Source organism: Myotis nattereri, assembly GCF_964212035.1.
Source record: "Myotis nattereri genome assembly, chromosome: 1".
Classification (NCBI taxonomy): Eukaryota; Metazoa; Chordata; class Mammalia; order Chiroptera; family Vespertilionidae; genus Myotis; species Myotis nattereri.
This window is the reverse complement of record NC_138075.1, coordinates 160,291,292-160,400,864: the sequence shown is the minus strand read 5'-3', so window position 1 is coordinate 160,400,864 and position 109,573 is coordinate 160,291,292. Positions and strand designations below refer to the sequence as shown.

The 109,573-nt window shown below is 39.7% G+C and overlaps 2 protein-coding genes and 1 pseudogene across 11 annotated transcripts; 2 read left to right on the top strand and 1 right to left on the bottom strand.

The window, feature by feature from the left end:
* Nucleotides 1–1,064: 1,064 nt before the first annotated feature.
* On the bottom strand, nucleotides 1,065–70,213 carry UBE2D3 (ubiquitin conjugating enzyme E2 D3). Of its 8 annotated transcripts, none has more exons than XM_081085458.1 (8): nucleotides 70,052–70,213; nucleotides 31,240–31,394; nucleotides 18,845–18,908; nucleotides 18,720–18,751; nucleotides 10,622–10,699; nucleotides 8,581–8,686; nucleotides 6,234–6,327; nucleotides 1,065–4,123 (listed from the first exon to the last, which is right to left on the bottom strand). In XM_081085458.1, exons 2-8 carry the CDS (start codon nucleotides 31,261–31,263, stop codon nucleotides 4,078–4,080), a joined length of 444 nt encoding a protein of 147 aa, XP_080941584.1. In that variant the 5' UTR covers nucleotides 31,264–31,394; nucleotides 70,052–70,213; the 3' UTR covers nucleotides 1,065–4,077. The 8 variants fall into 8 exon arrangements, with proteins under 8 accessions (XP_080941584.1, XP_080941581.1, XP_080941582.1 ...); XM_081085455.1 differs by lacking the exon at nucleotides 70,052–70,213 and adding an exon at nucleotides 32,706–32,844; XM_081085456.1 differs by lacking the exon at nucleotides 70,052–70,213 and adding an exon at nucleotides 32,261–32,511.
* CISD2 (CDGSH iron sulfur domain 2) lies at nucleotides 70,187–89,696 on the top strand. Of its 2 annotated transcripts, XM_081085528.1 has the most exons (4): nucleotides 70,198–70,380; nucleotides 83,521–83,735; nucleotides 85,393–85,484; nucleotides 87,961–89,696. In XM_081085528.1, the coding sequence occupies exons 1-3, from the start codon at nucleotides 70,278–70,280 to the stop codon at nucleotides 85,480–85,482; spliced, it is 408 nt and encodes a 135-aa protein (XP_080941654.1). In that variant the 5' UTR covers nucleotides 70,198–70,277; the 3' UTR covers nucleotides 85,483–85,484; nucleotides 87,961–89,696. The 2 variants fall into 2 exon arrangements, with proteins under 2 accessions (XP_080941653.1, XP_080941654.1); XM_081085527.1 differs by lacking the exon at nucleotides 87,961–89,696 and having other exon boundaries at nucleotides 70,187–70,380; nucleotides 85,393–85,866.
* A 6,679-nt stretch (nucleotides 89,697–96,375) lies between these two features.
* Nucleotides 96,376–97,165, top strand: LOC308532045 (jun dimerization protein 2-like; annotated as a pseudogene). The gene has a single exon. The product of its transcript is annotated as a jun dimerization protein 2-like (transcript).
* The last annotated feature ends 12,408 nt before the right edge of the window (nucleotides 97,166–109,573 follow it).

Here is a 109,573-nt window from a genome sequence, read left to right as displayed (position 1 = left end):
TCAGCCAACTTCTATCTTTTCTAGCCTTTCTAGAAAACTGTAGTTTTGATTTTTTAAGTTTCTCCATCACTTGGCGGGGCAGAAGCTGCCATGCTTTTAAATCCCATTTCCGAACACCTTCACCATTTACTTTTCCCATTACATTGAAAGGTTTTACCAACTGCCTTAAGCTATATTTAATGTTAATTTCAGTAACACTGCAAACACCCCTAACATGACAACTCACTGTTGCAGTAAAAAAAAAAAAAAAATGTAAAAACCACAGAATGAGGCCAGGGTTCAAATCCTTGTTCAGCTAGATAACCAACATTTAGCACTTTTGTACCTAGTTGCTCTTTCAACAACTATCCAGACTTTGATTGAATTACTTATACTGCCCTGCCGCTCCCCCGAAGGTCTTAGTTATGAATTTGAATGTCAGGATGTTTGTTACTCAGATTAATTACAGTATATTATTTTAAATGTCAATCAGCCTACATTTGTAATTCAAAGTACAAATTTGTCAATTATATGGAAATGTACTACTTGGGCATACAATCGAAGTTCTTGTAGCCATGAAATAGGAGTTGTAAAATAACTCTAGGGTCCAAGGATTACTGAATTATTATAAAGGAGAGAGCTAGGAACAAACTTCAGAATTAATCTGCTTGGTTTAAAACAGGCTAGTGGGTGCCACTCCATGGTTTCTCAATCAGTAATAGTCCTGCAGTGGCATCTAGTAAATTTCCATTGTAAAGAATTTCCCAAATGGCCCTGACTGGGTGGCTTCGTTAGTCAGAGTATTGTCCTGTGCACCAAAAAGGTTGCTGGTTTAATCCTGTCAGGGCTCCTGCAGGAGACAACTGACCAATGTTTCTCTCTCAAATCAATAGAAACATATCCTCAGGGGAAGATTAAAAAAAAAAAATTCCCAGATGATACTGGTATTACTGGTTTTGGGATCACTTTTTGAGAATCATTATCCTAAATTCTTTATACTTTTAATTTCTAAGTTCAAAACAGAATTTACAAACAATATTAAGTGTGAATTTCATGTTAGCTGGAATTACTGAGTAAGACCAAAGTGTCTTTAAACAGACTTTAATGGTAACAATTCCTTTAAGCTCAATTAACCTTAGCTATTACAAGTGTTATGCAGATGTTACTAGACAATATTTAGTGACTTGCACTGGGTTCCTCATAAAATAGAAGACAAATTCACCTAAAAGTGTAACCAACAATCATTTAACAGCTTTGTTATGCCAATACAAAACATGGCTAATTTGAGTCACCCCCCAAATCACTAATACAGCATAAGTATCTGAAGCATATTTCAACTAAGCCATTTAAAAAAAAAAAGTGAGTGTTCACTACCCCTGAGACCACTAGTTGTGATTCATACTTTAAAAAATTGTGAGTACACCCACACGAGAAAGCAAACTAGAATTTCTAAAAAAAAAAATCAGAGTATCACATTGCCAACTTGCCCAGGAACAAAAATAAGTCCACTCACAATATAATTTACTATTAGCAAGTCCACTGGACTGTAATTCTCATAGGTTACAGAAACTACTTGAGTTTGTGCATTAAAAGATATAGGAAATATACAAGAACCAAAATCATTTTTTAATCTGCCAATATTCAAGTGAGTCCTACACATGGCACTAGTAACGTAAATGGGAATAAAAGGGCAAATTCTTGGATTCTTTTAAAGGTTTCATTGGAGATGATCTCAAGTCCAGTGTCCATACACTCAAAAATGTTGGTTTCCAGGTATGTACTTTACTGTTCTCTTAAGCCTGGAGAAGCCTTTATGGCTCATTCCTTTAGAAGTGACATAGAAATGTTGTAGAAATCAAGTCAGATACAGAGAACTGGACACATCTAATGTTAAACAATCAATGGTGTAAGAAAGTCATCTCTGTAAGTACTTAAGAGTTGTCTATGGCTAAGAAGGTCAATCTGAAAGCCAATTAGCGATCCAACAGCAGGTGTTTGATGGTTGGCTTTCAAATAATGATATGCCCACTAAAGCTGTTATTTTGAGAGTAGATTCTCAGAAGTAAATATTTTGAAAATAGAGACAAAGGACAGTGTATCTTAGCTTGTAGAGAGCAGTATGTTAACTTTTCATTTGTAATTTGAATCCAAAAGTTTTAAATGTATGACACCTACCCTTAAGGAGTCAATTTTTAAGCAAAAAAATTAAATTGAAAAAAATCACTCATTGGGAAAAATTGTCGTTAGATTGATATTTCTCAATGAAATGCTTATTACAGAATTAACAAAGCCAGAACATGTTCGGAAGGCATGCATTTCACTTCCAGTTTATAGAATCTCAGTCAATAAATCATGTCCAAACTACGTATTAAAATGTTTATAAAAATCAAGCTTTAACATTTATTTTATATCTAGCTTTCCACATGTGTGCAGACAAGAAATAAGATTGCACATAAGTGTAAGCAGTGCAAAAATGTGGAAGTGGAGAAAGGTCAGACGTGCTAGAAATCGGATACAGATTGTAAGAAAGCAATGGACAAATCAAAATAACTAGGAAAAGGGTAAAACTATATGGTCAGAATTAGGAAGGGTGAAGAATGATAATGCCCTTGTTGCTACAGAAGTTAAATTAGTGGCACACATAGCACTTGTCAAACGAAAAATTATCCAATAGCATTGACTTTTATTCATTCATGTTAGGTCACCTGAAATGATATCTGTTGCATTTAAATGCTCATTAATGTAAATGGCTGAACAAACCCATTTCAATGGATACTCAATATCCCACATAGTTAAGTCACTTCAACATAGCCTCATGACAACTCCCACACCAAACAGTACTTTATTTTGTAAATTTAAACCCATTATTACTCCCATGTTATGGTTTTTTTAGCTGTCAAGTGTACAAGGTGAAGAAAAATTTAGTTAGATGGGGGTTGCACCTGGAAAATAAATTTCTTCAACTCCATATACATGTTTAAAACTGCTGGGTCCCCAGTCCATCTATGAACTCCAGGGTTGCCAGTATCATGTGCAGCATATTAAAGCTACACTATCTGAATAGCTTATTAATTCTGCATAAATCAGGTCAATCAATGTGTCAACCTGTAACAGACTGTGCACTTTTAACTGAACATGGCAAAATATTCACTCTTTTGAACTTTACATCATCATTTGATGTCAAACAATGAAGCAAATCCCAACAGTATATACAAAAACAGCTTTGCATTTACAAAAGATTGTTTCCCATACTGATTAATCCAGGCAGCTAACTCATTGGTTTATGCAACTTTATTGAAGAAAAATAAATCAATTACTAGCAGAGCTATTAGTTGATCACTCATCCATTGACAACTTGCATCATTTATTCAGTGCTATATTAAACAGTGTATTGGAAGATAGATTAACTAATAGCTCCAAGCCTCCTAACAATTTAAATGAAAATTACAAAATGTTTGAGACCCTATTTTGGAATACAAAGGGTGTTTGACTTCCAATTTCCATTCTCTGTAGAACAAGAACAGGTCATTCCTTTATTGACATGCATAAAATACATCACATTTTCTGTTCTGCTGATGCTATAAATTCAATACCAATTCTCCAGCCACATCAGTTATGAGCATAAAGTATATCATGTAACCTCAGATCTCTAACAGTGGAAGGCTTAAACAAGAATGGATGCTGCTAGAATAATGCTGTTTCCTTTGATGCGACAACTGAGCCTCCATTTCCCTCCCCCTCAGATGATTTCTTCAGCATGTTAGAGCAGTGAGGAATGGTTTTAGTCTCATAACCAAATTAGAGTGAAGACATTGGCCACATAATACACATGCTCCATTTTTTAAAAAAATTCTGAATCTTGGGCAACTGTTCTCTTGTAACTACTTTACAGTTTCTAAAAGCAGTTATTGTCCAAAGCTGGAAGAACTTAAGTCTTCTCAGATGAGCATGTGAATGAATGGAGGGAGGTAAACAAAAAATAAAATTAAAAAAGATGAGGTCTGATAGGGGAGCAGCCGGATAAGAAAATCAAAAAAGGAACAGTAATTTAAAGTTTATTCCAGCTATAATGCAGGTTATTCTGACTTTAAGGTAGCATCACATGGCATACTTCTGAGTCCATTCCCGAGATATTCTGTTGTACCTGTAAACAAAGAACATGTTATTTAAAAAGTTAAAGAATTAATACTTAAAAGGGAAAGACTTCTATTTTACCTCCAGACTCATTTTAAAGTCATCTAATGGCTGTGATTAGAATAAAGCCAACAGGGAGAAATAGTATTGGTATTCAAAGCACTGTGGAAAATAAGAACCTTATGCCTCCAGAATACTAAATGTAGTATTTTAATAAACACAACAAAGTGGCACTGAGACTGGGGAAGCTAACAAAAATCAAAGACCTTTTATCTGCCCTACCAACTGAGCTAATGTTTTCATAGAAAATCTACAATTAGTATCCATTCCAACTAATTTTAACATTTAAAAAAGTTTACAGTTCATCATGGAGTTGTCAGAACAGCACACACATTCTGTACATCTCTAGAAATTTCCATCAAAGCCAGAACAAAACAGTTAGCTAAACCATTTTATTCGAATCCTAGAATTTGACCCTGAGTATTATCAGAAAATGCCTTTAAAGACTTAAGCACAGGCAGAAGATTAAGACATTGGAGAGGATGGTAAAAGAGTAGTTTTCAAGAGCTGGGTATGAGTGGTATGTGTCAATTAGAACCACGTGGGTTATTTTCAAATAGTGTGGTGATTGGAGATAACAAGCCTCACTTGAGACCTTATGAATTGGAATCTCTAGGGGTCCTCAAACTGCGGCCTGCCGAAAATATTTATCCGGCCCGCTGGGTGTTTTTGCCGCTGCTGCCTGTCCTGCTTAGCAGCAGACTCGTCCCGGGCCCGCAGTGCGCATGTGTGGAATGTCTGAGGGACAGTGAACTGGCCCCCCGTTTAAAAAGTTTGAGGACCTCTATACTGGAAATAACTTCGCTTAAAAAAAATCAACAGGTAATTCACACAAAAGCAAGGTTATTTATGCTGAGGAAGATCACTAATATTGATAAATGCCATCAATTTCTCCATTACACCCATTCCATAGTCTTACTTAGCAACAAAAAACATAATAACCTTAAGAAATGAATATATGTCAAAGGGCACAGAACTTTTAGATATTTACAGTTTTGAACTTTATAAAGTATTAACTATCTTCATTTCAACAAGAACTAAACATGGTTCAAGCACTTTTCTCAACTTTAACATATAGAAGTTCTTTATACCAACTCATGGTTACTTTTATTTAAGGATACCCTCTCAAAAAGCCAGCACTTTTAAACAAAGGTTTCACTTAGCATATACGGAGCCACAAAGTAGAGCTAACACTACTGCATGCAAGTCAGTAATGAACATTTAGTTTATAGGCATAGGCTTAATTAAAGGCATAAGCTTAATTAAAAGTTTCCCCCCTTACATTATTATCTCAGCAAAATCTAAACTACATCATTACATTCCATACAGTATTGGTACAAAGTTTAAAATATACTAATTTAAAAATGTAAACACCATGGAGGTTTGAAAGATTATTATTTAAATTTCCATTTCTTACTAGTGCTATATAACGACTTTGTCATGCAAAAATACTCTCAAGCAATAACTACTGGGTATTCTTTCACGCTAAACAGAGATCAAGCAGTTAAAGAACCATTTTCAGAAAACTGCCACATTGGTTACCATTTGTTAGTTAATACAGTGCCTTAAAGCATGCAGCACTCAAGTGCTGGCAGTACCATGAATAAGCGCACCATAGAGCGCAGATCCTCTTACCCTACAACATAGCGTATTTCTCTGTCCACTCTCTTGCTAACCTATTGTACCTAATTGAACAAGTATACTTAGTGTTAATTATAAATACAAAAATTATAATGGTAAAGTTGTACATAAAAATAGTTCAGATATTTGAGAAATTTAGACCAAAGTTTTAAAATAGTACCAATATTATTTTCAAAACGTAATTGTGGTGAAGAATTTGCTTTCTTCCCCAAAACTTAATAATTAAAGTGACAAAGTGTTGAACATGTTAGAAAATAAAACATTTTAGAGGGGCTATTATTCACTGTCACATAACTAAAACCTACTAATGACTATCATCTTACCAGAAATTAGCACCAAGTCTTCTTGGCATTGCCACAACTTACAGCAGAGTATAAACCTAACTCATTCAGAAAAATTACAAACTACTACATACTTACTTATCTCTGTCTGTTTTATAGATCCGTGCAATCTCTGGCACTAGGGGGTCATCTGGGTTTGGATCACATAGCAGTGAACAAATGGATAAAAGAACTGCAAGAAAATAAATGTGGTTACCCAGCATTGGAATTTTGAATTTTTAAAAGTGCATTTAAAAACATTACTATACCCACTTACATCAAAGGATAGATCATCCAGACAGAAAATCAGTAAGAAAACAATGGCTTGAAATGTCACATTTCACCAGTTGATCTTAACATATATTTAAGAACATTTCATCTAAAAACTGCAGAATACACATTCTTTTTAAGTGTTCATGGAACATTCTCTAGGACAGGTAACACTGTAGGCCATAAAACAAGTTTCAATTAATTCAAGATTGAAACTTTATAAAGCATCTTTTCTGACCACAACAGTATGAAACTAGAAATCAAAAGCTATTATAAACCTAAATCTTCAAAAGATTTTTATTAGTTTATATCTTCAACTTAATGAGAAAAATATTTACAGATATTTTGCTTCACAGGAGACAAGGTCCTGGTAAAAAAAAAACATGCTAAAAATAGAGCTTTGTTGGGTTTAGTACTAGCTATAAAAATATTGCCAAACTCCAGAGTTCCAAGATAGTCAAATAATGCCATTGTTATTCTTTAACTAGGTGGCATTAGAATTTAAGTCACTAGAATTTCTTAGTACTGAGGGAGAAAAATAGCTTTAATAGGAATATATTTGGGGAACATCCATACCATACTATTCTTAGCTGTACAGTATAATAAAAAAAAAAATCCATTCTATCCTGCCCTCCCCTTAAGAAGTTTCACAAAAACTCCTAACTGCTCCACTGACTATGTTTCCTTCCCTTGACTTTACAAGGTAGAGGCCACATACCTAAAAGTACGGACTAAATGAAACAACACCGTGGTCTATTACTAAATGAGCTTTTCAATGCTAACTCTTACCCTTATCCTATTCAACATGGAAGATGCCAAGCATCATTGAATCTGTCATTTTAAATGCCTAGGATGTGCCAGACATTGTGCAAGGTGTTATGCAATTTTCAGATATAAAAACTTGAAGTGGGTATGACAATCTTTAGATGAAGACAAAGAAACTACCATAAAAAAACATCAATGTAATATATTATTACAGAAAATATAATTTTAAACCCAAGTGCAAGAGAGCAAATATAAAACTCAGCCTGTACTTATAGAAACATAATGTCAATATAATAGTGCATTCCCAGCAATGGCAAAAAACTTGGGACCTACTATTTAAGGTAATCAAAATACCACGTACCAGGTGGGTAAGAGAGCCTAACTTGAAAGAAAATGGAAATGCCTCCAAGAGGGTGAAAACAGGTCTTAAAATGAGGTCACACTTGAAAAAATTATGGCAGCAAATTGTTCTTCTCTCCCCCCAAAAGTGATTCTAGTCAAAAGTTTGAGAAATCCTGTACTACCCTTTAAGGAGATTCAAATGCATTATACAAACATATGAAAAAATTTATGATATCCTGTCTTAAATCCTGTTTCAGTTTGCATTTATCATACTCACAACATTAAAAACCTAATTTTGTGTACCTAAGAAATGCTAAGCCAATACCAAAAACTGAAAATTACTTGAAGGCAGACTTCCTTCCCATTAAGTAGTTTTGTGGTAGGTGATTTTTATCTGTGGGGTGAAAAGTGAGATAAAAAAGGAGATAAAGATGGAGAGATACTCCATATCTCCATCTAGAATATTCATACAAAGACCAGACAACCTATTAGAGATGTCACATAATAAATCCCTATTAAAGGTAGAAAAGCAGAACTGATCTAGAGAGATTTCCAAGAAGATTCTCTAATTTTCAACTGTTATTAAGTAGTAACAAACTATCATGTTCTCATAACACATACCTTAAATTTTTTTTAAAGGGCTTAATAAAGGTTTATCAATATGTTTTTTAATCTTAAATAATAAACACATAACAGCAAAATCAAAATTACCTTGTACTGGAAACCTCAAAATTTAAAAGCTCTATTAAATTTAGGTATGCCCATTTTAGTTCAAAGACAGCAAGTAAGCAAGCAAGTGAGAAGTACAAGTAGCTTAAGATTGAAAAATACTACAGAAATCACTTTGCTTTTATTATTTGAAAACAATGCCCCAACACCCTAATTTGAATTTTACCTTCTTCCCACCAATCTCTTTAATCAATAATGCAAAAAGAGCAAAGATGATATAACTTATTCCTTCCCCATCTCTTACCAAAGTCAGGATAATACGCAGACAAGTAGGTGCAAAACTAAAACTCCTTTAACTATTAGAAAATCAGAGCAGTTCAAGACAATTCCTTTAGTTTACCTTTAGAAATAGTTAATGCAGGAGACCACTGTGATCTTAGAATATCGAGACAAATGCTGCCATTACTGTTAATATTTGGATGATAAATTCTTGTTGTAAATGCAACCTAAAATAAATAAAAAACCTTTAGGCATTTCTCCTAAATAAAAACAAGCATCCTAACTTAGGTAGAGGTTCTGTAGAAGACTTTTAGCAAGGCTTAAAATATCATAGTTTTTAAAAATCAAATCACTAAAACCTAATTTATATACATAAAAAGACTAAAAATTACAGAAACTGATTTTTATATTCTGATCAAAAATCCTTCAAGAGTTCCCTCTTTTTTAATTACAATGAAAAATATAACTTTGGGGCAAGAGTATTACAGTGGAACCTCGCTTCTCGAATTAATTCATTCTGGTAGGCTGTTCGAAAACAGAATCATTTTTTCCTGTTAGAAATAATGTAAATTAAATATGTCCCAGAGCCTCAAATGATTCCATTTTAATCTTTATTATATACAGTACGTGTCTATTGTACTGTTTAATCTTAAAAAAACAAAAAGGACATGAAATATAAATGAAAATCTAACAAAGGAAATGTACAATAAATGAAAATTTAACAATTACAAGCAAAAAGCACACAAATATTCACAGTATAAATAATATCCTGAGATTTTAACTCATATTTGAGTGCATATTCTCTTTGTAACTAGGAAGATGTGTGACTAATCATACAGGTATCAGCATGAAAGGGTTATCTATCATGTTGTGAAGTGAATTGTTCGAGATGGGAGATGTTCAAGAAATGAGGTTCCACTGTAGTCTCAATAGTATAGTGAATGATCCGAAGGTTATCTTTGGTCCTACCATGTCATAAGTATCAAAGAGTAACTTGAAGGGTATTTAATTTTAACACTCATTAAAAAATAAAGAAACTGCTGATTGTAAACCAAAATTTATAGACCAGCTAATTTAAGGTATCAAGTTACAAAGGTATAGATTTGACTTTGCATTTCCACTGTACATAAAATACAGTATACACCTTTGAGTATCACCTAGGTGTTTCATCTAAAGTAAATGTCATATTGCACCCATAAGATGATGGTCATAGTGAAGTGTCAATGTTCTATATGTATATTATCTCCTATAGTTATTTGCATAGGTTGAGAATTTATGTCAACTACTTTGAAAAGTAATGGAACATGTTTCTGACACCTGTAAACCAGCCCACCTCAGTCAGTGCATTAAGCAACTCTAATTCCCAAAGTAATTATACTCTGCCTAAACTCCAACACAGTGATAGTATAAGTTGCAGCAATATGTGCACAAGGATTCTGTAACTGAACACCAGAAACCTACTATTACAAGACAGTAGGGTTAATAATCGAAATCTGTATAAAAACAATAAAGGGGGGGGGGGGATCCGACATAGCGTATTTGAGCCTGACAACATTAAAGATAAGGTATTCCTTACCTCCATTTACAAAATTCAAATCCAGGTCTAGCTTCTGTTTTAACTAAAGATTAAGAGTCAGCATTCTTTATCAATGACTCAATTTAATATATATATATATATACACACATATATATATATATATATATATTCAGCCTCAATTATTCTTATCCATTATATATTACATCAATTTTAGCCTTAATTATGCAGAACCCTAATTTCCTTTTTTATTGAATTTACTGGGGTGTCAGTGGCTAATAAAATTATAGTTTCAGGTGTACGATTCTATAATACAACATCTATATATTATCTTATGTGTTCACCATCCTAAGTCTCTTTCCATTACCATTTATCTCTCCTATAGTCTCTTCTACCTCCTCCCATCCCCTTTCCTCTGGTAATCTGGTAATCATCATACTGTTGTCTGTGCCTACAAGATTTATTTTTTCTTAATTCCTTCACCTTTTTTTTCACCCAGCCAGATAACCCTCCTCCCCTGACAACTGTCAGTCTGTTCTCTATTATTAAGAATGCTCTTATTCCTCTGAAATAAAATATAAATCTAAACACTAACAGATTTTGGGGGGGAGGGAGAGAAGATACTTGCCTTAGGTGGTTTGAAGGGGTAGTCTGTAGGAAAATGAATTGTCAAAAAGAATACACCACCTTGATATGGGCTGTCATTCTGTGGGGAAAAAAATATGCTTAACTGATACTTAAAACATTACTGTTAAATAATCCAAATGTAACACTTCTATTTTGTAAGCATTTCTCTAATAACAAAACAAAATTACCTACTACTTCCATTTTACATAAGTCACCAAAGAATTTAAAAATTTATCCAGAAACAAATGTTCTAGGTCTTGATTTTCACAAAAGTATACTTAGCAATAAAGTCAATATGCAATATTATTAAACAAACTATAATTTGAAAATAAATTCTTACATTTGTAGAATGATAGTAATATACACACAAATGGTTTTGTATCATCCTGGCCACAGGCAAACCAAAATGTTAGCTATTGCAGGTAACATACAACTACCTTCACTAGAAGCAGAACAGAAATAAATAGGTTTTTTAAAGACAGTTTAATTCCAAATTGGCCCCTCAAACTTCTCACTTAACACCATGGAAGTTTTTTCTTCAAAAGCATACTGAATTCTCCACAGCAAATCAATTCACAGGATTACTAGATTTGGAAAACAATGTGGATTTGTTCTTACATTTCAACAGAAAACAAATTTTCAAGTTATAGCATAGTCTTTCTCCTTTGTTGTTTTGCTTATTAGAATTTGATTGTGAAGAACTCACTTAGCAAATAAGTATTACATACATTAGTATGAAGCAACATTTGCATGAAACTACTTGCTAGGACTTTACATTAATTTAACCAATACCAAGAAAAAGATATCATTGTTCCCCATTTTATGGATGAATAAAGAGGGGCTTAAAGAAGGTATTTAAAATTCTCAAGTGCACAAATAATGTATCACAGAACCAAGATTTAAATCCAGATCTTATGAAAACCACTGATCAACACCAATCAAAGAATGATGGCAGAGTCAGGATTTTAAGGTAATAGAAAATATAAAATTGTCTAATTGCCCTTGGATAGACAAAGATGTTATTTGAAAATTTAGAGTGAGTAGAGTATGTCCATAGCGTAAAATGAGTTTTTTTAACTTGCCCATTCTGGGTGTTAGGCAAATAAAAACTTCTATAGTTCTGACACTTTAATATAGCTCATTTAACCCACAGCGCTCTGTAAAATAATTAAGTACTAGTTGAATTAATCTAACTCCCTTCTATACAGGAGGTATGTATAAGGGATAGACAGAACAATTTCTTATCTTGATGGACTTACAGTCTGGTAAAGAGACATGCAATGAGATATGTTACAGAGAGGAAAATTGAACAGGATATACCCGGGGTTTAAAAGAAATCAATTTACTGATGAAAAATCAAGTTCAAAGAAACATGCAAATTGGAAATGAAAGAACAATTTAAACTGAGTCTTTTGTACTCCAAACTCTTTCCTTTTTGTACTATCTAGTCTATTACTTCATACAATTAACAATTTAAAGATAATCCTAAAAAGTTCTTATAAAATCCAAGTCCAAAAGTTTAAGCCTTCATTCCAAGTTTCAACAGTCAAGTGCTATTATGTGACTGCTTCTGAAACGGCAATCTAATGATGAGATTTAGGCAAAGCCAAATTTCACTTCATTTGTTCAAAAAAAAAAAAAAAATTTGTGAAATGAAAATATTTCAAGGTTACAATGTAACACTAAAATTCTACAAAGAGGAAAAACTGGTATAACCACAAGATTCAGAGTAATAAGCTGTGCCATCAAAATACCCCGAAATTCTCTACCAAATTTACCATAAATTGTCAAACAGAAAATACAACAAAGAAACAAAAAAAGGAATACTTTGATCAGTAAACTGACCCAAATCTTAGAAACCCAGGATTTTTACTGAATCTCTGCTTTAGACACCACACTTTCTACCCTGGTTTGCTCCTATCAGTTCAAGTTGCTCCTTCTCAGTGTCTATCCTCTTCCACTAGGCAAGCCTAAAATGTTAACATTCACACAGATTCATCTTCTGCTTTTATCTCCTGACCCATACTCTTGAGTCTTGCTCTGATGTTTTTCATTTCAGGACATATATTCAAATGCCTACAAATATTCCTACTTAGACGTCTCATATGTCCAAAACTGAAATGACAATAGCAGTTACAAATCAGGATCTCATCACTGTCTCATCTCCTCAAAGTAGTTACAAAGTGTAATGAGCCTTAAAATCTCTTGAATTATCCTACTCTCCTCTGGCATGCCCATTGCCCCTATTACCTTAGCTCAAGATCTTACTACAGTGATCCCTTCCTTAGCTATGGTTTCATTTCTGCAGTTTGTTACCCAGTCAGAAAATATTAAATGAAAAATTCAAGACAAGAAATAACCAATTCTTGTTTTTAAATTGCATGCAGTATTTTAAAAAATATATTTTTATTGATTTCAGAGAGGAAGGGAAAGGAAGGGAGAGATAGAAACATCAATGATGAGAGAGAACCATTGATTGGCTGCCCCTTGCACGCCCCTTACTGTGGGCTCGAGCCCGAAAGCTGGGCATGTGCCCTTGGCAGGAATTGAACCTGGAACACTTCAGTCTGCAGGCCGATTGCTCTATCCACCGAGCCAAATCAGCTTGGGACGCATGCAGTTCTTAAGGTGTGCTGTCCCACTCGATCCCACCCATAACATGAAGCATCCCTCTCTGTCCGGCATACCTAGGCTTATCTCCTGCTTATTAGTCACTTAGTATCAGATATGTCACAGTATTGTGGTACTTGTGTTCAAGTAATCTGTTTTACTTAAGGGCCCAAAGGGCAAAAGTGGTGACACTGGCAACTCGTATAGGCCAAAGTAAAGCCAAAAGCACTTTTATGGGAAATGGTGAATACAGTACAATAAGATATTTTGAGAAAACCCACATAGTTTTTTCTACACTATAATAATGAAAGCGTAATATGCTAATTAGACCGATGTCCTTCCAGACGAAGCCAGGGCTGCCAGGGAAGCCCAGGTCCTGGGTGCCAGAGGGAAGCCGGTGCTGGCAGCTGGGGGAAGGAAGGCCTACCCTTGCACAAATTTTGTGCATCAGGCTTCTAGTACTGTTATAATTGTTCTCTTTTATTACTGTTGTAAATGTCTAATTTACAAATTAATTTTTATCACAGGGATGTATGCATAGGAAAACACATAGTATATATAGGGTTGGGCACTTTCTATGGCTCCAGGCATCCTCTGGGGATCTTGGAAGATATTCCCTGCCATGGAAAACGGGGGACTACATCTTTTGTCTACCATTATGGCAATGACTTGGCACTGGTATTCCTGCCTTCACTACATCTTTGCCCTGTTGCTGAAGTAGTCTTTTAAAGATACAAGTTATACCCCTAACCCGTTTGGCTCAGTGGATAGAGTGTTGGCCTGTGGACTGAAGGGTCCCAGGTTTGATTCCGGTCAAGGGCATGTACCTTGGTTGCCCCAGTAGGGGGTGTGCAGGAGGCAGCTGATCGATGTTTCTCTCCCATCAATGTTTCTTACTTTCTATCCCTCTCTCTTCCTCTCTGTAAAAAACCTTTAAAATATATATATTTTTAAAAAAGATACAAGTTATTACTCTGCTTGAACTCTAGTACAGCTTTCAAGATAAAGTTCAAAGTCCAAATCACCCAAAGTGCTTTATGGTCTGGTTCCCACCAATGAAGTCAGCTTAATTTTCCTCCAAAATATGCTCATTACTGCACATAAATAAGTATGCTTCATATGTCCTTTACCCCCTACTTGAAATATTCTGACATGTCCTTATCTTCTTTATCTGCAGGACCATACCTAAATACTGCCTTCCTATAGTCCAATCTGCTGGCTGCCCTTCTCTTATACCCCCATCTCTACAGTTACTATGCCCAATATTCTAGTAACTTATTTACTTGTAGTTCCCTTTTCCACTAGACTACAAAGCTTCTTTAAAAAAAAAAAAATTATATATATATAAAATTGATTTTTTTCTAGAGAGGAAGGGAGAGGGATAGAGAGTTAGAAACATCGATCAGTTGCCTCCTACACACCCCCTACTAGGGATGTGCCCACAACCAAGATACATGCCCTTGACCGGAATCGAACCCGAGACCCTTCAGTCCGCAAGCCAACGCTTTATCCATTGAGCTAAACCGGTTAGGGCTACAAAGCTTCTTAAAGAGCAAGATACTGAAGGGAAGAGTTTTTATGTATCCATTAGATTTTGCAAGAAATGACCTAATATATAAATGGAAAATGAACTAATAAAATACCAATGACCCAATTATTTCAGATGGTTTTCGTGGCTGATTTTGCTCAGGCTACCAATGGTTACATTATTCACAATTATGGTACAGCCATACCTCGTTTTACTACACTTCAGGGATGTCACTTTGTTTTTTAAAACAATTTGAAGCCAAGACAGCTTACCAGCAAAAAGATTATGACTCACTTTATTGTGATATCAGCTTTATTGAGGTGGTCTGGAATCTAACCCACAATACCTCTGAGGTATGCCTGTACTTTCTTCTATGGCTTCATCATAGATTAGGTAGAAGTCAGTGTGGTTTTCCAAAGAATTTCAAAATATCTTTCTGACAGCTCCATTTCCAATTAAAGAAAAATCAGGCATGTAAATATCAGAAACAATAGGCAAGTTAATTTTTCAACTCATCAATTCTTAATAGGAATTACCAGCCAAAGTTTTAAAAATTGCCTAACTAAGCAATGCTCTGTTAATTCTTTCAAAGGTTTACTTTTTATGTTACCTTCAAAAAGAATATGCTAACACATATAATTAGAACAGTGGTTCTCAACCTTCCTAATGCTACGACCCTTTAATACAGTTCCTCATGTTGTGGTGACCCCCAACCATAAAATTATTTTCGTTGCTACTTCATAACTGTAATTTTGCTAGTTATGAATCGTAATGTAAATATCTGATATTTAGGATGTATTTTCATTGTTACAAATTGAACATAATTAAAGCATAGTGATTAATCACAAAAACAATATGTAATTATATATGTGTTTTCGATGGTCTTAGGCGACCCCTATGAAAGGGTCGTTTGACCCTCAAAGGGGTCGCGGCCCACAGGTTGAGAACCTCTGAATTAGAACCAAACGTTTTTGCCTCGTAACTTCTAATGACCAACAGCTATTCCTGACTATAATCCACTAAAATTCAAGTGACTCTGTACTAAAACTTATTAGATGTTCTATGCCTTAGAAAGTCAAAAATCTTGAGTTCCTTGGCACTGTCATTACTTTAACTTAACTAAAAAATAATCCAAGCAAAAATAATTTTGTTACTATTTGTTCTTCCAGCAAATCTGCAATTATGGGTTGTTACGTCACCACTTGCCCTGTTCTTTTAGGTCACATCTGTATCACATATAAGGTAGGCATACAGTGGGGCCTTGACTTACGAGTTTAATTTGTTCCTAGACTGAGCTCGTTAAGGAGTTCGTTAACTCCAATTACTCTGTCAGCTCAAAGCAAAAAATCGGCAGAGAGACAGCTGGTATCTCAAAAAACTCGTTAGTCAGGACACTCGTAAGTCAAGGCCCCACTGTACTAACAAAATAAGGTATATTTACCTAATCAAATTATTATGTTTTGACATAAAGATGGTATCAAAAGCCAAAAATATAACGAGCTGTTTTATCAATGATAATCATTAATTACTTACAAGTCAGCACTTAAACTTCAGTGCTTACTTATAAAGAGGACAAGATTGGTATTTTGGGTGAGTTTTTGTAACCTTTGACTACTTCCTGAAATTATCCAAGTAGTAAGAAATAATCTCTTAGAAAACAAGTACATTTCAGAAAATAATGCAGCCAAAGCAAAACTGTAGTTGCGGCTTAAATATTTTGCTTTTGTTAATCAGGGAATATTTAAATAGTTCTGAAAACCAAATTACTGTCCTTTTAAAAGCAGAAAACAACTAGTCACTAATATTATATTAAAAGGCTGCTGAAGCCAGGGCATGTATCTCTGTTGCAGGTTTGATTCCTGACCTGATCAGGGCTCGCAGGAAGCAACCAATCAACGTGTTCCTCACAAGGATGTTTCTCTACCTCTCTCTCCCCCTCACTCTCTAAAAATCAAGGGGGGGGGGGGGGGGTGGAATCCTGGGGTGAGGATTAACAAACAGCTCCTGAAAAATAATTTAGCAAGAATAGCCATAATCTAAAATATATAAAATGAAGATTTTTTTGCAAATAAAAGCAATAAAGTAAAGAGTTTAAAAAATTGTCAGGGTAAGCAATTTTCTATCTTCTATTCGCTGAAAAATTACTAGCATAAACTACTCATTTATGTTTCACTTTAACTTTACTATAGGTATATTCCTTACTTTTGGAACAGAATAATAATAAGTGAAATCTCAAGTCAAGCAGAAAAACATTACACTGGTTTTAAGAGTTGATTTATTATGCACACCAAAGAGTTGATTACCAACTCTTTCGGGTATTAATACTGACAACTAATTTTTATAATAAAATTATCTCAAAGCACCCTCTGGATCAAAGATGAGCTTTATTTGATAGATATGATAATGAGTTCTACTGAATTCTCTGCTTTGAAAATTGGGTGATCTAAAATGGGAAAATTCTAGAAATTGCAATTTCAAGTGCCTACAGATTCTATCTAGGTAGGCAAAATAAAGTGAATCTGGTAGAACTACGACAAACCCCATATTAAAAAGGGAACCAGCTGCCACTCTGTCCCAAGCCATTTTTGCTCGTGGGAATGAGAGCCTAGTCAGGGTTTTGTTTTTTTAAATGCGAAGATTGTCAGCTTTTAAAACACTTCATGGACCAAAGTGGGTAAAGCCGCTAGTAAATTATATATATTGAAAAATATATATATAACAATTTTGTTACCAAATCAGACAGAAAGAATCACTTTAAAAGTAAAATAAAGCAGTAAAAATTGCTCTTGATATTGGGAATGAATAATCCTGATTTGTTAGATATTAGTATAACTCACATCTATTCAAATTATTAAACTAAATACAATCCCCCAAGTTTGATTTGATTCTTAAAATCTTTACCTCTAGGGTCATAACATTTCATAATTACTCTAACTCAATTTATTTCTCCTACTAAGCACGTCACGTATTACTTATTTCTCATGTTTTAATTGCCTGCCTCTCCCAGTACATTTAAATTTCTTAAAGCTTGAGAGGAACTGTGTCTATTGTATCCTTAACAGCACACAGGCAGGGGGCTCAAATTGGCTGAGATAGAAAAAAAGATTGAAATTATCAAAATCAGAACTGCTGAAAAACATTTTTTGATCCAACCCATCTGTTGGCCAACTTTTCCAAAGGTCTTTTAGAATTATAAACATCTACTTATTGACCATCATCTTCCCTAATCCCTTATTGCCATTTATGTTGAGATTAAATCAAAAAGGGAAGAAAACAGAAAATTCAGTTATGACACACAGAGAATAGAATAGAAATCTGAAAGTGCCTTCCACGTAAAAAAAAAGTGTGAAGTATTGTTCAAGATACAATCTTACCCCAGGATGTTTTACTGCGTTCTAATTCTGTGAAATTCTTAGATGGTATCCATAATTCTGAATATTCAATTATCCAGCATATACAGTTTCTTATCTACCCAGGATAGAAAGGAATTTTGCTGTATTCAAAATATCTCTTTCTACCTAAAAATATTCAAATTTTGTATAATACCAAAAGTTCCAGAAAGAATCAAATATAAAAATAATACAATTAAAACTAGATTTGGGGATGTTAACTGAATAATCTTTTGAGTAACACCCTGGTAGAGCCAGTTAATTAACTGGCTGTACAAATAACAGGAAACTCTGTGACAATGCTTTATACTGCTATGAAAGAAAACTAGATTAATGTGAAGAGGTATTTGGTAGGTTAAGAGATTCTATACTCTAGACCACAGGGACACCCACATAGTATACATAACAAATGACTAATTCATTTAATTACTCTCTTTCAAAAGAAAAGTACAACTATGGCATATTCAAAACAGAATTACAATGTAATACAAGAAACATAAAGACTAAGTTAAAAATTACAACTAGATAGATGCTGAATTTTAAGCACAAAATTTTAAATTGTTAATACTTACAGGTCCCATAATTGTGGCTTGCCAATGAAACACTAAAATCAAAACAAAACAAAAAAACTCTTGTTATCTAAAAATGTAAAGCTTTTATGAAATTAGCCATAAAAATCAACTTGAAAGTTACTTACTATCATCCCCAACTGGACCTGCAGAACACTGTGCTGGAGGGTCACGGGCCAAATCACTAAGTTCCTACACCAAAGCAGAAAATTATAATAAGCAAATTATAATAAGCAAAGAGTCAATTTGCTTATACCCAGACCCCATTTTCAATAAAACCTGGGAAAAATTTGTTCTGATTCACTCTGCTAATTTGCTTCTGAAAGTCACACGACTGCTTATAAGGTAATCAAGACAGCCAGAAAGATCCCAGGATTCACAATGCTAGGATGATATAGTATCAGACCAGACCCTTATGCTTCCTACATAAGTATACTCTCATGTTTAACATAAATTCATTCCAAACACTTTTGATTCTGATCAATAGGAGTTACAGGAACTCTTATCTCAGGGTTAAACAATAGATTAAGAGAAACCGTCCATATTTCAACTTTTAAGAAACAACTGACAAAGTATCAATTTATTCTGAAATAAGTTTTAGTTTGGTTTTATTGAGTAAAAAGTGTACTGGCAACTTGAATTAATCAACTATCCATTATTGGGCAAATGATTTTTTCACAGGCTAGATCAAGTCTTATATAACAATTATTTGCATTCCATGATCAGCCACTTTTATTATAATGACAATCTACTTTAACACCATCTCAAAATATATGAACTTTATTGTAAAAATCAAGCATAGTCTTATATGAACCCAGAATTTTCTTATGTTCTAAAACTTACACAATAAACTATTGTGTAACTAGCCCACTAAAAAGAAGAGAAACCAGAAGCTAACTTATGCAGCCTACTTCCCTCTTTGCTTAAGGAACATAAAGATCTAACACTTACACATCCAATTCAAATGCTCAAACATACCATCCTGAAATAAGAACATTATGTCCTCCTTGAATAGCGTATCATTTTGAAGTCTTACTTTTAATCCAATCTAGACCCACTATTTCCTAGGTTTATTTCATCATCTCTAAAATAGCAATGTCTATTTGTATAGAAGTTTGGAGAAGATGAATCAGAGTTAAAGCACTTTGGCACACAACCTGGCGTATGATGTACTAGGTACTCACCAACAAGCAGACCACTTGCATACCACCCATCCTGAGTAGGCACTCATAATTTGTTTATTAATAAGCAATATTGCTTCATTAATAGGCTACATATTAAAGCATTAGCCCTTAAATCTTTTGTCTGTGAGGAATCTTTATGATTAGCTGTCTATAATGCAGTTGTTTAGCAATTATACTGCCATAACACAAGATCAGCAGTTCAAGAAATATGTGTAGATGGGGTTTTAAAGAAACCATGCTATTAGCCTGAGTCATATAAAATTACAGTGGGGCCTTGACTTACGAGTTTAATTCGTTCCGAGACTGAGCTCATTAAGGAGCTCATTAACTCAAATTACTCTGTCAACTCAAAGCAAAAAATCGGCCGAGACAGCTGGTATCTCAAAAAACTCATTAGTCGGGACACTCGTAAGTCCAAGGCCCCACTGTACTAATATTTGACCATTTTAAATAACAGAAACTGCAAAATTTTTTATTTGGAAAGGTGGAAATTTATTGGGAAACAAATACAGGCTCCCACGTAGGGAGGGGGTCCCAAGGAAGTGACACACTAAGCTCCTTTTCCCTAGAAACTGCAATTTCATGTGGTTCTACCTAAAAATGTCCAGTATGCATTTGAATTCAATTATTACAAAAAATGAGTTTCTTACATTGATCTACCCCAAATTATGTACTGAATAAATACATTATGTTTGAGTATAATGAGCTTGTTAAAAAATACCTGAAGAAAAATACCCAGCAGTTATTTTTAAATAAAAACCAATGACAGTTGTTTTAACAAAATATAGTAATGTTAAAACAACTTCATTACAATAAACATTCAAGAATATATAAGTTGACCTAGAATACTGTATTAATATACTACTTGAAAGTTACACATTTTAATTAAGAATTAGATCAAGAAAATATTTCTTACAGTTTTTTTGCACTCTGATATTTATGAATCACTAAGCCTTTATATGTTGCCATTATCACTCCTTTAGAGTAAAGGTCTAATTTCAGCTAGTTAACAATGAATTTCAACTTTTTAAAAAAAAATGTATTTTATCGATTTTTTTTTTTTTTTCAGAGAAGAAGGGAGAGGGAATAGAGAGTTAGAAACATCACGAAACATCCATCAGCTGCCTTCTGCACACCCCCTACTGGGGAAGTGCCCACAACCAAGGTACACGCCCTTGACCGGAATCGAACCTGGGACCCTTCAGTCCGCAGGCCTACGCTCTATCCACTGAACCAAACCGGTTAGGGCGGATTTCAACTCTTTACTCCCATTATCTGCAGGTTCTCATTGCTTAATTTCTAAATGCCTTATTTTGCATGACCAAGACACCTCTGAATAATCAAAAGACCTGAAATCAGGCCAATTAATTTATGTACTAAAATCTACTTAAATTGAACATTAAAAAGTGACCTAAATTATTTTAAGGATCAAAACAGGTTTTTAAATCAGGTAACAGCATTTACTTCTAAGATAATAATTGTCATACATTATTATGTCCATAGCACAAGCAAATAGATATAAAAATATCTTAGCAGAGGAGAAAAAAGCATAGTAAAGTCTTCTTAGATGTGTTCTTCTATGCAGCAGACATTTTGTCTACTCAATAATCCATCTTATCCTACTTTCCCTTACTCCAAACATGTGATTATAGTGTGGGTGATCTGTCAGCCACCAAAAACCACTTACTTAGGGCTAATCATGGAATTTATTCCTTCAGCCTCAGTGATTAGCTTAGAGTTGGAAAGTAACCAAAGCCACAACTTGACTTTATCAGTTTGTCCATGTATACCTGCCCAAGATTTTTCAAACTGAAGCTAGAAGTAACATTTCTCCCTTCTCTAACTAGGTCCCATTACGAATGTGGCTCAGAACTGTTGGCAAGCATGTGCCCTGAAATTACATGGCGAACCCAAAGAAAAAGAGACCACATTGGGTGACAGAAAGCCAAAAGCTGATATGGCATATAGATAGGCAATTTCAGGCTCCAAGGTTATAGCTTGCTCTGGTTCCTATAGCTACCTGTTGCCTTGATTGTTAACTACCACCAGTTTTCCTTCGAGTAAATCCAGAAACAAAAATAGAATCATTTAAGCAGAGTGCTAATGGAACCCATTACCAATTATACAGATTTTATCCCACTAAAACATTCAAGTAATGCTCAAGTACTGCTGAAAAACATTTAAGAAAACTAAATCAAGTCTCAAAATTAAATTGGAGGGACAGGAAGAAGTTACATGTCTGGTCTAACAAAGAGATAACTTTCAATCTAATCACAGAAACTAGAGATTCATTTAAACCCATTTCTAAAAATGCAAAATGTAACATTAGCTATTAGCTAAAGTTTCACCACCAAAACATTTATTCATTAGTATGAAAACAAACTTTTTGATGTAAAGCATGTTAGGTCTGAACACACCAAGATAAAAAAAAGCATGAACACCACCCCCAATAGACTGAGCTAACATAAAAGTAGGCATAATGCAAAAACAAAAAATTACTTTCAACAACGTAGGCACTTAAAGGCATTCAAATGCTTTGCCTGGGACTACAACATGACATTTGAACCGAGTCCTGATGGAGGGAAAAGCATTTTAAATAGAGAAACTCATTCAAAGACAGAATGTGCAAGAACACAGGTTGTAAAAATATGACTGTATTTTGGTATATCATAGACAACAGGGTACAGTAAGGGAGCAGCAGGTGTGGCCAGAAAAATTAATCAGGGCTGAATCTTTTCAGAGCCTTGTATATTGTGTCCAAGATTATCTCAAAGACAATGGGAAGTCATGGATAGTTTTTAAGCAGGAGTAAGACAACCATGTTTTGGTTTTTTAACATACTAGCAATAGTACACCGAAAATGGTTCTTTTAATTTTTTAAATTAAATGATATCCTAAAGTATGTATATTATTTGTGTGTCCAGCTTGATAGTTAAGTAAAGCTTAACATTTTTACTACTTTGTTCAAATATAAAAAATGGCCCTAGCTGGTTTGGCTCGGTGGATAGAGCTATCAGCCTGCGGATTGAAGGATCCAGGTTCAATTTCAGTCAAGGGCACAGGCCCGGGTTGCGGGCTTGATCCAGATCGATCAATGATTCTCCCGCATCATTGATGTTTCTATCTCTCTCTCCTTCTTCCTCTCTGAAATCAATAAAAACATATTTAAAAACCTATCCATCTATATATATAAAAGGCTAATATGCAAACTGTTCCCTTGGGAGTTTGATTGCTCACTATGGTGTGCGCTGACCACCAGGGGGCAAGGTAGAAGGAAGGAAAGCTGCAGCCAGGGAAGGTAGACCCTGGCCTGCAGCTGGCAAAGGGAGGCCCCGGCCAGCAGCCAGAAGGCCCCAATCCGCCCTGATCGTGAGCCAGGTCTAGGGACCCTACCCATGCACAAATTTTGTTGCACCCGGGCCTCTAGCGTGTGTGTGTATATATATAAATATAAATATATATATAAATAAATGATCCAGATATAACTGAAAATCTCTCATGTACTACCCAGATTCCATTGCCTTTCTCCAAGAGGTAGTTAACATTATCTCAAATTTGGTTTCTGCCATTTCTCCACATTTTCACACACTACTAGATAGTATCACAGATGCTCCTCTCACCCCCATTCTGTAGGAATCCTTACTATAATATATAGTAAATATAATAAATACAAATAACAGATAATCATATTAGAAACCTGTAATAGCAATTCAGTTGAGAGAACATTACCTAAATGGAAATAGTCCTTACTTCTACTTTATATTAGAGCTCCTTATTAGAAGAAAAGACTGAGTTCAAGTGTAGGACATGCTAAGCTTCAGGTAGGAGGCCAAAATAGTGAATCTACTAGATAACTTGAAAAATAGGTCTAGGGATAGGTTCCAAAAAGAATGCTTTCTCAAGTGTCCTTTCCAACAAAGATATATCAAAGTTAAAGTATTTAATATAGCATCTGGCAAAATTGGAGAAAAAATATTTCAACCATATCGACATCTCTATTCGACTGAAGAAATAGGTGCTTCAGGTTAAACAAGATAGGGGAAACTGATGCTTTACTAGGATCGGTTCCTCCATAACTATTCAGTTTGCACCTATTACCCTCAGTGTGAATTTAGTGTTACCTATTTTTTAAGTTACATGGCCTTTAAATGAAAGACAAATGAGAATATCTGTTCCACTGTAAGAGGAGACTGTATTTACTAAATTGGGAGATCAATTTCCAATAAAGCCACTAAAAGTAATTTTCTAAAGCAATTTTGTCTTTGGTTTTCACCTTATGAATGACTTTAGAGCCTAAGTCTCACATGCTTTGAGACAAAAACAATTTTAAAAATTATATAAAGAACTAAAATTAACTCTTAATTTCATAGTAGAGAGGAACAGTGGCAAGCACCTGAATAAACAGCACACTTATAAGACCTGTAAAGTCTTCATACCCCCCCGCCCCCCAAGCAGGTGGGTTCTTGGCTAACTACCGAGACCACAGAAATAGGAAAGTAGTTGGCAGGGAAAAATTGATACACACTAATAATTGCTATAGGCTCCACTCACCTTGAAAGAACACTAAGATGGATCAAGGACATACAATTAGGGTACAAGGCTAAAAACTGTACTGCCCATTAAAAAATCCCATGAAGGTTAGGCATCACTTTGCCATGATGTGCTCTTTCAGAGAAATTTTCTTTTGGGATAACCTTCCTCTGAATTGCTTCTCCTAAAACCTGCACATCTGGCTAGTGTGAGAATTCACGCCTTCCCCCACTGGAAAATTTGCTTCTCCTGTCCCTTTAAAAACCTAAAAAGACACATTGGACAAGGAAATCAACAGATACACTTAAGCCAGTGAGTGTTCTCATCTGAAGACACATGACTAAACAGTAATGAGTCTGACCATTCCTTCTGGAATGGGGGCTCATAAGAGAAAACCTAGTTTGAGGAAGGTTTTGAATTCCATTCCCCATCAGGGCACATGCCTGGCTTGCAGGCTTGATCCCCGTAGTGGGTGTGCAGGAGGAAGCTGATGCATCTCACATTGATGTTTCTCCCTCTCCCTCTCATTTCTCTCTCTCTAAAAATCAATTAAAAAATCTTTTAAACAACAAAAAACTTCCACTTGACTTAGACAAGAATTGTATGGCAATGTGAACAAGCACTATAAAGACAGTCCTGGCCTCTTTGCTTACACCTATATTAAGAAACAAAGTACTACCCTCAAGAACTGGGGAAGATGAGGGTAGTATGAGGTGGGAAACAAGAATGACTCTATAAAAAATTTTAAGAATCACTCTCAAGGACCCTTAAAACCTAGCAGTATAAGGGTATATATTTAGACCAATGAGAGGCCAAAATGCAGTACAATTAATTGTCCCATCAGGAAGATATTAACTGCTCTAATTGTTCTTATAAAGATCATGTTTACTATCAAGTAAACAAAATTTTATTGACTTTAATGTTGTGAAATTTCTACATACCTTATGTAGATACAAATGGCAAGGAAGGAAACAACAAACATCTAAGAAACATATGGTTATCAGACATTACTTCAGAAGAATGAAGCTTGGCAAAAGATTTTGGGATCTGAACAATTTCATAAAGCTGTAGACTTAAGAATGGAAAGAAATAGTCCCTTTAAAAAGTTTTAGTTTGAAATTTATAACTTGTGAGAAATTCCGAAAGTTTATCTTAGACTAGGAGGTGAGTGCTGCACACTATCTCATTACATCACTGACAAGATATTAACTTCCTGTTTAATTGTAATTATAGATGAGACAAGCATGTTTATTCATTAGACAAGATACAAAGAATGGCTTGAATGAATAACACTAACATTTTCTTTCTTTAGGTCACCATTAAAGGTAAGTCATTTAAGATTACTCAAAGCTCTTCTTTTGTAAGCACTATCTAAATGGGCAGACAGAAAGCCAAATTTAGATTCTAAGCTTTGATCCATGAAAGCAAATAAGGTATTTTATAGATACGGGAAAAAATTTAACAGCAGTCAAGTGGTTGAAAATATTCAATTACACATTAGCCATGTAATTATAACACAACCAGGATTAACATGAACAAGTATTTCATCCTGAAAATGAACAAGTAACCAAGCAGCAATGAGCCACAACTGAGGCCTAAAACGTCAAACACGGCAAATTTAACTATGAAGTTAGTTGGAAGTCTCTGAATGCTACAAGATTATATTGAAAGTATAACTGAGATAAAAATCAGACGTTTGGGCAAAGTATAAAATACTTCACTGAATTTTCCCCTTCCTTGACCTGGCTGAGTAGGTCAGTTGGTTAGAGTGGGTTCTCCTGATGTGGCAAGGTTTTGGGTTCAATCCCCAGTCAGGACACATACTAGAATCAACCAATGAATGTATAAATAGGTAGAACAACAATTTTTTTTTTTTTAAGAATTTTTTCCCTTCCCACTAATAGGGCCAAGGGTACAGTTGTAAGAATAGATCTTACGTAATGGAGTAAATTGGTTAATAAAATATTCACTTTCTTTGCTCTGATAGCAAAACCAGATCAAGAACACAAAATTTCCAGTTAAAAAATGAAAATCATTTGATTTCACTAACTTCAAAACATTTTTGGCAAAGGAGGAATAAATAGTTAGAAAACAAAAACCTTACTATAACATTGACAATGTAGTATGAGAAAAATATTTAGATAAACCTATAATTTATAGGTAAATCTAGTATGTGAATAAAGATACCCCTTATAATTTCTCTTAATATTTCCCCTATTTGGCTTATAATATTCTTAAACGGTTAAGTTATATAAGGTGCAAATATCTAATCATGTGTTTAAAATGCTTATTTCCTCCACTCAAAGCAGATTCTCATGGGTAATGACAGGCTTCCTTATTTTTTATCCCCTGGGACTAGACTACCGTGCCAGAATAAAACCTCAGTGAGTATTGACTAAATGATTATCCCCTATGTCTGTGGTTCTCAACTAGAGGGAGGCTCCAAAAATGCCCTTAGGGAGTATTTCAAAATTATGCCTGTTTCCACAGAAAAATAACTCAGTGTAAGTCTGATAAGACCCTGTCTGTGTTCCTGTATACTTCAAAAACTCTAAGCATTCTGACATATAAATGTATGTCAAAACCCACATACACAATAACATACATAATAAAATACAAGAGTCAATCTAGGATTTGAGAATTTAATCTGAAACATTTTTATCTCAGTATCAGAACCTACTCTCTTCTTTAATAGAAAGAAATTATAGTAAAATGCTTTGGGAAATTCTTAAGAATTGACTGCATCTTAGATAACCAATGGCACTTGAACCCATGAGTTAACACATAAATTAGCAATAGGCATATCTGATAAGTTTTTCCCCTAGTGCTAGCAAGAATTTTTAACTGTATATTTGTACAAATAACAAAACCAGAATTAACACTGCAGGTGAACATGATGAAACCAAAGCACAAGGTGTTAAGAGTAAGTCACTCTTTTTCAAATTAAACAAATATGGAGGTCATTATATGATCAAGCATCCTTCTGTTACACAACTGTCCTACAAATTAAATTAGCTAGCTATAGACAAGTCTTGAGGATCTTAAAAGAAACACATGGAAGACAGTGTATCCATCCTCAAGGCTCACTGGGGACAAGTTCAATATATCCCTAAGTGATCAGTCAGGCACATGGTAGTTCTCATAGTCCTTGAAGAGAGAGGCCAAAAAGGTATTCACTCATACTTTCAAAAACTCATGTTAGCTAAATATTTATTTCACAGTATTTAAAGTTAAATCCCATTTCAATGCTAAATGCAAGAAAAAGGGCTTACTTCAGGTAGCCAAGACTAACAAGACACTCATCTAACTATAAAACAGAAAATGAAATGGTACAAAACACCAGTACAGCATGGAGTTTAAGAGTGTAAATTGATTTGTATCTCGTTACTTACTAGCTGTGTGACTATAATAACTTAACCTCTCTGCCTGTTCCCTTAAGTATAAAATGGAATGGTAAGAGCATCTATCTCTCAGGGTTGTTGTAAAGATTAAATTAGTTGATACAACAGGTTTAGAAACAGTGTTGAGTACACAGTAGATACTATGACCAAGCTATTATTAGTAGCAGAATGATATATGAAGAAAACTTTTTTGAATACCAAGAACTTAAAGAATGACATGACAATGTAGTGGGGTTCAGAGGACACCCTGTGGAGCCAGATTGCCTGCCTAGGCTCTAATCCCAACTCTGATATAACCCTGGGTGTTTTTTCTTTAACATGTGTCTCAAAGATTTCTAATCTCAAAATGGGGACAATAATTGTACCTGCTTTCTTGGGTTGTTATAAGATTACATGAGTTAACACAAGTGTTTTACATTTCTGACACACTGTGAAGACTCAAAGCATGAGCTATGTTTGCTGGCTTGGTTCACATTATATTTTATGCCAAGTTCTCTAAAATATCCCCAAAACACATGCACTGTAGTTATTTTGTTTAATAGTAGTAGTAAAATCAGTATTGCTCCCAAATACCACCAATCAACTTGGAGTTTCTACTTTTGATTATTGTTGTTTAATAAATAAGTTTCATTAGACGATACTACAGCTAGTCTAAAATAAAGAGCACAGCAAAAACCAAACAAGGTTTTCTGATAAGACTGCTTGGTCTAAGAAATATTTGAACAAAAAATTGTAAAATCATAAGTTTTAGGACAAAATGAATTCAAAGGCTTAATCAAATGAACTATCAATGGTTAGATAGTCGGACAATAAGCACTTCATTAATATAATAAGATATATCTTAGTATTTGGATTTGGAGGGTTTCAAAGAAGAATTAAAAATAAATAGGTACATGACACAAGAAATACCATACGAACATCAATGCCTACCTGACCTCATTATTTCTAGAACAAAGGTACCCTCTCTCAACAGTTGTCCACTTCTAAAATTCTGCTTGGAACTTAATTTCTTTTTAAAGTTTCACTGTGTAATTCTGACAGCAACTGCTGACAACGAAAGCACACGCAAGTCAAAACTTTTCTATGAGTTAAAAAAGTTTTTCCCATTTGTTAGGTGTCATTATATCAAGATTCTATACCAGGGGTGGGCAAACTTTTTGACTCGAGGGCCACAATGGGTTCTTAAACTGGACCGGAGGGCCGGAACAAAAGCATGGATGGAGCGTTTGTGTGAACTAATATAAATTCAAAGTAAACATCATTACATAAAAGGGTACGGTCTTTTTTTTTTTTTTTAGTTTTATTCATTTCAAACGGGCCGTAGTTTGCCCACCCCTGTTCTATACACACCTTCAAAATATTTACATGACAAGCAAGTACAAAGAGTACTAGGCTAAAAACAGTTCTTTAATAAAAGTTTTGAAGGTTAAAGTGATAATAAAATAGCAGTAATAATAATTTGAGTGTCATGTGCCAGGGGCCTGTTCAAAGCCACACATTAATCTATTTAATACAGTACTAAAATCAAAACAAACAAAAACAAAATCTAGAAATCTAAAATTTGTTTTGCTCACTGTTGCATCCCGTGTCTAGAACAGTGCCTGCTACAGACTAAGCACTCAAATATCCATTGTTCATATGTAACAAATATTCATTTTTATAGAAGCACACAACTTGCCCAGCCCTAGAATTCTAACTGGAGCATTTCTGCTCCGAAGTTCACACTCTTAACCATTACAATGCCTCTCTAGAGCTTTTAAATCATTAAAAGTGGTGTCACAGCAGCTGGTTATCACCTGCAAAAGAAAAAAAATCAATGAGACCCTCCTTTAAAATGTTCTGTTCCACATGTATAAAAAGCTATGGACTTGAAATTATGCCACATCTCAGTGGCCTGAACACCCATGGATTAAAAAGGTTTTGATTTGTACTAAATATTGTGTTTTTTGTATTTAACTATTCTGTAAAATATAACCATGCTTCTCCAATGTGCTGCTGGCCTTCAAAGGGGTCACAGAAAAGGGTGTTTAAATAATCCTTTAAGCCTTAATTCCTAGGTTTTCTTCTTCTTTTCCATTTTCTCAAATACATAAAGATTTAAGTTTATATTTACATAAACCAACAATAACAATGCAATGATGACCTAAAACAAAATCAAATCATCAATACATGGAGTGAAGATCTAAAACTTCATCGTCAAATGCAGCAGTTTTTTCAAATAAACACCAAAGTGACACGTAAATGTAAAATTAATCAGTCCAGGCCTATTTTAGTAAAGCCAAGAACTTGCATTTCCTTCCATGCACAACCCTTTTTAAAAGATTCTAACCTACAACCTCCCCTGTCTCCTAGCTTTAGTAAGGCTGAATTTATTCCATGACATTTTTTTCAAGTTAGCTGTAAATACTCCACCCTCCTGGATTGTGCAAGAACCAAACACATCACACATACACAAGTTACAAAAAAGGGAAATACGGTCTGAGAGTTTGACGATAACTAAGTATTGAGCAGGAGGTCTCAGCGCAGTGTACAACCCAATGTGAAAGTTAACATTAAACAAATAATACTATTTCATACTATTACAAAAGGAGATGCCGGAAAAAGCCTGAACCAGTTAAAGCAGCCGCCATCTTAAAATGCGGGATAGAAGTTAGAGCAAGAAAATGAGACTAAACCACCCACCGGAGGTGGAGGTTCCGCTCAACCAGAGGCTTGAAACACCCCCCCCCCCCTTTTCAACAACTGAGACCGACGGGTTAGTGTCAAACGTGAAGCAGAATCAACCTTCCCAGAGGCTGCTCTTAAATGGGCTGAGGCAAAAATAGGGCCAGCTAAGCTCAGCCTCCTGCCGTCGCCCCCTGCGCCCCCTCCCCCAGCCCAGGGAAAGCAAGCTCCCAGGAGCGCTTCCATCAGCTCCCGGTGCGCTTCCATAAAGAGCTTCGGGGAAAACCTGGGCCACGGGAAGTGGCAACACTGTGTCAGCCCTCGCCTCCCAGCACCGCTGCTTCTGGTGTGACCAGCCCGAGCGAGGAGGAGTCTCTGAGCAGACCCGCTCCCTGCCCCTCCGGGCTCAGACCATCCACCCCTACCTAATGCAGTCCAGGGCCCGCGGAGCCCTGCCATCTTCCCCCCGCTGAGTTTCCCACCTTCCTCCGCCCCGGAAAGCCCAGAACCTTGATCTTACAATTAAGTTTTCAAGCGCTGGGAACAGGAAGCGCCATGACATCTGCGGGAGCCCCACTTGCCACGAGTGCTCTGCTCACTGGCTTTAAAGCTCTCCTCCTCCACGAAGTCTGTCCGCGCTCCCCATCCCCCAAAGGACGGAAGACCCCGGCAGGCTCCTTCCAACATGCCGCGTCCCCGGCCCCCCCCCCCCCCCCGCCCCGTCCCGGCCGGCCCCGGGGTTACCTTATTAATCCGTTTCAGCGCCATAGTCTGTGCTGTGCGTCTGGCTCCTCACTATCTCGGTGTGTGCTCGGAGGTCCGGCCGAAACTCTTGATGACGCCGGCGGCAGGCAAGGCTGGTCTCTTCGTCTCACACCGGCTCTGCCAGACACAGGCGCCTTTTGCAAAAACGGAGCAGATCAGCACTCGCACAGGCCCCGGAGAGACCCCGATGAGTCCAGGTCCCCCAAAACCGCCGGGATCCGGGGAGGGTGGGGTGGGGTGGCGCGGCCGAGCCACCAACAGCCTCTATGCCGTGCTCCGGGCCGAAGAGGGGGCGAGGGGGGCCGGGGAGGAGCGGAGGGGAGGCCACAAGTCGGACGTCCCGGCCTCTCGGAAGGAAGAGACCGGGTGGGAGAGGAAGAGGCGTAGGAGAAAGGGGTGGGTGCGGGGCAGGGTCCGGCGCCCAGCAGAGGAGGAGCCGGGGCCTAGTCGGCGCTGCGCCGGCGTCACTGGGGCAAAGAAAGGCTCGGGGGAGGGGGGACGGGGAGGCTCCGGGCCGGCGCCGGGCTCCCCTCGGCTCCCACTCCGAGGCGCGGCCGGGGAGGGGAAGGGAACCAAGGAGAGGGGCCAGATGTGCGCGGCTGTCCCCGCAGCCACAGCTCTTGTGTGTCGCCCCTGACGCCACCGTACACTCCGCCTTCCAGCGCGCTCCCGCGCCCAGCCCCCGCCACCACGCGCCCGGGCAGCCCCAGAGGCTCCGGCGGCGGCGCGAGGACGCGCCCATTCCCCCTCCCCCTGAAGCCGGAGCGGCCCCGGCTCCTCCGCGCTCCCCACCCTACCCCACCCAGCAGGCTGGCCCCTCGGGCCGCCCGGGGCCTGCGTCTCCCCCTCTTCCCCGGCCGGCCAGGGAGCCGGCCCCCCTCCCCGGCCCCCGAGCCGTCCACACCCACGCGTACTGAGGGGCCGGGGCCTCCCTCCGGCTGCGGCCTCGGCCTCCTCCCCGCGCGGAAGCTGGGTGCCTCCCCGGCCCTACGGGGCTCACGCGCACGACACAGCCACAAGATGTCCGCTCTGACGGAACTACTGCCAGCTGCCACGCTCCGCCCCTCCCCCCGCCGGCCTCTTCACCGCCGCGGATCCGTCCGCCAACGCTGCTGTCGCGAGCGCCGGGCGCGTCTAAGGGTGCGGGGAGACAGTTTGCGTCCTATGTCCGGGGCCAAGGGTCTGCGCTACCCACTTTTCCTCCTTTACACAGAACAGCACCTTCTAACAAAACTGATCGGAGGTTGGACCGGGAGGGCAGGGGCCGGAGGCGGGTCATGGGCTGGGGAGGGGCGGGGGGGGAAGGGTAGGGGGGGCGGCGGAAACCCTGAGACTCAGAGAAGCATCGAGAACCGGAAGGAGTCCATAGCAGGAGGATAGAGGAAACGGCAGCTGCGCCGTAGAACCCCACGCCCCTCCCAGCAGCGTCCCCCAGTTTTTCTCACTTGGTCTGGAGGCGGTTCTCGCGATAACCTCGTGGCTGCTTTCCCGGAGCTGGAGCTCTGCAATGACTTAAGGGCAGTTTTGTGCACTCTTCCGGATGTGGGCCCGCCCCCAAACCCACAAACTCTCGCGAGACTCACTAGGCACCGGTTGGCGCTGGGGCGGGCCGCGGCCGGGAAGCACCGCCCCTGAATGCTTGTGCTGGTGGGAGGGAGAGGAAATGGAATTCCCCGGCCTGGTCAGCGCGCGCCGACACAGCCCTCTCTCGCGCCCAATCAGGAATGTGCGGTGGGAGGCGCCGAGGACTAATTGCGAGATACTTGTAGTCGGGCTTGACCCGGGCTTGTGAAGTTGGCGTTGGAACAGGTGAGAGCTCTTGACTCTCCTGCGGGTCTGGCCCGGTTGACCATTGGGCGGAGGCGCAGCCCAGCGTGGGAATCGTAATTTAAAACAGAACCTAGCGGGCCGCTGATCGGCGCTCCCATCAGCCGAAATCTAATGTATTTCTGACCTGGGAGGATCGATATACTGGGAAGAGCAGACCCGTAGAGACCTGTTCCCATAACTTGAGCAGCCTAGGAATCAAGCGCAGCTGTGAATTTAGTAGATGGGGGAAGGGGGGTGGGGGGGCTGTTTGCTGGTCTCTGTAAGCAGCCGACACCATCCGCCAAGGGTTAGGTATGGAATAGACTTACTACTTTCCTCCTGTTACGTTTTCACTCCTTGAGCCACAGCGTTGCGAAACTCAATCAGGAATTCAAAGTTTTGGGTCTGAAAACTCAATACGTAGTGAAACATCCAGGGGAAGAAATACTAGGACAGGATTGGCCTGTTTTAATCTGCTGGGTCTGAAGTTTGGAGAGGGCGATTTTGCTCTCTAGTGTTTCTTTCTGGCAGAGGTTAGTAAGACAATTTAAAAAAGGCATTTAAAGGTAAGCATTGACCTGCTTAACGTTTTCTAATAGTCCTTAATGATCCCAATAACGACGTGGAGGTCTTTAAGAATTAAATAGCAAGGTAAACTTGTTTTTAAAATACACTTTTAAAGGGGGAAACAGCAAGTTGTTTTCCTGTTACAAGAATGCCTTACCTAGTAAAAACTTCATAGGTCTGCTAAGTTAGCTAATACATACTGTCCAAGAGAACATAATAGTGTCATTAGGGCAATTAGTGAAACAGTGTTTCTCAAACCGGTCGCTATTGAAATCACCTAGGCCCCTAGGGGTTTCGTTGAAATGCTGATTTTGATTTGGGCCAGGATGAAGCCTGAGATTCTACATTTCTAATAAACTCCAGGTGACTCAGATTATTCTGGTCAGAGCAACTCACTGCGAGTAGCCAAAGCACTAACGTGCTCGCCTTCTGGCCTCCCCGCCCCCCAACCAATAATCGTTTCCTTGCTCTTTCTTTTAACCTAATAGAGTAGGAACACGGTTAGGCAGTTGGAGTGGAGGGAGAAATCCAGGTTTCACTTCTGGCTCTGTCGCTTCCCATATGTGTGCTATTGTGTGGTTACTTAGTTTCTTCAACACAAAACTAGGCACAATAATAGCTGTTGTCCTTTCTCACGGGGTTATTGTGTCGTTTAGATGTCATAATGTATGTGAAAGGACACTGTAGACTGCAGTGGTGTATAAATGTAAGTTATTAAACTAACCAGTGAGACATTAACTGGCCGTAGTGTGGGATAAATCTGTAAGCATAATAATAAAGGTAATATTTATGGAGCACATTCCAGATACTATGCTTGTTAACCCCCTTTACAAATAAAGAAACTGATGCAGAGATTAAATTACTATCTCAAGGTCACACAGCTAATAAATGGCAGAAATAGAATTTGAACCCATTGCCGTTGACTTCAGAATATTTATTAATGGGATTTCATATTACCTCTTAATTTAGAAAGTAGGAAAGTAGGATGTTTTGTGTTTCTACTTTCAATGCTATCTGAATCTAATTTTATATGACTCATTTCCCCATCTATTTGTTTTGTTCTTTCAGAAGCCAGGCTTTAGGGGTGGTAGGAAACATTCCTACCTTGGAGAAGCCAATTTATATTACTTCATTTAAACAATCTTCAGTATGAAAGTATCATAAAACATGTTAATACTCAGAACTAACAGAGCACAGAGGACTGGGACAGAGTTCTTGCATTTTTTTAGTGCTAAAAACCACTTTGGCAGTTTGGTGAAGCCATGAACTCTTCTCAGAATAATGTTTTTAAATGTATAAAATAAAACTTATACTATTTATAAAAGAAAACATTTTCAAATAGTCACAAAATATATTTTTAAAAATTGATATAGGAATAAATGCTTTATTAACACATTTGTGATGGGTTTAGAAAGACCAAATTTTTGAAATGACGAATATAAATATTTCCAGAGTTTGCAACAGTTGTGATATAAAGTATCTGTGATTCTATTGGCGACACAGATATAGATTTGTTGCTTATATTCAAAATTGAAGGAAATGTGAATTTTCAGTTAGAGATTTGTAAAAATAAAGATGTAATTTTTTTCACATCTAGGTTCACATCCTGATTTCTATTCATGAACTATATGTTAAAAAAATGTTAGGTAGAGTCAAGTAGGCTTATTCCTGTGATTCATCAAGAAAAAGCTTAAGCCCTGACTGGTTTGGCTCAGTGGATAGAGCATCGGCCTGCGAACTGAAAGGTCCCAGGTTCGATTCCGGTCAAGGGCATATACCTTGGTTGCAGACACATCCCCAGTGGGGGGTGTGCAGGAGGCAGCTGATCGATGTTTCTCTCTCATTGATGTTTCTGACTATCTCTCTCCCTTCCTCTCTGTAAAAAATCAATAAAATATATTTTAAAAAAGAAAAAGAAAAAGCTTAATTGCCACCAGTATACTCTCCTCAAGAAGGCATGAGCCCACCTTGCGTGGCTCATTGGCTTAGCGTCTACCTATGAACCAGTAAGTTGCAGTTTGATTCCCATCAGCGCACGTGCCTGGGTTGTGGGCCCAGTCCCCAGTAGAGGGCGTGCAGGAGTCAGCCGATCAATGTTTCCTCATCATTGATGTTTCTATCTATCCCTCTCTCTCCCTTCTCTGATAGCAATAAAAAATATATTTTTTTAAAAAGAAGGCATGGATGTGTGTAATAGGTTTAGGAAATAGTTTTATCCCATTGGTGTTTTTTTTTTTTTTATACCTATAAAGTGCCCTTATGGAAAATTTACCTATCCAGAATGGTTCATTTCCCAAGCATTCTGGATAACTTAGATTTTACTATCTTATTCTTATTCATTATACACCTTCACAAATAAGATGTGGTGAAACAACACAAACGGAAAATAATAAGGTTGAAAGAAATTAAAATACTGTATATTTAAAATTTTTTAAAATAAGTGTTAATAGTTATTATTTGAAGCACTGTATGCTAGGTCCTCATTATCTCATCAAATCCCTGTTAGACAGATGAAACACTCAAATTCATATAATAATTAGTAGAGCCAGGATTTAAACCTGGCCTCAAAGCTCACACTTTTTAAAAATATATATATTTTTATTTTCAGAGACAAGGGGAGAAGGATAGAAACATCAATGATGAGAGAGAATCATTGATCAGCTGCCTCCTGCATGCCCTCTACTGGGGATCAAACCTGCAATCGGGGCATGCGCCCTGACCAGGAATCCAGATTTTATATTCAGAATGCATGTTTAGATACTCTGCTTGGAACTTATTCAGCTAAATGTTACTTCATATTGTTTGCATGAAAATCAAATGTGATTCTATAGCTTACCTGTTCAGAATCTCATACTTATGATCAACACAAGTCATGTGGTTTAGGAGACTGTACATTATTTCATGCTAAGAACATCATTTTGACCTTAAGATGGTTTTTGGCAGATAATGGACCATGAACAAATGTTTGAGGTAAAAATAAATCGGAATATTTTCCACATAAAATCTTCATGTATACGTGAATGTTCAAGTGGCATTATTCATAACAGCCAAAAGTGGAAATAACCCAAATGTCCATCAGCTGGTAAATGGATATATAAAATATAGTATATCTGTTATAATAGTATTAGTTAATAAGGGACACAATACTGATATATGCTACAACATGTATCTTTTAAAAAAATGTTTTTTAAAATTGGTTTGTAAGACAGAGGATAACATTGATGTGAGAGAGAAATATCAATCAGTTGCCTCAAATATGGACCCTGATCAAGGACAACCTGAAACCTGGGCATGTGTTCTGACCCAGAATTGAACCTGATGATGCTCCACCAGGGCTACAACATGTATCTTAAAGCTTGAAAATATTCTGCTTAGTGAAAAAAGTCAGACACAAAAGGCCATATTGTAGGCAAATCCATAGAAACGGAAAATACTAGATTACTGGTTGCCATGGACTAGGGTCAGGGGGAATGGGGAATGACTGCTGATGAGTTTGGGGTCTTTTAGGGAGAGATGATAAATACTCTAAAATTATATAATGGTAATGGTTACACAACTCTTAATATACTAAAACCCAATGAGTTGTACACTTTAAAAGAGTGAATAATCTCAATGTAAACTTTTAAAAAATTAAAACCAAAATGTGAAATTAGTCTGGAAATATATTATTAAATACTAGAGGCCCAGTGCATGAAATTCGTGCATGGCTGAGGTGGGGGGGTGCAAGGGGGAGTCCCCTCCACCTGGCCTGCACCATCTCAATCCGGGACCCCTCAGGGCAGTGGTTCTCAACCTTACTAATGCTGCGACCCTTTAATACAGTTCCTCATGTTGTGGTGACCCCCAACCATAAAATTATTTTCGTTGCTACTTCATAACTGTAATTTTGCTACTGTTATGAATCGTAATGTAAATATCTGATATTTAGGATGTATTTTCATTGTTACAAATTGAACATAATTAAAGCATAGTGATTAATCACAAAAACAATGTGTAATTATATATGTGTTTTCTGATGGTCTTAGGCGACCCCTGTGAAAAGGTCGTTCGACCCCCAAAGCGGTTGTAACCCACAGGTTGAGAACTGCTACTCTAAGATTTTTATGGTTTTTCCGTCTTATGTTTAACTCCTTTGTTTATTTTTGTGTATAGTGTAAGTTGGTGATCTAGTTTCATTTTTTTCATGTGTCTGTCCAATTTTCCCAAAATCATTTATTGAAGAGACTGTCTTGACTCCATTGTATGTTCTTGCCTCCTTTGTCAAATATTAATTGAGCATAGTGGTTTGGGTCAATTTCTGGATTCTCTATTCTATTCCATTGGTATATATTTCTGTTCTTGTGCCAGTACCAGGCAGTATTGAGAACAGTGGCTTTGTAATACAGCTTGATATCTGGTATTGAGATCCCTCCTACTTTGTCTTCTTTCTCAAGATTGCTGCACCTATTCAGGGGTCTTTTTTTATTCCATATGAATTTTTGGAGAGTTCGTACTAGGTCGGTGAAATATACCATTGGTATTTTATTTTATTTTATTTTTCTTTTAATTAAATCTTTATTGTTCAGATTATTACATTTGTTCCTCTTTTTTCCCCCCTAACTCCCCTCCTCCCAGTTCCCGCCCCACCCTCCGCCCTCACTCCCCACCCACTGTCCTCATCCATAGGTGCACGATTTTTGTCCAGTCTCTTCCCGCATCTCCCACACCCCTTTCTCCCCCAAGAATAGTCAGTCCATTCCCTTTCTATGTCCCTGATTCTATTATGATCACCAGATTATTTATTCACTCGATTCTTAGATTCACTTGTTGATAGATGCATGTTTGTTGTTCATAATTTGTATCTTTACCTTTTTCTTCTTCTTCCTCTTCTTAAAGGATACCTTTCAGCATTTCATATAATACTGGTTTGGTGGTGATGAACTCCTTTAGCTTTTCCTTATCTGTGAAGCTCTTTATCTGACCTTCAGTTCTGAATGATAGCTTTGCTGGATAAAGTAATCTTGGTTGTAGGTTCTTGGTATTCATCACTTTGAATATTTCTTGCCATTCCCTTCTGGCCTGCAAAGTTTCTGTTGAGAAATCAGCTGACAGTCGTATGGGTATTCCCTTGTAGGTAACTGAGTTTCTTTCTCTTGCTGCTTTTAAGATTCTCTCTTTGTCTTTTGCATTGGCATTTTAATGATGATGTCTCTTGGTGTGGTCCTCTTTGGATTCCTTTTGTTTGGGGTTCTCTGCGCTTCCTGGACCTGTAAGTCTATTTCTTTCACCAGGTGGGGGAAGTTTTCTGTCATTATTTCTTCAAATAGGTTTTCAATATCTTGCTCTCTCTCATCTTCTGGCACCCCTATAATTCTGACGTTGGTACGCTTGAAGCTGACCCAGAGGCTCCTTACACTATCTTCGTATTTTCGAATTCTTTTTTCATTTTGCTTTTCTGGTTGGGTGTTTTTTGCTTCTTCACATTTCAAATCTTTGCCTTGATTCTTGCGCTCCTCTGGTCTGCTGTTGGGAGTCTGTATAGTATTCGTTATTTCAGTCCGTGTATGCTTAATTTCTAGTTGGTTCTTTATCATAACATCGAGGGTCTCATTAGATTTCTTGAGGATCTCATTACATTTATCGGCAGCTTCTAGACAGTTCTTAAGAGACCTTAAAAGTGTGGTTCTGAACTCAGTATCCTCCATTGACAGTTTTGTCCTGTTTCTTTGTCTCCGCATTTTTTATGCTTTCTTGGTGCGCCCCCTAGTGGTCTTTGTGCGCAGTCTTGTTGTAGTTAAGCCTTGATTGTTGTCGGCAATACCGGGGGTGATTTGACCTCCAGGCTAACTGGCTATGAGAGTTCTCTGTGTCTGCAGTGGGAGAGCTTCTGTGCTGGATCTCTAGGGCAGTGCTAATCTAGCGTTTGCCTGAGGCTATCCGGCAAATGGCTCTGTGCAGGGCTTGGGCGGGGCGGGTCCCCGGGGATCTACAGGGCGGGCCGGAGTGAGCAGTTATGGCTGCTCTCAGTTCCGTCCCTAGGGGCTCTGCCTCACAGAGTCCCAGCAACCCCTGCAAACCTCGGAGAGAAAGCTGCCTTTGAGTTTCAACCGAAGCCAGACAGTCCTGCTTCTCCCGTTTGAGTCTCGGTCCCTAGAGACTCGCCCGGATCTGGAGCTCAGAGTCTGAAACTCCCTCCCTATTGAAAACAACAACCGCGCCCTCCGCCTCCAGCCCGCTCCGCGTGCACTCCGCACCTTAGTATTTCACTTCAGCACTGCGCCTCCTCTGAGTCTGGGTATGATATTTACTTTCCTCCTAGTTGTAGAATTTCCACTCAGCTGGCCTTCCTGTGGTTCTGGATGATGTCCGTTCCGTCTTTTAGTTGTTTTTTGAAGTGGTTGTTCGAGGCAGCAATCTCCGGCGTTAACCTATGCCGCCATCTTGGGTTTTTTTTCTCGTTGGTATTTTAATGGAGAGTTCACTGAATCTATAGATTGCTTTGGGTAAGTATGGACATTTTGATGACATTGATTCTACCAATCCATGAACACGGTATGTTCTTCCATCTGTTTTTGTCTTCCTCTATCTCTTTTTTCAGTGTCCTGTAGTTTTCCGAGTACAGGTCTTTTATGTCCTTAGTTAAGTTTATTCCTAGGTATCTTAATTTTTTGGTGCGATGGTAAATAGAAATTTTTTAAATCTCTCTTTCTGTAAGTTCACAATTGGTCTAAAAAATGCCATAGATTTCTTGGTGTTTCTTTGTACCCTGCTACATTGCTGAATTCATTGATTAAGTCTAATAATTTTTTGATGGAGACTTTAGGATTTCTATGTACAGTATCATGTCATCTGTGAATAATGACAGCTTTACATCTTCTTTTCCAATTTGGATACCTTTTATTTCTTCTTCTGGTCTAATTGCTATGGCTAGCACTTCCAGTAGTATGTCGAGCAGGAGTGGTGAAAGTGGGCATCCCTGTCTTGTTCCTGTTTTTAGGTGAAATGATTTTAGTTTTTGCCCATTGAGTATGATGTTGGCTGTAGGTTTGTTGTATAAGGCTTTTATTATGTTGAGGTATGATCCCTCTATTCCCACTTTGCTGAAGGTTTTTATCAAGAAAGGGTGTTGGATTTTGTCAAATGCTTTTTCTCCATCAATTGATATGACTGTGATTTTTATCTCTCAATTTGTTTGTGATTATCACATTTATTGATTTGTGAATATTGTGCCCTCTTTGCATCCCCAGGATAAATCCTACTTGATTATGGTGTATGATCTTTCTGATGTAATGCTGGATCTGATTGGCTAGAATTTTGTTGAGGATTTTGGCATCTGTGTTCATGAGAGATATTGGCCTGTAATTCTCTTTCATTGTGTTGTCTTTATCTGATTTTGGTATTAGGGTAATGCTGGCTTCATAGAATGAGCTTGGAAGAGTCCCTTCCTCCTGAATTTCTTGGAATAGTCTGAGGAGGATAGGTTTTAGTTCTTCCTTGAATGTTTGGTAAAACTCCCCTGTGAAGCCAATTGGCCCCGGGCTTCTGTTTGCTGGAAGCTTTTTTTTTTTTTTTTTAATATATATTTTATTGATTTTTTACAGAGAGGAAGGGAGAGAGATAGAGAGTTAGAAACATCGGTGAGAGAGAAACATCGATTAGCTGCCTCCTGCACATCTCCTACGGGGATGTGCCCGCAACCCAGGTACATGCCCTTGACCGGAATCGAACCTGGGACTTTTCAGTCCGCAAGCTGACGCTCTATCCACTGAGCCAAACCGGTTTTGGCTGGAAGTTTTTTGATTACTGTTTCATTTTCTTCCATAGTTATCGGCCTATTGAGATTTTTAGATTCTTCCTGATTGAGTTTTGGAAGGTTATATTTTTCTAGGAATATGTCCATTTCCTCTAGGTTGTCTAGTTTGTTGGAATAGAGTTATTCATAGTATTTTTTAACAATTCTTTGTATTTCTGTGGGGTCTGTTGTTTTTTTGCTTCTTTCATTTCTGATTTTGTTTATTTGAGTCCTCTCTCTTTGCTTCTTGTTGAGCCTGGCTAGAGGCTCATCAATCTTGTTTATCCTTTCAAAGAACCAGCTCTTGGTTTCATTGAACTTTTGTTGTTTTTTGTCTCTATGTCATCTATTTCTGTTCTGATCTTTATTATCTCCTTCCTTCTGCTCACTCTGGGATTTTCTTGTTTTTCTCTTTCTAATTCTACAAGTTGTAGAGTTAGATGATTTATTATCATTTTTTTTTCTTGTTTTTAGAGTTAGGCCTGTAGACCGCTTTCACTGTGTCCCACAGATTTTGGATTATTTTGTTTTCGTTGTCATTCATTTCCAGGATGTTTTTACTGTCTTCTTTCATCTCTTTGGTAAGCCAATCATTGTTTAATAGCATGCTATTCAGCTTCCAAGTGTTTGAATTTTTTTATTGTTTTTATTGTAGTTTATTTCTAATAATATGCCACTGTGGTCTGAGAAGATGCTTGATATGATTTCAATTTTCTTGAATTTAGAGAGACTTTGCCTGTGACCCAGTACATGGTCTATCTTTGAAAATGTCCCATGTGCATTTGAGAAGAACATATATTTCTTGGCTTTGGGGTGAAATGTTCTGAATATGTCAATTAAGTCCATCTGATCTAGTGAGTCATTTAGGGTTGATGTTTCTTTGCTGATTTTTTCTGTCTAGAGGATTTATCCAGTGATGTCAGTGGAGTATTAAAGTCCCCTACTATGATTGTATTGTTGTTGATCTCTCCCTTGATATCTTCCAGGAGATTTTTTATGTATTTGGGTGCTCCTGCATTGGGTGCATATACGTTTACCAGGGTTATATCCTCTTGTTGTATTGATCCCTTTAGTATCAGGAAGTGGTCTTCCTTATTTCTTGTTATGTCCTTCATTTTGAGGTCTATTTTGTCAGATACAAGTATTGCTACCCCAGCTTTTTTTTTTTTTTCATTTCCATGCCTGGAATATATTTTTCCATCCCTTTACTTTCAGTCTGTGTGAGTCCCTTGTTCTGGGGTGGGTCTCTTGTAGACAGCATATATATGGGTCATGTTTCTTATCCATTCAACCACTCTATGTCTTTTGATTAGAGCATTTAGTCCTTTTACGTTTAAAGTTATTATTGATAGGTACTTGTTTGTTGCCATTTGTGTGTGTGCCTGTGTTCCTTCTTCCCTTTTTATTTCTTCTTTTTACGCCAGTCCCTTTAGCATTTCTTCCCTTGCTGGCTTGGTGGTGATAAACTCCCTTAGCCTTCTTTTGTCTGTGAAGTCCTTATTTCACCTTCAATTTTGAATGATAGTCTTGCTGGATAGAGTATTCTTGGATTCAGTTCCCTTGCTTTGCATCACTTGGTAAACTTCCTTCCATTCTTTTCTGGCCTGATATGTTTCTGTTGAGAAATCATTTGATAATCTAATGGGAGATCCCTTGTATATAACTTTCTGTCTCACTCTTGCAGCCTTTAAGAGTCTCTCTTTGTCCTAAACTTTTGCCATCGTAATTACGATGTGTCTTTAGTGTGGGTTGTTTCAGGTCCATATTGATTGAGACTATCTGCGCTTTTTTCTTCCCCACATCAGGGAAGTTTTCTGACATTATTTCTTTAAATAGGTTTTCTAACCCTTGTTCCTCTTATTATGTTCTGGCACCCCTATTATTCATATGTTGCTTTGTTTCATGTTGCGTCCCAAAGCTCCCTAGGCTCTCCTCCTGTCTTTTAATTTTTTTCTTCAATTGCAGTCAGTTTGGGTTTGTTTTGCTTCCCTGTCTTCTAATTTGCTAATTCAGTCCTCCGCTTCTACTTGTCTACTGTTGAAACTTTCCATAGGGTTTTTTATTGCAGCTATTTCACTCTTTCTTTCTTTCTTTTTTTTTAAAATATATTTTATTGATTTTTTACAGAAAGGAAGGGAGGGGGACAGAAAGTTAGAAACATCAATGAGAGAGAAACATGGATCAGTTGCCTCCTGTACAGCCCCTACTGGGGATGTGCCCTTGACCGGAATCGAACCTGGGACCCTTCAGTCCACAGGCCGACACTGTATCCACTGAGCCAAACCGGTCAGGGCTCTTTATTTCTTCTTGATTCTTACATAAGTTGTTGATTTTTTTCATCCATCCAGTTTATGAACTGTATGATACTTATTCTGAATTCTTTTTCTGACATATTGCATGCCTCCATTTCATTTGGCTCCTTTTCTGGTGATTCTTCCTTTTCTTTCCTTTGGGGGTTTCTTTGTCTCCCCATTTTTGCTCTCCGAAGGATCTAGGTGTCGAGTCATGCGGGGGCTGCTCCTCAGGTGGCAGTGGCTCCTCAGGCGGCGGCTGCTCCTGGTGGGCACTGCTTGCGCAGTTGCTTGCAGCAGTGGTGGCTCCTCTGGCTGGTGGAGGTGGGCTGCTTGTGTGGCTGCTGCTCCTCGGACAGGGGCGGGCTGCTCACAAGACTGCTGCTGCTTGGATAGGGGCAGGTTGTGCATGGCTGTTGCTCTTGGACGAACATGGGTAGCTTGTGCAGCTGCAGTTCCTCAGATGGGGGCAGGCTGCTCATGGGGCTGCTGCTTCTTGTACGGAGGCATGTTCCTCACGCAGCTGCTGCTCCCCAGACTTGGATGGGCTGCTCGTGAGTCTGCTGCTCCTCGTACGGGGACAGGCTGTGCGCGGCTGCTGGTCCTCAGGTGGGCAGGGGCAGGCTGCACATGGCTGCTGCTGCTCTGACAGGATTGGGTTACTTACGAGGCTTATACAAGATTTATTTAGTAAAGTAGTGATGATAAATTTAAAATCCTTCTATTACAGTTAGGAATGATTGTGGGAATGTTGTACATATTGGTTCTAAAGAATTAGATCTATATAGTATCTAAGTGATTTAACTAAACCACTTATGTGAGGCTTTTTAAAAAATATATACTATCTAGTACCAGTTGAATTTTTTCATTGCACATAACACATGGCACTAAAAGAATGAAACTAAGAAACATTACACTACATTTAAAAAAAATTACACTTCATTTGGAGTTGAAGAAGTGTGACAGTTTCACAGATATCCCATCATCAAAGCATGAGAAATCTCAAAGTTAATGATTACATAATAATGAAATTGGCTTTACCATATGTACCTGGTAAGAAACAGCATGACACAGATTCCCCATCTTACAAAACACCCCATAAAAAAAAAAAACCCTGGGTGCTACAGTGCTGAAATTCAACTCTCTTAGACTAATGTAGTCCCGCCCCCAAAAAGTGAGAGTTAAGATATAATTAGATATTCACAGATTTGTATGAATTTAGTTTTCCTCCTCACTAATGGAGAGAAGAGGAAGATTACTTTGGAGCATTTTAGTGGTAGGACATTGGAGACTCTGAGAGATGCAGAAAGAAGTGCAAAGGCTAACACTATTCTTGGGGAAACTGGGAATGAGAAAGAAGCCCTTTTTTTCTTATTCCTCCTCTTTGCTCAAACACTACAAGGTTTCCTACCCTAGGAAACAGAATTCAAGCTTCCACCATTGTGGTTAAATTTCATATAACTTAATTGCCTTATGTGTACTTGCCAGTTTGAAATCTAGTCACCATTACATTGCTCACATATAATAGTGCATTCTGCCTTCCAGAAAGCCTCCCTGCTTACAAATACAGGTTTAAAAAAACATCCATTTATAATATGTGACTGCTTTTGCTGCAGGTTGAGGCAAAACCAAGAGACTGTCATAGTGTGTCAGTGATATTTAGGTTTGACTAAGCTAAGAGGTGTTTTAGGTTCAGGCTGAAGAAGATTGATATAGTAGAGATCTGTTGATAGAAGCACTCCCATTTTCCTAATTGTTCATTAAAATTTTTCTGAATGCCTATTATGTGCCAGACCCTAGGCTAGATGCTGAAGATACATAGGTGAAAGACCTGGATGTCACCTTTAAGAATGGCCTTTAGAAAGCATTTAAAATCTTGCTTCCTGGCAATGTTGTCAGTTTGTCTCAAAGAAACTCTTACATATATAAAAAAAGGACACCTTTTAATTGGGGAGACCGTTAAGGATCAAACAATTACCATAATGTGTTTGATGACATAAATGCATGTAAGCTGAGGGTAGTAAGAGAAAGTTTCTTGTGGAAGAGAGTTTATCTTGAAACAAATGAAGGTGGAAAAAAGAAAAGGGAGAAAGGCTCCCAGACAAAGGAAACAAAGACAAGTGTCAGAGAACTTGACCTGGTAAGTAAGTTTCCAAAGTACTTTAACTACAGGCAGGTGGGGGGGGGGGGGGGGAGGAAGAGAGAGAAAGAGAGTAGGGGGGATGGTGGAGGGTATTGGTGGTGGGGAGAGAAAGAAGAAGAAATTAAATGAGACAACAGCCCTGGTGGGGGGTGTGCAAGAAGCAGCTGATAATGTTTCTCTCCCTCTCCCTTCCCCTCTCTCTAAAATCAATAAAAACATACTTTAAATAGTAAATGAGACAAAAGTTGAAAGACAAAGTTGGATGGCTATCTTGAGGGCCTTAACATGCCATGTTAATGAGCTCAGATAATATTCTGAAGGATATAGGATGGGAGTGTTGAATCTATACCTTAAAAAAAATCTTGATCAGATTTTAATTCCAAAAATATAACTATGATATCAATGTGAAGATGTAATGAAAGTGTGTGTTGGTGTAGAGAATAGAGGCAAAGAGACCACTTGGAATGCTATTAAAATTATCTAGACAAAATGTGGTTGAAAGAAAGACCTAAAATAAGTGCAATAATTAATAGTTGCAGATGCTAAGGACTCATAGTATAGGAGGTAAATTTAAATTGGAATTAACATATTAAATGTGGAAAAATATAAACTAATAAAATTAATATCAGCTACTGGATTTTTATTTTTTTACAAATTGCCTCTTGAAACAAAAAATTACCACAATTTAGGTTTTTAAAATTTGGCATGTCTCTACCATGCTGTGTGTTCCACATATAATAACAAGTTTTCTCTACTAGAACCTTTAGGAGACCTTTGTTCATTCTTTCATTGGTGTCATTTGGCTTTCACATTGCCAGAAAGAAGCATTTATTATCTGTTTCTGTTCTCACTTGCTTAAGATAAAGTACTATTACATGTGCCAACAAGATCATAAATCTAAACATAACACAGGCTCTAGAACAGTGATGGCGAACCTATGACACGCGTGTCAGAGGTGACACGCAAACTCATTTTTTTTGGTTGATTTTTCTTTGTTAAATGGCATTTAAATATATAAAATAAATATCAAAAATATAAATCTTTGTTTTACTATGGTTGCAAACATCAAAAAATTTCTATATGTGACACGGCACCAGAGTTAAGTTAGGGTTTTTCAAAATGCTGGCACGCCAAGCTCAAAAGGTTCGCCATCACTGCTCTAGAATCACATGGCAGTACTTGGTTGTAAGTGGGAATCAAAGTGATGTGGACTGTGCTTATATTAATTATTATAGATTAATGAAATAAATCACAAAAAGGAAAAAAAATCTAATAGAGAAAAGATTCTAGTTTGAGGAACACTGATAATAGAGGTTTTAAAAATCCTTTTGTCACATACCTAAAGTCAAATTTGTTGTCTGATCTTGTGACTCCTGAGTAGAGCCAAGAAATGCTGGGGCAGGTAGGACAGATAAGTAAATAGGATTATAAAGTGAAAGAAATGGGAGAAAGAAAGGGCATAGATACATTTCAAGGTTCGTTCCTGTTCAGGGATCAGAACACTAATAAAAAATGTTATGTCTCCAGGTCTACCCACAAAGGGCTTTTCTCTAAATCCAACCCTTCTGTATGTGTTACAGCCTATGAGAAAATGTTCCATGGTTTTTCCTTGATACAGCAGGAATGATCCACCTCTCTGCCCATCTGAATGAGGCATCCTACCTTTCTATTTTATTAGCAAGAAATTCTCTTAGCTTGAAGCATTAATAGTTACTTCCTATGCTTTAGGGCAGGGGTGGGGAACATTTTTTCTGCCAACGGTCATTTGAATATTTATAACATCATTCACAGGCCATATAAAATTATCAACTTAAAAATTATGTTGCTATGAAAAAAGCTCCTAGATTTATGGAATTTCGAGTCCCGCCTGCGGTTGCCTTGACAGGGCCAGACCAATTGATAGGGCCTGCACATGGAAGTTCCTCACCACTGTAGGTCAAGTATTCAAGCAAAGCAGGAAGAACTGAATTTAGGTTAAAATCATATTGAGTTGTTGGATGAAAGCCTTAAAAAGTTGGAGATTGGTTGCCAAAGAATCTGTACATTTATACTTGGGTGTTATTGTATGGTTTAGGTTGGCTCTGAGGCCCGCTTTCAGTGTCAGATTGGTTCACTCACATTCCCCTCCACTGCGATTATCAATTGCTTCCTAACAAGAACCAACAAGTTTTCTGTTCACTATGGTAAAGTATAATCTCACAGGATTAATTTTTCCTTATACTTTTGTTCCTAAAGCAAGTTTGTACCCTAAGTTTTCATAGGGATTTCTATTTCTGGTATTAGGACTTTTGTTTATATATGACGTAAGCAAACAACTGAGAGTATGAAGGTCAGCAGGAGAGTAGTTAAAGGGATAAAGAACTAAAGAATTCTCATTTTATCCTGGTTTCCTTTTTATCACCACTCCAAAGCCCCCACTAAATAAATTAGACTTGATAGAAAAAGTCACAAGATTCAACTATTTTTTAAAGGAAAATTAGAAATGGTTGTTGTCATAGTTTCTTTGTGTAACAAATTAGTACAAAACTTAGTGACTTAAAAACCCCAGTCATAGATTTGGAGCTCAAAAACCTGAAATGGGTCTCACTGATCTAAAGGTATAAACAGAGTTGGTTCTTTTCTGAAGGTTATAAGGCAAAATCTGTTTCTTGCCCTTTCTAGCTTCTAGAGGCCACCAGCATTCCTTAGCTCATGGCTGCCCTTTCCATCTTCAAAGCCAGTGGTTGTATGACTTTTCCACCCCTCAGCCTTTAGAACCCTTTTGTGTGTATAATACCCATAGGATTTGTTAATAGAGGTTTCCATTGCTAATGTGTGAATATGTATATAAAATTTGTCCTTTTAGAAAATGGGGCTCTGGCCAGGTAGCTCAGTTGGTTAGAGTATTGTTCCAATATATCAAGGTTGTAGGTTCAATTCCTGGTCAAGGCACATACAAGAGTAAACTAATAGCCCTAACTTGTTTGGCTCAGTGGATAGAGCATTGGCCTGCAGACTGAAGGGTCCCGAGTTTGATTCCTGTCAAGGGGGCATGTATCTTGGTTGCAAGCTGGGTCCCTGGCCCTGGTTAGGGCGCATGCAGGAGGGAAACAATTGATGTGTCTCTCACATCAGTGTTTCTCTCATCTTTCCCCCTCCCTTCCACTCTCCGATAGTCAATGGAAAAATGTCTTCCGGTGAAGATTAACAACCACAAAAAAGGAATCAATCAATAAATGCATAAATAAATGGAACAACAAATTAATGTTTCTCTCTCTCCCTAACCTTGCCTCTCTTCCCCTATCTCTTTCTCTCTAAAATAAATAAATATAAATAAATGAATCTAAATGTACTTCTGTGTATGTAAAATCAGCAACTCTTCCTCAGAAATTAGTGTTCCCACCTCAAGAAACTCAAGTGTCAGAATAAAAGTTTATATGCCAAATAAGAAAGGGAGTACAGAAAGAAATGAGGGGCATTTTAAATTTAATATTCACTCAGTAGATCAGGCTCCGAGCATGGCTCATGGATAAAACTTAGATGATTTTCATATTTTATTTTTTCCCCAGGAATTCTTAAGTCTGTAAAACTAAGATAATGCCTGGGTTGGAGGCTGAGGCCTTGCCCACTCAGCTTCTTTCGCACTTTCCCTTCACCTCCAGTCTCCACTCCAACTCAGGATGCCTCAGAAGGTTCTGTAGATATCCCTAGTGTTCAGAACACCAGAAAAACCAATGGTCTAGTGCAGTGGTCGGCAAACTCTTCAGTCAACGGAGCCAAATATCAACAGTACAACGACTGAAATTTCTTTTGAGAGCCAAGTTTTTTAAACTTAAACTATATAGGTAGGTACATTGTTATTAACTTAATTAGGGTACTCCTAAGCTGGCCTTTGCTAAAAACGTCCTCAATCTGATTGAGGTACGTTCGCTGAGGTCGACCCCTTCCAACTCTCCCATCCACACTCCTCTTGTATACTTGTTTTGTCTATCTCCTTTCATTCATCCTCTCTATATGTCCAAACCATCTCAACATACAGGGCACCTAAAAAAATGTTTCATTTTATAATAATAAAGCCACCAACACAAAATAATTACAATTCTTAAATTGATGATAAAAATACCTGTAGGATTTGCAGCTGGTTGGAAAAATACAAGTGCTTTATGCTTTGAGTAGGTACTTTTGTCACCGACGCGCGATTTGCAGACGCGACTAGCACTAACCACTGCACAATGAGACTAACTGACTGCCTCACTCAACTCGTGCATGAATCGCGTGCGCCTCCCCTGCGCTGCGTCTCCCGTTGCCAGACCGACGGGCCGAAAACCAACTTCTGCGCATGAGCCACGAAGTTTCAATCACACTGTACGTGTGCGCATGTGGTATTTTGTGGAAGAGCCACACTCAAGGGGCCAAAAAGCCGCATGTGGCTCCCGAGCCGCGGTTTGCCGACCCCTGGTCTAGTGCATATTAATACAGAAGTCTCATAAAGAGTAATAGTCACGTGTAAAACAATCTGAAACATGTTAGGGACAAATGTAAAGAAGAGGCACTCAGAGAATCTGGCCTAACAGCAGGCATGTGGTAAAGACAAGAGTTTCAGTTGCCTGACATTCCTAGTATAAGCCAGCAATGCCAAACATCCCCCGAGGGGTCCTTAGCACTGCCGAGGAGGTGGGAGAGGCTCCTACCACCCGCTGCTGCATTCGCCAGCCGTGAGTTCCGCTTCTGGCTGAGCGGCACTCATTATATAGGATTATATAGGATTTTAAAAGATACTCAATTATATTTGTACAACCACTCTCTGAGTTAAACTAAAGTTATTAATATTTCATGTCATTGAAAGCCTACAAGGTGACTGGCATGTCATGTAAATAGGAAGGAGAATCAGAAAGGTTAAATGACTTCTCCAAGTTGACCAGACCAGTAATTAGAGTCCTATGATTCTAATGTCAGCCTTCATTTCATTACACTATGATGCCTCTCATTAACTCATATTTGGTCTATGACTGTAAATTGTTATGGGTTTCTTTGCCTCTTCTCTGGTCTATGTTGCATATCACTATCAGACTAAACACAGCTTTTATTAAAAGGTATCACAATAAAGAAATTTCCAGTGGTTTCCGATTGTATAGAGAATAAAAGTCAAAAACTTCATCTCTGCTTTGGCCCATTGAACATATCTTTAAATTTCCTGAGATAATGCCATTGATGTGAGAGAGACACATTGATTGGTTGCCTCCTACATATGCCCCAACTGGGGCTAGGGATCAAACCTGCAACCCAGGTAGGTGCCTTTGATTGGGAATTGAATCCAAGACCCCTCAGTGTGTAGGCCAACACTCTAACCACTGAGCAACAACAGCCAGCACAATGCTTTTGTTTTTAACAGTATTTCCCTTATTTGAGTAACAAATGCCTAAGAGTTACTGCAGGGGACCTGGACATTTACTATATACTAGTAGCATGGTGCATGAAATTCATGCACATTAAAAGGGAATTAATTCACGGAAATATTTTAATATTGCTATTTGCCCTTTCTCTATAATAGATGTATGAGATGAAAGGAAATTAGTAAAATGTATATGAAAATAATATGTAAATTTATTAATAAACAGTAACAAAAGGATATAACAACAACAAAGGCATGATATAAAAACAACGAAAACATGATATAAAAACAACAGTGATGCAAACAATGACTGATAAAGTGATTAAACTTATTATAATATCTTCCTGTACACCACATTAAGAGTGAAAACACTTTCAGAGTGCTTGACTAATTTCCCTTGTGATGAAGTATTTAGAACTTTAACTTGAATGTCACATGCTCTTTGAACTCGAGAGAACGCAACATATAACTGACCATGTGCGAAAACAGGTTCAGGTAGGAATATTCCTACTTTGTCTACAGTTTGTCCTTGTGATTTATTAATAATCATCTCAAATGCTGACATCACGGGAAACTGTCGTCAAATTAATTTAAATGGGAGGCCAGTGTCAGACAGGGACAAATCAATTCTTGGAATCAGAACAACCTCTCCCTCTGCAGATCCTGTTAATACTTCAGCTTTGATAATGTTAGGTCGTAATCTTTTGATAATAAATATGGTACCATTACAAAGACCCCATTTACTATTAAGATTTCTCAATATCATGATGATTGCACCACTTTCAATTTTAATTTATGACACAGTATTCCCAAAGGAGTAACACTATTAAGAAATTCAATGGCAAAATTTTCCTTTTCAGCATCATCTGTTGAATCAATGGAATCATCACTCAAATATGTGTGAAAATCTCCATCTAGTATATCCAAAATGTCTTCATTTAATTTTTGAACGTGCTCATTTTTTTGGACAAAGAATTGCATGTTTAGATATATTTTTAATATTATCTATAGACAAGAGGCCCAGTGCACGAAATTCATGCACTCGGGGGTTGTCCCTTAGCCTGACCTGCGCCCTATCGCAGTCTGGGAGCCCTTGGGGGATGTTCAACTGACAGTTTAGGCCCACTCCACCCAGGAAGCAGGCCTAAGCTGTCAGTTGGACATCCTTAGTGTTGCCATGGAGATGGGAGAGGCTCCTGCTACCACTGCTACACTTGCCAGCCATGAGCCCAGCTTCTGGCTGAGCGGTGCTCCCCCTGTGGGAGTGCACTGACCACCAGGGGCAGCTCCTGCATTGAGTGTCTCCCCCGTTGTGGTCAGTGTGCATTATAGCAACTGGTCGTTCTGCCATTCAGTTGATTTGGATATTAACTTTTTATTATCTATAGATATACTATTTCCAAAGGTAGCTTCAATAATAGATCCATTACAAATCATTTCACAGGGGATATCAATAATATCCATTCCTAAATGAAAACTGCTATCAAGTTTGCCATCTCCAAGTTTTACTAACTATTCACTATAAGCAGAATCCTCTGATCTCATATTTGTTTTAAGAGACAACTTTCTGAAACATCCCTAAACATTACAGTACTTTAAACTCATTTGTACTATGGCTGATCCCATAGCATCCAGTACAATACTGAGACATTGTCGAAAATCCCCTTCAATAGGAACTTTCCCATCAAATACAATATTCAAATTCATAATTTCTCTTAGTAATCTGTCTATGGCGTTTATAGCATGACTGGGTGCCATGATGCCTTCACCAATGAGAAGGTGGGCCTTTTTAATAGTTTTAGCAACTTCATTGTTTATATCAAGTCTAGAAATTGAAGTTTCATTTAATGGAATTGGTCATTTATATTGGGAATGAAAGGTTCTTCCACCGAAAAGTAAATTTGCAGCAATTTACTAATCCTGTAGATGCTGTGGGTAAAACAGTACCACCACAACCTCTAATATAATGTATTAAAACTTTATTGTGGGGAGCCGCTACAGTGTTTTGGACAGGTTCAAGCCTTGGACTGATGAGAGGGCACAGTCCTCTCATTGCCATGTGCAAGTCCCAGCTTGGAGGGCAGGGTCCTCCCAGCACAATTATAGCCAACAGTCATAGTTGTAAGCTTGAACCTATGGTCCAAACACGTGGCCCCACATGCCTGAGTGATGTAAGCTTGATATAGTTCAGATGCATGTAGTTGAGTAGGATTGGAACCCAGGAGAATGTTGTAAACATCTTGATCACGCCCTTACTTTGCCTCGTGGCATCTGCTACAGCTGTGGGCATGGTCACTGTCTCTCCGAGAAGCAGCGTCCCACCGAGACCCAGCTTTCATTCTCTTGTCTGTCTTTTCTAAGCCTTTCAGCTGCCCCCACTCAGGTTCACCCTTGGCCGTGCTGGTGCAGCACACTTTATAAAGATATGCCTCCACGTTCCAAGGGTGGGTTCCTGCCTCAGACCTCACCCTTACTAGAAACAGCTCAAGGAGGGTGCAGCCATTTCTAAGACAACTAACTATTCAGCCCCTGCAGGACTGACTTCCTTCCGGTTGGTCGAGCCTCAGGTCATGATGTTATACCCAGGGTTTTTATATAAATAGATAAATCAGAGGCCTGGTGCATGAAATTCATCCATGGTGGGGGGTCCCTCAGCCCATCCTGCACCCCCTCCATTCTGGGCCCCCTCAGGGGATGTCCAAATGCTGGTTTAGGCCCAATCTTGCAGGTATTGGGCCTAAACCGGCATTTGGACATCCCTCTCGTAATCTGGACTGCTGGCTCCTAACCACTCACCTGCCTGCCTTCCTAGTCGCCCCTAACTGCCCTCCCCTGCCTTCCTAATTGCCCCTAACTTCCCTCCCCTGCCGGCCTGGTTGCCCCTAACTGCTCTCCTCTGCGGCCTGTTGGCCCCTAACCACCTGTGCCTCGGCCCCTGCCATCATGGCTTTGTCCAGAAGGATGTCCAGTCTAATTAGCATATTACCCTTTTATTAGTATAGATATGCCTGTGGGATGAGGCTTAAACTGGCTGTCGGACATCCCTCTCATAATCTCAGACTGCTGGCTCCTAACCACTTACCTGCCTACCTGATTGCCCCTAACCACTCTGCCTGCCTGCCTGGTCATCCCTAACTGCCCTCCCCTGCTGGCCTGGTCGCCCCCAACTGCCCTCCCCTCCTGGCCTGGTCGCCCCTAACCGCTTCTGCCTCAGCCTCCTCCACTGTGGCTTTGTCCGGGAGGATGTCTGGGAGATGTCTGTTCTAATTAGCATGTTACCCTTTTATTGATATAGATTATTAGTATAGATAATATATATGAACATACATAAATGCATTATGTTTATTACATATTTATAGTTTATAGAATATACATATATTCTATAAATATATATATAAATATATATAACTACTACCTGTGTGTTTTGATGGAGAGGGGGCAAGGAGCATCCAGTAAAATTTCTGACATTGAAAATGAGTTCTCACCCGGCTGGAGTGGCTCAGTTGATTGTCATCCTGTGCACCCAAAGTTTGCTGGTTGGATTCCTAGTCAGGGCACATACCTGGGTTGCAGGTTTGATCCCTGGGCAGGGCGAGTATAAGAGGCAACTGATTGATGTTTCTTATATTAATGTTTCTCTCTCTCCCTCTTCCTCTCTAAAATCAATAAAAACATGTCGCCGAAACCGGTTTGGCTCAGTGGATAGAGCGTCAGCCTGCGGACTGAAAGGTCCCAGGTTCGATTCCGTTCAAGGGCATGTACCTGGGTTGCAGGCACATCCCCAGTAGGAGATGTGCAGAAGGCAGCTGATCGATGTTTCTCTCTCATCGATGTTTCTAACTATCTCTCTCCCTTCCTCTCTGTAAAAACTCAATAAAATACATATAAAAAAATTAAAAATAAATAAATAAATAAAAACATGTCATTGTGTGAGGATTAAAAATAAATAAATAAAATAGATCCCTCACCCCTGCCAATAGAGTGACCTCTTCCCCCATGGTTAGCGATAGAGAGAGCAAACTTGCCAGTGAGCAGTATCCAGTCCTAATTCATTGAAATCACTTTTCCTAAGAAGTATTCCTTCCTTGAGTATTAAGACCTTCAAAATTACTAACTCCAAAGTTTTAGGACCAAAAAATTCTTCAAATGGGTCATTAGGTATAATAGAGAACACAACAAAAGTACATACATATGTAGACCGAAAGACGATACAAGTATGTTCATACAAGTAACATTCATAATAGTAAAAAAAAAAATCTCTAATATCTGTCACAATAGATGGATAAATTATGGTATATTCATAAAGTAGATATTGTATAGCAATGAAAATGAATGAACTGCTGTAGGTAAGAACATGGGTAAATTTCACAATGTTAACGGAAAGAAGCCAGACATATAAGAATACATTTTGTAGTCAGTTTGTTTAAAGATTAACCACTGGCAAACCTAATCTTTGGTGTTAGAAGTCAGAATAGTGATTACCTTTGGTGAATTTCTAAGAGCTCTTTCTCTATTGTAGATCTTCAGTCTCCCTGCAAATATTTTTTCTAAGTTTATTCTTAATAATTTTGTTTATTTTTTTGCACACAACTAATTATTCTTTTTTAAAATCCTCACTCCAGGATAAGATTTTTATTGATTTTAGAGAGAGAGAAAGGCGGGGGAGAGAGAAACAATAATGTGAAAGAGAAGCATCAACTGGTTAGCTCTCATATGCACTCCAACCAGGGATCAAACTAACAACCTAGGGGAATTGAACCCGCAACCTTTTGGTGTACTGGATGATGCTCCAACCAATTCAGCCACCCAGCCAGGGCTGCACACAAGTTATTTTTATTTTGCATATAATTTTTTTTTGAAAAGAATGTATATTCTGTTGTTGGTTGAAGTATGTATTCAATAAATGCCAATTAGATCTAATTGATTGATGGTACTACACAGTTCAACTATAACCTCACTGATGTTCTACAAAGTTGTAGTCAACTTTGAGTAACTATAGAAACAAAGAATTGATATTGAAGAATAATATAAAAAACCGTGAGGGCAGTCACCATCTTGGTTATCAGAGCGAATGTTCACTCTGACAGTGTCTCCATGCTGGCATACAGGGGACCCTTATTTTACTTAATAATGGTTCCCAAGTGCAAGACTGGCCGTGTTGGCGATTCGGATATGCCAAAGAGAAACCTTAAAGTGCTTTTGTAAGTGTCGCCAGGAGGTCGGGAGTCACCCGACACTGCCTCATGGTGCCTGCGTCACAGGCCTCGCTTCATCTCGTCCTAGAGGCCTTTTGTCACCCCCCTGCGTCACGAGGAGAAAACAACAAACTGGAGACTGCGCCATTTTGAAAGGGATAGTGGCTGTGATCAGAAGCCTATACATCCACCACAACACCCAGGGACCAGCTGAGAACCCAGGAACACCGGATCTCAAGCAGCGTGAATAGGTGGACTTGGACGAACTCTGCACCTTCTCATGGAAAGGTCAGATTTCACCTAGGGAAAGGAGAGAGAGAGCTACATAACCAGACACCCGGAGAAGAGAGATCATGGGGAGACAAAGAAACAGCCCGTATATGAAAGAAAAGGACACATCACCAGAAAAGAAAATAAATTAAATGGAGGCAAGCAATATGTCAGAGAAAGAAATCAGAGCACTGGTCATAAGGTCGCTGAAAAGAATGGAAGACAAATTCAACAATATGTGTAAGAACCAAAAGGAAGTGAAAACGAACCAAGAAGAAATGACAAATGACATCGCTGCTATAAAGAACTCAATAGAAAGCAAAAACCATGAGGAAACCCTAGGTAAGGTTTGGGATACATTTTTAAGTATTGTTCCTGCCACTACCCCACATTGTTTTGGGACAATCAATGCCGGACAACTCATTGATACAGAAATCATCAGCAACATATCAGGGTTCCCACTATAAAATAATATAAAGGGCCTGTTGGAGTTGGTGGTGAGAGTGTGGGCTAACCAGATACTCTTGAGAATTGGGACAGTCACTCCTCCACTGCTTCCCTAAACCTCCAGGGTACTGGTGGATTACAATTACCCTCTGCTAGAGGGCAATTCTTACCAGAGAAGTTGTCCACTGAAATAGCAGCAAACAGTAATAGAGCACTATAGCTCTTCTATGGTGCCTGGAGCTCTCTACTCTCTGATTCTTAAACTTGTGGGAAGGGATAAACTAAGGTCTGCCCTTTTGCTCTTCTTCCATACCCATTTTCAGAAAAGGTAGTAGAGAACATGAGTTTGTGAATCAAAATATCTGGATACCTGAGGAGTATGTTTACTATATAATACAGCTAATTAACATATACCAATTGAAGCAAAATAAAAGGAACAGATTAAAGGAACAATCCTATATAATAAAAGCATAATATGCAAATCGAATGGTGGAACAATGGGTCAGCGGGGGTTGGGCTGGCAAGCAGACAGCACCAGGCCAGCCAAGGTGCATGCCAGTGGGCAGAGGGAGGGGACAGTGATTGGGGGGCGGTGGGTGGAGGGACGATCAGGGGGAGGGGACCAGCGCTGTCCCCTGATCAGCCCGCCTGGTCGCCTCCTGCAGAGGACATCCCCTGAGGGCTCCTGGACTGCAAGAGGGTGCAGGCCAGGCTGAGGCCCACCCCCCTGCAAGTGCATGTATTTTTGTGCACCAGGCCTCTAGGAATATATAAATTTATAAGTTTATAATTTATAAAAATTATTAAATTATAAATAAATCAATAATTTAAAAAAACAATATTATTCAGCAAATTTTTATTAAACACCTACCAAGCAACAAAGAAACAAAAAAAACAAAATACCTACCAAGCAGTGAATAGGATAGACAAAGTTTTACTCTGTGTAACTTAATTTCTAGTGATGAAAAATGGCACTGGGGACAGAGATAAAAATGAATTAACTAACAAGCTATTTTAGATGGTAATACTTGCTATAAAAATAAAGCAGGGTAATTTAAAAACAAAACTAAACCTAAAGTATGAGTCAAGAAACTGAGTGGGAGGTTAGTAAAATGTAAAGAAGAAACAAGAAATAATAAGTCATGTGAGAATATTAGGTATGAAAATATGAGTTTAAAGAATGTTACAGATAAGTAATAGGGTAGTTCAGATTTTATTACGTTTTTAAGGTATAGAATTTTTTAACCTTTATGTAATTAACATCTCTAGAATTTTTTCCTTTGTGGTTTCAGTGCTTTCATATTTGTAAAAAAACCTTCATCCAGAGACTTTTTTTACTTTATAATTAAAATATTTTCAATTATAATATTTGTACATGGTAAGAAATTCAAACAAAATAGAAGGTACTTAAAAGTAAAATTCTCATCAACTCTCCCCATTTTCCTTTCTACAGAAGTAAACATTTTTCCATATATGCTTCTAGAAATTACCTATGTGTAATCAAATATGCGTATATATGGAGTTTTATAAATAGGATAGTATACATATATTCTGCAGTTTGTTTTTTCTCACACATATGGATCTCTTCAGAGATTGAGGTTTTAAGTGACAGTCAAAATTTCATTTAGAAGGCAAAATTACAGAGATAATTAAGAAGGTCAGTGGTTTCCAGGGTTTTGTGGTGGGGATTTGGGGACAGTGAAAATATTTTGTATGATATTATAATGCTGGATGCATGACATTATGCATTTGTTACAACACAAAGAGCTTAATTAATAATAATATATCAATATTGATTTATCAGTTGTAATGAATGTACTACACTAATGCAAGATGTTAATAATAGGAGAAACTGAGTGTACTTGTATGTATGTGGGGTGTCATTTGGGAACTGTATTTTCTGCCAATTTTTCTATAGACCTAGATTTGCCCTAAGAAAATTAAGTCCATTAAAAAAACCCTACTTTTAAAGTTTTGTAGAAGATATTTTAGAGTTGGAGGCTAGAGATCATGTATCAGGGAAGTTGTCACTATGGTCCGGGCATAAAATGATTAGCACTAAGGTAGCAAATAAATAGTTTCAACAGATTTGGTAATATCTAAGAAAATGTTAGAAAGTCTTAAGTAGAATTTAAAGTTTTTGATTTTAAAAAAGTAATCTATAAAAAAGAGTATGTTAATCAGGAGTAGCAAAAACCAATATGCTTAAGAATTATGAGAAGAAAAATGTGGCTGAAAAGATGTGAATAGTCATAATTAACATGTGTCTTTTTTTTTTTTTTTAAGTTAACATGACATGGAGGAACCAGAAAATTATCCATCCACTATATACTTGGCAATGGTTATGTTCTTAAATTGTTCATTTCCAGATTTTTATAACCTTTTTTTTTCTTAACAAATAACAAAATATTATTGGGTGCCTTTAATCTGAATAGCATTATTCCATACAAAACTTAGCTATTTCTGAGTTTATAAGCTCCAAGTCAATATATAAAAACAAGTTAATGTAAAGCAACATATTATCAAATCCCAAATTTATTCTATGCACAATAGTGGTATCAAGAAATATTAGTCAGATTTCTGTTTTCTTTAATGCCTAGTTCATCAGCACTCAGAGTAGGCTAATTCCATAAACTTGTGAGGTAAGAATCTGCCCTATTATTTTAATGACTAGAGGCCTGGTGCATGAAATTTGTGCACAGGTGGGGTCCCTAGGCCTGGCCGGCAATCAGGGTCAGTTGGGGCCAGGACGATCAGGGCCGGGCTAGAGAGGAAGTGACAGTTGCCGGGCCAGGTGCAGAAGGAATGGATGCCATATGCTGACACCGCCATCATTGGTGCCCTGCCACTGTGCGGTTGCCCGCCTCCCCCACTTCCGTCCTCCTCCTTCCCTCACTGCCATACTGCCACTGTGACAGGTGGGTGGTGGGCCCATCAGGGAAGGGATGGGGCACAGGAGGTTGGCCACCAGCCCCAAGAACGGAGCCGGCCCTTGGGCCCCCTGGGAAAGGGGCTGTGTCCACCACCACCCACCCCCAGTTCCCCATCCCAGCCCAGGGGTGGGTCCCAATCAGGTGATCAGGGCTGGCCAGATGGGGGGAGGGACCACAGGAGGTTGGCCGGCTGAGGGGGAGGGACCACAGAAGGTTGGCTAGCAGGCCCCGATTGGACGATCTGGGCCTGCCAGCCTGGGGGAAGGACCATGGGAGGTTGGCTGGCCAGGGAAGGTTGGCTGTGGGAATGCACTGACCACCAGGGGGAAGCTCCTGCATTGAGCGTCTGCCCCTTGGTGGTCAGTGCACATCATAGTGACTGGTCATTCCAGTCGTTCCTGTCATTCTGGTTGCTTAGGCTTTTATAGATATAGATATATAGACATAGATATAGATATAGATATAGGTTATATATGGAAATTACAGTAAGCATGGAATTTCTGAGGTAAAAGAAGTGACTTCTAAAAAAAGAAATAGATTGGATGTGGAGAGAGCAGAGTGCCAGAAGAATGGCTCCTGTGTATAACACATCCAACAGCAACTTGGGCTTACTCCTCACGGGTGGCAGGACACCATGACCTTCCTGTGACGTTATGCCCTATATTTATATAAAAAATAAATAAAAATAAAAAATAGAAACTTCAAATATCTACAAAATTATACTTTTTCTATGTACATATACATGTATCTATCTATCTATAGATAGATAGATTGATAGATAGGTATATTTACCTCTTAACGGTAATCTTTTCCCAGTCAGTGACTACAAAAGTGGCCTCTCAATATACATTCACAGAATTATAGGGTAGAAAGTTTTTTTCAAAGCTCACTCTATTCTACCACATGTCTGTATGAATTTTCTATTAGACAATTCTATATAGTGCTAGTTTTTAGTACAAAGTATTATGAAATATAATTTTAAAATAGTTTTACCATGTTAATAATTTATAGATACCAGTTTTGTTTCTCAAGTTCTATTTTTATTTCCATTTTGCTGTTTCCTCTTAGAACTATGGTTAAGGCAAGGCAGTTAAAATATGTTTCCTCCTAAACAAAGGTAAGTATCCTAATATATAAAAACCCAGGGTACGTAGCGACCGAAGGCTCGAATGACAGGAAGTCAGTCCTGCAGTCAGTGCTGGCTTGCCGCGGTGACCCAGCACTGACTGCTGAGGGGTCTGTGGATCAGGCCTGGAGAGAGGCCCGAAGAGAGAGGTAGGGTCTAATCCGCAGCCTCCGTGGCAGCTGTTGATCAGCTGTTGCCTCTCTGTCTCCTGGCTTTTCCAGCAGCTGTGTATCTGTTTCTCTCAGCCTCTGTGGGGGCTGCGGATCAGTCCCACATCTCTGATCAGGCCCGGAGATAGGCCCAGAGACACTAACTGACATAGAAACCAACCAATCAGAACCTAATCTGGGTGAACTGCGAAGGCAGAACCTAAGGTGGGGGCTGAGCAGGGGTTGTAAGGGCAACAGCTATTTGGTGTAAGGTGTAAGAAAGTCGTTCAATTTTTTAATGACCAGTTTAAAAGTATATTGCATACGGCTGGCTATCAGTCCGGATATAGGTATTATGTATTTTTGTCTTCCAAGAGCATCTCCACCTGATGAAAAAGGCTTTCCCCCACCCACTTAAGCAATCCTATCCTATATAATCTATCTATACTAATAAAAGAGTAATATGCTAATTAGACCGGGTTTTCCAGACTTCCGAATTCCTTCTGGACAAAGCCATGGTAGTGGGGGCCGAGGCAGCGAGGGCAGTTGGGGGCAAAATCAGCCCAGCAGGGGAGGGCTATGGGCGGGGGGAGGGGGACATCAGGCTGGCAGGGGAGGACCACTGGGGGCAAGATCAGGTCGGCAGGGGAGGGGAGGGCAGTTGGGGGCAACCAGACTGGCAGGGGAAGACAGTTGGGGGCGAGATCAGGTCGGCAGGAGAGATAGGGCCAGGAGTGGAGGGCAGTTAGGGGCAATCAGGCAGGTAGGCAGAGGCAGTTAGGGGTAACCAGGCAGGCAGGTGAGCAGTTAAGAGCCAGCAGTCCCACATTGCAAGAGGGATGTCTGACTGCCAGTTTAGGCCCGATCCCTGTGGGATATCCCACAAGGGGTCCCCAGTGGGAGAGGGTGCAGGCTGGGCTGAGGGACACCCCCCCCCCTGTACAAATTTCGTGCATTTGGCATCTATTAATATAAGAAAGGCCAAACATCAAAATCAAAATTATCTTAAATAAGGTTTTTTTTATCCCTTAAAAATGTGCAAATAGAGTAATAATATTTTTAAATTTGTTTAGTTTTTCATGTAATAATCATTAATTTAACCCCAGGAGGATGTCTCTCAATTTGTTCAAACATATTTGTTCAAACATTAATTTCATCTTACTGTTCTAATCCACCAATCAGCAATTCCTCTGACTACTCTTGTATTTGAGGATTCCTATTCCTTGATCACATGTTCTACTTTTTGTTGGTTTAATCTTCATTTAGGTGGTACATAACTTCCATTACTTTTCTGAGAAAGGATGGATGGAATGTGTATGTTTTTTAGATCCTTTAGGTTTGAAAATAATTTTATTATACCCTCATGATTGATTGACAGATTGGCCTGTATAGAATTCTAAGTTAGAAGTAATTTTCCTTCAGAATTTTGAAGCATTTTGAAACTTGTTTTTTTTCTATGAACTTGTACAACATACTTTATCTCTCTACTTGTTATTTTTGTAGAACAGAGAAAAGGGAGGTGGGTGATGCACAGAGAAAGAATTCCAGGATCTGTCTTGGGTCCCCTTTCTTTTTATTAAATTTACTAGAGGCCCGGTGCATGAAACTTGTACACGGAGGGGGGGATCCCCTTAGCCCAGCCTACACCCTCTCCAATCTGGGACCCCTCGGAGGATTGTTTGACTGCTGGTTTAGCCCCTAACTGCCCCCTGCCGGTCTGGTCACCCCCAACTGACCCCCTCCACCGGCCTAGTTGCCCCTTACTGCCCTCTCTGCTGCCCTGTACACCCCCAACTGCCCCCTATGCCAGCCTGGTCACCCCTAACTGCCTCCCAGACTGTCTGGTCACCCCCAACTGTCCCCTATGCTGGCCTGGTCGCCCCACGCAGCCTGCTGTTCAGTTGTTTCGTTGTCCCTCACTAACCTCCCTGTTGGCCTGGTTGCTCCATGCAGCCTGCTGTTTGGTCATTACTGTTACTGTGACAGCATCCCAGACAATTTGCATATTCCTCTATTATTAGTATAGATTGGGTGACATTGATTAGATAATATAGGTCTCAAGTATACATTTCTATGATACATGATCTGTATATTGCATTGTGTGCTCACTATCCAAAGTCAAATAATCTATCACCATATATTTGGCAACTTTTATGGTTTACTACCTCCCACCCACTCCCATCCCTCTGGAACCGCTATACTGTTATCTGTGCCTATGAGTTTGTTTTATATCCCACATGAGTGAAATCAGATGATTCTTTGCTTTTTCTGACATTTCCCTGAGCATAATATTCTCAAGGTCCATACATGCTGTCACAAATAGCAGTATTTCATCTTTTCTTATGGTTGAGTAGTATTCCATAGTATATATGCTCCACATCTTTTTCTAATCATCTGTAAGGACACTTTGGTTGTCTCCATGTCTTGACCACTGTGAATAATGCTGTAATGAACATAGGGGTGCATATATTTTTGTGAATAAATGTTTTTGAGTTTTTCGGTTAGATACTCAGAAGAGGGATTGCTGGATCATATGGAAACTCTATTTCTAATTTTTTGAGGAACTGTCATATTATTTCTATAGTGGTTGTGCCAGTTTACATTCCTACCAGCAATGAATTAGAGTTAATTTTTTCCACATTCTCTCCTCTTGTTATTATTTGTCTTTATAATAGCCATTCTAAAAGGTGTGAGGTGGCATTGCATTGTAGTTTTTAATTTGCATTTCCCTAATAGCTAGTGAAGTTGAGCATCCTATATAATAAGAAAGGAATATGCTAATTATCCATTACGCCTTAATGTCACAACCAATCTACAAGTGTTGGAGAGCTGCAGGAGAGCAGGGCAGTGAGCTACAAGCCAGGAGAGCTACAGGAGGGTGAAGCAGTGAGCTAATGAGCTGCAGGAGAGCTACAGGAGGGCAGAGCAGTGGGCAGAGAGCTACAGGAGGGTGGGTCAGCGAGCTACAAGCAGCAGAGAGCTACCAGCTGTGGTGGGCGGGTGACCAGCTGAAGCAAGCGGCAGCGAGCTACTCACACACGGATTCATGCGTAGGGCTACTAGTCTATATAATAAAAGCCTAAGTGACTGTAAGGTGCAACAACCGGAGGATATGATGAGCACTGACCACCAGGAAGCAGCTCCTTTGTTGAGCGTCTGCCCCCTGGTGGCCAGTGTGCTTCCACAAGGGGAACGCCGATCAGCCAGAACCCAGGTGTAGAGGGCCGCCTGGGAGGCACCTAGGCATTTTCTTATAATTATTGTCAGCTGAACTCAGAGCATAGGCAGAGCCACACCCTGGGAACATGCTTCCCCAATAAGGCTGGACATGTTAATCAGGCAGGGGCGGAACTAGATATGTAAATCTAGGCCTTTAAAATAAACCTGCTGTGTGGCTCAGGCCGCTTTTTGCCACCTCTCCATCAGAGAGGATGGCGCCCACCTGGCCCCAGCTTAAAATCTATTTCTGCTTCTTGGTCTTTCTTTAATTTCTTAATCCCCAGCTCCTCCACTCAGCAAATGGACAGTTTCCTTTTCCATGCGGGACATGGGAAGGAGAGAAACAGCCGCCCACACCCAGGCTCATGGCTGGCAAGTGCAGTAGTGGTGGCAGGAGCCTCTCCTGCCTCTGTGGAAGTGCTAAGGAGGAGCAAGCCAAGCGCTAAGGAGCAAGCAGGCGCTAAGGAGTGAGGGATCCCGATTGGAAAGATGTCCAACTGCCGGCTTAGGCCCAATCTCCAGGGGGATCGGGCCTAAGCCGGCAGTCGGATATCTCCCAAGTGGTGATAGACTGCAAGAGGGCACAGGCCAGGCTGAGGCCCTCCCCCCCCCCCACCCCAGTGCATGAATTTCGTGCACCAGGCCTCTAGTCTTTTCATATATCTGTTGGCCATTTGTATGTCTTCTTGGGAGAAGTGTCTGTTCAGGTCATCTGCCCCTTTTTTTAACCTTCACCCAAAGATATATTTTTTATTGATTTTTAGAGAGGAAAGAAGAGATGAGAGAAAAACATTGATGTGAGAAGCTTTGATCAGTTGCCTCCTGTAATTTGCCGACTGGGGGGATCTTTTGGTACATGGAACAAAGCTCCAACCAACTGAGCTACCAGGCCAGGTCCCTCTGGTCATTTTTTAAATGGATTGTTTGGTGTTGAGTTGTATGAGTTCTTAATATATTTTGAAAATTAACCCCTTGCTGGAGATGTTGTTTGCAGATATTATCTCCCAATCAGTTGGTTGCCTTTTTGTTTTGTTTTTCGGTGGTTTCTTTTGCTGTTCAGAAGCTTTTTAGTTTGATACAGTCCCATTTATTTATATTTGCCTTTACTTCCCTTGCCTTTGGGGTTAAATTCATAAAGTGTTCACTATGACCAAGGTTCATAATTCAGTACCTGTTTTCTTATATGTAATTTATGGTTTCAGATCTTATATTTAGGTCTTTGACCTATTTTGAATTAATTTTTGTAAATGGGGACGAAGTGTAATCTAGTTTCATTCTTTTACATGTGGCTTTCTAATTTTCCCAGCAGCATTTATTGAAAAGACTTTATTTTCTCTACTGTGTTTTTCGCTCCTTTGTAAAAATTATTTGCCCATGTAGATGTGGTTCTATTTCTGGACTATCAATTCTGACCCACTGGTCTGTGTTCCTGTTTTCTGCCAATACCCTGCTGTTCTGATTATCATAGTTCTGTAGTATAAATTGAAGTCAGGTAGTGTGATACCTTCAGCTTTGTTCTTTTTCCTCAGGATTGCTTTGGCTATTCGAGGTTTTTTGTGGTTCCATACAAATCTGAATTTTTAAACATTTTACTTCCTTTTCAATCTTAATAATGCCTTACAATTTTCAGTATATAGGTGTTTTCACATCCTTTGTTAAGTGTATTCCTAGGTATATTATTATTTTTGTTGCGATTACAAAAGGAATTGTGTTTTGTTTCATTTCTTTTTCTGAAATGTCATTGTTAGTATATAGGAATGCAGTGGATTTTTATACATTGATTTTGTATCCTATAACTTTACTGTATTTGTTTCTAATTATTATTAGTTTGGGTTTTTTTTGAGGAGTCTTTAGGGTTTTCCATATACAGAATCATGTCATCTGTAAAAAGTGACAATTCTTTATTCCCAATTTGGATGCCTTTTCTTTCTTTCTCTTGCCTGATTGCTCTGGCTAGGACTTACAAAATTATCCTATATAATAAAGATGTAATATGCAAATGGTCATTACACTGTGAAGCATAACAACTGACCACTGGATCATAGATCAGCAGGAGGGTGGGGCAGCGAGCTACAAGCAGGTGGTGGAGAGCTACAGGAGGGGACAGGGTAGCAAGATATGGGGGGTGCGGGGGGTGGAGGGAGCTACAGGAGGGTGGGGAAGCGGGTAGAAAGCTACAGGAGAGCGGCAGTGAGCTGGCTACAAGCGGGTGGCAGAGAGCTACAGGAGGGGGCAGGGCAGCGAGCTAGAGGGATGGTGGGGAGGAGGGGGGGCAGGGGGACCTACAGGAGAGTGGGGCAGCGGGCGGAGAGCTACTGGAGGTTGGCAATGAGCTACTGGTGAGCTACTGGCCTACAGATTCATGCACATGGCTACTAGTGTTTAATAAAAGTGCTGACAGTGGGCATCGTGTCCTATTCCTGTTTTTAGAGAAAAAGCTCTGTTTTTCACCATTGAGTATGATATTAACTAGGGTTTGTCATATATGGCCTTTATTATGCTGAGATACTTTCCTTCTATATCAGCCGTGGGCAAACTACGGCCCGCAGGCCGGATCCGGCCCGTTTGAAATGAATAAAACTATTGAAAAAAAAGACCGTACCCTTTTATGTAATGATGTTTACTTTGAATTTATATTAGTTCACACAAACACTCCATCCATGCTTTTGTTCCGGCCCTCCGGTCCAGTTTAAGAACCCATTGTGGCGCTCGAGTCAAAAAGTTTGCCCACCCCTGCTCTGTATCCATTGTATTGAGTGATTTAATCATCAATGGAGGCTGTCAAGCCCCCTGGGCGGGGGACGCAGCCTCAGGTCCCCTGTGAAGCCCTGCCAGGTGGGGGGGGCACAGTCTCACATCCCCCGGTCTAGTGCCGGAGTGGGGGGCACAGCCTAAGGATCCCTGGCCCAGGCCAGGGGGCACGCCTTGAGGTTCCTTGACCCAGGCCATGGGGTGCAGCCTGAGGTCCCCCAGCCCAGGGCAGGGGGCGCGGCCTCAGACCCCGGGCCCAGGCTGGGGAGCGCACTTTGAGGTTCTCCATCAAGCCCCATGGGGAGGGGGGGCACGGCCTGAGGTCCCCCGTCAAGCCATTCATGGCGGGGGGGCACAGCCTCAGGTCCCCTGGCCTGGCGCTGGGGGCGCGGTCTGACGTCCCCTAGCCAGGTACCATGGCAGGGAGTGTGGCCTGAGGTCCCCCATCAAGCCCCACTGGGTGGGGGTTGCATCCTGAGGTCCCCTATCAAGCCCCACCTGATGGGAGGCGTGGCCAAAGGTCCCACAACCCAGTGCTGGGGCATGGGGCATGGCCTCAGGTCCCCCAGTCTGGTGCCGGGGTGGGGTCATGGCCTGAGGTCCCCCAGCACGGCACTGAGGGGGGGGCATGGCCTGCGGTCCCTTGTCAAGTCCCGCTGGGCAGGGGGCGCAGCCTCAGATCCCTGCTGATTGCTTATTAAGGCTTGTTACGGGAACTCGGCCTCCGCTGTGGGCGCAGCCATCTTGACCGTTCTGGCATGATGGTCAATTTGCATATTCCCTCTTTATTAGATAAGACTAGATTCCCAGTGCATGGATTCATGCACCGGTGGGGTCCCTCGGCCTGGCCTGTGGGGATCAGGCCAAAACCGGCTCTCCGACGTCCCCTGAGGGGTCCTGGATTATGAGAGGGCGCAGGTCAGGCCAAGGGATGCCACCGGTGCACAAATCCCTGCACTGGGCCTCCAGTATTCTATCTATAATAATAAAAGCATAATATGCTAATTACAGATGAAGCTGGGGTTTCGAGGGAAGCCCAGGTCCCGGTTGCCTGCTGGCGGCCAGAGGGAAGCCTGGGTCCCTGGTGCCAGGGGGAAGCCCAGGTCCCAGTGCCAGAGGGAAGCCAGTGCTGGTGCTGGCAGCTGGGGGAAGGAAGGCCTACTCTTGCACGAATTTAGTGCATTGGGTCTCTAGTATATATATATTGATCTGGATAGTGGTCACATCACATTGCACATTTGGCCCTTGAGTATTATGTCATCTCTCTTAACTGAAGTGTATACATTTTAATTCCTTTAAAGAAAAACTCCTTAGAAGTGTTATGAATCTCACTCAACACAGCTTTTGTCCTTGTCAAAATCACAAAGCCTCTAAGAGACAAATATTTAATGGCACTGTCCAAGTTTTCTTACCCTAATGTGCCTCACTCCCAACCCGTATCTCTCTCAACCATCTCCTCAGTGGTGTCTCTATATCTGATCAGAGATTAAAGGTAACTGCCAACAAAACAGAGGACAAGGGTGTTTGAGATCCTTATATTCAGGGTAAGCTCTAGGGTCCTTCCTTCTTCCACTAAACCAAAGTAAGCTCTCGAAAGGAAATCCTAATGTCAACACCAACCTTTCAATCATCACTTTGTATATCGCTTTTATATTGCTCACCCTCATGAACCTGTTTCTAAATATCTTCACAGAATTTCCATTGTAATTGTACTTTGACAGTTTTGAACAGGGTGAAATGACAGTTTATCTAGATTCCAATTAACTCTCTTACCGATGGTTATTTTTTTAGTCCATGACAATCACAAATTTAAACAATCCATGAAAAGCTGCTTTAAAACGATTCCTTCCCTTTCTCACTTTAAAATGAAAGTACCAAGGAAAAAATAAAAAACGAGCCGTATTTATTACAGCTGGCTGTTATATTAAGTCCCACAAAAGGAAAACTGGACCATGCCCAGTTCTTGGTTCTGTACGCTGTTGGCAAGTGAAGGTGAGAACTGGAATCAGGCACTGAATTAAGTTAGAAGGTCAGACAACACGCAGTCAGCACGCACATCACTTCAGATATTTTACATCAAAACATGAAACAAAGTCACGACAAGGAAGGTGTTTCAAGAGAGCGAAGCTTTCTCCTTACTCCCCTCAATTAAAAAAATGTTAATAAAAATAAAATTGAAAGATCTTCACAGATACTTTAGATGGTAGCAGAAACCCTGCAACAAAATACAGAAGAAACCCTAAGGCTTTATGTTCTTTTATCGCGTTCCCAGTTTTAGTCACCCGCACAAAGAACTGATCTGCAGAAGGAACTGAAAATATGTACGGAAGGCCGATCGCGGGTCTTGTCAACGTGGAAAACCCCAGGGCTTCGGAGAGGGGCTGCAGCAAACGCCGGGGGGCAGAGCTGTACCAGTACGCGTTTCGGGTGCGGAGGAGCACAGTGACTGCTTTCCAAAAGCCGGCCGGCGGGGTGAGGGAGCGGAACCGGGCACCGCAGAGGGCAGGTCCTCTCGGGGGAGGACGCATTCCTAGGGACCAACCTTTTCTGGGAAGAGGAGGCCTGGGAGTAACGAGAGCCGTCGGGGGATCCCCACTTTTAAAGGCACTTGCAGGCTACAGAGCACTCTCACGGGCTTTCTCTCCTCCGACACAAGGTCCTTCCTGCTGACCTCCAGCGTCTGCAGACGCAAAAGGCCCCGCGCGAAGGCCCTCTCCAAGGTCCGCACCCAGAAGGGCCCACTACGCACCCGAGTCGCGGCTCCGGGCCCGCGGCCGCTCGCGCCCCCTGGGGTCCAATAGGCGCGCACGTCACTCGCCCGCTGCCAATCGGCGCCGGGCAGCTCACCTCCTCCGGGGCCGCAGCCCCGCCCGCCGCCGGGACGCGGACTGCGAGAGCCCGCCGCCCGCCTAAGCTGTTGGCGCAGGCGCCGCTGCGGCTCGGGGCTCGGGGAGGAGCGGACGCCGCCGGCCAGGATGGTGCTGGAGAGCGTGGCCCGCATCGTGAAGGTGCAGCTCCCCGCGTACCTGAAGCGGCTCCCAGTCCCCGAGAGCATCAGCGGGTTCGCCCGGCTCACAGGTAACCCTCACCGCAACCCGGCCCATCCTCATGCGCTCCCAGGAGGGGGCGGGGTTGGCGGGGGGGAGGGGGGGTGTCTGAACATCCTCGGGCCAAGGGGCGGGGCTCGGCGGGTGGCGCGTGACCCCGTGACCCGGAGGCGCGCCTGCGCAGCCGCGCCTGCGCAGCCGCCAGGGCCGCGCGTGTTGCCTCTCGGCTGGGGCGGCAAGGCGAGGGTCGGCGCTTGTCCTCCCCTCGGCTCCGCTGCCCTTCGGTGGGGCCGGCTTTTCCCAGAGGCGGCGGCGAGCTGCGCCCGGGCTGCTCTCGCCCTCGCCGGCGCTCTCCGCAGTCGGCTTGTTTGTATCCCGGCCGCCGTGTGTCGGGCAGCTCGGCTCTGCTGGGTTTCACCACAGCGAGTGTGTGCAGGAATATGTTGGCCAGAGACACACAGACCATAGGTACATGGCAGCTTTATTTAGTGAAAAAGTTAGAGATCTCAGACCCGTCGGGGAGAGAGGACCTATCATGGGGGCATTTGCGGTCGCCTCCGTTCCTCTGGGTCTGGAGGCAGTTGTGGTAACAAGTGGAGGAAAGATCTAGCCAAAGAGGGTTCCAAAGCTAGGACGGTGGCCCAGATCTTAGAAAATGAAATTTGATTTATGGATGTCACATTATGTACTTACAAAAAAATAAGTAGCCCACAACGCAGATTGCAAATCTAAAGGATGAAATTTTCCAGAATGCAGGCAACCCTGGGAGATTTTGTTGAGTCCTGGGCATTGCGTTGTGAGAGGCCGACTAGGATGTTGCGGGGAGAAGCCACGTGGTTCGGCCAACGTTGACCTGCTGTGCCGAGTATCGGATGTGAAGCATGTGAAATAGTCTTAGGGAAATAGGCTTGCTTAGCGTGGAGCAGCCTGCAGATCCATGTTAGCTGACGTACAGTACAGCATTTGGAAGCCTGACTGGAAGATTTTTATTTTTTTAAATATATTTTATTGATTTTTTTACAGAGAGGAAGGGAGAGGGATAGTGTGTTAGAAACATCGATCAGCCGCCCCCTGCATACCCCCCACTGGGGATGTGCCGGCAACCAACCAAGGTACATGCCCCTGACCGGAATCAACCGGGACCCTTCAGTCCGCAGGCCGACACTTTCCACTGAGCCACACCGGTCAGGGCTGGAAGATTTATTTTGTGTAGACCAAACGACAACTAGGACTGAATTAGTGAAAACTATTTGGAGATGATTTCAGCTCCACTACGCGGACTTTAAAAAAATTATTTTTTAATTAAGGAAAACTTTCCCCCAAACAAGTGCCTTGGGAGATTAAAACAATAATAAAACATAAAAAGCGAGTCTGGTGGGCAGATAGATTTAGATGGGAAAACTAGATGACTGTTACAAATCTAGAGATTCTTTGAGTTATGGACAGAGTTGCTCTGTAGGTAAATGGTTGTGAGATATTAACATTTTAGATGTTAAAGGGTTTGTAATTTATTTAATAGACACCTTGGTAACCAAATAATATTAAACATCTGAACATCAGAAGCCACATAAAAGTAACATAAAATGAAAAAAGTTTCAAATCAAGTGTTTATAAATATCAAAGTCTTCTTTTGGTCCAAACAGTTTACTAGGATCTTGGTAGAATTGCAGCAATTATGTAAAATCGTGTTTTTTCCCCTTTATCATTTCTTTTACTTAAGCACTTTACTTATTTTTATGTATTCCTCATCTTGTTCTAACAACTATTTGATCTTATTTTAGATTAACATCACAGTAGGCCTAACCATTCCCCTGCAGCTGGAAATTTTTAATGTTCATATAAATATAAATATATGTATCTTTTTTTCATAATGCTCAGTGGTAAGTAGCCCTGTACCAATACCAATTGTTTTTTTTTTTTTCTCTTTTGAATTATACCTTGGGTATAATAATACCAGGTCAAAAGGATGTTACATTTTGTGACATTTGTTCCCAGTTGCCAACTTACTTTTTTAATAATTTGCATAAGTTAACAGCTGAATTTTTAACAGTCAAGAAAGAAAAATGCCCTCTTACTCCCACCCCAATCCCGAATTATGTGTGTTAATTCTGATGATGGATGGTTTTATATTAGTTTCCCTTTTCTGTAAATAGTGTAGTTGAAGCATATTAGAACGTATATTTGATTGAGTGGCTAGAAGATTTTACAAGTGTGGTTTTTTTTTAAGGATCCCTCCTGTCAACAAATATTTAATTCCTATTAAAGGCATTAAGAAAACTCAAGCTAAGTCTCTCCTTACATCAATAATATATAGTAACTTCCTCTTTAAAGTTTTTACATATTTAATGCGAGGCCTGATTCTCAGAAATAATGACAACTCTGGTAAATATCTTAATAGTACATACTTAAATCCTATTACAGTGTGTCTAGTTGTTATTGTATTGCTTATTTGTTTAGGAAACATAAACATGTTTTTAATAGCTGCTTTATGAAAAAAAAATGAGATAGTCTGTTTCACTCTGGACAATGACAGTGTAGCAGTTGTAGACTCTGCTTTGCAGTGCTATGGAAGAAAAGCAATTTCCACTCTGACTCTGCCTTTAAGAGCAGATGGTAATAGCTAGTGACGTTTGGCTCCCTTGAATGAGCTGCTTAGAGAATCATACTTAGACTTTGTTGAAATAAAAATCTGAAAGATAACTTTTCAGCAATTGTGTAAAAGTTTAGGAGACCAAAAGTATTTTCATTTTCTATCTATGACAATTAGGGCAAAAAAAAAGTTACAGTTCACATTGTTGCCTGTTTTTCCTTCCCTATTTAGATACAGCGGTTAAAAAAAAATTGACTCTCATGATGACTCTGCATTCTTAGTAAACACTTGGGGAGATCCTTAATTACCCATTATCGTATAGTATTTACAGACAATCCTTATCTACCAGAGGCGACTTATCTATTTCAGTTTAGGTCACATTTCTAAGACTGAGGCTTTTAAGATAAATTTGTATGGTTTTGCCCTTTGGAAGTATAGTGTATCATAATACTCTGACCTTTAAAAAGCTTTCCCTGTCATATAAACTTTTAAAATAGAACAACGAAAAACATCTTCTCATTCTAAAGTCAGAAAATTATTTACTTCTAGATCTAAAAGCTAGCTCTTAAACTTTGAATATAGTAGTTCTTTCCCCCTTGAATTAGTTTGCTTTGAAATGAAATGGGTTTGATCCTAAAGGAAGTTTTTTTCCCAGTGAAACAGCTTTAAGGGCATTAGCTCTATTTATCTAGAAAGGGCCAGTTTTGAACAGGGAATTTAGAAGTGGAACAGAGTTAATAACATTTTCACAAAAAGGCATACAAGCATGTTCCTAGCAGCCTTATTTATAATAGTCCCAAACTGGGAACAATCCAAGTATCTACCAACAAGAGAATGGATAAACAAATTATGGTATATTCAGAGTGGAAATACTGGTTAACAATGAAAAGGGATAAATTACTGACCCACTGATGAATCTCAAAAACTATATTGATTGAAAAAAGCTTTGATTATAGAAATCAGTTGTGGAAGATAGACTAAAAAGGGGCAGAATAATACTTTCTGGTGTGATAGAAATATTATACACATTTTCAGCTGAGGCTACAGGGTTGTATTTAATTGTCACAACCCAGAGCTAAACACCTGTCAGTTTGTTGTATGTAAATTGTACCTTTTTTTTTTTTTTAAAGAAATGAACCAAAAGTGAGTTTTCTCAATAGGAAAGTATAATAAAACATTAAGTTCAAACTAAAGAGTTGCATTTATTAATAAGTAAATAATAAAGGTTATTTTTGAAATATTGAAGAATTTTATTTTAGAAAACTTTTTTTTGAGACCTTAGGAAAATATTTACATAGTTACTATAAGTTGTAAATGTTTTTCCCCCCTTTCTAATTAGTCCAACTATAGTTAAAAGTCAGTTTAATTAATGATTATATTAGCCTTTGTAGAGAACAATTTCGATCTCATTGAACATTTTCTTCCATAAACTATTTCGCAATTTAAAATTCCTCAAGTCATCAGGTATCTACAGAGTACTTACTGTGGGCCAGGTAGTGTTCTTGATACAGTGACGCTGTTCTGTTCATAATAGTGAATGGAAAATAGATTTAAAACTTGATTATTTTATTTGCCCTTAAGTCTTGAATAGTCTGTATTAGGTTTGAAGGTGTATGGTAAAGCCACCCATTGAAAATATTTTACGTTTATCTTTCTGAAGTTCAGAAATAGAAGTCATTTGTGTATCTTACCTGCAAATGATACATAAGAAAATGATATAAAATTATCAGCAGCCAAATTGCAATATTATTTTATGGTATCAGATGTAACCTTTTAAAAGGGCAGAAAAAAACTATCCTAGTTTCTTAGAATATAGTTCTTCATTAAGACCCATGTGTGTGTCTATATATACTTTTTAAAATGTTTTTGTCATTGAATTTGTTTATATATCTTGATCAAGAATAGGGTGTGATAGCTAGCCCATCTACATAAAAGGTTGAATCTACTCCCTCTTAATTTTATTTCTTCTAAGGAGATAATTTCTTTTAACTGTATCTAAAGTTTCAGAAAATTGGTGTTATAAAATTGCTTTCTACTCAAGTTGCTTTGAAATATTCTCTAGATTTTGTTTTTCTAACGGTACTGATTCTTTTACTCACCTTATTGTTTATCTTAATAGTGGGAAATAGAATATTACAAAATGAATGTTACATGGTCAGTATTGATAATATTAGTGTGTCTGATTTATTTTCTTTTGTAAAAAATTAGAAACAGATGATTTAAAAAACATTGGAGCTCTGACCAGTTTGGCTCAGTGGATAGAGCATCGGCCTGCGGACTGAAGGGTCCCGGGTTCGATTCCAGTCAAGGGCATGTACCTTGGTTGCTGGCACATCTCCAGTGGGGAATGTGCAGCTTGCGGCTGGTCGATGTTTCTCTGTCATCCATGTTTCTAACTCTCTATCCCTCTCTCTTACTCTCTGTAAAAAATCAGTAAAATATATTTAAAAAATACATCTCCTTTAAAAATAAATAAATAAAAATAAAAAACATTGGAGCCCTGGCTGGTGTGGCTCAGTTGGTTGAGCACTGTCCCATGCACTGAGAGGTTGCCAGTTGGATTACAGGTCAGGGCACGTGCTTAGGTTGTGGGTTTGATCCCTGTGTGATGTTTCTTTCTTTCTCTCTCTCTCTCTCTCTTCCTCCCCCCCCTCTCTCTTTCTCCCTCTCTTTCTCTCCCTCTCCCTCTCCCTCTCTCCCCTCCTCTCTCCCTCTCTCCTTTACTACTTGAGGCATCTTCTTGCCCTAAGTGAGGTTAGCACTTCCCCTGTAGCTCTCTCAGTGGGTGTCTTTTTCTATCTTTCTGTGTGTTTGTGGGATGAGGGGCCAAGGCAGTTGGCATCTTTTAGGCGCGGCAGAGCTGCTTCCACACTGGAACTGTTTTACTCTCCTTCAAAGAAAACTGTCTTCTTCCCTCCATCAGTATCCCCCTTTGCTGGTGTCTGTTGAACTTTAGTCTCTTCCTTACGTTTTTTAAGGATGGTGACATATCCTATTTTTTCCTTTCCTTTACAATACCGCACAGTCTTGTCATGCTTAAAGCTGCCCTTCTTATATTGTCTTTTTTTTTTTTTTTTAACTGAGGCCAGTACCATCATACATCCAGATAATGAAACCAGAAATCTGGGAATCATGAAGCTTCACTTCCTGTATTTACCTCACGCTCTATACTTTTAGTCAGTTACCAAATCCTGTTGATTGGAGCTACCTGAGTTAGCAGGTCTTATGTTTCCAGGTGAATGAGGGTTGGTCACAGACCTACGCTGAGATCCCGATGAAAGCTGTACACCATTTCCTCAGAAAATGCACACACACGTGCACATCTGCTTTTCTAGGGACCCATTAGTCCTCTCTTTGCTTTAATGGCCACTGCCTTAGTTTCAGCTCATGTTATTTTTTTCTCTAGCCCTCCCTGCTCTACCTTAATGTTTATCCACTAACCCATCTTCCATCTAATACCAGTGTAATTTCATAAGTGAACAGTTTTTCAGTTCCATTAATATTTCAGATATTTCAGTGGTTCCCTTTTATATCAGGGCCTTCCATAGTCTGGCACTGGCTCACTGTTACACACCCTCTTCTCTTTCATTGTATCTCAGCAATACTGTAGCACTTAGTTTCTTAAACTTTTCACGTATGTCATATCTCTGTGCCTTTGCCTATTCTGTTTCTTCTGTGTAGAATGTGGCTCCTCTTCCCCTCTGCCTGTGGACTCCTATGTTTAGTCACTTTCAGAAACCTGTTTAGGTATCAGATCCTCCTCTTTGTTCAACCCTGTCAAGAGTTAATCACTTTGTCCACTGTATCGCTTACTCATGAGTGTACATAGTACACAGTACTGTAATTCTTTTTTATAGATCTGTTTTCCATACTAGGCGGAAAGCTCTTTTGGAGTAGGAACTGGACTGCGTCTTCTAATCTCTTTTAAATTGTATACCCTATAAGAACAGGAACCTTATCTAACTATCAGCCTGTATCCCCAGCACCTAGTGCAGTATTTGGAATGTGGTGGGTACTTGTATTGTTGAACAAATGAATGAATTATTGTTATTCCTATTTTACAGACCAAAGAAACCTGACTCCAAGTATACGAAAATCTGGATTTATACAACAGATAAACTGTGAATTAGTGATTTGAAATCCTGCTCTATGCCAGGCACTGTAGTAAGCACTGGGTATCTACAGACAAATAAGACAGCTGCTGCACTTGCATTTAGCACAGTATCTTCACATCGTAGGTACTTAATAATTACTTAGTAAAAAAATGGAAAAGAAATTATTTAACAATAGCATATTGATCAGATTTCTTCATTCAGAAATATTTATTAAGCATTTAAATTGATGAAAGAACCCAGAAAGAAGGGATTGTATAAGAGCAAACTTTCTAGAATGATAGAAATACCCTATATTTTGTTTTAGGTGGTGTTCACAGGTCTATATAGTTGACAAATTTATCAAATTGAGCACTTAACACAAAGTTCAACAGGCTGAACACTAAGTTAAGCCTCAATATGAAATAAAATAAATTGAGCCAAGCATTATTTACACACCAAGGAGACAGTGGTGATGCAGACAAATAAGGCCCCTGCCCTTGTAGCTCTTCTGTTGTGACGGGAGGTATGATAGTTGGGTATAGCCATTTAAGTTCATGTTTCCAAAGGATACTAAGGAATTGGAAAATGCTTCTGAAATAATATTAAGTGAAAAAATTATGATATAGACTATATGGTCTATATCATATGGTATCAGTTTTGCTTTTTGTTTTTTAAGTATTTAAAGCATTTATGTATGTACATCAAAAAGTTTTTAAAAACACCCCAGAACATAGAAATATAAATGTTACTTACTTACTCTTGACTGGTGGGATTGAAAGTTACTTTTTTATATTTTTCTACATTTTAAAAAATAAATCCTATTTTTTATAATCCTAAAATAAAAATAAAAACATACTGTACAAAATATGCATTATACCTAAAATTAGTAGGTAACAGTTTTTTCTTCATAGTATCAAAAATGTCTGTAATAGCACAACATATATCAAACAGGTTCATAGGAAATAGCTGGTCTTAAAAGTTTTTTAAGTTTCTTGTTTGATTTTTCTCTATTTCATATTTCTTTACTAAAATCAGCATTAATAAAGTGATTTCTAATTGAGCTTTATAGACTGTATTATTTTCCTTTATAAAGCTTTTCTGTAGTTAAAATGAAGTTTACCATTAAGAAACCGATTATACTAAAAGTGTTATATGTTATTATTTTGTTGTTGGAGATAGTAGTACCTTTCATTACTTTATATCACTGTTTTTCGACCAGTGTGCTGCAAGAATTTTTAAAACATGCAATAACTGACTGTTTAGTCAGGAATACTGACCTCTTTCCTCAGATTGTAACATCCCCCTCCCCCCAAAATAAATAAATAAATAAAACCTAGCAGCCATCACAGCAATAGCTGTCCAGTGTGAATGAATCAAATGGCACCCTTTGCTCTAGCCAGTTTTGCTCAGTCGATAGAGCGTTGGCCTGTAGACTAAAGGGTCCCAGGTTCTATTCCAGTCAAGGTTACATCCCTGGGTTGCAGCTCAATCCCCAGTAAGAGGCGTGCAGGAGGCAGCTGATCAGTGATTATCTCTCATTATTGATGTTTCTATCTCCCTGCCTCTCCCTTCCTCTCTGCACTCAATAAAAGTATGTTGCATATTTTTAAAAATCTATGTTAAGGTTTTCATCTTTACATCCTTTTGTTCTTGTTTTTTTCTTTCTCATCTTTACTTTTTTACTTGCTCCCCCCTCCCCCATTCATTTACTTTTTGACTTTGAGTTATTTAACCTCTTTTTACTTTTTAATTTTGTAATATACAGTATGATACTTAATGTTATTCTACATTCAACAAAAATCTATTGAATAACTACTGTTTCAAGATACTGTACTGGATGTTGGGGCCAATATTCATATAAGGCAGTGGTTCTCAACCTGTGGGTCGCGACCCCTTTGGGGGTCGAACGACCTTTTCACAGGGGTCGCCTAAATACATCCTGCATATCAGATATTTACATTATGATTCATAACAGTAGCAAAATTACAGTTATGAGGTAGCAACGAAAATAATTTTATGGTAGGGGGTCACCACAACATGAGGAACTGTATTAAAGGGTTGCGTCATTAGGAAGGTTGGGAACCACTGATATAAGGTAATTGCCTGATCTAGAAGATAAGTGTAAATAAATACTTGCAATATAATGTGATGAGTAAGGAAGGGACTGACATTTATACTCTACATTATTCATTCAGTAAGTCATTCATTAAACACTTCTTAAGAGTCTACTTTGTTCCAGAAGAGTAATAGCACACAGCTCCTTTTTTTTTTTTTTAATATATTTTATTGATTTTTTACAGAGAGGAAGGGAGAGGGATAGAGAGTAAGAAACATCGATGAGAGAGAAACATCGATCAGCTGCCTCCTACACACCCCCCACTGGGGATGTGCCCGCAACCCAGGCACATGCCCTTGACCGGAATCGAACCTGGGACCCTTCAGTCCACAGGCCGACGCTCTATCCACTGAGCCAAACCGGTTTCGGTGCTCTTTTTTCCATAGCTCGTTTTCTTACAGATTTATGGAAGTCCGCTTTATAAAGATAACCATTTATACTAATGAAAGGGTAATATGCTAATTAGACTGGATAGTCCGGACGACCTTCTGGACAACCTTCCTGACAAAGCTGGGGCCCGGGCGGCACTGCCCAGGGTTCCGGGTGCGTGCAGCCAGCCCGGGTGGCGCCGCCTGGAGGAGGGAAGCCTGGGTCCCATGTGCAGGGACTGAGGCAGAGGTGGTTAGAGCAGCCATGGGCAAACTACGGCCCGTGGGCCGGATCCGGCCCGTTTGAAATGAATAAAACTATTGAAAAAAAAGACCATATCCTTTTATGTAATGATGTTTACTTTGAATTTATATTAGTTCACACAAATACTCCATCCATGCTTTTGTTCCGGCCCTCTGGTCCAGTTTAAGAACCCATTGTGGCCCTTGAGTCAAAAAGTTTGCCCACCCCTGGGTTAGAGGCAATCAGGCAGGCAGGCCAGTGGCTGGGGTGATCAGGCAGGCCGGCAGATGAGTGGTTAGGAGCCAGTGGTCTGGAATGCAAGAAGGTGCAGGCTGGGCTGAGGGGCAGTCCTCCCCCTACTCCTCCACCCCCGTGCATGAATTCTGTGCACCTGGCCTCTAGTCTATATATATAAAAGCCTAAGTGACCATCCAACCGGTAGCTATGACACACAGTGACTACCAGGGGGCAGATGCTCAATGCAGTAGCTGCCAAGCTGCAGTGACTTGGCAGCTGCGGTTCTCAGGTGATGCACCTGGAACCAGAGAGGAGGAAGCCCGATTCCAGGGTGTCTCACCTGAGAACCTCCCTTCTGCAAACCAGGACCCCCTCGGGAGATGTTGGAGAGTTGGTTTCAGCCCGATCCCCGCAGGCTAGGCCTAGGGATCCATGCACCCAGCCTCTAATAGTGTGATAAAAGAACATGAGGAAAAAGGTCTTGGGAACATATTGGGAAGTGATTAATTTTGCTTTGTGAATCAAGGAAGACTTTTGGAGGAGGCAGTAGTTGACCTTAGTCTTAAAGGGTTTACCCAAATGAGCCATAGATCAGAGATAGGCATCGCAAACAGAAGGAATTACTCATGCAGAAACACGCGAAGGCTGCTACTCGGTAATAGCTTTGGGGTGGCTTCACGTACTTGAGAGATGAGATGCTTGTGAGAGATGAAGCTGTCAAAGTAGCCTGGCCATGCTATAGAGTTGGTACTTACAGAAACAATGGTCTGTTGCAGCACCATCCAAAAAATTTTTGTGATGATGGAAATCTCTGTGCTGGTAACTTCAACAGCCACTTAGGCACATGTGTGGCTGTTAAGCTGTGCTGAAATGTGACTAGTGTGTCTCAGAAACTGGATTTTGAGTTTTACTTAATTTTAATTATTTAAATTTGAATTGTCATACTAATTAGGTTTTTTACTTTGTATATTTTATGATGCTTTGACTTGACACCTTGGGGCCTTGATGGCCTTGATGGCCTTGGAGAACATGCCCCTCCCAGGAACAGCTAATTCCCAAAGATAATAAACAACTTGCCTGTGGAGCTCACCTTCCATACACAAATCAACCAATCTAAAGCCTACATCTTACCCTACCTACCACCTGTATCTAAATCACTTACCAACCGGGATTTCCCCTGTCCCAAATCACCCTGGGTCAGGTATGAAACAACTAGGGACCACCTCAACAGCTGAGAGCCCACTGAAATTATTCACTCCTAAACTGCTTACCCTGCCCCACCTTGCTGTTCCCTGGAAGCCACAATAGTCTGTGCCCAGGCTTTCCTGTCACCTTCCACCTGATCAACCCTGGTACTTTCCCCGTGTCCTGTGTGGCATGGAGTGTTCCCTCCTCTTGGGAACTGTAAGTAATAAACTTTCCTTTCAAGGCAGTTGTCTTTGTGTCTGTCATCTATATCTGATTAAAACAGCGGTTCTCAACCTGTGGGTCTCGACCCCTTTGGCAGTCAAACAACCCTTTCACAGGGGTCGCCTAAGACCATCCTGCATATCAGATATTTACATTATGATTCATAACAATAGCAACATTACAGTTATGAAGTAGCAATGAAAATAATTTTATGGTTGAGTCACAACATGAGGAACTGTATTTAAAGGGCCAGAAGGTTGAGAACCACTGGATTTAAACAAAATCTTGAGTACAAATCAAAACAGTCTGGCTAGTGGCTACTATATTGTATAGCACAGATCTACAGATAGGCCTCTCCCTCCCAAGAAGCGGTTCTTTTTCATTTCTAGAAGTTTAATTAATCAAAGGATCTATATGGAATGTTTCCACTTTGGTTATGAGAATAGAATAGCCAGCATGACAGGTAAGATCCTTATCCTTACAGAGCTTCGTTCTGGTGACTAAAAGATTACACCCATTGCCCCCAAATTTCTACCGTATAGCATTAAGTTGAGCTGGCAGAATATTTTTGCAAAGGAGTTGCCACTAATATCCTTAGTCTCTACTAAAAGCTAACATTTATTGTATATTTTTTTCTGTGCCAGGCATAAATAGGTTGTTTCATGTAGAACTCATAACAAATCTTTGGCATTGTGTTACATAAAAAATAGTTTCATGCCCTGGCTGATTTAGCTCAGTGGATAGAGCGTCAGTCTGTGGACCGAAGGGTCCCAGGTTCGATTCCAGTCAAGGGCACATGCCTGGGTTGCGGGCTCTATCCCCAGTGGGGGCGTGCTGGAGGCGGCTGGTCAGTGATTCTGTCTCACCATTGATGTTTCTATCCCTTTTCCTCTCTGAAATCAATAAAAATATATATATATTTTTAAAAAGTTGCATTTTGGAAAAGTTGGCATTAAGCCAACCTTTCAATAGTTGCATAGTAAAAACAGTTATCTCTGGAGAGTAGTTTTACCAAGAGAAGAACAGATAAAATGTTATATCTGTTGGATTTGACTCATGGTGGATGAGAACAAACTTACTGTCCTGGACTAAACCTGCTTAAGTACAGTTTACCCACATAAAAAATGGGAATAATTATGGTACCTGCCAAACATAATTATTTAAGCTAACAGTATTAAATGAGATAAAACAGTTGCACTCTTAGTATATTCATTATCTTTAACATTTATTAGTATGCCTTGGCACATTATCTTCTGTTTTTTCCTACTAAGCTATTTTTACATAGTGCTTAGAAAGGTACCCGATAGGCCCTGAGGGAAGGATGTCAAATGATAACTCTTTAAGGACAGAAAGGATTCCCTGCAGAGCCCAGCAGAGGCTGGACACTAACCAACATTTGATAAAAACATGCTAAAATGTTTATCTTATTTCCCGGGGTGTTTATCTCCACAGGCATAAGGACCATTCAATTTATGTCACTTATATTTCCTGTGCCCCAAAATGGTGCTGAGAACTAAAGAAGGCACTTGAAGAACACTTATGGAATAAGATGTATCTAACAATGAGAACATTTCATATACAAAAATTTTAGTTTTTTAAAATAGTAGCTTTTACACAACATCTACGCGTTTCTTTAGGACTCACTATGCCTTACCAAAAATGTAAAGCATTGAAACTAAAAAGTTAAAACATGTTCTGTCTGAAATTATATATGAATGGTAAAGTACAGATATTCTGTTGTGTGCTTTTAAACATTGTAGAAACATTTTCTTAACCCGTAAGCTATATCACACGTTGAATTTGGTTTATAATTATGGGTCGTATTTCCTGAAAAATAGATAATGATAAACACGAATATACTTAGGATAATGACAGGATATTTGACATAGGACCTATCTCTGAAAATTTTGTTTTCTGTTTCACAAGTCTTAAGTTAGCCCACAAATGAAACAAGGTGGTCCTCGGTAAAGGCGGCTTGATTTACTGATTCATGGTTTTAAAGATGAATAGTTCAGAAATTGAAGAGAAGTAAAAAATAGTCTGCTCAAGGATGAGACATGCTATTTGAGTTCCGTGAGAGCACTGCAGACTAACACACCTGTGCATGTTTAGTTTCAGAATGGCTTCGGTTATTGCCTTTCCTTGGTGTACTTGCACTACTTGGCTACCTTGCAGTTCGTCCATTCCTCCCAAAGAAAAAACAACAGAAGGATAGCTTGATTAATCTTAAAATACAAAAGGAAAATCCCAAAGTGGTGAATGAAATAAACATTGAAGATTTGTGTCTTACTAAAGCAGCTTATTGTAGATGTTGGCGTTCTAAGACGGTAAGATGTCCATTTATACATACACTAAAATTTTGTGTAATTGAAATGTTTTCCTTCTGAAATCCTTAATTTTGAGGTTCTGTGAGATGAGAGGTTTTTCCATTGTGTTCAGTACTGAAAGTCTATATTCCTAAATTAAAGTTGCATTTTATGATCCATACTACCTACATTAGAAAAGTTAGAGCAGCAAGGAAGAAGAATGATGATGTTTTTACTATGTTTTATCAATTAGCTAAAGTAACATAGTTTAAAATACACCTATATTATGAGAGAGGACATAAGGTTTAGTGGAAGAGTTTAAGCTTTCGAGTCTGAATAAATTTTGGTCAAAGCTGATGACTTCCACGTATAGTATGACTTTGGGCAAGTTGCTTAATCTTTAATCTCTGATTTTTAATTCTGATAATATATCAACATCACAGACATTTTCAAGAATTCAGTGAAATGATGTATGTACAATGCCTTATAGTATGAGCTAGTAAATGTTTTGATGAGATCTGTACTACTTTAATCATAAGTTATTTGAGGTTTTAAGTACAATAATGTTTATCACATCATCCTTTAATAGCAAAGTGTTAGAAACAATCTAGAATCTGATAATAGAGGAATGATTAAAGTATGGTGTAATAAAAATGATATAGGGTGCATGGCCAGTCTGGCTCAGTGGTTGAGTGTTTACCTATGAACCTAGAGGTCATGGGTTTGAATCCTAGTCAGGGCACATACCCTGGTTTCGGGCTGGATCTCCAGTAGGGGGTGTGCAGGAGGCAGCCAATTGATATTGATGTTTCTCTCATTAATGTTTCTACCTCTCTATCCCTCTCCCTTCCTCTCTCTCTAAAACCAATAAAAGCATATTTTTTAAAATGATGGGGTATTAGGAAGCCACTACAAATCATGTTTTAAAGAATATTTAATGGCATGAAAGCATAATATAATACAAGTAAGACAAGTATATTACAGTTTTTAAAAAATATGTTTTTATTGATTTTTTGAGAGAGAGGAATGGAGAGGGAGAGAGGAGAGAAAGGGAGAGAGAACATCGAAACCTGGGCATGTGCCCTTACCGAGAGTTGAACCTGTGACCTTTCTGTGCATGGGATGATGCTCAACCAACTGAGCCACAGCGGCCAGCCTATTACAGTTTGTTTTTTTTAAATAAAAATGAATACACATAATAAATGCAGAGGAAAAATATGCTATAATGTTGTTACCTATGAGTGAATTTTTAAAACTATATTTTTTTTAGTTTTTCAAAAATTTTATAATATGCATGAGTTTTATATAAGAAAATATTTTTATATATTTTGAATTTAAATTACATTATTTTAAATTTAAATAAGTGAATAGGTGAGTTCAAATTTAGAGCTTCACAGAGAACAAAAGCTTATTTGATCCCCTTTTAAACCTGTTGTATTGCCTCATATGGAATCATCCAAAACTTTTTACTTAAAATGTACACCAAATACTGAATTAGCTATTTAAAATTGTTAGATTTGCTGTGATATAAGAAGCCAGGTTAGGTGAAGAATACATCTATTACTCAGGCAAGCTATCTGATGTATTATTTTCTTTTTCCAAAGTAATGTGCATTTCACAAATATTTCTACTTCTTGAATCATTTAAAATAACAGGTGTAATTCTTTTTCCTTTCTAGTTTCCTGCCTGTGATGGTTCACATAATAAACACAATGAATTAACAGGAGATAATGTGGGCCCACTAATACTGAAGAAGAAAGAAGTATAATAGTAAGGAATTAGGACTGAATTGTGTGCTGTAAAATCTTATGATATCTTTTCATTTTTTGTGTATAGATCTTTCAAATGGTGGTCTTAATTACTACTACTGGTGGAGTAATTATTTCTGCCAATTTATTTTCTTGCTACACTACTGTTTATATTTGATACTTCATATATTCAATCATATAGAAATTAAATTGTGCAATCCTTTTATTCTGACTTCAAAGAATTAATGTATTTTCCTCCAATAAACCAACACTTCTCATTTTAATTAATTGAGGAAATATCTAAGTCTGGGGCAGTAGGTCTCAAACTATTTCTTTGAAAATATTTTCAATAGATTATATAATTTACAATTTTCTCCCTACTCTATTAAACATATTATCTTTCAGTTTGCTTCTGTCTTGATCATTTGAAGGACTTGTTTCTTTTTCAGCCTTCCACACTCCATTCTTTTTAGATCAATAAGAAAAATATTGCTCTTAAGAATTACTTGAGTTTTCAAAGAGATAAACTCTTTGCTTTAGAGAGATTGTTGTCTAGTAAATATAAATATCCCAATTTCAGGGAAGATGTGAACTGGATATAGAATGTTCCAACAAGGAACACTTATTTACATTATAAAAGTTTGTTTACTTTACAGTGGGCTTGTTTGCCTCTGTTTGGGTATATTGTGTATCTTGAGCTATTTGACTCACTGACAGGGTGGGGTGGGGTGGCAAGAACACTTATATCTAAACTCATGAGCTGCTGAAATTTGAAGGTCAACGAGAAATAAACATTTAAAAAAGTTTAGTGGTCAAAATTATATTTATATGAACATTTTCCTCTTTATAACAGTGTAAGCCAATAAAACAGAATACAAGAAGTTTGCAAAAATAAACTTACTGGAGAAGCTTTAAAACTTCTGTCATTTTTTAGCCTAAGAGTCTATTTGGTTTCATCTTATACTGTGTTACAGTTCTTATAGTATTAGCTATTCTGTCTATGAAAGGTAGAATGCACTCAGCACACTATGCCTTCATTATAAGTGGAGAAGGTACAGGAGGCAGACGTGTAACTCTTCTTTCAATCATAAAGTTATTCAGCATTTACTGTACCAGACACTGCACTGAGCATAGTACCTGCATTTTTAATTTATTACATGTAATGTCAATAGGTTCTGTTGTGTGATCTTGACTTCCACATGACCAACAGCAGGAATTTTAAAGTGAGGGTTAGTAATGTAATTGTGGTTTTGAGAAGTTTTAGAAGGTAAAAATTCAAAATTGTTGCTCTTTCCTCGCCTCTCCTGTGAGGAGGGACACATATAAAATTTTTCTCACTTTGGTTCTGGGTATTATTTCCTTAAACTTCTCTTCAACAACTGTAAAGGGACTTCTCTGTCAGGTTAACCAATTATTTCCACACAGTTGATCACAAGCCTGGGAAATACCCTCCTCACCAAAAGCTTGAATAGCCGCGTCTGCGGTCATGAAGTGCTTTTCTTTAAATGTTTCTCTGTAACTCACAGCAAAATGTTTGCACATGTCCTAGTAGTTCCCATACTTAGATTTCATAGGAGAATGGAAAATTTCCTGAAAATGTGGAGACTAAAATGAAATTATCAATTTTAAATTTTGTCAAGTAAGAACATTTACAAAATTGAAAACTAATAATCTCATTAAAGGTAATCTTAACACGCTGAAAGTAAGAAGATACACTCACAATAAAGTTTCCTCCACATTTTCAATTGTTTAAATATGTTGAAGAGTTGTGCCCAAATATTTTTCCCACCTGTGCAAATTTTTCAGCAGCCTGGGGCTGGTAGCAAGCTGTTGTTTAACAACATTATGCATTATGATCAGTTGCTGTCACTTCCTCTTGTAAATTCACAGAATTCCATCATGTCTTCCTTAAAAAATAGACATCTAATGAGCAACTGCATCTGAATTAATATAACACAAGATAACTCTTGAAATACATACTTTGGGTTTCTAAAATATTCAAGAAACAGCTGTGTTGTTTATTGAAGTAGTCCTCACGTGATTATTTTGAGGACTTCTTACCCAGGGAGCTACTCATTGCCTTATTCAGCAAATGATCGCCACCAGTACATGAGTAGGTATTCAAAACTGTTGAACAGGTTTCAGGTATTAATGATTCATTCATTCATATGAATAATTAAGCAAGTTGTGTTATAAAAAGCACATTACAAATCAGCTTTGAATTTAGTGCCTCATATGATGATTCATTAAATTGCTTTTGTATTTTGTTACCTAATTAATGAGTTTATACAAAACCAATTAAGCCATCTGCTGATCTATATAGTTCTACTTTCCTTACATAGTCTTCCTTTAGAAATGTGCTTTCGAAGTCTTCTGCAAAGAGAGTTTTACTCTTTCAAAACTGTTGTTCAACAGGGTTCTTAAATTACTAAATTATGGTGGATATTTTATTTACTAGTGACCATAAGCATCTAACTAGTTGCACTTCATTCATTTAGACTGCAGCTGTGGCAGCATCACCAATCTGGAGAAGACCAGTAGAGATGTACTAGTAACACACGTACTTTATTCAGAAATGAATGCCTCCGGTCCCCATCCTCACAGTCTCCTTTTTCTTACTTCACACCTGATTCTAACATGTTTGGTTATCTGATTTCTGCTGAACAAACCACAAGTATCTACAGGGTCCTGTGAGAGGTAGGGAAACAACAAAACATGACAGCTGACGGCAGGGGAGGAGGAAACCAAAAAATAAATTTAATGTGAAAAGCCTGGCACCTCAAGAACATTTAATAGAAGATCCTGCACTTCACAGTCCCATCAAAATATACAAGTCATATTTGATGATGAATTTGAATCAAAAGTACTATATGATGTTTGAAATATGTTTATTTTAGAAAGGAAAGGAGAGGGAGGGAAACAGAGGGAGAGAGAAAAAAAACATTGATCTGAGAAACACCAACTTGTTGCCTCCTGTACACACCGCAAGTGGGGGTTGAACCCACAACCTGGGTATGTGCCCTGACCAAGAATTGAACCGGTGACCAGAGCCACACTGGCCAGGTCAATACTATATGGCATTAAGAAGGTAGGATATGTGTTGTATTTGATGATTCCAGTTTCCACTTGAAATAGTTAAAAGCTCAGTGCTTAAAGTGGTACATCCTGGCCCTAGCTGGTTTGGCTCAGTGGATAGAGTGTTGGCCTGCAGACTTGAAGGGTCCCTGGTTTGATTCTGGCCAAGGGCACATGTCCGGGTTGCAGTCCCCAGTGGGGGGGAAGGGGTGTGCAGGAGGTAGCCAATCAGTGATTCTCATCATTAATGTTTCTATTTCTCCCTCTCCCTTCCTCTCTGAAATCAATAAAAATATATTTAAAAAAAATAAAGTGGTATATCCTGGCTGAAAATTTGTGCAGGAAATAGCTTGACTCATTCTTTGATATTTGGAGGCTTATCATAGGAAGTTTTTCCATTCAACTGAAACATTTTTCATTTCATGACTAATTCATTACAAAATTTAATTTGTTAAAGTATGAGGAAAACTAAATAAAGGAATGGTGATTTAAACCACATGAATTGTGTTAGGTGACCTCCCCCTCAGAGAGGATTATAGTCACGTTTAAAAACCACTCAGCAGCAGTTCACTGACTGCCTCACGGCCTGGCTGGCCCTTTGCACAGCGGCTGGAATGCAGAGGACTCCATGGCTGTTCTTTGGTTGGTTTGTTTATTGTCTGAGCTGTGCTGCATCATCGGAGGTTGGGCTTTAGTTTGTCAGAAAAGTCTTTTATTGGAAGCTCACTTTATTTTATCATGTTCACATGGTCTACTTTTAACTTTGGCTCCGGTTTCATACAGTCATGTAGCAAACATTATTTTAATATAAAAAGTAGGCAGTCCATATTAGGTGCTGTATTAGCAGTTGTATTAGTCAATTTTGTTATGGTCTTGAAAGACATTGAAAATCTGTTAGAGGCATATTTATGTCTTTCAGTCAGAGGACATCACTCTCCTTTGGTTTCAATGCTGATTGTTTGCTTACAAAGTATACTAGTATCTGTGACTCTATTCTCAGAGCTCTGTTGTCAAACAGATCAGCCACAATGTTAACAAATTCCTGATCTCTGCTATAAGGCTGTAATTTTCCAAAATAATGTAGAAAAGGGTAATAAATTGCATAATTACAGAGATGAACCCTGTACTAGTGAGAAAATAAAACTGTCAACAATTTCCTAAATTTTTAAATTTCCTGTAATTTTTATTAATATTCACCATGCATTCCTCTGCATTATCACATTAAAGATAGGCATCTCTAACATCCATTCAACAAATTTAAGAAACTGAAAACCTAGAAGTACAGAGTTTTCAACTATATTGAATGCTGTCAAGAAGTGAAATAAGATGAAAATAGAAAAATGTTCATTTTAAAATACTGTGTGCAACTGCAAAGCAACACATCGGAAAATCTAGAGGAAATGCATAATTTCCTAGAAAAACATAAATGATGAAAAGTAACCCACGGTGAAATTTAAAATGTTAATAGAGCAATATCAAGTAAGAATGGAAAAATGATTTTTTAAAATCCATAATTTAAAAAGTACTAGGGTTGCAAGAAAGATAATTCCAATGTCATTTAAATCTCAATATTTTTAAAAGGGAAAACACTTCCCAGTTTTTTCATTTGGCTAGTGTAACATTCGTATAAAAAGCTGATTGATATACACAAGACAACACTTCCCCCCCAGAGCAATGCCAATTATACACATGGATGAAATACTAAATAAAATTGTGGCACTGTAAAACAAACAATAAAAGTCTAATACATGATAGGAAAGAGGATTGTCTTCCAAGAATTCAAGTGTTTTGATCACTCTTTAATCCCTGCTACCACCACCCACTATACCAGTGGTTCTCAACCTTGGCTGCACATTAGGATCACCTGTGAATTTTTTTTAAATCCTGATTTCTGGGCTTCATCCTCTGGAAATTATGTTTCTTTGTTATGGGGTGGGGCCACAACATTAGTAACAAACAATTTCTGGAGGATGAGGCCCAGAAATCAGGATTTTAAAAAGATTCCTAGGTGATTCTAATGTGCAGCCAAGGTTGAGAACCACTGTACTATACCGTCCTAAATCTCAAAAATGCCTTTTTCTCTATTCCCCTTGCAAAAGACTCCCAAAACCCACTTGCTTTCACATGGATAGATGCTGACACCAATACATCACAGCAGCTAACCTGGACTGTCCTGCCACAAGGATTTAGGGACAGTCCTCACTGATTTGGTCAGGCCTTAGCCTCAGATCTTCAACACCTCAACTGAACTCCCAGCATCCTCCTCCAATGTCGATGACCTTCTGCTATGTAGTCCTCTAACTTCCTCACAACTACACACCCATACCCTTAATTTCCCGGATGAACGGGGCTACCGCACATACCCTCATAAAGCCGAGTTGTCCCCAACCACAGTCACCTACCTCGGTTTCACTCTCACCCCACAAAGCCAAGCCATTACCTTGAACTGTAATTGCCTTATCTCCTCCATGACTGTCCCCTCCCCTAGACAAGAAATACTCTCCATTCTTGGGCTTGCTGGGTACTTTCACCTCTGGGTTCCCAACTTTAGTCTTGCAAAGCCCCTCTATGATGTGGTGAAAGGAGCCCTCACTGAGCCTTTAGATCCCAAGACCAGAATTCTCACCCCCTAAAATGCTCTGAAAACTGCTCTTGCCTCAGCACTCACCCTACTACCTGACCTATCCAAACCCTTCATTTTATACATGGATAAGGGCATCACTCTTGGCCTCCTAGGCTAGAAATCAGGGCCAGACCTCAAGGTCATTGCCTATCTTTCTAAAGAGACCCCACCATTAGGGGCTGGCCTGCCTGCCTCTGGGCTCTGGAAGTGCTGACCCTTGGGCCCAGGAAAGCTAGAACTTACCTTCTCCCAGCCAATGATGGTCTATTCCCCACATGCACTCAGAATTTACCTCCACCAAACCACCCTTTTCCTTTCCTCTCCAGGCTCCAGCTGGTGCCGTGCTAGCACAGCCAAGGGTTTGGTGAGTCTGAGGAGGGGTGGTGAAGGATTCAAGAAAAGACAAAGAGAATATAGCTGGGGCTCGGTGGATCTCCTGTGCCTGGATGAGGCCACAGAGAAGGATCCAGCTAGCAGGCTGAGGCTTTATTTTATAGCCAGAGAAAAACAAGATAGTGGTCACCATAGTTACAATGTTCTTGTGAGTTTCACTTGTTTTGGCAGCACTTGCTGCACCTGCCACAGCCCATTAGCTACCCAGGAAGGATCTAGGGGGAGCCATAAGGTCAAGCTTAATTATGCTAAGAGGGCTCTGCCCTCTGAGCTGGGACTTGTTTGTGACTCTGCCACAGAGGCTTAACTAGAGTCGCTCCCTACACAGCCTATTCACCTCACCCTCATGGAAGCTCCCCATATCACCTTATGCCACAGCACCTTCCTAAACCTGCTTCCACCTTCAGATGACAATGAACAACACCCATGCTGAAACCACCTAGATTTTAAGCAGCCTTATTTCCCACACATCACCAATGCACCTTTCCCCAAAATGGCAGACACCTGGTTCATAGATGGCAGTGCCAGTACACAAAACGGGCAATGAGTGGCCAGTTATGCAAATGTCTCCAATACCCACACTACAGAATCAGGGGCCCAGCCCCCCAGCCCCTCCTCCCAGAAGGCAGAACTTACAGCCCTTCCTCAAGCATTAACTCTAGCAACTGGACATATTATCAACATCTACACCGACTCCTGCTATGCTTTCACATCCTCTATTCACATGCTATAGTCTCGGAGGAGCTGGGCTTCCTGACAACCAGAGGGTCCCCAATCACCAACGCCAATCTTATTCTCCAGCTCTTTCAGGCTGCAAGATGCCCTAAAGGAATTGCCACCAGATGGCCACACACCTCAAGAACATAACCAGTCAATGTTTTACTTGCTCTCAGACCTCTCCCCAGGGTGCCCTCAAAACGCCTCCATCTTTTCCCACTCATCAGGCTGAAGGACAGGTTCCCAGTCAAGATTGGCAGGTTGACTTCACACACATGCCCCCTGTAAGGCATTTCAAATAGCTACTAAATGTAGACATTTTCTCTGGGTGGGTAAAGGCCTTCCCGTCACCTCAGGAAAGGCTATGGAGGTAGTTAAGGCCCTTGCTGAACATCTTGTTTTCCGCTTTGGCCTGGCCACCTCCCTACATTCAGATAATGGTCCAGCCTTCATCTCTAAAGTCACCCAAGGGGTGGCCACTGCACTACAGGTCTGTTGGAGCCTACAAATCCCTTATCATCCTCAATCCTCTGGCAAGGTCAAGATAATGAACTCAATCCTGAAACAATACCTCACTAAACTAAGTCTTGAGGTCTAAGAAACTTCGATCACCCCATTTCCCTTAGCCCTCATTCGCATTTGATCAACCCCTCTAGCCACCACATTCCTCAGACCTTTTGAGCTTATGTATGGCAGACCCTTTCTACTTGGACACATCCCAATTGCCTGTAGCCCTTTGGGAGATTATCTCCCCACCCTCAATCTCACTCACAACCTCCTTTGGCAGCATGCTGACCAGTTCTTCCCAGGCCTGCCACTGACTCCCCCCTGATCCTCCACTAGAGCAGGAAGATGGGTACTCCTCCAGGCATCCTAATGCACGGGGACACTGAAGCCCAAGTGAACAGGCCCACGCCAGGTACTCCTGACCACACCGACGGTGGCCAAACTATGAGGACATCTATCCTGGGTCCACTCGTCCAAGTTGAAGTGAGCCCCTGCACCCCAGGCTCCACTGCCAGTCAGCTTGTATATGCATGCCAGTCTTGGGACTGACTCATCTCAAACTTACAAAAATTCCTGAGGAACTGACTCATCTCAAACTTATAAAAATTCCTGAGGAATTGTAAGCCCCAGACCCCTATGAACTAGCTTCCTCCCATCACCCTCACTGTTCTGTTTGTGCTGGTCCCTCTCAGCCCCCTCCCTACCCAAAGACCTACTGCAGAACAAGTCTATGATCTTATCCTATCCTTACTCAAAGAAGTCCCTTCTTTTCATCCCAGCACTGAAACACAGTTACTGACTTTCTTGTGGGATTGTTATCTTCAGGGAAGATTTCATAGGCTTTTCTTGGGACCAAATAACCTCCTGTCTAGAAATAAACTCTCAGGATTAAGTTAACTAGAATTTAGCCTGGGAGGCCCTTACTCAACCTTTATTCTGGCTGGTAGTACTTGCGATCTTCCTTGTCATTTTTTCTTTTTAAATGTGCCATTGCCTTATATCATCTGGTTGGAATTACGCCCATCGCTGTTAGAGTCTGCAATGACCCACCAAGCCTTCTCCTCCTCTTATTCTGTATGCATGTTTACCCCAAACCTCTTAACATCTCCTAAGTCTTCACTATCTCTCTCAAACCCTCAATCTAATACATCACCTCCTCAACACCACCAACCCACTCTCATACTGTACTGCTGGCTCTGTCTTGCCCTCTCTGCAGCTAGCTACGCGGCAACCCCAACCTCCTTACACTCATGAGCTGACTCCAGTCTATCCTTCCACTATAAGATACTTGGAGAGCCCCCGTTCTAACTCATGTGCCTTGATGAACATTATAACTTCCAAAGCATAAAAATAACATGAGGAAAACTCACACGAAGAGCCATTCAGTTAATCCAATCATATTTATACATTTTTTATTTATTTTTTGTTAATCCTCACCCAAAGATATTTTTTTTCCATTGATTTTTAGAGACAGTGGAGAGGGAGAGACATACAGAGAGAAACATTGATGTGAGAGAGACACATTGATTGGTTGCTTTCCCCACACATCTCAACCGGGACCGGGATTGAGCTTGTAACCGAGGTATGTGCCCTTGACTGGGAATCGAATCCAGGATCCTTCTAGTCCAAGGACCAATGCTATATCCACTGAGCCAAGTTGACCAGGGCTCCAGTCATATTTAAACAACATAACTGAACACTCATCCAATAAATTCCCCATTTTAGGATCAGTAATGACCAACACTGTCCTAGCATATCAGGCACCTCTTTACATCAACAGAACACTCCCTAAGGAAAGGTTTTAGGATATCTTGATCAATGCTTATGCAACTTCACTTTCAACCTTCAGCCTTCCTCTGACTGGGCTGTTTTGTCACCCAAATAAGCTCCTTTTCTGAAACCCGTGTGAATCTCAGCCTGTCCATCTCGGTGACCTTCCCAACAACCAATTCCTCCCAGTTCTGTTTAGGTGACCCTGCCCTTTGATGGCTATCTCCCATGGCAGTTACATTCACAATTACAACCTGACTGTCACCGACTCCCTCCCATGGCCTCACCCATTCTGAATTTTGGGTTGAGACTGAGAGGAAATATGTATTTTTTGAGAACACCACCGAGCTACACCATTAAGCCCCAAAGGCCCTTTTCAGCCCATTACAGGGGCAACCTTAGCTGGAACTTTCTTTGGGAAAATGAGAACAACAAGGTTACTTACCTCTTCACCAGAGAGAACAGTTTCTGCTTAGAAAATCAGGGAATCTCCTTTCTGTGTGGTACCAATACCTATCTCTGTCTCCCAGCCAACTCAACTGGGACCTGCACCCTGATCTATCTCACCTCTGAGATAGACATTGCCCCTAGTAATTGACCCTTTAAGGTTCCTCTCACTGTTTACACTTGAACCAAGAGGGGCATTGCCCCCCTTCCCCTCCTTGCTGGCCTAGGAATAGCTACAGGCCTAGGCACTGGGATGGAGACTAGCATCTTACCCTCCCTTTTCTACTATCAGAGCCTGTCCAAAGAACTTGCAGACAGCTTAGAGGAAATTGCCCAAAGTATTGTTACAGTACAGGACCAGATAGATTACTGGCAGCAATTACCCCCCAAAATCAGAGAGGACTTAACCTCCTCGCAGCTGAGAAAGGGGGGGCTATGCCTATTCCTAGAGGAAGAATGCTGTTTTTAAGCCAACCTGTCTGGCAGAGTAAGGGAGGGGACCAAGAAGCTAGCTGATAGGAACTCAAAAGTCCGACAACAACTTTCGGAATCCTAGGCACCTGGCTACAGAATCTTAACTGGACCTCCTGGCTTCTACCTGTTGGACCCCTCTTAATGCTCTTCCTGGTACTCATCTTTGGCCCATGCATCCTAAGAGCCCTTTCTTCTTCCACCAAAACCCCATTCAGCAATTACCAATAGATCCTTAGGGAAAATGATGCTATTCCAGACCTACACTAGAGATCATCCCCTCCCTCAATAGCCAACTAATTAGGGACATCTCTACATCCCATCTACGCATGAAGATGTTACAGAACAACAACATTGGCCTCCTCATCAACCCCAGCTAGCAGAAAGCCCAGCTTATAGGAACCCCAGCTTACAGAAAAAAAAGAGAGACTGGAATGTTAGGCACATCCTTACATTATGCATCAGTTGGGACTCCTGCTTCTCCCAGTGGTTTCCTGTTATTTTCATTATAGGTTAACAGCCTTCAGTTTCCAGCAGACCGCCTCACCCAGTTTCCAGTAGACCACCTACACCTGGCCCCCACCTGCACATAGTTCAACTGGCTACTCTGGCCTTTACAGGAGACACACATATCCCACTCCCCCTACTCTGCCCCGCTGATGCCATTTGGGTCTCAGGTCTTCTGCTCGAAGGTGTAACAATCCTATATAATAAAGCCCAGCAACCATAACAACCAGACTGACCAGAGAGCAGAACCACCTCAGCCCCTCGCTGGGCTGGCCCCGCCCCCCAGCAAATGGTTAGGGACGATCAGGCAGGCAGGCAGAGTGATTAGGGGCGATCAGGTAGGCAGGCAAGTGGTTAGGGGCAATCAGGTAGGCAGGCGAGTTATTAGGGGTGATCAGGTAGGCAGGCCAGAGGTTAGTGGCAATGAGGCAGGAAGGCAGAGCCCCACGATCGATTGCCTCAAAGAGGGAGACCCTGGCCACAGCCTGCAGGAGGGACGCTCCACAGCTGTGACAACAGGAGGTACTGGCAGTGGTGAACACTGTAGGGTGGGGCTGGCATCACGGCGGCTCCTGAGCAAGCATGGCGCCTGCAGCCTGGCCCAGGCCCCAGGATCGCAGCCTCCCCCTGCGGCTTCTGCAGGGCTGGACTGCCACTCCTCCTGCTATGATGCCTGGGCAGGTCCCAGACCCTTCCATGACTGTGGGCTCTCTGCCAGGGCTCGGCCCCCTGACTGGACTCCCCAACTTGGCCCTGACTGCAGAGGAGCTGAAATACGCTGACATCCACAACACTGGGGCCATGATCACCCCTTTGCACTTTCTGGAGGTGAAACTGGGCAAGAGGCCTCAACCTGTGAAAAGTGAGCTAGATGAGGAAGAGGAGTGGAGGAAAAGGTACCAGGAAAAGAACAAAGTGGCGGCAGCCCCATGCAGGAACAAGAGGAGCGGAAGGAGCTTCTGCAGTGGGAATCTGAGTGGCTGGAGCACATGAATGCGGAGCTGAAAACCCAGACGGAGGAGCTGAAGCAGGAGCGTCAGCAGCTCATCCTGATGCTCAGCCGGCATCGCCCCACCTGCATCGTCAGGACCGAAAATGTTAAGACCCCCGACTCAGAAAGCAACCTACTGCTGGAGCAGCTGGAGAAGAAGTGGCCATGGGCTGGGAGGAGGAAGAGGAGGAGGAGTAGATGAAGAGGAGGAGGAGATAAGGAGAGGGAGGAGGAGGAGGGTCCCAGAGGGCTCTTTCTTGCTGCATGAAAAACTCTTCAATGAGGCTCAGCACAGCCAGCATCGGCCAGGCTATTTTGTGAAACTCAGATCAGCCACACCAGGGGAAGAATCCCAGGACCAAGAGCTGAGACCAAAGTAGTCCTGAGGGGGGCCTGCTCTGCCTGGGGCCAGGCTTGTGGGAGGCAGGACAGAGGCTCTGGGCCGGAGAGACACCCAACCAGGCAGCTGTGGGCGCTTCCCTGGCCTCTCCGACAGGGACCCACCCAAAGGACCTCCGAGCAGCCAGGAAAAGCCATGAGTTGCAACCAAAATTAGGCTGAGTTTGGGACTCAGAGTGAAACTGCAATCTGCCTGCCCCCAGCCCTGACCCTGACCCTGATCCTGATCCTGGTGCAAGGCTGGAGAAGGGCACAGTGCCAGGCCCTGCTGTATCCAACCACCATGGTCCAGCTCAGTCCTGCCTGGAGTGCCAGCCAGGGCGCACCCTCGCTGGTCCTGCTAGCGTTGCTGTGAGCACGAGGCACGGGTGCCCTTCCAAAGCACATACTCACTGAATGTCTACAGACTGGCTGTCCTGGCAGGGCTTTCAACTGCACATGTTTTTTATACTTTCTTTTTAAAAAATATATTTTACAAAAAAAAATATTTTATACAAACAATAAATTTATTTCTATAATCACTCGATGTGATACAGTATAAATACTCTATGGTTTGTTGTTACGAACAGATATTCAGCAGTTATGGCCATTGCATGTAACTTCTAAGTACTGTAGTCTCTGGGTGTTGGGGGTGGCAGGGGCGGGTGCAGTGCATTTTCATCCTGGTAAACCCTTCATAGTACTCAGTTCTGTATAGCTTAGTAAACATTACTGTTACTTTAAAAAAAAAAAAAAAAGAAAAGAAAGAAAGAAATGAAAAGAAAGAGGGAGGCTCAGGCCACCAGCCGGCGACACTGTGGCAGGTGTGTGGCCAGCCAGCGATCACCCCACAGAGGGAGGCCCAGGCCAGTCAAGCCATCACACCCCACGCCTGTCACCTACAGAGGGAGGTGACTGGTGTCAGGGGCCGGGGGGCAGCGCTGCATAGATGGCAAGCAGTGGCAGCGGCAGGCGCAGGGCCAGCTGCCTGCAGCCAGGGGAAGGAAAGCCCTGATAGGCCCTGATCTCAGGCCAGGCCTAGGGACTCTACCCAAGGGGTCCTGGATTGCGAGAGGGCGCAGGCCAGGCTGAGGGACCCGCCCCCTCGAGTGCACGAATTTTCGTGTACTGGGCCTCTAGTAAGTTTATAATTCTTTACCACTTTTGGCCTTGTGTGTTCTTCCTTTGGTGACCCTAATACATACCAATAAGAAAATTTAAAACATTAATAGGATTTGATAACATGAAGGCCATTGATTACATTACTAAGAGCAGTTTTAGTTAAGTGGGAGCAAAGAATGAAGTACAATTTCTATTAAAGCAGTTTGAGTAATAAGTAGTAAGATAGCAGACTATGATAAGCTGAAAGTTTATCACAATAATACCAATAAAAACAAACCTTAAAAAATGAGTATAATAAGAGAGACAACCAAGATGGCGGCATAGGTAAACACCTGAACTTGCTGCCTTGCACATTAAAATACAACTAAAAGACAAAACGACTATCATCCAGAACCATGGGAAGGCTGGCTGAGTGGAAATTCTACAACTAGAAGGAAAGAGAAAAGCGCATTGAGTCTGGTAGGAGGTGCAGAGGTATGGAAGTGTGGAGGTACGGAGGCGTGCATGCGAAAGGGGCTGGCAGCTGGGTACGCTGTTGTCTTTTTCAATCGGGAGGGAGATACAAGCTCCTGACTCCTCTGAACTCCAGCTCCGGGCGAGAATTTGGGGGCCCAGACTCATATGGAGAGAAACTGTACTGTCTGGCATTGGACTGGAGCATGAGGGAGACTTTCTCACAGAGGTACCTACAGCATTCATTGTTCCTGCACGGGGCCCCGGGACACAGAGACCCAGGGACCAATCCAGGGAGGGCCGTTGGGCAACAATTGCTGTTTGCACCGCCCCGTGATTCCCTGAGACCACGCCCCACCCAAGCTGTGCACAGAGGCTTTTGCATACTAATGGCTGGCCTTTCTACACCTAAAATCCTGTCAAACTGTAGCTGGGTCAGAGAACCACAGAGCTTCCAAAAGAAGGCATAAGGCTCATCAGCAGCCTGTATTACTTCACAGCTGCATCTCATCTGGGCATCTCCAAACCCCAAACAAAGAGGAGGAATCTGCAGATCTCTCTGTAGCTCCTGCTGGGTGGCCTCAGGCAGTGGCTGACTTTACACCTCCTTGGAGATCCAAGAGCCAATGTACCCAGTGGTCAGAGTGGGACCATCCAGATTACAACTCTTCACACCAATGAGAGACACACTCAGAGGGCAGACTCAGTGAGCACCAAAGCCCCACTGAAGCAAGTCCTGCCCTGTAAGGGTGTCTCCAGCACAGAAGTTCTCCCATTGTATATACAACTGGTCCTCACAGCCAAATGGCCTGATGGTCAATTCCTCCCAGTGACACCAACAGCAATCAAGGCTTAACTACAACAAGACGTGCACACAGCCCACAAAGGGGTGCACCAAGAGTGCCCACCTCAGGTAATTAGGGAGGCTGAGCCACTGGGCTCTATAGGACACCTACCACACAAAGCCACTCTATCAACACAGGGAAGCATAAAAAATGTGGAGACAAAGAAACAGGTCACAAATGAAAGAAATGGAGGAAAGCAAACTACTTGATATAGAGTTCAAAACCATGGTTATAAGGTTACTCAAGAATCTTCTAGAAACCTCCAGGAAATCTAGTGAGACCCTCAAGGTTATGAAAAAAAACCAACTAGAAATTAAGCATACACTGACTGAAATAAAGAATAATATACAGAGATCCAACAGCAGACCAGAGGATCCTAAGAATCAAGTCAAAGATTTGAAATACGAAGAAGCAAAAAACACCCAACCAGAAAAACAAAAGGAAAGAAGAATACAAAAATATGAAGATAGTGCAAGGAGCCTCTGGGACAACTTCAAGTGTACCAACATCCAAATTATGGGGGTGCCAGAAGAAGAGAGAAAGCAAGATATTGAAAACCTATTTGAAGAAATAATGACAGAAAACGTCCCCTACCTGGTGAAAGAAATAGACTTACAAGTCTAGGAAGCGCAGAGAACTCCAAACAAAAGGAATCCAAAGAGGACCACACCAAGACACATCATCATTAAAATGCCAAAGGCAAAAGACAAAGAGAGAATCTTATAAGCAGCAAGAGAAAAACAGTTAGTTACCTACAAGGGAGTATACAACTGTCAGCTGATTTCTCAACAGAAACTTTGCAGGCCAGAAGGGAGTGGCAAGAAATATTCAAAGTGATGAATAGCAAGAACCTACAACCAAGATTACTTTATCCAGCAAAGCTATCATTTAGAATTGAAGGTCAGATAAAGAGCTTCACAGATAAGAAAAAGCGAAAGGAGTTCATCACCACCAAACCAGTATTATATGAAATGCTGAAGGGTATTCTTTAAGAAGAGGAAGAATAAAAAGGTAAAGATAAAAATTATGAACAACAAAGTGACAACAAATACATATCTATCAGCAAGTGAATCTAAAAATCAAGTGAATAAAAAAATCTGACGAACAGAATAAACTGGTGAATAGAATAGAATCAGGGGCATGGAAAGGGAATGGACTGACAATTCTTGGGGGGAAGGGACTGTGTGGGGGGTGCAGGAAGAGACTGGACAAAAATTGTACACCTATGGACGAGGACAGTGGCGGGGTAAGGGTGGGGGTGGGTGGGAACTGGGTGGAGAGGAGCTATGGGGGGAAAAAGAGGAACAACTGTAATAATCTGAACAATAAAGATTTATTTTTTAAAAAAGTATAATAAACAATGTGATTGGAAAAAAAGAGATAAAGAGAATCACTACCTTTTGTGTATATTAGGCAAAGATAGCTTTTATACATTGGCCCTGTGTTGTTTATTTACAGGAGGCTGAGACCCACTAGCTCAAAAGGCCCCTGGCACGAAACCAAAATTTTACTTTACACATCAGTTGTTTTAAACACAGCCCAGACAAGTAGGTTTTTAGTCATTTAGAGCTTACCTGCTTTACTTAATGTGAAACTGTGTCCAAATCTGCTTACCACAGACAAAATGAGCCTTAGGCTACAAAGATGCTAAGTTGCTGCTACCCTTTGGAATTTTCTGACCCAGCATCTCCCTACCAGGCTGAATGCTGCAGCGTGACAACATACAAAAGCCCCCTAAATACCCATCCCCCGCCATGCTTCTCTACCTCAGGAGTTCCCTTGCCCCCTTTCCTTCTGGATGATGGCCCCCATGGCCTTAAGCCTCTGGATGGTCTCACACTCTTAGGGCCTTCGGCAGACCTGGCAAAGTATTGCCCAAATAAAGCTTGTGTGATAGTGCCACCTGGTGGCCATAGTTTTTTTCTTGATCAGTCCTGAAACGTTCAAATTCACCTCCTTACACTACATCATAATAAAAGTAAAAACTCTCTAAGAAGATACACTGATCCTAAAATTGTAGATACCTAATAATACATCCCCAAATAAACAAAGCTAATTAAATTATACTAATTTAATTAGAAGGCAAAATTTTAGAGATAATTTTTAAAAAAAGATCAATGGTTGCAATTCATTTTCAATACAAAATGGAAGGAGAGAGGAATGTGTTTGGCACCCAAGGAATCCACTGGGGGATCCCTAGGTAGCCTCTTGTTTAATTTTGATGGCTTGATTTAAGTAGACAAGTGCAGTTTGTGCATGGCATCCAACACTCAGTCGAGGAGGAATGGTGACCTGGGCTCAGACACCTCAGGGATGAGAATCTGGGTCCGTCCACCAGACAAGTGACTGAGACCAGCAGAGGTGCTAGCTGAGGGTGAGAGGAATGTAGACCAGACAGCACATGGATAGCACAGGAGGGAGATGATCAGTTGAGGGTGAAGGACCAGCTGCTGAGCTTAGGCGCTGTAGTTCATTCCACTAACGTGCTTTCATAAATTTCCCCAGCAAAAGAAACTAACCAGAATCCTGAAGGAGCTTTTCTTAGATGCAGTGAAATCATATGAAGCAAGAGACACAAATGACACAAGGGGTGGACAGCAGTGTGTTCTGTGGTGTATATAAAACTGAGGCACTCATTCCCCTGCCATCTTCAACTGTTCTCTGTTGAGGGCTCACAACCAAGTCCCTCAGATAAATGTGTCGCCCAAATTATACTTCCTCCCGAGGACAGTACACATCCAATGGCCACTTGATGGGAGTGTATATTAATTGTTGCCAACAGACTTTTAAGTAATATGTTGTCAGTGAAAGAAAAAGAAAACTTGAGTTAGATGAGCTTTTGGGGAACTGTTGTTGAGTGGACAGGAAATAAAGATCATGTGGTCAGTGGGGGCCACTGAAATTCAGAGGGTTATTCAAGTAAAAAGCAACTGAGTTAGGTGCCTATTTTGTATTAGGAAGCAATTCAGCCTGATGGATTACTTTAAATATTCCAAAGGTATTTACAGATTAATTTTCTTCTTAAGATATGTAAATATTAAGAACACATTCTATTTTACATTTTTCAATTAAATTAACTTTGTAATAAAAATCATAGAAAAGTTCTATAATCAAATCACATTTATTCAGCCCTTGCTTCTGTGTAGTCTTCACATATTTGTATCTTTTAATTTTTGTCTCATGTAAGAAAATTCATTAGAAGCAGGCAGGTGCATTTGGGTGGTGAGTGGGTGGGAGAACATGAGGCATAATGAAAAATGTTAAGCAAAGTTAACATATAATAAAAGCAAATGACTGTTAAAATAAGCAAAACCTGGTACTAGGCTAGCGATTTTCAACTGGTGTGCTGCAGTAATTTTTAAAACATGCAATACTTGACTATTTAGTCAGGGGCACTGACCTCTTTTTCCTTAGATTGTCAAATTAAAAAACATGACAACAGGCAACACAACAATAGCTGTCCAATATAAATGAATCAAAATTACACCTATTCTTTTTTTGTCAAATTGGCAAAAAATATAATACATTTGTTAGTGTGCTACAGAATTTTAGTGATTAGTTTATGTGTGCTATGAGATGAAAAAGGTTGAAAATAGCTGTACTAGACTATTAGAAAAGAGGCAAGACTTAAAGCGCTGAGGGATTTTCATGAGTTACTCATTAATGCTATGTTCTTCTTAGCAAATATCTCTAGAGTAAGAGTGAAGTAGCGACAAATTAACATGTAGACATTTTAGGGATGATTTTGTATTTTTGTCATCTCAGCTTTCCCCTATTTAAATATATATATTTGAGTGCTCGTATGACTCTCAGAACCTCGAGTTTTAACTGCACCAGGGTTTTGCTTATTTGCTGTTACCAAGTACCACTTGGTTCTTGGCTGCAACAAGACAATCCAAATACAAAGGTTTCTTAGGGTTCACTAAGATTTTGTTGATCATATTCTCCTTGTTCTTCCTACTTGGGAGGCCGTGTGATAACAGTAAAACTGACAAGGAGTTTGGAATCTTCAAACTGGGCATTGAGAGATTATGAACTAACTTGACTAAGGTTATAGGCAAGTAATATGGCATTCAAAACAGGCAGTCTGGCCCCAAAGTCTGCTCTCTAAATAACGATGACATAGAGAATTTTGTTGCATGAAGACTCACAAGCTTTTGTTTTGGAATAACAATGGAGAAAAGAATCTCAGGGAATCAAGACATTATGCTGCCAGGTGAAAAAGTCTAACAATAAGTAGTAATACCTTTTTCGTAGGAGGGAATATCATTGAATTAGAGGACAAACCACATAATTCATTCATTCATTGATTCTTGTAGGCAAGTAATGGTTATTTATTGTGTACTTCTTGCTTCCCCGGGACTTTGCTAAGTGCTAGGGAAAAACAATGGGGGAAACCCTAGACATGGTTCCTATTCTTTCTGTGTGATCTAGTGGGAAGATTCAGTCAGTAATCAAATAGGCATACAAAATAAATGAGTAATTAATAATAATATATGTACATCTATGTGTGGTGGAGTGGGTGGAAGGAGAAGAAAAGATATATTTTAAAAAGAATCAATGTATCTCTATTTTAAAATCATAACATTTAGTTCCATAATATTTAACAATATTCAGCCTGCAATGTATCTCTATGACCGTTCAGTCTGTAGGCTGATGCTCTAACCCAGTGATGGTGAACCTATGACACGCGTGTCAGAGGTGACACGGGAACTCATTTTTTTGGTTGATTTTTCTTAAAAGCAGCAAGAGAAAAAAAGTCAGTTACCTACAAGGGAGTACCCATATGACTGTCAGCTGATTTCTCAACAGAAACTATGCAGGCCAGAAGGGAGTGTCAAGAAATATTCAAAGTGATGAATAACAAGAACCTACAACCTAGATTATTTTACCCAGCAAAGCTATCATTCAGAATTGAAAGTCATTAAAATTAGTAGGTAACAGTTTTTTCTTCATAGTATCAAAAATATCTGTAATAGCACAACATATATCAAACAGGTTCATAGGAAATAGCTGGTCTTAAAAGTTTTTTAAGTTTCTTGTTTGATTTTTCTGTATTTCATATTTCTTTACTAAAATCAGCATTAATAAAGTGATTTCTAATTGAGCTTTATAGACTGTATTATTTTCCTTTATAAAGCTTTTCTGTAGTTAAAATGAAGTTTACCATTAAGAAGCCGATTATACTAAAAGTGTTATATGTTATAATTTTGTTGTTGGAGATAGTAGTACCTTTCATTACTTTATATCACCGTTTTTCGAACAGTGTGCTGCAAGAATTTTTAAAACATGCAATAACTGACTATTCAGTCAGGAATACTGACCTCTTTCCTCAGATTGTAACACCGCCCCCCCCCCTAAAAAAAATAAATAAAACCTAGCAGCCATCACAACAATAGCTGTCCAGTGTGAATGAATCAAATGACACCCTTTGCTCTAGCCAGTTTTGCTCAGTCGATAGAGCGTTGGCCTGTAGACTAAAGGGTCCCAGGTTCTATTCCGGTCAAGGGTACATCCCTGGGTTGCAGCTCAATCCCCAGTAAGAGGCGTGCAGGAGGCAGATGATCAGTGATTATCTCTCATTATTGATGTTTCTATCTCTCTCCCTCTCCCTTCCTCTCTGAACTCAATAAAAGTATGTTGCATATTTTTAAAAATCTATGTTAAAGTTTTCATCTTTACATCCTTTTGTTCTTGTTTTTTTTCATTCTCATCTTTACTTTTTTACTTTTTTTCTTGCTCCTCCCTCCCCTATTCATTTACTTTTTGACTTTGAGTTATTTAACCTCGTTTTACTTTTTAATTTTGTAATATACAGTGTGATACTTAATGTTATTCTACATTCAACAGAATTGAAGGTCAGATAAAGAGCTTCACAGATAGGAAAAAGCGAAAGGAGTTCATCACCACCAAACCAGTATTATATGAAATGCTGAAGGGTATTCTTTAAGAAGAGGAAGAATAAAAAGGTAAAGAAAAAAATTATGAACAACAAATACACATCTATCAACAAGTGAATCTAAAAATCAAGTGAATAAATAATCTGATGAACAGAATCAACTGGTGAATAGGATAGAATCAGGAGCATAGAAAGGGAGTGGACTGACTATTCTCAGGGGAGGGGGAAGGGGTGTGAGGGGGTGCGGGAAGAGACTGGACAAAAATCGTACACCTATGGATGAGGACAGTGGGTGGTAAGGGCAGAGGGTGGGGTGGGAACCGGGTGGAGGGGAGCTATGGGGGAAAAAAAGAGGAACAACTGTAATAATCTGAACAATAAAGATTGAATTAAAAAAAATATATTCACCTTATCTGTGTTCCTCCAATGAAAGTCGACATTAGTGTGAATAATCCTCCGGCTCCATGTATACTGATGCTATTGCTGACTATGACGGCAGAAACACACAAACCAAAATAAGGCCTGCTCTCTTCATTGGAAGATTTGTCTAGAATTATATTAAATTTGTATAAATTATTTACATTAAACATATAATACAACATTTACGCTCTCTATCATTCATTATTGACCTTCTGATACTATAATATGTTATATTAAATAATGTATAAAATTTTGGCTTTCTTCCTCACCAAATATTTTAGCAGACTTGATAACAAGAGACAAAATTTATTAAGTTTCATCTGCCACATTAATGTCAGTAAAATGGTTAAAATATTTTAACTGTAAGTGAAAAAGGAAAGAAAAGATAGAGCAATATACCTGTAGTTCTATATAACATATTCAATGGATTCTTAAAAATAAATTTCTGAAAATCTCATTAGCTATGACAATTGTTACAGGCAAATCAAAATGGACATTACAGATATAAAAAAGTAATGGCACATTCTTTTTTTGGCATATTCTTTAGGGCAGGAAAGGATTGAGTTTAATAGTGTTGCCTTAGTCAAAGGGAGTGGGAGTGAATTTAACTCAGAAAATATAAGGAGGTAAATGGGAATCTATCTCTCCTAAAATGTTCAAGGGAAAGTGTGAGTTAAAAAAGATTAGAAAAAGTTGTCAGAAGTCAGTAGGCAATTTAGTGAAGAAAGGGATGGGGTGAAATGGAATTGGTATTCTGATTTAATTATATATTTTTAAAAAGTATCCATTGCAAAGTATTATGCATTAGTAAGTTCAATTTAAAAACTAACAGCATAGTAAAAAGATATGTTATCTCTGTCATAGCAGAACAGGTTTCAAAAAATATTTTTTTAAAGGTATTTAGTCAGTAAGTACATAATCCTTGATAAAAGGTGTATATATTTTTTCCTGTCAACACCTTCATTACATTTATAAATACAAGATTTACACAGCATTCCATCAAAAAATTTTCCCTAATATTCCTTATTTGCCAAGCCCAGAAGCACAGACTTTAGTCAAGGCCATTGACTCCTATTAATCAGGACTGTGTTCAGTTTAAAGCAAAGTAGGCAATGGAGGCTACACTTTCGGGGAAGGACAATAAATATTAAATGTAATATATCATGGGTATTATAGAAGTTCAAATTTTGAAAAAAAATAACCAATACTATACTTCTAAAGGTTGACTAATTTTTTATTTACCTGATCTTCACTTGGAAAATATCAAAGAAAAATTCCCAAAAATGTTCCTAGTAGCACACCAAAAATTATGTTCCGAAAACAAGTTAGGAGATCATGAAGTATGCCACCTATAAGGGCACACATAAGGAAAACATATCATAGAGAAATATTTTTACATACCCAACACATCAGAAAATCAAGCGTAGGTGACTTATGAAGAAAGGTATGTATTTTATAGAATATACAAAAATGAATCTTTAATATTAATAAATATAAAAGATGTATGCAGATCTATTTGATACATTAGATGTGTACTCTTAAATAATTTAGTACACACACTCAATTCAGAAATGTTTATTGAATAAATAGGCCAGAAAACAAAGAAGTAATATGCTACAATGTGCTCCCCTTACACACCCTAACTAACAAGATCAAGTAAGGTAGAAGAATGGACAGAGATTGACAAAGAAGTACCTCTGGCACCTAGCACAAGGCTGGTAATATTTATTTCCTGATGTATGATTATGACAAAGAAAAATATTATTTAAATATAAAAAAACAGCCTGGCCTGCGTGGCTCAGTAGTTGAACATTGACCTATGAACCGGGAGGTCATGATTCAATTCCCACTCAGGGCACATGCCTGGGTTGAGGGCTTGATCCCCAGAGTAGGGCATGCAGGAGGTAACTGATCAATGATTCTCTCTCATCATTGATGTTTCTATCTCTCTCTCCCTCTCCCTTCCTCTCTGAAATCAATTAAAAAAATATTTAAAAAAGTAAATATCAAAAGAACAACTTAACAGTAACAACATAAAAAAAGATTTATTCTAGGGTCAATCCTGAGACTATTCAAGGGTCAACTGAGTCATCAATATATTTTACGCAACCACATCTGTATAGAATAGTACTTAAAAGTGTGGGTCTGGGGTCAAACAGCCAGATTTGTATCTTGGCTACCCTACTTAATTTGTGACTTTGAGCAAATTTATTTATCTATCTATCTATCTATCTATCTATCTACCTACCTAAATCCTCACCTGAGGATATTTTTTTTTCCATTGATTTTTCTAGAAAGAAGAAGTGCCAGGGGAGAGAGAGAAACATCAATGTGAAAGAGATACATAGACTGGTTGTCTCCACATGCAACTGACCTGAGCTAGGTCGAACCTGTAACTGAGGTATGTGTCCTTGACTGGGAATGGAACCTGCGACCTTTGGTCGACAGTCTGATGCTCTAACTACTGAGCAAAACCAGCCATGGCTGAGCAAATTATTTAACCAATGTTCCTCAGTTTCCTTGCCTATAAAATGAGCATAGTACTATTGTGACAATTAAATGGGTGGAAACATCAATGGAACTTAGAACAAGTATGAAGCAATTACCCAATAATGTTGTTCACTGTTTATCCTCAGTGTTTGTCATAATGGCTGGCACAATGGAAGAGGAACACAGATATATATATATATATATGTGTGTGTGTGTGTGTGTATAAAGATATATATATATATATATATATATATATATATATATATATTTTTTTTTTTTTTAATTGATTTTTAGAGAAAGTAGAAAGGAGAAGGAGAGAGAGAGAGACATCGATGAGAGAGCTACACATGGATGGGTTGCCTCCTGCACGCCCCTACTGGGGATCAAGAACTCCTACCGGGGATCAAGCCTTAAACCTGGGTGTGTGCCCTGACCCAGGAATTGAACCAACAACCTTTTGGTGCATGGAACGATGCCCAACCAACTGAGCCTTACTGGCCAGGGCCAGAAATATTTTTTTTTAAATCTATTTTATTGATTTTTTACAGAGAGAAAGGGAGAGAGATAGAGAGTTAGAAACATCGATGAGAGAGAAACATCGATCAGCTGCCTCCTGCACATCTCCCACTGGGGATGTGCCCGCAACCCAGGTACATGCCCCTGACCGGAATCGAACCTGGGACCCTTCAGTCCGCAGGCCGACGCTCTATCCACTGAGCCAACCCGGTTTTGGCTAGAAATATTTTTTTGAGATAATAACTGATACCATTAATGAAGGAGAAGATGACCAGATTTGTTAACAAAAATTTTAGAACTTCTGAATAGCAACAACAACAAAAAAAACTCATAAATTTAAGTCAAATTAAATTGGGGAAACCTAAGATTATAATACAAAGGGTTATCATTCTTAATTTTATGAAGAATCTTGATAAATCAAAAAGAACAAAAGATGAACACACTTATAAGGCAAAAGATTCCAAGAAAAGCAATATATAAAACATGC

Bases quoted from the DNA above. Each gene is read 5' to 3' on its own strand.
- UBE2D3 (XM_081085458.1), bottom strand. From the start codon at position 31,263: ATGGCGCTGAAACGGATTAATAAG. The intron at 6,328-8,580 runs GTAAACTAAAGG...ATTTTCTTGCAG, and splicing joins TGCATTAACTATTTCTAAAG to TTCTTTTATCCATTTGTTCA. The intron at 4,124-6,233 runs GTAAGTATGTAG...CTTTGTTTACAG, and splicing joins TATAAAACAGACAGAGATAA to GTACAACAGAATATCTCGGG.
- CISD2 (XM_081085528.1), top strand. From the start codon at position 70,278: ATGGTGCTGGAGAGCGTGGCCCGCATCGTGAAGGTGCAGCTCCCCGCG. The intron at 70,381-83,520 runs GTAACCCTCACC...GTGCATGTTTAG, and splicing joins CGGGTTCGCCCGGCTCACAG to TTTCAGAATGGCTTCGGTTA. The intron at 83,736-85,392 runs GTAAGATGTCCA...TTTCCTTTCTAG, and splicing joins GATGTTGGCGTTCTAAGACG to TTTCCTGCCTGTGATGGTTC.